At 38.8% G+C, this 144,179-nt stretch overlaps 1 long non-coding RNA gene across 1 annotated transcript; it reads left to right on the forward strand.

Moving 5' to 3' along the window:
• Positions 1 to 10,758: 10,758 nt before the first annotated feature.
• On the forward strand, positions 10,759 to 90,174 carry LOC148130489 (uncharacterized). Its single transcript, XR_015749823.1, has 2 exons — positions 10,759 to 11,202; positions 88,962 to 90,174. It is a non-coding gene; the product is annotated as an uncharacterized LOC148130489 (long non-coding RNA).
• The last annotated feature ends 54,005 nt before the right edge of the window (positions 90,175 to 144,179 follow it).

Raw genomic sequence — 144,179 nt, forward strand, 5'->3', positions numbered from 1 at the left:
TAGATTTTGCAGGGCCATTTCAAGGCCAGACATTTATGGTAATAGTAGATGCTTATTCAAATTGCGTAGAAATAATACTCATTTATGAAGGCTTTTTTCCACACATGGCCTACCAGGCGTCTTAGTTTCTAACAATGGGCTACAGTTTGCAGCAACTCAATTCAAGCTCTTCCTAGTGGGACAGAATCCGCCATGCTCTGGTCACACCATTTTATCCAGCCAGTAATGGTCAGGGGGAAAGAATGGTGCAATCGGAAAAAGAAGCACTATCACAAATGGGCTCAGGGGACTGGCAAATGTGAATTGACAAATTCCTACTAGTCCAGCATATAATCCCCTAGCACCACCACAAACCAAAGCCCATCTGAGCTATTAATGGGTCACTGGCTAAGAATGGAGAAACCGGCTACACCCTAACTACGCAGCAGAAGCACCCACTAATTTGACCAGCCAACTCTGGTCATTTAGTGTAGGGGACTTGGTGTATGCCCACAACTACACCGAGGGTGCTCTCTGGATCGGTGGTAATATAGAATAGAGGAGAGTCGATTGTGGAGAAGGCACATTGACTAACTCCAAGGCCGATTGGGAACTTTAGTCGACCGGCAACCAGAAATAACACAAACTAAAAATGCCCCTTTAGAAAATAACAAAAGTCCCTGGAGAACCATGAGTCCAGCGAAGAGCCATCAGAGCACTGGTTCCAAGCGAGTCAGCCATACCCAGTGCCGAGTTCCAGGCAGTTCTCAGGAGTGACAGCAGACCCGACTGACCAGGCCACCGCTGCTGCTCCAACTGAATTGCGCAGGTGGGAGTGAGCTCACCATTGCCCCACCTACCTGTGCGACTATGTCACCTAAGCCGCTTGCTGATTGGTCAGTGTCCTGTCTAGGTGGGGAGGAGTGTTGAATATCCAAATGAAGGAGTGAAGCCAAGGAACGAAGGAGAGAGATTGGCAGAGCCAAGAGGAGGAATTGAACAAGGCATCTTTTAGAATTGTTACCTAGCCACAAAATAACAAAGTCCACCCCCCTTGAATGCTACTGACCCTTATTTAGTTCTGTCCAGGTGGGAACCGTCATTCTGAGAAAAATTCATGTGCATAGGCTTTAGCAATAAATCTGTAAACCTTCACGTGTGGACCTGACATTTCCCTCCTCCTCTTTCCCTTCTTGCTTCCCTTCTGTTTCTCCCTCTCTCCCTTTCCTCTTCCCGCCTTGTTCTTTTCTTCTCTCCCTCCCTCCTCTTTCCTCCTTTCTGTTCCCAGCAAACAGGTAAGTAGCTGCTGCAGGGTCGGAGAGATAGTGGGGAAGTTCATGAGCAGCCAGCATGGCATAAGTACAGAGGAACTGGCAGGGAGTGTATGGGTGGGGGAAACTTATCCGAGAACCTTACAACCTTTCCTGCGAGGTTCCCAATTGATTTCCCCTTGCAAGCTTCCTACAAGCAAATACTTTCTAGCGGGGAGGTGGAAGGAACATCAGCAATTATATCAATTCCTTCTGGCTTCCCCATCAATTTGGGGGAAGCTGTCAGGGAGCATAAAAAATGAGGGTCACATGATTGCAGCTGGCCCCCACAGAGGCATTGAACAGCAGAAGCACAGCAGAGCAAAGCAGCAACAACTTGCCCAAATTTCATTCCACTGGGGGTTGTTGGTCCCGGTATTCTGTAAATTAGCCCACTGAGTTTCTTTACTTGAGTGGTCTCCAAATTTGAAAACTCGTCTGGCTGAGAAATTCCAGGAGTTGAAGTCCACAAGTTTTAAATTGGACAAGTTTGGAGAATTGAACTGCCATAGTTCAATAATTGTTGCCCCATACCTTCCAATTTCACCCAATTGAAGATTATAAACAATCAGATAGATAGTAAAATTTTACAAGCTGGTTTGTAAATAAACCACAATGTTTTAAAAATATATTGATCACTCCCACCAATTTAGAGGTCAACCAGCAGTTAATGCTGCTTTCAGAGGATAGATATTACTTTATTGGCGCTACTCTGCTGTTGTTTGGATTAACTGTATTGGAATTATCCTCCAAAACACTTCTTGGCTGAATCTGTTTCATATATAAATGATTAATAGTTTTAAATTTGATTTTGTTCTTAGGGTTTTTTAATGAATTTTTGAACTTTTCTTAAGAGGTTATTTTCAGTAATCTTATTTAGAACTTTGTAATGGTTAGCAAACTACATAAACTCTCTCTCTCTCTCTCTCTCTCTCTCTCTCTCTGTGTGTGTGTGTGTGTGTGTGTGTGTGTGTTTGTATTTAAACAAACAATGCTACTACATACTTGTGGCCAAACTTTTGCCAGATACTTCCATGAACAGCCACAGATTCAGTCTGGGTGGTATAAACAATAATAATGATTATTATTTTTTGTTGACTTGTTAGATAAACTAAGAGCGTTATTCTTATTTTGTGAGGTATGTGTCTGACGTTAAGCAAAAGTACATTGTAGCTGTTTAAAAATAGAGTGCAAAAACACTCATAATGACTATTAAATTTACCTATTACCTATTATTTACATCAGTGGTTCTCAATCTGTTGTCCTCAGACCCCTGGGGGACTGCAATGTTGTCACAGTGAGTCTGCGAAGGCTTGAAGAAATGTTGTGATTTAAATCTTGAATTAAGTTTAGGGGATCTGGGGCCATGGTCCGTGGCCACAAAAGCTATTTAAAGGGGGTCTGTGGTGAAGAAAAGGTTGATAACTGTTGATTTAAAGTATTAACCCAAACACTACCGCAAACAGACCCTGTGCATAATGTAGGGGTTTTCCTGGACTCACGACTCCTGTTCAAAGAGCAGATGGCGGTCGTGGCCCGGAGGGCCTTTGCGCAACTGCAGGTTGTGCACCAGTTACACCCTTTCCTGGATCAGCGGTCCCTACTCACAGTCACTCATGCCCTGGTCACTTCCCGTCTTGATTAGTGCAATGCGCTCTACATGGGGCTGCCCTTGAAGAGCATCTGGAAGCTCCAGTTGATGCAAAATGCAGCGGCCCACATGGTTTTATGCAGACCCCAGTGTTCACATGTATCACCTCTCTTGCAGGAGTTGCATTGGTTGCCAATTTGCTTCTGGGTGCAATTCAAGGTTTGTCACCTTTAAAGCCCTTCATGGCTTGGGTCCGGGTTATCTGAGGAAGCATCTCTTGCCAGTGACATCTACCCGACCCATTAGAGCGAGGAGGCAGTGAATGCTGTGGGTCCCACCCCTGAAGGAGATACACCTGGTGGGACCTAGAAGGGCCTTCTCTGGAATATCATTCCCCCAGAGATTGGAATGGCCCCCTCATTAATACTATTCTGAAAGGCACTGAAGACCTGGTTTTGCCAGCGGGCCTGGGGAACCCAGAGAGGGATGGAACCCCTCAAGTGGCTAGTGTGATCCGCTGGCATTGGGGTGGGGGGTGGGAGTTGGTTTTTGTTTTTGTTTTGTTTTTTTGTTTTGTTTTTTGTTTTCTCAAATGTTGTTCTATTGTACTTTACTAATTTATTTGATTCTTTTTGTTAGTTCTTATTGTTTTTATTTTTTGTTTTAAACATGATTTTACATTGTGTAAGCCGTCTCCAGTTGCCATGGGTGAATAGGCGGCAATATAAATCAAATAAATAAATAAAATTATCCTGCTTGCAGAATATCCACAGAGTGGCTGGCATATAATCTGTGACAATGGGATTACAATATATAAACCATGATATCAATGGAAAAACTAATGGTTAGAATAGAGGAGAGAGACAAAACAAAATTAGATACCAGTTGTTTAATCTCAATAATAATTCTTACATCATTACAAACTGGCAATATGTCTAACCAAAGATGTTTAGAATCATTCCGTTCTGCTCTGCACTGGTAAAATCATACCTGGAACATTGCATACGATTCTGAGCAATCCACTTCCAGAAGGATATTAGGAAGCTGCAACAAGTTCAGAGGAGGATGACAAGCACAATACACGGATTTGAGAACTTAAGCTATGAGGACAAGTGGAACAAACATGGAATATTCAGTCTGAAAGAAGATAAGGGGAGACATAGCATCAGTGTTCAAGTGCTTACAAAGGTGCCATACAGAATGGTCAGAAACAATTTTCCATTGCCACAAAAACTAGAATTAGAAATAAAGGATAGATTTTAATTTACTAGATTTCATTTCAGAAAAACTTCTTTTATTACATATAATATGCTAATAGGAAGGCCCCCTACTTTCTATCTTGTTGGATTAATAAAGAATGGTTAATTAGAATGGTGTCCTCTAAGTCTGTTGAGATATGCTTGCTAGAAATTGTGGAAGTCCAAAATTTAAAATAATGACTTTGAATAAATGTGTATCTGTGTAAAACTAACACAAAAAGTCATTATGCAGTGTATTTTAGAGACAAAACTCCCTTCCTGTAATCTCTTAATTCAGGTAGAGTTGGGGGGACTCGATGGAGCTGAGCATTTGCTGGCCAGATGCCCTTCCTGACGCCACATGTTATTGGTTTTTTTGATTTAACACTGCTAAGAATTCAGCATGCTTTAAGAAAATGATAGTACAATTTTTAATCTATTTTAAGAAGCTTTCCCTTTTACAAGAATAGTAATGTCAATTATTTAAAAGTGTTATGTGTTATGAGGTAAATAATAAAAAATAATCTTATTTTTTAAAGGGATACAGTGGCAAACAAATGTATAAAATAGTTGATTATAATTCAGTTTGCTTCTTATCTTAGGCTATCCTAAATGGGGTCATGTGTAATAAAGCTGGAATCCACTTTATTCTCTCAGGGCAACTTCTTACCCAGTGTACCTAGATAATTAAGAAAGATATTCTGCTTGTCTCCAGGAATATCAGAAATTCTGGAATTCTCCAGTGGATATTTTGGCAATGGATCTTTTCTAACACTCTTGGCATTTATTAACGTTTCTGAAAGAAGAAATGCTTTATGACACATGATAAGATCCTGAGATATACATGTAGAAAAACCACATTTTTAAAAAAAGATTGAAAATTGCAGTGAAAATATGAAACAAACTTAACAAATTAACAGAGTTGGAAGGGACCTTGTAGGTTATCTAATCCAACCCCCAGTCCAAGCAGGAGATCCTACACCATTTCTGACAGATGACAGTCCAGTCTCTTCTTGAAAGCTTCCAGTGATGAAGCTCCCACAACTTCTGAAGGCAAGCTGTTTCATTGATTAATTGCTCTCATTGTCAGAAAATTTCTCCTTATTTCCAGGTTGAATCTCTCCTTGTTCAGTTTCCATCCATTATCCCTTGTCTGGCCTTCAGGTGCTTTGGAAAATAGTTAACCCTAACCCCTCCTCTCTGTGGCAGCCCCTCAAATATTGGAACAGTGCTATCATGTCTCCCCTGGTCCTTCTCTTCACTAGACTAGACATGCCCAATTCCTGTAACCATTCTTCATGTATTTTAGCCTGCAGTCCCCTAATCATCCTGGTTGCTCTTCTCTGCATTTTTTTTTAGAGTCTCAACATCTTTTTATAGTGTGGTGACCAAAACTGGATGCAGTATTCTAGGTGTGGTCTTACTTTATAGAGTGGTTTTAGTACCTCACTTGATCTTGATTGTATCCCTCTGTTAATTCAATTTAGGATTGCATTGGCTTTTTGGCTGCTGCTCCACACTGTTGGATCATATTGGTTGTCCACTAAGACTTCAAGATCCTTCTCACAGTTACTGCTATTAAACCTGGTTTCACTCAGTCTATATGTGTACTTTTGGTTTTTCTTGCCTAAGTGTAAGTCTTTACTTTTATCTACATTGAATTTCATTTTGTTAGTTAGGGCCCCGTCTTCAAGTCTGTAAAGATGCATCTGGATTTTGAGCCTATCATCTCGGGTGTTGGCTAATCTTACCAGCTTAGTATCATCTGCAAATTTGGTAAATTCCCCTTCTATTCCCTCATCTAAATCGTTAATGAAGATATTGAAGAATACTGGGCCTAAGACGGAACCTTGTGGTACCCCACTGCTTACTTTCCTCCATGTAGACATACCCCCATTAAGGACTACTCATTGAATACAGTTTGTCAGTCAGTTACAAATCCATCTGATGGTGATGTTATCTATCCCACTTTTTTCTAGCTTACCAAGAAGTAGGTTGTGGTCTACTTTGTCGAATGCCTTGCTGAAGTCTAAGTATATTATGTGCACAGTATTTTGCTGGTCTACTAAGTTAGTCACTGTGTTGAAAAATGAAATAAGATTGGTTTGGCATGATCTGTTTTTAACAAACTCATGCTCACTTGAATATAATAGGTGAATTATGCAGATAAAAAGAATGCAAGCTTAGCTTCAACTTGTTTACACAAGCAGGAAGAGTAAAATTACATTATTTTTATTGCATTCCTTGGAATTTACACTGTATTATCAAAGTATATAAAAGATTTGAGCAACATGTAATTTATATATCTGAAATGTTAATTAAAATGTGCATGTTGGAAAAAAGTTCCAAGCTTTGGACGTAATAAGTCCAGATTTCACAATTTGGCAAGTTATTATATTGGCAACAAGTAGCTTGTACTCAAAGCCATCTTCAGGAGGGGGCAGAAGGTGACAAGTGATGCAATGTGTTTTGTGACATTCCTATGGAAACCTTGCCCCTTATCTATTTGTATGTGATGTCAGAACACAAGAACAAAAGGGTAGAGCTTGCATCATGATCTTGCAGTTAATCTGTGACAGTGAGGAACACGTCTTATTGCCATGATCATTTTGACATCATTGTTAGGAAACACTTACGGTTATATTACATTGAAGGGTGGGTTTTTATTTGCTGAAAATTTGGAAATAAAAATCTTATTTAAGAAAAGCTCTTTTCCTACATGAATAGCCAAATCTTGTGCAGTTATTTTTACAGAAAGTTGCACTGAGTTTACCTACAAATATATAATTGTAATATAATCTAAGCACATTTTCATATTTTTCATTCTTTATATTGTCAGTGGTTTTCCTAATTTTGAAAAGGTCAAAATGTTGGGCTAAGATTAGGGAGACGCTCAAACATTGATCTGTAAAGCTTATTGAATATAACTCTATCAGCCTTTCCAATGAATATACCTCAAAGGCTTGCAAAGGAAAATAAAGATAGGTGGGAAGCTTGTATGTTTTCTTGTTTTAAAGAAAAGTGGACTTTAAAAGTAATAAATGACTACATGTACTACTACTGAACTGATATAGTTTTAAAATTATTGGTTGATGACATTTAAGTGTCAGTTTTCAGTATGTCACTTCATCCTCTCAAAATATTAATGAACCTACCAAATTCCTAATCCTAATGCATGTTTATTTGAAAGAAAATCACAATTTAGAGGGAAATATTTGTAGCTCAAGGTTGAAATGAAGGGTTCCTTTCAGAGGGGTATTCAGCAGGTTCTGACCAGTTCTGGAGAACTGGTAGTGGAAATTTTGAGTAGTTCAGAGAACCAGCAAATACTCTGACTGGAGATTTTACAGTATCCTTCTTCTGCCATGCCCTCCAAGTCATGCCCACAGAACTGGTAGTAAAAAATTTTTTGAATCCCACCACTGGTTCCTTTGTGCTATCAGAGCTTAGTTGTTTTCTTACAGATATTTTATTACCCAAACTATGTAACACCATCAGTGTTAGGAGGGAATGGAGTTTGCTACCCTCTGATGATATTACCTAATTTGGATTATGAAAAGTCTGCAAGAAAATAACCAAGCTCAGCGAGCATCAAGGACTTCTCAAAGTCAGTTTGCTCATTTGTCCTTAGGTCTGAATGTGCATTCATGTGACATATTCATTATTTTATATAAATTGTTAGTGAAGGAGAAATCGGATGTGTCACAAGAATTTGGGCTTTTCCCTTTCATCTCTACTAATGAGAAAACAAGCAAACAAACTTGGAGTAATATGCATGCACATATATTCAATAACCTCTCCAGATTTTAATTTGAAATTGAGCATGATTCAGTAATATTTCATTGAACTCCCTTTTCTATCCCGGGGACCAAATTTTCATTCAAAATAACACACTGTTATGCAATAGACTTTCCATCTCCCAGTTTTAGAACTAATACTTTTGGTGCTTGTGGTTGTGACCCAGAATTTTCCAAAAGTAGTACTACATTCAGAAAGGCATAGCCCTCATTCAAATTTTAACACTTTTTCACATGTATGTAAAATGCATTAGTGTACATTTTACTTCACTCTACGTTAATTCTATCCCTGAAAAAAATCAACATTGAATTGTAATCATCATTTATTTTGTATCATTGGTTTAACAGCTGTGTTCCTTACATTTGTGGTTTGTTGAATCATGTTGAAGAAACTGATCTCTCTTATGGTAGAGATTATGTGGTCAAAGAGGTCAATTATTTACTCAATTATTTTAATGAATACCTTGCTCTAAAATCTAGTGAGGTTCATTGAACATCACAAAATGGGAATGGGATCGTTCCTTGTTTCTTTTTATGTTAACTATTTATCCTTTAAAATTGACATAAGAAGAATCCCTGGTGTGCTCATTGTCTGTAGATTTGGGTTTGTTTTTGTTTGTTGAATCTGCATTTAAAAATTTGCACTTAATATGTATTTAATTTCTTATGGTATATTCAGAAAACAGATAGAATTTTCATTTTTAACTGACTTCAGCACAAACAAATCCTATAATGTTTTGATTCTAGTTTTAGACAAAACAAAACTCAAAAGGATCCTGGAATAATATTAGAGCGGAGCTAGGGGAGGCTGGTGCATGTTGCCCGCTCTTCCCATTTGCTGAAAACTTGTAAATTCACTTTTATCTTCTTAGCACCCTCCCATGTCTCAGTACCTTTCCTCTGTTCAACCCTCCCCCCAAGTGACCTAGCCATTGATGTCCATTCACTCCAAGGAAATTCCTCAGCCTTGGCCTTTTGTTACACCTATCTCAGTCCATAGTTGGTTCAAAATAGCCATGTTCCATTTTGTGTACAGTTCTTTTTGTTCAGGTATTGGCTATCCCAAACTGATGGTTCTGTTCGTGGAATGGTTCATACAAACAGCATGTAGCATATCTCTATTCTTTATACACTTTTAAAAATATAGTGAAGATGGTATGCCAAGCATGAGTTGCTTTAAGATTGTACTTTTTAAACAAAAGCCTAATTCTTAGCATAAATTAATTCTTCAATTTCATATTTGTTCTTTTTCTGTGCAGAGAAATATGTTACAGTATCTGCATTTAAATAAGTTTAATTTCTTTATAAATCTACTATGTAAGACTTTTAAAAATTCACTTTAGAATACCAAATGCCTTCAACTATAGCATTTTGTTTGATTGGCTTGCATATAGAGTAATGTAGTATTGAACTGTACAATGTTATATTCTTGAAATCAGTGAAATAAAAAATAGTGGTTAATGGCATATTGCACTCTAGAATAAATTCCAGGACATGCCTCCCTGGCTTAATCTAGGATACTGTATTCCAGAGGTGGTATTCAGAAGGTTCTGACCACTTCTGGAGAACCGATGGTGGAAATTTTGACTAATTCAGAGAACCGGCAAATACCACCTCTGACTGGCCCCGCCCCCATCTATTCTCTGCCTCCTGAGTCCCAGCTGATCAGCTGGGTCTTCTTTTGTTGCCCTGCATAGGAGAATGGAGCTGGAAAGCAAGTTAGTGGGATAGGGAGGGAATGGGGATTTTGCAGTAACCTTCCCCTGACACGCTCACCAAACCATGCCCACAGAACTGGTAGTAAAATTTGAATCCCACCACTGCTGCATTCTTGTTTTGCCATTAAAAAAATTGTGAGATATCCAGAGTCTTCCCCCCCCCCCAATATAGTAGAAGCTCTGAGTCATACTTACAAGGGGATTCTTCTGTTGCATATTTGCTGTTCTTTAGGGGTGAAACAATTTGAGTCATCTGAATGGTTTGTTCTGGTATATGTTTTATGTCCATAAACTGAGATGGGTGGGCTTTAGCAACAGGAAGTCATAGAGTGAAAGCTTTTAAATAACAAATAATGCAACCAGATTATGCTGGTAATTATTACATAATGTATGCAAATTTTTAGGCTTCAAAACATAAATGTTATATATTGTAATTCTGGTCTTTGAAAAAGCATTGAATTTTATTTGCAATTGAGAATGGGGATGGGATAAAAATATTTTTAAAACACTATGTTAAACTTGCTGTATTGGGTTAATACATTATGAAGAAAAGTAGCATATAGATTAAATGAGTATGTGCTCCACAAATAACTAAGTATTTTACAAAAGCAGGGGGGAAATGTTTTATTTGATTCTGGATCCATATATGAGAGAATTGGCTAATTACCTTGATAAAAAGTAGTTTAATTTTCTTTTTCCTTGAGGCGTTTGTCTTTTAACTACTTTTTCTTACATGAATAAGAAATGTTGCCTAATTAAATACACAAAGATTGGGGAAAAATGGAATATCTTAAATAGGAATACATAGATTTATACAGTAAGATTTTAAGTGCTTCAGCTAATTTTTTCATATCCAAAATATAGTTCTGAATGTATCCAGAGCAAGTAGATTTCCTGCTTTAAAGCACTAGCAGAGAGACTGGGCGTTTTCGGTTTGTAATGCTGCTTCCCCCTCCCAATGAATGTCCTTTGTGTAACCCCAGCTAATTCAGAAATCTTTCTGTGTAGTGAGGACTGCCCTATCATGTGACAGACGCCACTAGTTGCAGCCAGTGATTGGCTAACTCTTACAGAGCTAATTGGTGGCTCTGTATAAGAACTCCCTGCCCTGAAGTTAGAACCTTTCCTCACACTGCTTAGTTATGTGTAGGTTAAAAAGCTGAAGCCAGCCACGATTGATTCAGCAGCATGTGATAAAGTTTTAACACTTGTGTGGGCTCGATTGAGCCAAGTGGTAGACAATAAAACCAGCTGCTGCCAATTTGGATTAATGAGTATCTCCTAGGAGTTGGTAACTGCCACTTTAAGACTGCTGCTTACTCCCTTTCTATTGACTGCAATTGAGAATCTTTGAGAGAACTTGACTGAGACAGTTTTCCTTTCTTGTTTTTAATCACAGGAATGAAGCATTGATGATATTTTATCAGCAATAGAAAATGTCTATAAGGGGAAACCTTACATTTCTATAAAAAGTGTTTTGTAAATTTGGCTTCTATAACTATGACAGTTAAGAACTGTTAATGGAAGCTGAAAAAAGCATCACCAGGAAGCATGGCTTACGGGGAATGGGTAAGTGTAATGCAATATTGGCTCTTGCTATACATCATCTCTTAATACAGAATGCATTAAAAATGTCCTGAATTTTAGATTTTCCACAGTGTGGATAATAATGTAATTAAAATCAAGTATACTAGTTCTTTTAATTTCCTGAACTTCTTTGGTTTAGAATAAATGAAATAGTTTGCTTTGAACTTTTTGGACAGATAGTTCAATTACTAAGAGGCATAAAAGTGTCAAACAGAGAATGTTTCAGGGCAATGTTTTAAGGGGAGGGCATGATTTTATTTTGCTTTCTCTGTTATAAATTTGTGAGTTTTTATTTTCATAGGTAAGAGATGTAGGAAGCATTTTTGTGTAGTGAAACTTTAAATCGTACTTTTGAAAAACAAGTATGGTTTTTAAATTGATCGTTTCCCTTTCTGCTAATACTACAGAGGTACATTGTTAGAAACTTAAATATTACTCTATAATTTTCTGAGAATTAAAGTTTTAAAAATGCTACTTTTCACTAACTCAGCTCCATAATAATTTTCAATTCAAAAATATTGGTAAAGTGTAATTTAGGAAAAGGTACATAATACCTATAGTAGCAAAGAAAATTTTTTGAGAAGTGTTCTGATTTTTGAATGAACCTTCTAAGAAACAAAGTTGTCACATCAAGAGAGAAAATGTTTTTTTGTTTTTTTTTGGTATTAGTCATGCTTCCTTCAATTTGCTCATTTACAGATTTTTCTTATAAGAATGGCTGTCTTGAAACAAATAGAGGAAACAATTAGTGGGCAGTCAATAAAATTAAATAGGAACATAATCGGGGAAAAATACAGTGAACTTCTGAATAGTGTGTCTTATTTTATTTCCATTTATTTTCATTCATTATTTTGTTTAAATAGATTTTTTTGATAGCAAGCTTGTCGCTTTTGTGCTGTTTGAAGCTTTTGTGGTGTTTGAAACACTGTAGAATAGGAAGTCAACTTTTATTCTGTAATTTCTCTAGCTAGGAGGTTTGTTTAAATCTACCATTCAGAATTGTTTTCTTGTACCTAAAAAATGTTAAAACAATTCTTTCAAAAAAAATACAGATATTATATAAAATCACACAGGAAGTTCTTAATGAGAAGAGCAATAAAAAAAGAATAGGCTTTCTGATAAGCATGCTTTTTAAACAACTCTGTTCCTTATTAAACTGGAAAGAATGTGAACTCTACTTTGGCAATAATTCTTGCTTTAGCTAAGGTGTGTCCAATGAACACCTGGGAACAAATACCTGTTGGATATAAGAAAATTTGGGAGGAGGTCTTACATTTCATTTGTCATAAAAGATAGGGGTTCTTATTTAAACAACCTTCAGTTTATGCCTTATACACTCTAAATTTTTAGAATGTAAAATTATATCTGGGTAATCTTGCGTGTGAAAAGGTGAAAAAAATAGTTGTTGCTTAGAAATATCCAACTATTTTTTGAAAAGCGAGGAATCTAAGATATCTAAAATAAGAATTAAACTAAAATATATTTGCTGTGCTTTTTAATGTTTACACTTGTACACTGAAATATCCCTCTGATGTCATGTTTTTATCTGACCATGCAAAACATTGAAAACATTATATATACTAATTTTACTTCATCAACCCCCTGTATTTGGGTACTTGGTAAGATCAGAAGGAAAAGGAGCTTTTGTTTTATAAGCATGTGGAGGTTTAGTTTTTGTTCTATGCTAATCATAAACTTTCCTGAGTGGTGACATGTTCATACAGCTATCTTGGCAACAGTAAGGAAGCTGTTTAGCCTGGCCTTCTTCCAGGATGTTTTCCAATGTTCCAATATTACAGCCCTGTTTTCCCTAGGAATTTCCCACCCAAGTACTAAGCAAGCCTGATACTGCTTAGCTTTCACCACCTAGACAAGATCAGGTGATGTCAAAGAATTGCTGGTATTGAAAAAAAAGTTAGAATATGTTTACTTGTCTTCAACATCTCAAGTCTATTTAAAATGTAGGTATTTATCTGTGGTAATAGAATATGAACTTTTTAAAGGTCTTCTCATAATTTGTTTTTTTTTTCTGAGCTAGTTCCCAGTCAAATTATCCATCAAATTAGAGAATATTTATACATTGGAGAAGATATAGTTTAAAGTACAGTAATTATGGAATCTCCTTAAAATATACCATCAGGTTTTTATTTCCATATAATGTACTTTAACATTTCACCTTTATATAGCTGTAGAACATATAACTAGGCATTTACAGATATAGCCAGTACTTGTTGGGAAGTGTCCTCAGAATGGTGACACAAAATCTGACCTAGCTTTTTCACACATTTGGTGATAGTTCATTTTATTTGCGCATCCTACTAGGACAGTCAGAACTCTCTAGTATGAATACTTACATTAAAGGTACTTAAACTTCTGTTGAAAATTTACAACTCCACAACTTTTTTGAGCTTAACACAAATAAGCTTGTGTGAATGTGCTTTTTAATTGCCATGACTACCTTCTTAAAGCAACTTAAGACATTCTTGAGTATATGTTTATGAAGATAACTATATACTGAGTTTTATTACCAAGAGTTGGGGAACAATATTTTAAAAATACAAGTACATTTTTAAAAATTATTTTACAAGAGATTCAAGTATAATTTCAGTTTTGAAATTATTTTGAACTACCTACTGACTAGAACCATTTTCTAACTTTATTTTTTAAGCATTACATATGAAGGACCTAAGAATCAGTTCTTTTTCAACAAAGTAAAGAGATAAGGACAATATTAAGGTCAGATGGAAACTTCAACTGATATTGGGAGGGACATTCTTATCAAAAAGTATGTTCTAGATACAGTGTTCAAGAATAAGTGACAAAACATCTTAAAAGGCTTCTAGAAACCTGCTTATTAGTGTTTTAATAAGCATGATGAAGATATTATGTTTTAATAATGGCTGTTGTCAACCTTTAAATTTCACTTGCTGTTCACTTGCTTCCTTATGCTTAACATGTTTTCTGTTCATAAATTTCAAATTGTTTTCCTAATCTAGAATAAGATTGTCCATGTTACCTAAACAGTGTTGTCTATATGTAGACTACATAAATTTATGATGAATCTACTACCTTTAATGGATTGAAAAAGAGTATGGCTTCAGTAATTGCACTGAAATTTAAAGGGACAAGGCCACAATAGCAGTTTCTGTCTTCAATTTAGAAGATAGTTTGGTGGAAAAAGAGGTTGTGATGCAAAGAATATGTGTTCCTTGATATTCTAGGCCTCCCTAGAGTTGAAATAGTGAATATATGTGGAAGAAGTGACAATGGTAAAATTCTACTTAGAATGAGAGGAAAACTGGTGTCTGTCATTTTCTGGACATGAAAATGGGAGCAGCTATCTGGGTTTTCTTTGGAAGTCAGGAACTTTAAGACCAATGATTTCGGTGGGATTAGGTGTTTCCAACTGTCCTTGAGTCTCAACTGATAAGTATCTTAAATATAGTCGGATCCTCACATTTGCAGCACAAGTTGAACATTATTGACCACTAGACAACATGTGACTCATTGGGTCATCATTTAAAAGATATTTCTTAACCTAAACACAGAAAGAGAATGACTACAAGTGTACAAAAAAGTAGGGTGAGCAGGAGAGAGGTTTTTCTGGGGATACGAAGGGGCATGATTTTGTCTGCTGCCTGCATCCCATGGATGGGCTTTTCTTATTTGCACAGATCAGTTTCTGGCATGGTCCTGGTCCATGGAAGGGAGATAATATATAACACTGTTCCTGGAATATACTTTATGTTCTAGCTTTTTCTTAATAACTCTTGCAGTATTATTAATCTTTGAAATGTCTTTTTATAACATAAAATATTGTCTATTTCTAATGTTGAGCACATAAAATATCTGTAACATAAATGCATGAAAATTATATCAATTAACAATCCTTGCTGACTACTTAGAAATAATTCCTGTTGAGTATAGTTGGCCATCTCCGAGAGGTAAAGAAATTAAAGGATTACATCCTTGGTTTTAATTTTAAAAGTGTGCCTTAATGAGCCCCACTGATAATAATTATTAGTAAGTTCTAAGTGCATATGTTTAGAATGGGGAAGTTAAAACAACTAATTTTTTTATGTAAGTAAAATGGATATCCAAACATATAATACACATTTTAAATATGGTTGTTGAAGGTACATTTTGTATTATGTCACAAAATGCTTTATGATAATTTTTTGTCATAAGCATATAAAATTTGCTAAATTTCAATTCCATAGGAATCATAGGTTTAGGGGGGTTGTAGGCGCAGTCCATAAATTAGCCCTTTTGAGGTACCTTTGTTGAAAAAGTTTTGCCTTATGATGCACCATTTTGCCCAATGAAACATTACAGATACAAGAGTTTTAATACTATGTAACATATTTTAGGTCATTTTAGTGAAAATATCCCAAAAGTAGTCCTGACATCAATTAATAGGCAGCTTAACTAATAGATTGCTTGCAAAACAATAATGAATTTTCAAGAAAATTATTGTAGCTGCTATGAACAATTGTAGATTCCTATACAAATTTACATTTTGATAAAACTAATGGAAAGGAGATGACAGTGAACGTTTGTCTGGGGAAGCTACAATGCTCTCAGATCTTCCTATTTTAGTCTCATATAAGTGAGGCAGTAAATATTCTGATCTTATATAAGGATCAATGAATTAATACCGAGTTAAAAATAGAGGGAGATTTCTTGTAAGTGCTACATCTCTCCAATTCTCTCAAATGTGCACTGTTCTAGAGGAACTGCACTTAAAAAAGCAGGTTTATAGGTTGAGAATATTTTTGTTTCATTATTGCTTCAATGATGATCCTGTCTGCATAAAATAGCATTTTCAACAGTTGCTCTTGCTGTGGTAACGTTTACTTTCTTCAGTCCACTATAAATAGGACAGTCTTTGTAAATGGTGAGGAAACTTCCCTTAATCCAAAGGAAGCTATGACTGTTAATCAAGACTAGCCAACATGATCATTTTATCCTAGTGTTTTGTCATCTGCACTGGCAGTTTGTTTATAGAGCCAATTGAAAGTTGTGGTTTTCATTGCTTGGTTCTATTCCAGGACATGCTATCTGAAAATATTTTAGTATACTAAACTATAACAGAAATATTTTGATCCCTTTGAGTATACATCCAACATTCTGTTTATTGTTTTAGTGTTTTTATAACATTGTACTACTTGCTACCTGGTTTATTGTGATATTACTTGCTCCATTTTTTATTGTTATAGCTGACTTTATATTGTTTTCAGTTACTAATATTTTCAAAATATATGATCCATATATAATACCAAAATCATCTTGCAAATCTTTATAATTTTCTGGATTTGTTTTAGATTTTTATTGAAATCAGAGTAGTTTTCTTTAATAGAAATGGCTAGTCTGTTGATGTGGGGGATTAGTGAGCTTTTATTGAATCTTTCAAAAATATTTTATAATTCTACTGTGATTTCTTAGATTCCCTTAAAAAAAATTGCTGCTTGGAATATATTTAGTTTAAGTCTCTAGAATGCTCCTGAGTAGATCTTGGTGTTGTCCTGCCCGGATATTAACTAGGTTCATCTTGCCTATATCAGTAGTCTATTGTTTGCTCCTGAATAGCTTATTGGGTTCTAACCACTATCCACAGAGAGCAAGGACTTTTTTTTTTATGTGTGCTTTCTTATTAGTCTTATTTGTATATATTTAATTACAATGATTCATTTTCAGTATAAAATGTATCCACAATCACTAAAATAACCATAAACTTATATATTGTCATATGCTTAATATAGGAATGGAGAGTAAGCAGTTTCACATACTACTTTATTATAACTATTATCCCATGTTACATACTGTATTTTGGACAGGTATTGCTAAAAGCCATTTTTCTTAAATTGAAATGTAAGTGGTACTGAAGTATATGTGCCAGTTTTAATATGTGGTTTTCCTACTTTTAAGCACTCACTATTCCTATCTTTGGCAAATTTTTATAAAGTGATTGCACATTTAAAATGAGTCAGTTCCTGTTCTTTTGGTTAAAGCTTTGTTGGGAGTTCTCAAAAACGATATTTCAGAATGTGGATGTGGTCAGCCTAGTCACTTTCAAAGCATCTTAAAGGAAACTAACATCAACTGTAGCACAGATATAGTCTAAAATTTATCCTAAGTCACAAGATACCCTGCAAATGTGTCTTAGGATTTTTGGATACATAATAAATTCTCTGTTCTAAATTGTATTAAATTTGATGATGCAAATAGTTTAAGAAATGCCATTGGCTCTAAACTAATGCAGTTCTTCTAATAGTTAAACAGTTTTGACTTGTTTGTGATTATGTGATTTGTATTCAAAGTCTGTGATTTGTATTCAAAGTAGTAAATTAAATTGAAACTATGAAAATTTAAAAAGCCATTTTAGTGATAACAGTTAACTGTATTTGTGTAATATATCTAATAATACCTTATGAAACAACAGTTCGTGGGAGGCAATATTTCTAATGATGCTTCTTTCTAGTTTGTATTTTTTTTATTTAATACAATTTATATTTTATTAAGATTATTAATATTAAGAAAATTATGTAGTGGGCATTATTTGACCCAGCTCCTGCCTATCTAACAGTTCAAAAGCATGCAAATGCAAGCAGATAAATAGGTACCACTTTGGTAGGAAGACAACAGCATTCTGTGTGCCATGTTGTATAGTCATGCTGGCCACATGACTGAGGGTGGCCATAGAAGAAGGAAGTGAACCAGGAAAGTACAGAGTCCCCCTCCATTCCCAACCCTCAAAGCCATATTTATCAAAATATAGTTCCCAGTTGTCCCTAGTTAATGAAGTCCATCTGAAAAGAAATTTATTTGCTCAAGGGGTGTAACTAAAGACATCCCTGGGGGCAGTAAAAAAAAAGTCAAGATAATGGCCATGACTGCACAGTTAAAGCCCCTCTTCTTTTTTTACATGCATATTTCAGTGACATTGATTTAAAAGTTTATAGTGAGTCAAAAATAAAATGCAGAGGATCCTGGATGTCATTAAATATAAATTTATTAAATAAAAACTTTCACTGAATTTTCATTACACTTTGTCTACTTTTACCCTTTGTCTACTTTAAACCACAGTGGTGATTGAGTAATGATGGTTCAAGTATTTATTGGAGTTGGAAATGTGACAGATGTCTCTTATGAGGACAGCAATTACAAGAGACACCAAGAACCTCTTTATAATATGGAAGCAGTGAAAGCAGCGGAGTCTCCATCTACTACCAGAGTTGTATCCACGCTATCCTACTGGGCTCACAGATACACCACCCCTATAGCCATTATTACTTTATTAGAAGTCTCCCTTGTGCTGAGGCATCCTGAGCAATGCAACCACATGCAGTGTCATTCATTCTCTCTCTCCCTCCTTCCCCCTCCCTCCTGCCCCCTTTTTTTCCTCCCCCCCCCTTTAGGACTTTATGGAGAGAAGCATAACTCCATGATTGAGTGGGACAGGTTGAGAGACATGTAATCTTCTGGCACATTGAAATGCTGTCATAGGCAGGATTGGAACCTGTTCTTATTGCCATAGACTCAGTTGCTCCTTTCTACAGCTTTAAAAGTAGGTTCTGTAATAGGATAACAAATTCATGTACCTTGATGCAGGCCTGGGAGTGCAGCCATACCTTAATGAGATGTTGAGCTATACTTTTCCTTCTAAAGCCATAGCAAATCTGAAATCTTGCTATTATACTATGAGAGCTTAAAAGAGGACCAGATAGTTGCTACTCTTTTACAGGCTATTGCACTCCATCTGCATGTGAACAAAGTATAGACAACAAAAATGTGCTGGATTCAATGTAGTTCATAACATTGAGATACAAGGATTTAACATTGGATTCCAAAACCGTAAATGTGGTACCCTTGTTTGATTTTAGAAATGGTTTTCATTGTACACAAATGGTTTTCAACAGTCTGAAATAATCCTCCTGGAAATAGATAGCAGATATCTATCTAGGTTCCACAAAAGAAGATACTCTTTTTTTGGCAGTGTGCCAGCATAAAAAACGAGAGGGGTAGTTCTGAAACTTTTAATTATGAAAGCAGTCACTTTTACTTTTGTGTTTTATTCTTCAGAGACAGATTGAAAGAAAAAGCTCGCTAAAATAAAAAGGTTGGTAAATCAAGAAGCCATCCATGTCTAGCCCATTGCCTATGGGCTACATGCATCCCTGAACAGCTAGTAATGCAGCACCATAAGATAATAAAAGTCTGTAATTTATATACATTAACTATATTCCAAATTTTATGTGTAGCCCAAGACAATTCCTCTTTACTCAATGCAGACCAGACAAGCCAAAATGTTGTATAGCATGGTCTAGGCAATGATTGACATATCTCTGGAACAATTCAATGTGGGGAATTCAAGCCAGGTTGGGATAACACAGTGTAAAAATAAATGTAAACCGAGCTTTGGTACCTGGGAAGGAATGAGTGGAATAATTTGGTCAGTGGTTCTAAATTTGGAGTGGCTGATAAGGAGATGCTATAGGGAAATTTTTCTTCAGCACCTTATTCTGAGTTGAGCCCTGAGGCACAATAGATATGCCTATTCTTTGTTAGAGTTTGCAGCAGAAATTCAAGTCCAGAAAACACACAGATGACTGACTCAGCAGGATTCATTAAACTTCTTTATAAACATCATAAATGACTAAAATTTACAATACCATTTGTAGATTCTTTCAACATAACATAAGCAAAAATGCAGCAGCAGCTCAGAGCAGATATCAGTTTCAGTTTCAATTCTCAGCAAAGCACCCAGACCCAAACCACACCCAGGCTCTCATTGGCTGGGCTGTTGCCATGCTTGTTCACTTGCTGACTTTGTTAACCATGTGTCTGCTGGTTAATGAATATACTCGTGACATACTTAGTATTTGACATTTTCTCCAAAGAAAATCCAAAAGCAGAACAATGTTTACAGGAGTCCCAAAACCCCAGGTCTGTGGCCTGCTACAGGGCTGTGGCCTGTTCGAAATTTATATTTTTATGAGTTTTCTTTTATATATATATATATATATATACATATATATATCTTTATATATATATATATATATATATATTCATATTCCTTAACTTTCAACCATTGTGCTTAGTGACCATTTGAAGTTACAACAGCACTGAAAAATAACTGTCTTGCTTAACAATGGGCATTTTAGGCTCAGTTGAGGTCATAAATTGAGGACTACCTATAGTAGATGCCCAGTAGCTTGAATATTCTGTGTTGTATATAGTTATATTAAATATATTAAATGCGAGTTAATATTAAAACATGTCAATAAAACAGTATTTGGTTGAATAATACAAAAGTAACAGTAGTAATAAGTAATGTGGCACTTAACTGACAGGAAAGGTATATCAGGTCACAGGAAAAGAACCTAAATACTTAAAATGCCAGGGGGAATTAAAAAATTGATCTGGCAGTGAAAAAGCCATAATACTGGAATTAGGCAAGTATTTTTGTGAAGAACATTCTTTATTTAGAATACCACTGCTGAAAAAAATACCTCATTTGGCAGAAGGACTTAAGATTATGACCTTACATCCAGAGAAGTAAAGAGAGAACAAGTTGCTCTTCACATAAGCTGGGAATATAAAGTGGGGCCTAAAACAACATGTTTATCTCAGCTGCTGTTTTATTTGCTAAGACTACACATCTCTCCAAGCCATGAGCAGATTGAGAGAGACACCTTTCCTTCGGGCTAAATAATGAATCTCCCAGGCACATATTATAAGAAATGAAACTCAAGGCAGGAACCAATGGTTCCCAGGCTAGGGAGAGCCATTGTGTCAACATAGATCAGGTTCCTTTCAGGTACAGCAAGAGAACTCTCAAATATCCTTTCACTTGAAAGTCAGGAGGAAAAGGCCTAGAATTTAAACCCTAGATCAGGGGTGGGCAAACTTTTTGGCTCGGGGGCCGCATTGACTTTTAAAATTTGACGGACGGGTCGGGTCAGCACAAGATACGATACATATAAAAAACTGCATTTGTTAACAGTTCCCCTTTTCAAAGCGAGGGAGGAAAGAGTTTTGTTTTTAAGTGGAAGAGACGCCTGCCGTACTCAGGGTAGGAAAAATAACTATTTTTTCTCCGAGACACCCTCCAAAACTCAAGTTTGGCGTCATAGTTAAATTTGCACAACATAGATAGATAGATAAAGTGGCCGCGGTTACATACGGACCAATCTTCGGCGGGCCGCATAAAAAGACCAACGGGCCGGATGTGGCCCACGGGCCGTAGTTTGCCCACCCCTGCCCTAGATCATTAACTTATATGTTGCAGTAAGCAGTTACTCTGTATGTAAAAGGCTTCATTTATGTCTTCAAAAAGAAATCAATCTAGCTGTCAGCCTTCTGACATGTAACGTTAGAGTCTTCTTAACAGATTAACAGAATTGGAAGGGACTTTGGAGGTCTTCTAGTCCAGCCCCTGTTCAAGCAGGAGATCCTATACCATTTCAGACAAATAGTTGTCCAATCTCTTTTTTAAAAACACTGATTGAGCACCCACAACTTTTGAAGGCAAACCATTCCACTGATTGATTGTTCTAATTACCAGGAAATTTCTCTTGATTTCTAGGTTGGCTCTCTCCTTAATTAGAATAGAATACTTTATTAGCCAAGTGTGATTGGACACACAAGGAATTTGTCTTGGTGTAAATACTCTCAGTAGACATAAAAGGTACATTCGTTAAGAATCAAGAATCATAATGTACAACACTTAATGATAGTCATAGGGTACAATCAACAATCAAATCATACTAGGAAACAATATAAGTTGTAAGGATACAAGCAACAAAGTTACAGTCCTACATCCATAAGTGGGAGGGGATGGGTGATAGTTTCTATCCATTGCTTCTTGTTCTGCCTTTAAATGCTTTAGAGAATAGGTTGAACCACCTTTTCAAAAATCTAAATAAAGGAGTCAACATCTGGAATGCCAATATTTTCTGCTGTGTCTGTCTGAAGATATCAAAACACCAGTAAAATAAGTGTCTAATAACCTGTTCTCCATATTGTAAAGATAATAAACAGCTTATTAAACTAATTATCAGAAGAAAAATAAATTAATTGGCAAGTTTACTTGGTCTTCCTGCAAGAAAATTTGTCTTGAAACTACGAATGCCTGTCTCTCTCTCTCCTCCCTTCATGCCTTTGTATTACTTATTTTCTGGAATGTCATTTCACATCAGTCCAGCACATATGTACAATTCAGAAAATCAGTTTCTGGAGGTCGTTAGCAGCATCAAGTTTCTGGGTGTGCAGCTAACGAGAAGGATAGCTTGATCGCTCAACAGTGAGACACTGGTGAAGCGTGCTCAGCAGCGCCTGCATTTTCTGCATCACATGAGAAAAGTTCATCTTTCCCTGGTCCTTACCACTTTCTATAGAGGGACAATCGAGAGCATCCTGTCATATTGCATGACTGTCTGGTTTGGAAGCATTACTGCTTCATACAGGAAGGTGGTGCAGAGAGTGGTGAGGATGGAGAAAAGATCTTTGGTAGTTCACTTCCTTCTATCCAGGACGTAGCACATAAAGCGATGCTTGAGCAGAGTCCGGAGGATTGCCTGGGACACTACACATTCTCTTCAGGACTTGTTTTCCATTTTACCTTCTGGGAGACTTCATGGTATCTGAAGCAGAATATCTAGATTAGGGGTATCAAACTCAATTTTATTGAGAGCCACATCAGGATTAGGTTTGACCTTGGAGGGCTGGTGGAGATATGGCCATGGTAGGCATGGCCATGGTGGGCTTGACACCGCACCTCGGCAGACATGGTTTTATAAATTTACAAAAATAGGCATATATTTCTGTGATTTTGTTTTTAATACTTATTTGATCTACTTGATTACCTTATGAGAGACCAGATCAAGAAACTGACTCCATAGGAAGACTAGAACTACAAAATTGTTGACATAGGCTACAGTAGCAGAATCCTGCAATCCTGAAAGCTGAAATATTTTACTTTGAAAACCTTCTGAGTCAAGAATGGCCTCCTCGAGCACTCTGGTGGCCCAGTTTTGGGCTGGGAATGCATCCTGGAACACTCTGGAGGCCCATTTTGGGCCTAGAAGGCCTCCCAGAGAACTCTGGAGAACAAAAGCGATTGCAGGGGTTGGGTGCATCCCGCCTGCACCCCATTTTTGCTAGCAGAGGCACTGCGGCCTGGTCCTTTGCTATTTCCAGATCAACCCTGCGGACCAGATCTAAGCACCCTTTGACACCCCTGATCTAGATCACAGTTTTGTTCCATATAGCAGGGGTCTCCAACCTTGGCAACTTTAAGCCTGGAGGACTTCAACTCCCAGAATTCCCCAGCCAGCAAAGCTGGCTGGGGAATTCTGGGAGTTGAAGTCCTCCAGGCTTAAAGTTGCCAAGGTTGGAGATCCCTGCCATATAGCATTGTGAACTTATGTTACCTCTTTCTGCTCTAACTGGGCAGTGATGTGTGTGTGTGCATGTGTGTATGTGTATGCATGCATGCATGCGCAGGTATATACGTATATAGCATGTGTATATGCGTGTTATGTATGTGATTGGGTAGATATACCCTTTCTCTTGAGAGCAGGCAATAGAATTTCATTTTTAATGTGGGCTGGTGTGCTCGCAGTAAAAAAAATGACAAAAGTTATCTTAGTTTCCAGGTGATGGTTCTCTTGCATAGCAGAATGGCTTTGCAACCTCTGTTTTTCTGTAAACAACTGTTGATTGCAGCTACAGTGACTGTGAAGAGAGAGAATTGCAAGCCTTTTCCCAGTGCCCACCATATAAATTGGGAATTAAAGTCCAATATATCCAGAGGCCATAGTTTGATAGGCTGCTTTATAGTTAGCTTCCAGATATTTTTGTTAATTAAAATGTACTCTTTTTTTTGCAGATAAATAAAACCAATAATTTTTTAGAGTAATACATATATAATTAGGAGTGAACATAATTATGAAAACATGTCTTGAGGAAAATACATTTTAAACATCTATATTTAATATGTTTAAAGGACATTGATGCAGATGAGGCTACCATATAATTATATAAAATTGCTGTACTTCCAGTACTCTTGTTCATTCCTCAGAGCACTGTCTAAACCACTGTCTCTCAACCTTAGCAACTTAGAGCCATGTGGACTACTCATGCTGGCTGAGAAATCTGGGAGTTTTAGTCCACACCATCTTCAAGTTGCCACTATTGGGAAACACTATAAGAAGTGCTACTGGTTAACATTATTTCTACCTTCCAAACTATGAGATTTCCCATAAATAAGGGAAAATATATGTGTCCCGGAATAATGTTGCAAGATCCAGTCTGGATCATCACCAGGACCAGATGATTTGTCTTTTGAGCTTTTTAACTTGTGCTGGAGCCCTTCCACAGGGAATTTGTCTCTAGCAGAAAATGTGAGATTTCTGAAATGAGAAATTTTAGTTTTGATTTTTAGAATGAGATTTCCAAATTTATCATACGCTCTTGAAAACATTATTTCTTCCACTTTTTTTCAGTTTATTTCTAATAGTATTCACTGGCAAATTCCATTGATAGTCCTCCTTAGATGCCCTTAACTTGGTCATCTGTTCAGCATGTCTTGGCATCTGTTGTTCTTCCTGAACTATTTTTCCCATATGCATGTGATGCAGACCTGATTTTACCTTTTTGTTTTTCCAAGTATTCCCATCTCCATGATTCCTTGCCTTGGATTCATTATGTTGGATAGTAATGATAGAGGGTCATAAATAAATTTATAATGGTTATTTAAAATGTATTACTTGCTTCCCTAAAACTTAAATAGTAGGAATTATACTACTATATACTGGGAGAAATATCAACAACCTCAGATATGCAGATGATACCACTCTAAATGGCAGAAAGTGAAGAGGAACTAAAGAGCCTCTTGATGCGGGTGAAGAAGGAAAATGTAAAAGTTGGCTTGAAACTCAACATTAAGAAAACTAAGATCATGGCATCCAGCCCTCTCAATTCCTGGCAAATAGATGGGGAAGAAATGGAGGTCGTGACAGATTTTATTTTCCTGGGCTCCAAGATCACTGCAGATGGGGACTGCAGCCAAGAAATTAAAAGACGCTTGCTCCTGGGAAGGAAAGTTATGGCAAATCTAGATAGCATACTAAAAAGCAGAGACATACTTTCTCATCTCCTTCATCTCCTTAGGGGTCATGGAATACATCTTTGGTTTGGGTAGGTTAGCTCTTGGCACAAATTCTATGGCACAGTCAGTGGGGCAATGGGGTAGCAACATGCTGTCTTTGTCCTCACTGAATACCTCTGGCAAGTCCCGATACTCCCTAGGGATTTGTGGGTCACCTGGGACCAGTTTCGATGCCATCATAGCACTTTCATTCCAGGCTTCATCGGACTGGGATTGGATAAGACCCCTCCCAATGGTTGTGGGTTGGGCCCCACCACTATCTTGAGCATGCGGTAACCACCCTGCCACGTGATAGACAGGGTCCACTTGTCCAACCATGCCAACTCCAGGATGACCAGTACTTTCACCTTTGATGCCATGGTGAAGCGGAGTCTCTCTCTGTGCCGACCTATCACCATCTTCACGGCTTCTGTGAGAAGTAATTAGTGACCCATTGACCTGTTAAAACTGTATGGGTTGGGTCATCTTCATTCGGATGCCCAGTTTTAGGACGGTGGCCAGACTGATCAGCGGGTACAACCCATGTCAATAATTGCTTCTACTTCCCCCTGGCCTTTGGCACTATGATCCATATTGGCACAGCAAAAGGGGGGAATGGGCTCACTCACCATCGGGTCATCTTCACTTCCATCATCACTGTCATGGGTCACTGGGGTTTTATCTTCCTCAGGAGGGGAGGAGGTAGGCACTTCTACAGCTTCCAGGGCAAATCCTCCCCTCTCTCATCTCTCAGGCAGGGTCTCCTTTCCCCTCATTGGACCACAAGTACCCGGTTCTGGTGTTGGGCCATTGGCAGTAAGCCCCAGCCACCTCATGACTCCCTCAGTTGGAGGGGAGGGGGATTCCTGTGATTCTTCAAGCTCATCTCTTGACTGTGGGTAGGATCCTCACAGTTCTGTCAGCTGTTCAGCTGACTGGCAAGGAATCCCCAGGGCTTCCCTGTTGGATATGGTGAAATACTTCTTCCCTGGTGGCTGCCTCTTAGGCAGGGGCCCTAGTTGCCTCCGTACTGAGCACATATGCACTGGAACAGTCCTCTTCTCCCTAGAACCCGACTCAACCAATGACTGGTTGCTGAGGGCTCCAGTAACTCCCTCAGGTCTAACCAGGACTCTGCGTTGCTTCAGAAGCTGGGCTTGGCTCCACGTTGGGGCAGTCAGCTGTTCTGTGGGAATGACTTCCAATTGGGCTAGAACTACCCTCATCATCAGGCACCATCCTTTCCTCCCCGGGCCTTGTCTTGGTCATCATCGGCTGCCCCGGATGTTGGTAATTGGCTCCAGGACCGCCCACCAGTTGGTTGGGTGCTTCTTATGGCTAATGGGGAATCCACCAATCTGCTTGGGGCCATGGGGGCGGGGCTCTGATCAGCTGCAAAGTGGCCGGCACCAGGTAAGGGTAAAATAGCTCTGGCAGCTGCAGCAAACAGGACGAGGATCCGGGGGCGTATCCCCAGCCAGCCCTTGGTCATAGCTCCCACCGATCTGTGCTAGTCCTGCTGACCAGGGTTGTTGATGGTCAGGAAAGCAGCTTCCTACCCCGTATTGTGTTGGGTTCGGCTGTGGGCTTTGGCTGTCATGCTCCATCCTGTTCAGGCAGTGCCTCATGTGGCCATCATGGACCGTGGGAAGGGCGGATTCAAGTAATCCAGAGCGCTTCTTCCCTTGCAGGTGGTGTCTCTCGGTTCCTCCTGCCATGACTCCAGCAAACTTCCAGCCAATTCCCAGGACGATTCAGCTGGCCAGCTACCTTCCTCATCCATTCGTTAATCTTCCCCAAGTCTTCCGTCCCACTGAGGTATCCAGGGAGCAGCCAGGGCTTAGAACCCTGGAATGTACCACCTATTGAAGCAATGGTTTTGGAGTACTGGCTTAGTATCAGGTTCCAAGTAACGTAGTCATCACAAAATGAACCCAGAGGCTTTTTAATTCCTCAAAGAACTATTTTATTCTAACTATACACCTTGGCACGATGTGGTGGAAGCCGTTTACTGAAGATTTCCAGGGCTTCCACGTCACTATAGTCAGAAGGTTCTCATTTTTCCAAAACATTAAGTCACATTGTCCAATCAGGATATAAAATAGTTTCCTGACAACTTTCTCTGGCTGAGCAGCCATTGGAATGCAGCTGACTCATCACTCAGCTATGTTGTTTTGGCTGGAGCTTCATCCACCTGAGTTCTCCCCACTCCATTTCACAAGTGTGTCAAACTGAATTCATACTATGCCACCACCAAACTAAACTCAGGCTTGACAATCATTTATTACAGTCTAGATTCAGCAATCTTAAATTTTGGGTGAGTGCAGAATAATAGAATTTCATAGTGAAACTCCTGAAAATTCAGATGAGTAATTTGTATTTCAGAATTGTTTAGGGTCCCAAGCATAATATTTTCCCTGAGGCACCTTTGCAGAAATACAGTAGCAGGAGGAACAATGACAAAGGTATGAGTAATTTGATGTATCTTTCATTCTTCTATAATAATACCCATAGCGGGTGTGTGCATCTTTTCACATGTTCAAACATCTCTTTAAAAATCTTTAGTAACAAATATAAGTTATACAAACTGTATCTCTTTTTCTGTCATGACAAGGCTGACATTTTTGTCAATTTGCTGTGAAGGTGAAGTGGATAAATATATGGTAAATATATGGTATAGTGGTAAAGGAAATATATGCAAGATTCTGCTGTAGGTATTCATAATGAAAGCATAGAAAACAATGTTTTGGGCTTTTATAGTAATTGTAGTTGGACTGGGGGTGGATGAAGTTTTAAACATTTAGAGCACACCAAATTGCCTATCATTTCCATAATCAGTGAACATAAATTTTTTTGTTTAAGTATGAAGGGTAAATAAGATAAATCAGAATATCTCTATGTTTTATTTCACCATAATATATTAGACAAACATTTTGAGTCCTTACACTTATCATTAAGGTAGGGGTGTCAAACTGAAGGACTGGAGACTGGATCTGGCCCATGGGGTGCTTAGATCTGGCCTGCAGGACTGCCCTGGAAACAACAAAGGACTGGCCTGCGGTGTCTCAGCCAGTAAAAACAGGCTCCTGGGCTCCATTTTTGGCTGTGACGGTCTCCTGCAATCCTCTGATGGTGAAGATGGAGTTCTCAAGGGCTGTAGGCAGCCCTCCCAAGCTCTGTTTTCACTGGCAGAGGGTTGGAAGAGGCCTTTGCGGGCAAAAATGGAGCTCAAGAACTTATTTTCGCTGGCAGAGCACTTGGGCCACTACAGGCTCCCCAACACGAGTGACGTCGAGCTGGCCATGCCCACCTTGGCCACGCCCACCCCAGCCCCCTGAAATTGAGTTTGACACCCCTGCATTAAGTCTATTGTGCCTTATTGTTCATAATATCTACTACTGTATAAAATATTAACTCAATATGCTATACTGTTTGGAATTCTTGTGAGTTTTAACAAGATGAAGAAAAACTTCTGACAACTTTGCATATGCCAGGAATAAGAAATCACATTGAGCTCCTCATAGAATTAATTCCTAAAAGTTTGCTGTTAATTCTTATGGAATTTGAAACATTTTTCCAAGCTTGCTTGTATTTATCTCTAACAAAACCTTTAGGGAACCTTCTATTGACAACCAAGAATAAAGGCTGCTATTTAATTATATTTATCAGCAATTAAAACTAGTTTCAGTCTGTCTTTATGGGCATGCCAGTGGTTTGCCTTTGGGAACTTGTTCTAGAGTATTGTGCCAGCCACCCACCTCTTCAGGCCTGCTCATACTAGTATTGTCTGGCACAATGATTAAAAATGCCTTGAACAGGAATTTCCCTGACCATTTTTTATTTCAAAGTTTAATTTATAGTGCAGTTCACTACTTAGTGTAAGTCAAGTGACTATCAGCTGTTATGTCTAAGCAGTCACAGGTTCTCAACTATTTAAAAGTTGGAATCATGACAAAATGATTATTGTAAGATACATCAATATTTGTATCCATAGCTCACTGAGTAGCAATTCTTGTTCTCAAGAATGTGCTTTAATTAGGCACCTGTGTTCCAACAGGTAGTTTTTTCTGTGATAACATTATGCAATGTTATAGTTGCATGTTGGAAAAGAAAAAATAGCATGTGTATCTTCTATGCATTCCTGCACCCATAATATTTTAGTCTGGATAATGTTGTGGGAAGCATTTTGGCACATTAATCTTTCTCCTGAATTCTTATCTATAATAGAATTAACTGTATCATAAAATTATTACTGAATGCTGAAATATAATGTCAATATTGAGGACCTGTATACTACACGAGTCAAAAAGAGGACTGTGAAAATATTTACAGACCCCTCACATCCCGGACATAAACTATTTCAACTCCTTCCCTCAAAATGACACTATAGAGCACTGCACACCAGAACAACTAGACACAAGAACAGTTTTTCCCCCGAAAGCCATCACTCTGCTAAACAAATAATTCCCTCAACACCGTTCAGCTATTTACAAAGTGTACACTACTATTACTGTTAATCTTCTCATCACTCCTTATCACCCATCCCCTCCCACTTGTGATTGTAGGACTGTAACTTTGTTGCTTGTATCCTTACGATTTATATTGACTGTTCCTAGTATGATTTGATTGTTGATTGTACCCTGTGACTATCATTAAGTGTTGTACGTTATGATTCTTGATTCTTAGTGAATGTACCTTTTCTTTATGTATACTGAGAGTATTTACACCAAGACAAATTCCTTGTGTATCCAATCACACTTGGCCAATAAAGAATTCTATTCTATTCTATACTATTCTATATTGGGGAGGAAAGAAAAGATCTCCTTCAATTTAAATGACCAGTTACATTTTCTGCTCAAGAGGTATGGTTTATATTTAATTATCTCTGCCTGTATTGTAAGGCTTTAGGTTTGATTTACAGAAAAGGAGCTTTGGTATGTAAAGAGCATGAACGTTACACCTCTTTAAAGCAGTGGCATATTTTTTAGAAATGACAGCTTTAAAAGGTCATGTTTTTGTGCTCTTGTATACTCAGATATGACTTTTTGGGAATTAGATCTGAAGTCTTGCATCATCCTAGTGGAATGCTTAGTTTTAAAATAATTATATAGACATATGGCTCTATATTTTTACATTGCTTCTTCAAGTAAGTAACCTTCCTGGAAATTTTTCTCCCTTTCCTGAATCTCTGCTACCCATCCCAAATTGAAGTTTAGTTGGAGAAGAAGAATGGGAAAGCATAAAGCAATATCCTATTATGAATGAAAAGGAAGCACAAGTCCCTTAAATTCTCACCAGCACCTTGTGAGTTGGAGTTGGAGTTACTATGGCCTGGCTTTTCTGTTCACACACACTGTGATCTTTCTAGTATTATCTTAGCCTCCGTCTTTCTTTCCTCCTCTGCCAGTTTTATTTACAGTATTTATTATACCATCTTCCATTATACAGTAATCAGGGAAAAAAAGTAATCTTCATACATATTTTGAATCTATGCAATTGTTAACAATAATTATGTTGAAAAACTAAGCGGTCTGAAAATCAGGTGTTGATTAATCCCTTTTCCAGGAAGGGAAAAATAGCATTGCTTATTTATTTTACATGCTTATGAACACATACAGTATATATATTTTAGTATTGTGCAAAATTAATACTTAGCCTTTACCGCCCCTCTCCCCCCCTCAAGGCTGAATTACTATAATGAAATTTGAATTTGAAGTTTAAGTTATTTTGAAGTTTAAAAGTTATTTTGTTGCAAGTTCCTCCTTGTTTCTAATTACTTACATCACATAAAGCTATATAGGAACTCAAATGGATGTAATGTCAGGCATTCTGTAGCAGCCAAGAAATTGCTACTAGTAGAAGGGACATTTCTTCCTCTGTTTTTTCTCCAATAACCGAGTCATAGACTTAATAGAAATATGTGTTTGTGCTGAAAGCCAATAACTATAATATAGTTCTGGAGCCTTAACAGATACCGTTAATGGAAGGAAAGTATCCTTTCAGATGATTATGTTTAATTCCTTAGTCTGTTGTAATGTATTCACAAAAATAATAGAGGCAGGAAATTGTGTGTGAATGTGTATCCAGTAGAGACATTTGAATTATTTCCATCAATCCCAGATTCTGAAAAAGAAGTGATGGATGCAACAGTTTTAAGTACTTTTGATAGATTGGCTTTAAAAGCATTAAATCTTACTCACCAAACCCTTGATTCAGGCTAAAACAGGCCTGAATATGTTGGAAAGTGACTCATAAGCCCTTGAGTCAGCTACTATGGTATTGTTGCACAATAATGATGTTGCATTTTCCTTAATTTTTATTTGACCTTACACTGAATGCACTTGATTTTTGCAGTTTATTTATTGTATCAGCCATCTCATTAATATAAAAAGAATATATGAAATATCCTAAATTAGGTTTTTCCAATCAGAAAGACTTCATTTGCCTTTTTGATTCTGAATTGTTTGTTCATTTTAATTCTTAGGGATGCAAACGGTGTTTGCTTATAACTGAGATATTGTTAACCTGATCTTAGGATTTCTATATCCTTTAATATCAAATCTCCAAAAAATTTGCCTTAAACTATACTAGTCTGGGGTTTAAATGCATTCATTGTGAATAAGTATTAACTGTATTTTAAAATAATACTCTTAACCAATTTACATTGAATATAAAATGTATTGTAAAAGTTGAATGCTAGATGCTAGGATGGCATCTAGAACAAATTAACACCCAAACATAAGTGTCTTTAAAAGCAATATTATTACATATTTGTTTACTGTATTTAAACTCGTGGTCAGGACAACATAAGTCAGAATCTTCATCAGATTTTATTCCAGCAACAGACCTATAGATTGGGCTAAGAGAAAGTATTCAATCTCATGTTTCTTAGTGAGAACCATTACTGAATCTCTTCTGTCTAAATCCAAAATCATAAGGAGATTTTATCACATTTTTCAAATAAAATATTTATTACCTATTTAAGTGTGTTAAATTGACCTATTACTAAACTAGCCCAAATCTATATACTACCAAAATTCTCCTGTCTTTTTGTACCCTCCAGGTTGCCGAAGTGGTGCATTATATTGGAACAATTTTTGATCAAGATACTTCAAATCTCCTAACATAAAGAATGTGTTAAAATCTGGGACCCAGTACTCCTGTGGAATTGAAAATTTTGCAATGTTCATACCAGTTTGATTTAGAAAGCTGTGACTGTTCAATACCCCCTCGATTGGTTGCCCTCTCCCCTCTTTGGAACAGCTTTATAGCTCCTGCTGCCTTAAGAAAGTTCAAAACATTCTCATATATCCATCTCATCCTGGCACCCTTTTTTTGAACTATTACCATCTGGCAGACGGTACAGAATAATAAAAACAAGGACAAATAGGCTGAAAAACAGCTTCTATCCCAGGGCAGTAGCTCTTTTGAATTCTGCTGTATAGTGCAGTGTTGGTGTGGTGTCGGGGGTTTCCGGTTCAATGTGTGAAGGGTGAAGGATGTGTGGTTGTGTTTATTTTCATGGTCATGGTCATGATGTGCACTGACCATGTTTGATTTCATTGTACGAGGTGCAATGACAATAAAGTAAACTAAACTAAAATCACTTGATCATGATTTCCAATGTTCTCTTCCAGCTTCCCACAAGCAAAGTCAATAAGGAAGTCAGTAAAAAATCAGAAATTGCTTCCACTCCTGGTATATTATACATTATTTAAGTATTTTTGAATCAAGGTACCTCTATTCCAGTAACTTAAAAATGTATAAAAAATCCAGGACACATTATTTCTATGAAATTGAAATTTCCAATATGCACAGACCAGATTTATTTTTAAATTTCTGGCTATTACAGCATCCCTGACATAAACATATAGCTGGAAAGAAGAGGAGACATCATGGTCAAGAGATGGCATCAAACTTTGGAAAGCAACAAAGAGAAGGGAAGGACAAGTATCTCTGATGGAAACATTTAGAGTTCATTCTGGTCACATCACACTGCACTACCTTTCTCTCAAGGGATGACCTAATCAACTAGACATAAGTTGTCTAAGTTGATTATAAATGCAAACTACTTATTTTTGCATCTTCAAAAAAAATCCTGTGGTAACCACATATTCCAGTAAATGTCATAAATGTCATAAAACATAAACATACTGCTAATTATTAACCAAAATTAATTCCTCATGGTTAGATCAGTATTTGCTAAGTTGCAGTGGTAACTTCCATATTTTCTGTGTGGCTGATTTTAAGGTACTTGCAAATGGATCTGGAGCTGGTGGAATTCCATAATTCAGTACAGAAGAAATATATTGGGGTAAGTGATGAACTGAATACCCAGCTATCCTAGGCTTAGTAGTCCACAGGTTGCCTGGGTTTACACAGGCATTGCAGGCAATGAAGCAAGTAGGCAGATATCTGGAGTGTCACTTACTGAAATCAATAAGTAAGCATGAACCAGTATTCAGCTTAGTGTATAATGCAGAAGCCATGCTGTTGCTGTAAAGCAGGGGTGTCAAACTCAAGGCCCACGGGGTGCTTAAATCTGGCCTGCAGGGCTGGCCTGGAAATATCAAAGGGCCAACCCACGGTGCTTCTGCCAGCCAAAATGGGTCAGGCAGGGGCCTCTGCACAGCCCATTTTTGGCCAACAGAGTGCTGCAGGAGCCATGGAGGCTGAAAACAAGGTGCATTTTGGCCGGCAGGGTGCTGCATGTTTAAAAGAAGAGAAAAATAGGCTTTTCTCTACTTATATCCTGTTGAAAATCACTTGATGGAGCTGTTCCAAATACTATAAACATTAATCTAATCCAATAAGATTGTGGAAGTTTTAAAACGTCTTTGGTAGTGACATTTAAACACCAATGAACATTTACAAATCAAATTGCTCATATCCCTATTGGGATAGGGGTTATCTTTTCTGACAGTTGAAGAGACAACATTCATTCTATGCCATTATGTTATCTTAGTACCGTGATGGCGAACCTATGGCACTCGTGCCAGAGGTGGCACACAAAGCCCCCTCAGTAGGCATGTGCACCGTCACCAGCTGATCTTCGTGGGTGCAGGAGTATCTGATAACAGCCCAAAAATCGGCCCCAAAACAGGCCGTTTTCAGGCCATTTTTGGGTCATTTTCAGGCTGTTTTTCGGGCCTCTTTCAGGCCAAAAATGGCCAGAAAACAGCCTGGAAATTGGCCCCAAAACTAGCCCCCCAAATGGCCAAAAAACAGGCATGTGTGCACCGGCCAGCTAGTCTTCAGTTTTCCGGTGCTCTGGCACATGCACTTACTGTAAGGCATCCAGAAAGTATCCATGATATCAATCACTCCGAGACGTTATCTCTCCGATTGATTTATTAGAAACAGATCTGGCATGTCAAAAGCAATTTCCCAAGTGAAAGTTTTTTCGCGTGTTACACAGAATCCACCTTCTCTCCTCCCACTTCTACACTTCATAAATCACGAGAACCAATTAACTGCAACTGGAAATTCTTAATACGACATACAGAATAACCTTGAACTTTTCAACTCCTCTAACTCCCTCAAAAAAATGTGGCAGCTGAATTTCAAAGCTGACAGGCGTCCCCCCTTGAAAACTCCTCCTCCTAAAAGGAAAGAAAAAAACGCATACAGGGGTTAATACATTGTCCTTAACCCCCTCCACCCCCATGAGGACCCTTCAGTTTATGGGGGAAATCCTCATGGAATTGGTTAACCAATTGATCAGCATGAACATCCCAACTCTTTACCCAACTAGCATCTGAGAGGGGGTATCCTTTCCATAAGACCAAATATTGCAATTGGCCATGGTGTAATCTAGAATCGAGAATTTTTTGAATCTCATAATGTGTTTCCCCATGTACCGTTAACGGTTTAGGGGGAGCATTTGGCAGTGGTCTTATCATCAATGTAGTAGCTGGTTTTAGTAAACTACAATGGAACACTGGATGAATTTTCCCCAATAGTCGAGGAAGACTTAATTGGACAGTGACCAGATCGATTATCTTTGAAATTGGGAATGGACCCAAGAATTTTGGACCCAGCTTCTTACTGGACAGTTTCAACCTAAGATACTTGGTCGACAAATATACTTTGTCCCCTACTTTAAAAGGCGGTTGAAGGGATCTATGTTTATCCACCTGTTTTTTATAAATTTTTGCAGCTTCGGTCAAAGCTTTTTTTGTATCTTCCCATCCTTTCTTTAATGAGTTCATCCATTCTGTTAGGGACATGGATGAGGGAGGTTGTCTCGGTAACTCTGGCATCAGGACAAAATCCATTCCAGTGTTGATTTGGAATGGAGTTAATCCCGTGCTGCTATGTACTGCATTATTGTAAGCAACCTCTGCAAAAGGTAATAACTCAGCCCAATTTTCTTGTTGATAATTTACCTAGCATCTCATGGTGTTAGCCCTCTCCGCTGCTCCGTTACAAGCAGGATGGAAAACTGAGGATAACCCTTGAGATGAACCAATGGATTTCAGAAATTCCCTCCAAAATTTTGCAGTAAATTGTATTCCTCTGTCTGATATTATTCCACGAGGTATTCCATGTAGTCTATAGATATGTTTCATGAACAGCTTTGCAAGTTTTTTTGCAGATGGAAGTCCTTTGCAGGCTATAAAATGGGCCCGTTTAGAGAATAAGTCAATTATAGTCCAAATGATCATATTCCCTTCACTCTTAGGTAATTCAACAATAAAGTCCATTGCAATCTCTTCCCAAGGTTGGGTTGGTTCAGCAACTTGTTGTAGGAGGCCAGGGTTTTTTTCCAGTTCTGTGTTTCATTGTGGCACAAATTGAGCAACTTTTTACATAGTCCTCGACATCAGGTTTCATTTTTGGCCACCAGAATTGTCTTCTCAGTAAATGTAGGGTTTTTAGGAATCCAAAGTGCCCCCCCAGCCAGGAGTCATGGCTACGCTTTAGTACCAGTAGTCTGAGGGTTGTGAGTACATAAAGCTTTGTCCCTTTCCAAGCTAGCCCATCATTCATTGTCAACTCAGTTTGATGGTCCAGGAACCAAGGGTCGGTCAAGAGGGCCATTTTCAATTCTGCAGTCAGCTTATCTTCCATGTGTTTGGGGTTGCAGTTGGCTTGGGCTCAAGTGGTCACTTGGCCTGCCGATTGAGCTTCTGAAATTAAGGCTTGTACTATTTCCTCTCGGCGGCTGTCAAACTGAGGTTTTCTGGACAGAGCATCCACCAGTACATTTTTCCCTCCGGGGATATATTTAATGTTAAAGTTGAATCGCTTGAAATATTGGGTCCAGTGGACTTGTTTGGGTGATAATCTCCTAGGGGTCTTTAGAGCTTCGAGGTTCTTATGATCAGTCCATACCTCAAAGGCCTCTGGCGCCCCTTCTAGAAAATGCCTCCAAGTCAACAAAGCCCATCGTACGGCGAATGCTTCTTTCTCCCAGACCGCCCACCTTCGCTCTGTGTCTGTCAGCTTTTTAGGCATCAAGGCATCAATCGGCCTTGAGAGTTCTTTTGCAGCAAAACAGCTGCCACCACTACATCACTTGCATACATTTGGACAATAAAAGGCTTGGTCGCGTCTGGGTGCTGGAGGATGGGCTCAGCTGTGAAAAGGTGCTTTAAGGCCTCGAAAGCTTTCTGACAGTCCATAGTCCAAGCCAGGGGTTGACTTGGCTTTGGTTTGGTGGGTGATGGGCCTGTTTTTAACAGCTCCGTCAACGGGAGGGCAACTTCAGCAAAGGATGGAATGAATTGTCTATAGAAGTTGGCAAACCCCAAGAAACTTTGAAGTTCTTTTCGGGTTCTGGGGGGTTGCCAGTCCAGCACTGCTTTCACCTTTCCGGGGTCCATTTCAATCCCCAGGTTGGATATTCGGTAGCCTAAGTAGTCCAACGACTCTTTGTGGAATTCTCATTTTGAGAGTTTCACATATAATTTGGCGGCTAGAAGTTTTTCTAGAACTTGTCGAACTAATTGAACATGTTCTACCATGGTTTCACTGAAGATAAGGATATCAGCCAGGTACACGAGGACCCCCCAGTAAAGCTGTGGGTGTAGCAGATCTGGCATGTCAAAAGCAATTTCCCATGTGAAAGTTTTTTCGTGCGTTACACAGAATCCACCTTCTCTCCTCCCACTTCTACACTTCATAAATCACGAAAACCAATTAACTGCAACTGGAAATTCTTAATACGATATACAGAATAACCTTGAACTTTTCAACTCCTCTAACTCTAAAAAAAATGTGTCAGCTGAATTTCAAAGCTGACAGGCGCCCCCCCTTGAAACATACACTGACATGCATGTACGTTCTGGTTTGAGTACTCTGCTGAAAAAGTTCGCCATCTGTGCCTTAGTATGTAGATAGGGTCTTTGGACAGGTTCATGCAGCAACTTGTATTTTAGTTCAAATTTCTCTTGAAATATATTGGCAAAGAAGTTTTATAGAGAGATGTGTTATCTTGTTGTCACCTCAATTGAATAGATGTGCCATCTCTTTTAAAGGCAGTACCTGATCTACCATTTGTTGTTGAGAAAGAGTGGTGCAACAACAACTCAAAGCACTCTTGGATATTGAAGACAAATCCCAAGCATGCCTCACTATGGTAGGAGTTTGAACCAGCTGATCCAGAGGAAGCAAGCAAGGGTCTTCATGACTGTGAGCTTTGTTCCTGTGTTCTGGACCCATTCTCTTCTAGTTTATTAAGGCCTCTCAGGAGATGGCATATGACTGCCATTTGAGCAAAAAGCTGTTTATTCCCTTGTCTCTTAGACAGTCTCTTCATGAACCAGTATCTTGATCTCCTCATGAGGAGCAATTGGCTGGAGCCCTTGTGGCAACCTCAAGTGTAGCCTTGTCCAGGAGAGAGAAATTGTCAAGAAGATGATCTTCATTCCACCATGATCATTGGCTCCACTTTTAGAGAAGCCATCTTCAGTTTTCCATTTCTCCCTGGTAGTCCAATTTTGTGGTTTTTAGTTTTGTGAGCCACCCAGTGGTGTGCTCTGGATTGTCATGTAAATCTAAAAGAATAAAATTAATTAATTAATTAAAGTTATGGAGCAACACCTCAAGCACTTTTGAATAACTGGATATAGGTAGTCCTTGATGTACAACCGGTCACTTAGCAACTATTCAAAGTTACTCCCAAAAAGTACTTACAGCCCAATTTCGAAGTTACAATAGGTGCACCCTCTTCACCACCACAGTCACATGATCACATTTTGAATCCCTGGCAGTCAGCTCATTTTTGGGACCATTTGCAGAGTGCCACAATCACGTGAGTGCAGTTTGTAAAGATTTTTGGTTGATTTTGTTCCTATTTGTGCTCCTTGATATCTCTGCAGCTGGTGTGATTTGTGGTATCTTTCTATACCTCACTTTTAGCCTATTGTAGTGTGCTTTCTATGGGGATGTCTTTGAAAGAGTCTTGGAAGATTGCAATGAAACCAGAACTCAGTTTCCAGATTTCTGTCATACATCTTCAAACTGAAGCTTGTAACACTTGTCTTGACTAAGTTGTACTAATCCAAATAGATTTTTGAGTTTAGGTGTTAATATATATCCTGGTTTGCTCCCCCTATTTATAGTAATGGCTGTTCTCATATATTGAATCTCTGGAGTTACAATCAGTAGCCAAAAATAAACCAACTGTGCCTTGGATGAACAGTGGCATCTACAAAGATTAATACTTTGAATCATTTTAATTTCTTTCATTATCTTAAATGTAGTTTAAAAATGTATTTGTTTGCTTTAATCTTTCACGTGATAGTCTTGTAATATTTAGTCTGCCATCTTTTTTGCTGTTGTCTTGTAAGTATATGGAGGTAGCCTATAAGTTATAAAACATACATTTTAATTTTCAAAGTTTCTTGCTATAAGACAGGGGTGTCAAACTCAAGGCCTGGGGGCTGGATGTGGCCTGCGGGGTGCTTAAGAAACAATAAAAACTGAGCTCAGGGGGGCCTCTGTCAGAGAAAACTGAGCTAAGGGGGGGCCCTGGCAGAGGGCTGAAGGAGGCCATCGTGGCCGATAATGGGGCTCAGAAGCTGCACGCGCCCCCTGAGCTCCGTTTTTGCTGGCAGAGGGATGTTTTCAGCCATTGCAGCTGAAAACTGAGCTCAGGAGCCCGTTTTCACCAGCAGAGCGCTCGTGTCACCATAGGCGTCCCCAACACGAGTGATGTCAAGCTGGCCAGGCCCACTCTGGACATGTCCCCCTGTCCCCTGCAGGTCAAACACAACCCTGAAGCAGCCCTCAATGAAATCAAGTTTGACAGCCCTGCTGTAAGATATAAGGAATTTATAGTCATGAAAAACTTTACATAAGTCAAAATAATTAAGTGTGATTTGACTCAATATGCAATTCTTCCCAGTTGGTTTATCCTTTAGTTCTAACAGATAACTTTCCTCACCAGAAATAATAGAACACAAACTGGGCTCTGTCTGCTATTCTTAATATCATTTGATTATGATCACGCTAAACAATTAATTATTCAGAGAATAAGGGAAGAATAAGGGAAGTGGCGTTCGAGATTGAAGTTAAGAGACTTCCCCCCAACACAATAGAATTTAAATAAATAGAGTACATGGGAACCAGCAACTTATTTGCTAAATCTACCTTTCCATAAGCTGAGAATCCCACTCTTTAAAGCTAGGTTTAACATTCTCTGCATTTCTTCAAGGCAAGTATAGTAAAATCCCTGTACCTGAGTGTATCTGCCCATGTGGTGAAGAGGAAGTTGGAACTATTTCACACACATTATTTATATTATAAAATTTATGGATAATTAGGTCAGTGTACACTGTGGTCCTAATAGATAAATCCTCTAGGACAGGGGTCTTCAACCTTTTGGACCTCAGGGACCACCAAATTAATAATTTTACATCCCGCGGACCACTAATATGAATCCAGTATGCTGCTTGCTGAAGCACCTGGACTCCCACTGACAGGATGGGATCTTTCTGGCACTTAGCTTGGCTGCCTGTTTCTGCAACCTTAAATACTCAAAGAGTCATTTGGACCCGTTTCCCACAGAAAACAAAACACCAGGATCTCTCATCTCTCTCCCTCCCTCCCTCTCTTTCTCTTTCTCCCTCTTTCTCTCTGTGTCTTGTCTCTCTCTTTCTCTTCTCCCCCTCTCTCTTTCTCCCTTTCTCTCTCTCTCTCTCCCCCCCCCATCCCTGGGTATGGGGGTGGAGAAAAAGGAACCTCTGAACTGGTGCTAGGTGGTGGGAATCTGATGTTCGGAGGCCGACGAGCCACGTGCTGAAAATCAGATGGCTGGCAGGGAGGTGAGGCAACAGGGGTGATACCGGTGGTGGATGGACTGATGGGCGCAGGGAGGGAGGCGCCAAGCCTCCTTCCTACTGGGCATGAGTGCTTTTGGCAAGGAGGAAGAGAAGCACGGTGGGAGGAGGCTTTGTGCCTGCCAGAGGGGCAGCAAGTGCTTTGCGGCTTCTATGGGGAGGAGTGAAGCCTCTCCCTTGCAACATCTTCACCTGAGGGCATCACTGGCAGCCGCTCAGCCTCCTCAATAGGAAGCAGGAGGCAACACCAGTTCAGAAGTTCCTTTTCCCCCATCCCCTCGCAGGCCAGGGAACACCCAGGAAGGGCTCCGATGCCACGATCTCCTGCACGCTACCCTCCCTTCCCGCACGCATCAGTCCATCCACCACTGGTATCACCCCTGTTGTAGACATGGGTATGCTGTGGACCACCAAAAATTTCTCATGGACCACCGCAACCTCTGCTCTAGGAGACCAGATGAATTTTACATGAATCTTCTTCAGGATTTAGAACAGTGGTTCCCAAACTTTTTCAGTCCACCGCCCCCTTGGTGCCACAAACTCATCCTCAATGCCCCCCACCCAGGGGTGGGATTCAAATTTCTGTGGGCATGGCCTAATTTGAGGGTGTGGCTTGCTGGTCAAATGACTGGGTGGGCGTGGTTTGCTGGTCACGTGACTGGTGGTGTGGCTTGCTGGTCACGTGACTGGGTGGGCGTGGTTTGGTGACTGGCAAATCAAATACAAGTGGTCCTCACTTAATGGCCGGTTGCTTAGCAAGTATTCTAATTTATGACTTGCCTCCCCAGAATTACTTGACCTGTTTTTGGAGTTTTGACAGACATGCACACACATATACACATACTCCCTTTCAACCCTGCTGGAGCTGGTCATTGGACTAGAATCAGCAAAGCATCTCTGATTAGATTCTAGTAGTGAATAAAATCTAATCAGAGATGTTTTGCTGATTCTTGTTGATTGGTTTTATTTGTATTTCTTTATTTTATGTTGCTGAATTGCATTGACATATGTATCCCTTCTTGTGTGCAACCCAGAAGCTTTTGTGATTCTTTGCAGCAAAAATTACCGACCTCTAGCTTTGCTCTACATTTCAAATGTGCCGGCACTGCTCCGTTCTAGGAGCGGGCCCCGCAGGTCCACCCCATTGAGCCCGCTGCATTGGAGGGACCTGCCCAAGCAAGTCCGAGCGGAGCGGTGCACCAAATCAATGGGGTGGGCCTGGGAGAGGGAAAGAGAGAGAGAGAAAAGAGAGAAGGAAGAAAAGAAAGAGAAAAGGGAAAGAAAGAAAAAGGAACAAAGAAAGGGGGTACGGAGGGATGGAGGGGGGATGGGGAGAGAGAGAGAGAGAGAGAGACCTGATGCATCAGATTGAAATGAGGCCTAGTTTAGAGGCCCTTTTCCACATCTTTGCCAGCATCTTTGCCAGCACATTGAAACATCTTTGGCTTCTATTAATTAAAGGTTTTGTGGACGAAACATGGCCAAGACTATCAGGAAGCTCTCACATTTTGTTGAGGCTTTAAACAGGATCCATTGGACCAGATCTCCACCCTAAAAAATTACTTTCCCCGATGTATTACAGTGCCAATTCTGAAGAAGGCAAAATCAAAATGTACTGGTAAATTACAAGGAGAACACACATGCACACGCTCCCTTCTAACCCTGCTGGAGCAGGTGATTGGACTAGAATAGATATCTCATTATCTTTCTCCTCCCTCTCTCCCTCCTTCTTTATTTCTTTTTCTTTCTGTCCCTTCCTTCCATCCCCCCTTTCTTTGTCCCTTTTTCTTTCTGTCCCTTTTTTTTCTCTTCTTCCTTCTCTCTTTCTCTCTCTCTCTCTTTCCTCTCTCTTTCCCTCTCTCAGGCTCACCCCATTGACTTCGTGCACCGCTCCGTTCGGACTTGCTTGGGCAAGTGCCTCCAGTGCAAGGGGCTCAATGGGGTGGAACACGGCAGCGGGAGGATTTTTGAAAAGGAAAGCAAAGCCACTCTGTCTTTGATCTCCTTTCCCAACGCTGCGTTTGGGTGGGATGTTTGAAAAGGCTTTGCTTTCCTATTCCCAACACTGCATTCAGGGCGCCGCCCCGCCTCCCCAAACACGGCGGCGGGATATTTGAAAAGGAGAGTAAAGCCACTTTGGCTTTGCTCTCCTTTCCCAATGCTGCATTCGGGGCAGAGCTCTTTGCACCAGAGCGTGCAAGTCAATGGGATGATCCTGCGGGGCCTTGCCTCGAACGCAGCAGCATTTTTCCTCACCCCTGAATTTTGCCCTGCTGCTCACCTCCAGCGCCCCCCTGCCGCCTCTTAGCGCCCCCCTGCTGCCCCCCTTGCCTCTCAGTGCCCTCCTAAGGCATCCCACCGCCCCCCAGGGGGCGGTACCACCCACTTTGGGAACCACTGATTTAGAACCATTCATTATGTGTACAAAAACTACATTTGCAATAAAAGATATAATTGGTTAAAAAAATAATTACAATTGGTTTAAATATTACTTTTGGTTTGATACATCTATTAATGTTTTATATTTATATCAGTGTGTATAACTATGTTTTTGTTATGCTGGTCATTGACCAAATAAATATTGATTGATTTGACTGATTCAAATTGCACTTTCAGAAATACACAAATAATTCTCAAAATATACACAGTATAACTGCTATCCTGTATGCTACTTAATTTTCAATTTCTGTTTCAAAAAAAAAATTTTGTGTGTGTAACTTAATCTGGATCACAAAGCATTGTTTTAAAAAATGACTCCAAAATAAGTAGTAGTAATGTATATAGCAATAATGCATTAATGTATATAGCAATAGCACTTATTTCACTCTCTTGCTTGAAAAATTTTCAATGTTTTTACTGAATACTGGGCTAATATAGATTAAATATTTCTTAGGGAAAGGCATAAAATTTGCATTTTGCATGTAAAGAATTAATAATTCATTACTTGCCAATATTGTTGAATACTAACAATTTGCATAATAATCTAATAGTATTTATTGCTACGTGATCTATGTGATAATTTTTGATTTAATGTATATAGCAATAGCACTTAGATTTATATACCACTTTACAGCCCTCTCGAAGTGGTTTACAAAGTCAGCATATTGCCCCCAGCAATCTGGGTCCTCATGAGCTGGTGAGACTCAAACTGCCAAACTTCTGGCAGCCAGCAGCCAACAGAAGTAGCCTTTAGTACTGCATTCTAACCACAGCACTACCATGGCTTCACAGTCACTTGATGGAAGCGGCATATACCGTATTTTTGGGAGTATAAGACACTCCGAAGTATAAGATTCACCTAGCTTTGCAAGGAGGCAAATTGCTGGGAGGCAGAGGCCAAAGGGTGGGGGCTAGCAGGTGGGCAGGGCTTCAGCAACATTCGCTGTATAAGATGCACAGATATTTCCATCCATTTTTGGAGGTGGAAAAAGTGCGTCTTATACTCCGAAAAATACAGTAATAAAATAATCATTAACTTCATTATGAGATATTCATGAATTGTTCAATTTAAAGACCCCAGACACCCACATGCAGAAATTAAATCAACCAGTTTATCATGATAACAAAGATAATACTGCTAAGCAATTGGTATTTGTCATGGTAACCCTTATGTATAAGGAAGTAGATAATGTTTAAAACTATCTGAATCTATCATAAAGAAAATAGTCTGGGTAATTATTCTTGTTCTGTTTCCACAGATTGCATTTGACACAATAACGGCACGTCCAAGAACCTCAGTTGCTCATCAGTCGCTCAGTAGTCAGTGTAGATTCTGTTTCTTCAGCAGTCAGCAGCTACATCTGGCTACTGGGTCTCTGAAGACATCTTGTAGCAGCTTGTCACTGTACTTCACTCCTGACTGTTGGACAACCTAAATTACTTTTTAAACAATCCCATATAAGATAAAATTATTTAATAATTATCCAAATTTATCTGCAAGTATTAAAAGTGATTCCAGTTATACACATGCACAGAGAGAGAGAGAGAGAAATACACACACTCACACTTCTGATTGAATTCAACAGAATTTTCTTTTAGTAATGCCCATTATAAAAACAGGTTGCAATAAACAATAAGCAGCATCTTTAAAAATACTTTCACCAATTACTGCAATCTTCCATCAACCATGTTTCATTGTCCTTTATAATAAAGATGAAATGTTTTATCCACAGGTACAATTTATTGAACACTATCTTTATTCCTTCAGGTCAGAAACAAAAAAAGATGTTGAACAAACACCATAATCCAAATTTTTGCACTTTAAAACTGGTTGATCATTGTAGTAGCATATATATACTTGTGTCTCTCTCACACACACACACCCTATGAAGAGCAGCTATGCACAGGGACATTAGAACATAGGAAGTGGGCATTGTTTCTATGGTGGATATAATTGATTCATCTATTTCAAATAGTAGTAGTTGAATGGACTCTGAAGATAATATTGGAGTGGCTTCATCCGTTCTAGTTTGCCTGTTTAAACAACATCCAGTATCATGATGAAGATGATCCAGCTTTGGGGCCTTCACCTGGCATACAATGTAGAATACTGTGTTTGTTAAGCAACAGCTACATTGTCTGCTGGGTTTCAGGCTGTCTGGAAGTACAAAAGGAAATTGCCATGACACTGTTTTATATTATGTTGCCTACTTATCAGCACAAACTGAACTTTATAAGAAAAATATGCTGGAATCTTTCTTAATATTAAATAATTTAAATACTTCCTTTATGAACTTTTATCATTTTTATTTCAAGTTGTTATGCATTCAAAAGGATACATTTTATATTAGCTATGTTGCATTTTATTGAAAAAAATAGAAGCATGCCAAATAATTCAAACATATTTGGTACAAGACCATCTAGATCAGGAGTGTCAAATTTGTAGCATCACGGCACATATTGGGACTTTTTTCCCTTTCGCTAAATGGGGCGTGGGCAGTGCGTGATGCATCAGCCTGTGGGCTGGGAGTTTGACAGCCCTGATCTAGATAATCTTGTGGCATATATGTATAGAGATTATATGGTAGAATTCCTTGGGAACTCTTGTCTTTTTAGAGTGCAGGGAAATAGACTATATTTTTAGATGCTTCAGACCAGAGACTGTCAAGCCTATAACAAGATTTCTTTCCTTGAAGAAGGCTGCTTTCAGTGCAGGGATGCTGTACCAGCACCACCATTTTGGTATAATCCCAGTGATTGAACCAGATTATCATATTTTGGAATATGAAATCAAATTTGTCTTTGGAATCCTATTCATCTATAATATTCCACTGTATTTTTAAAACCAACATAGTTTCTCTAAATTATCGCTCTATTTTCTGGCAACACTATAAGAACTATACAGTATTGAATTGGCCTTTAATGACAAGGCTATGCACTAACAGTTTGCAATTTAGATAATAGAATTTCATATTTTAGTACTTATTATTTAGACATTTTACTTTTTGCACATGTGAGGGAAAATACAGTATATTAGGTACAGTGATAGGAATGAACTATTATTAAAGACGTATGAGCCCCATTGCTTTGTAAAATTAATGTCCAAAAAAGTAGTCATTTTAATCTATGACATTTGTCTGTCTTTGTAAATGTGGGTTGTTGTGCAATGGCACCTGTGTATTAATGCTGCAGAATTGTTAATGAATCATTAGTAGATCAGTTGTGCAATAATATTGCACACCACTGTTGACTTAAGTAAATAAGAGTGCTGACATTTGGGAAATTTAGTTAAATTTTCTACATAGCATTTTGCCCACCATGGTGCCAGTTATGGCATGCCCTCTTATTTTCTAGAAATATAAACTTTAGCTGTGAATTATAATGAGCAAAGAAGCAAAAAGTAAGCAATTGATGTGCCAACATGTGTATTGTAAATCATATTTTGCCTTTCACACACTATCTCCTTGAAATAATACCTTCACTGTAACTTCAAGGCCCTTCCTCCCTCCCTTCCCTGAGTTAAAAACAGCTCATATCCCATGAGTTACATACGTGAAGCAAGGGGTTTTACTCCAATGAACCACACTAGCTTAAATAATATGAAGTTGAATTCGCCATTTGGACAACGATTATCCCCTTTTTCTTTTTTTAAAAAAAAAAAAATCCCCCCCAAAAACAAAAAAGAAAATTATACCCCCCCCACCCCCCCCAATAAAAAAAAAACTCAACCCAACAATTCTCTACCACAAAAAGTTTAAATATTGTATCCCCTTTCCTTGAATTTTAACATTTCAAATAACGATCGTTATTAAACACATATTAAAACTTCAACATTTCATCTCACTTTTTTACTAACCACATCTTTCAGCCCACTTCTGACCTTACCCATTCCCTTTTCTCTACCTCTCCACCAAGCTTGCCTCCCTTCTTTACCCTTTTCCTCCTGCTGGGTCCTTCTCTGTTGTGTTCCCTTTTCTCTTGTTTTTCTTTTTTTCACTTCTCTCAAGTTTTTAAATCAAGTCCTCATTCCTTGCCCTCCTTCCTTCAATCCTTAGTGGCAAATGGCGCTCGATTGTTATTATCCTGAATAATTAAGCGCATATTCTACAAAGCTTTCCATGACCATTTTCAGGCTGCTTTTGTTTGTATACATCCTAGTTAGGGCCAATATAAATAAACCTTTTCTTTATTCCCTTCTTCAAAACAAAAAAAATCTTTGAAGGATTCAATTTTTTCCCCACTGAGAAAATTTGTATCATGTTGGCCACCTTCTGGTAATTGTACCTAGTTTTAGGATCATCTTAAACATGCAAGCTGGGAAATTCTGGGAATTGAATCCATACTTCTTAAAGCTTCTGAGATTGAGAAGCACTTTCCTAGGATGTCAGTAGTTTCATAGTTGCATTCTTAAAAAAAAACTTTTGGGAGAGTGCCATTAGGGCACAGTAATTTCTTCTTATGTATTCTATTAAAATGTTCTCTGAAGTGTACAGTATGTCCATCCCTTTTCACTTCTTTATTATAGTCCAATTATTCCCCGGGTTGGTTTGTTGTTTCAGTTATTTATTTATTCAATTGTTATAACTGGCCATCTCAAGCAAGTGACAATGCAACACATTTAAAACACATTATGCCTTACAGTTCTAACTTTTTTCTTGTGTTAATTCATCATACATTTTATTTTTGTTACTTGACAGAAGCCTTGTTAATTTTTACAGCTTCCTGGATGCTTTTGGAGAGCTATGTTAGTCTCTTCCTTGAGTTTGCTGACCTTTTCATACATATGGAGGCATTCCAGATGAGCTTCAGTTAGCATCTTTTTATATAATAGCTAGGAAGCATGAATATATTTTACTTTCTTGATTTTTCATTTCAGGCTCTTTTATTATCCACTAATACTGAGAAGTTTTCCCTTGCACAGAAAAATGTAGAACTTTGGCTCCTTCTGGTGAATTCCCAGTTGCATGTGTACTAAATGTGATAGCATTACACTCACTGTTTTCTATCAGACCTACAACACATCTCTCACCAAACCATGATAATCACTTAGGATTAAATCAAGATCAATTCTTTTAGAGCACATGTTACCTGGAAATTGGATTTTTAAAAAATATGCCTCAGCATGAATGTAGCCACTTTGTAAGGGTCACTGAAGAATTATTGTTACAATTCCTTCTTCACATATGCCTCTGATTTTTTTCACCAGTAGCATTTTATTCAGGTTAGGAATAGCAGATACTTAAATCCAATTTGCATTTATAGCTACAGATAGATCTCAACTAATGTCCACAATTGGGACCAAAACTCCATTGGTAAGCAAGGTAGTAATTGAATTTTATGACTTTTTTTGCTGTAAAGTGAATCATCGTGGGTCATTAAATGAATCATGCAGTCATTAAGTAAATCAGCCTCCTATAGACTTTGCTTGTCAGAAGCCAGCTCAGAAGGTCACAAATCATGATCCCAGGACAATGCAACCATCATAAATACACGCTGGTTTGCCAAATGCTTGAATTTTGATATTGTGGGAATGCTGTGATGATTATGAGTGTGAGGGCTAGTTGTAAAAGACACTTTCTTCAGTGGTGGTGTAAGTTCACTAAATAAAATTCTAGTAAATCAAGGACTACCTATATTGTCATCCTTATTGATTCTGTGGACAAATTTCATCTTCCAATTTTAAAGCACCGTTTAACTATAAATTTTCCATTTCAATTGTGAACATAAATCAAAGAGTACTTGTAACTGAGTGCAAGCAATTATTACATGATCACTGGAATTTACCACCAGTAAATTAGGTAATATAATTAGGTAATTATAGTCACTATGTACGTACTTTATTTTTATAGATATTGTATGATGGCCTGCTCTATTGTGTGAATTGGGTTTTTCTCCCCTATCTTCAATTTAAACAAAATTTTTATACTTGGCTAGTTCTTTTTTTAAAAAGTAGAAAGTGAATGGACACAATAATGCATCCTAAAAATGAAAATGAGAAACACAAAACCAAATACAAAAAAAGGAAAAGACTCAGATGTGTAGGTTAAAGACTCAGATGTGTATTGCAACTGTTACATAAAACTTAGGTTAACTTCCACTCAAGAAGTACACTATGGGGGGAAAAATTCCAATCTCCTTCCAGATAGTTTCACTGGATTATTTCTGTCCCTAGTATTTTAAAAGAAAAAAATGCTTACTCTTTCCCATTCGTTTTCATACCATGTATGATTTTGTACAAAGTGATAATGTCTGCTCCCAGTTAGTTTGGGATTTCCAGTTAGAATCCCAAATATTTTAGCCTTTTCTTGCTAGTCTCTTCATATTTACAGCTGTTACCATAGATGTCCACAGGAAAACAGTAAGTGATGAAATTTCTGATTTAAGTTCTTCACTTTGTATCCTTATCTACAATGTCACAATGCATGTGTGAAAGAGCAGAGCCTTTTGTTCTTTTAGCTTAATTGTAGTTAGGAATCATACCAATATCTGCTACATCCTTTCTAAGTGCTACAGACTGGTACTGCACAATTTTTCCCTTGTTTCCATGACATTAACTTACTTTGTTCAGCTCCTTAGTAGAACAGCTTTAAGTTGTTAGCTATATCAATATTAAAATAGCATTCCCCACTTACTGTTAGAGCAACCAGGGGTTTCATCGGCCTCAAGATTCATTTTTATTTATTTCATAAATCTTATGATCTAGTCCCAGGATTTTGGGAAGTGTACATCATCAAACAAACCAAATCAACGAAATTGTAAACCCAAAGGACTGTTTAAAAAAGAAAAATCTAGAAAGACTGCAGCCTATTTGTTCGGGCCCAAAGCTGATTTCACTAAAACAGCTCTAACTTCTTTACACAATTACAGCAAAGTGGGGGCTGGACTGCTTCTGGGGAGAGCATTCCATAAGGTGGGGCTAACACAGAAGAAGTAAAATCTGTCACCCATCCCTTTGCAGGGCAGTCATGTAACTGGCAGTTGACCGAGTATATAAAGGCAGAAAACGGATCAGTAACAGGGTAACAAATTTTGTACCTAGGTTTTCTGCCATCTCAGGGATGGGTGGAAAATGTTTTTAGTCAGTAGTTCATTTAACTTTCTGGAGAAGTCTGTAATGCCAAGAAGGACAGAAGAAAAAAGGACAAACAGCAGCAAGGTGAATGGGCTGTTACAGATGAGTTATCAAATAATGGCACCCAGAAATTTACTATGGCTCAAAAGTGCATTTCTGTGCTGATGATTACATGCCTTCAAGTCATTGTCGACTCTTAGTGGCTATATAGATATTCCCTAACATGTTTCTTCTCTTCTGTGGTGCATTCATCACTACTATATATAACTCAGTCTGCCACCTTGCTGTTGTTTATCATCTTCTCTTTCCTTCCATCTTTCCCAGAATTGGAGAGAGCTAGGACTTTGCATAGTTTAGATTTGATTGTTTGTATCTTGAGTGAGAACTCTGGTTGATTCATTCAATGATATATCCGTCCAAGAAATGTGAGCTGTTCTCTAAAGTGTGCCTTCTGTATTACCTGACATTTTCTTTCAGCAGTCTATAACAAGATCCATAAAATGACCCTTTTCTAGTTTGGAGCACATACAAAGACCAGTCCATGTTATTTAAAAAATATATTTGCAGCTGATTTTTATCCAAGCACATTAACTGGTGGGTTTCAGCTTTTGCTGAGATTTTGCTAAGTCATTTTTAAGTTATGGCTTCTTTATATAAGATATAATGGCTCTACTTGGTATTCGTTGTTGTGGGAAGACACTGCTCATTCTCAATCTTCAGAAGGAGGCAATGGCAAACCATTTCTGAAAAACTTGCCAAGAAAACCACAGGGACTCCAGGCAATGTCTGAAAATTGGACATGCTTGAACGGGAAAAAAAAAAAAAAGAATTGACAAATAGATCCAATTGCAATGTGAAAGTTGTAGTCTGCAGTGAATGGTAACTTTCAAAACGATACATCGAGGTATCTTTGGGTACAGTGACTGCATTGTGTTGATTTTTATGTTACATTCCACATAATTGCATGTATTGATTTAAAATTATTATTTACCTCCATCCCCAATTTATGATGTTCCTTATTGATATCTTCGTGAAATCTCTCAGCACTAAACAAATTGTTCATAGATAGTAATGTGACATATAACTTTTCATCAAAATGTTACAAATAGCATACAATAAATACAAATTACATTAAATACCCTACCCTGAAATAATTTAAACAGTTCATGAGGTAAATGAAATAAATTAAAATTATTGCGTTTTGAACATATATAAACTTGGCAGTTAATTGTCCCCATGGGCTGTAGCAGAGTAACTTCTTGTTACTAGCAAATAGTTGTCCAATTTTTGCTTCAGCTGGAGAATCCATTACTCCAGGAGGTAGGTTGTTTCATTGATTATAAACTCTTACAGATAGAAAATTCTTCTTTGTTTTCAGTTTGAATCTTCTGCAAAGCTTCCATCCATCAGATCTTTTTTCTAGGCTAGGGCATGAAGAGGAATCTGTCTTTTCAGTAACAGGAACTCAGGTATTTGCAAACTCCTATTAAGTCTCTCCTTAGCTTTAGGCAAAACATACTCAGTTTCTTTAATCATTCTTAATAGGATTTAGATCTACTGTAAGCACTTCACTATCTTTGTTGCTCTTTTCTGCTTGTGGCCTTGATAGTGCAGCACAGAATAGAATTATCACTTCGCATGATCTCAGTACTATACCTTTCTTCATTGTATTGGCTTTTTTGGCAGTTGTAGCACAATGCTGGGCCATGTTGAACCTGTGATCTACCAGGATATTGAGATTCTTCTCATATTACTGTCAAGCCATGTGCCACCTATCTTGTACTTACAACTTTTTGTTTTTCTGGCTTAAATTACATGCCCCACCCAAAAAAAAAGTTACATTTATTACAGTTGAATTTTTAGATAGGATCCAATGTTCAAGTCTATCGAGCTTTTTGATTCTTCAGTTTGTTTTTGCTTGTTTGCAGCTTTCTGTCATCTGCAAATTTGTTGAGCATCCCATCATCTAAATTATTTATGAAAATTTTGCAGAGCACTAGGCCAAGGATAGAACTCTGAGGAACCTTACTATGTTTTTCCCTCCATGTAGGCACATACTCATTAAAGACCAGATGCTGGGTATGTTTCCTTAACCACCTGTGAGTCCCATCTGGTAGTGGCATCATTCATCCCACATTGTTTCATTTTACAAAGAAGGAAACTGGTGGATAGAGATACTATCAATCTCTTAATTTCTTAATATTTTTAATACAAATTCTCTTAATTGCCATATTATTACATGTTTTCAATTTTTTTATTCAGTGTTCTCATACATTGCTTTATATCAATCTCTATATTTTCAATATTTTTAATGTAAATTCTCTTAATAGTCATATTTGGAAAATTTAACAAATCATCATTTAACATTTCAAAAACAAGCATATCGATATCCATATTCATACTATTACTTTTCTTACTGAAATAAATATTTTAGCATGTTATCAATTTTTTTTCATTCAAAATTCTCATATATTGCTTTATATCAGTCTATTTATTCTCAATATTTTAATGTGTATTCTCTTAATAGTCATATTTGCAAGATTTGACAAATCATATCATTCAGATAATCATTCATAAATTATATTTTCCAGTATTTGTCCCCTTTTTAGTGTTAGTTATGCCACTATTATGTTTTTAATACAAAATCCCACTCTATCTCATTGCAATACACAACTCATAGTTTCCATCTTGAAATTAATTTAATGGATTATACATTCTAAAAATAGTACACTTATTTTTATCTGTTACCATTCATTATATGTATATATATCAGCCACTCTTTGGTCAGCCTTTCCGACAAAGTAATAACAATGATCAAGTCCATACAAGCTGGCAAGAGGTTTTTTATTCCTTCACAGATCGGGACAACAAGCAGTAATGAGATATCTGCTTAAAGTCAGCTCTGAGCATCTACCAACTCAGAATTCCATTTATCCATTGCAATAATTACCCCCATTCCAATATCTGGCCCCACCCCGGGAAGCTAACATCCAGTATCCCTCTGTATGACCATTATATTGAGCCCACCACTGCTCTAACACTACCATTTTCACAAATATCCTCCACCAATGACATCTCTCGATCCTCAAACAGTTCCATTTTCTTATTAGCAGCCAGGAGCCCCGGTATCTTCTCCGTCAGCTGGGCATCGCATCGTGGCTACCCAAGGTGTCATCCTGCCGATGTCATCCGTCCATGCCATCTCGTACAGTCTGAACATCCCCAAGTCAGCTGGTCCCTCCAGCTGGTGAACTATTTGGTACGTCGCAGAGGTGTCACGCCTGACTGAAGCTGGGCATGACATATATATTTCCCCCCTAAAATTTCACATGACATAAGGTCTTAATTTTATGTTTATTCCATTTAAAATAATTAAACCTTGTATTTATTCTATATCTTTAGTGATAAATAATTTCAAATTTATCAAAGTTAATCATTACACATTTTTAAATATTAATACACTTCCTCATGTGGAATCTCTATCCTTCCCCTCTTTAACCATCATCTCTTACTCTCCCTGCAGTGATAGTTATTTTCTTCTTATTTTCTATCATTTTTTGACCCTTTCTCTTGCTCATTCCTCTTTTTTCTATTATGCTCCACTATTTCTTTTCCCAGTTGTCTGATTTTGCCCTATTCCTTCCAGAAAACTTTCTTTAAATTTCCCTTCTCTGTTACTTAACTCTCAATATAGTTTATTACATCGATCATTAACATTTTATATTTTATTTCTTTTTTATCCTTTCACATTGTTTGTTGCTCCATCTGCTCTACTTTGTTGTTTTCTCATCTGTTCGGCTCCTCCTCCACCCGTGTGTCCCATCTTCCTTCTATAATTTGCATGGTCACCTCCAAATTTTCCATATTCTGTATTTTACTCAATAATTCCATAACGCTTCCATTCAACACTTATAGTTTGTAATTCTGACACTATTTCTCTACATATTCCACTCATTTTTATATTTTGTTTTATTTTTATGTCCAATTATCCAATTCTCCTATTGCCCCTACAGTCTTTGAACCAACGTCTTTCCCCCCCCCCACCCCTTTTTTTGATCTGTAAACCCAATATCCAACAGTCTTTATGTCCCAGAGTCCATCAATCTATTTCACTGATCCAAATCCAAGGGGGGGATCTTCATATATTCCTCCACCAGTTTGCATTCAATATTCCAGTTTTCTGGGGTCTTATAACAATATTGCTCCTTTTATTTTCCTTTAATTTCTGCTTTGAATAGTTCAAGCGTTTAGGGATCTACAGGATTTTTTCTTTTAATAACAGGTGGCACTCTTAAATCAGTTCCACTTTCCCCTTTTTTTTTTTACTATTTTTTAGCCTTTTATCAAATTTATCAATGTTTCCAAATATTAGTTATTATATTCTTTTTTCCAAAGTCAATTACAGCATTTATTTAATGCCTATCTGTCGCCAAATCCTGTACAATCACAAATTCCAATTTTATAGATTCTTTTTTGTAAAAAAAAAAATTCCTTTGAATTATTTCCCTTCCATTTGATTCTTTTTAAAAATTAAATTCTTCACCTTTTCCAAATTCTTCTCTCACTTTAAAGTCGCTGCCAATTCCAATCCCAAGGTTTGCTGGCTGAGGAATTCTGGGAGTTGAAGTCCACAAGTCTTAAAGTTGCCAAGTTTGAGGACCCCTGGCTTAATAGAAGATTTTAATGCAATTACAGGTGTAAAACTAGATTACAGAAGCAGTAAAATAAATAAAAAGCAAGGAAATTTTTTACCAAAAATTTCTTTAAACTGGTGAAGGATATGAACATCCAAGACGTATGGAGAGAAAGAAACCTGGAGAAAAGTCAATATACATACTACTCGAATAGTCACCAATCCTGGTCAAGGATAGACATGGCATGGATGACACCAGAATTAAGCACCAACATACAGGAAATAGAAATAGAACCAAATACATGAGCAGACCACAACTCAGTCAGGATTAAATGGAAAGGATACAAGAAAAAAGTGAGATGGATGTTCAACAATCCATATTAAAAGACAAGGAATTCATACAAACAATAGAAAAAGAAATGACATTCTTCTTCAAAGAAAATAAAAAGGAAGAGACCTCACTACAAAACTTATGGGAAACAGCGAAGGCATACCTCTGAGGGCTAGCTATTTCATACAGGAAGGAAAAATAAAGAAAATAAACAACAGCAAAAAAAACATTAGAAGGAGAATAGAACAGATTGGAAGTGGAATTACCGGAAAAACCACAAGAAAAGAAGCTCAAAAACCAAATGGAAATAATAAAACACAAACTGCCCCTACTTGAAAAAGAACTAGAATGTAAAATCAAGAATATAAAACGACTTTTTTGAAAATGCCAATAAACCAGGAAGATGGTTGTTATATAAATTAGAAAAAGAGGAAAAAACAGGTACAAAGCTTGATAGACAAGAAAGATGTACTACAGCACCAAAATGACAGCAAAAAATAATAATCCAGAACTACTATGAAAATCTATATGATCAAGATAAACTATCTGAGGACAAAATAAAACAATATTTAGAAGAGGCTGGGTTTCCACTACACTAAATGAAAGGATAACAATGTTTGAATTAACAGGGCAATCAAGAGACAGAAGAAGAATAAAACTCCAGGACCAGGTGGTTTACTGGCAGAAATCTATAAACAATTACTGGGACTGGTAGTACTGGAAGTTTACAATGAAGTCTTACTAAAATCTAAGATACCACAATCCTGGATGGAAGCAAATATCACCCTCATACCAAAAGAAGATGTAGACGTTTTGCAGATTAAAAACTATAGACCCATCTCACTCTTAAATGTGGATTATAAAATCTATACATCAATAATAGCTGAAAGACTGAAGAGATTTCTGAATGAATTTATACATCTAGACCAGAACGGCTTCCTGCCAAATAGATGAATCAAAAACAACATGAGAATAATTCTGAACACTGGAATATTATGAAGCACACCCAGAAAAACAAATGGCATTGATGTTTTTGGACACACAAAAAGCAATGAAAATTGGCGATTCATGATACTGCAGCTAAAATATATGGAATTTGGGGGGAAATTCATCAATATGATCAAGGCAACATATACAAAACAGACTGCAAAAGTATTTGTGAATGGGGACACAACAGAGAATATTAATATTAAAAGAGGCACAAATCAAGGATGCCCATTGTCCCCTTATTATTTATTTTAACTCTGGAAGTGCTAAATAGAAACATCCACCAAGACATAAATATAAAAGGCATGGAGATTAAAAAAAGAACAATACAAATTACAAGCTTTTGCAGACAATTTGGTGTTTATTATAGAAGAACTGCAAGAAACGGGACCCAAACTAATACAGAAAATAGAAGATTGGTGACATTGCAGGATTGAAAATAAAGACTTAATGGAAAAGATAGACATTCAAATAGTTAAAAAGGTAAAATACTTGGGAGTACATCTATCAGTGAGATGTGTAACCATAATAGAAGACAACTATTTAAAAGTAACATGGCAAATTAAATTGGATCTGGAAAAGTTGAGAAACATGCAGTTATCACTGTTAGGAAGAATAGCCACCATTAAAATGAATATCTTACTGAGACTGTTGCTCTTGTTCCAAACAATCCCAATAAAACTAGAAAGAAAATATTTTGAGGAATTAAATATAATGGTAACTAAATTTATATGGCAAGGCAGAAAGGAAAGACTCAGGTTGAAATTAATGCAAGACTCTATCCATAGAGGAGATTTGGGGTTGCCAAACTGGGAACTATATTATCAAGCAGCTGCCCTTACCTGGCTAAAAAAATGGATAACTCTGTGACATAGATGATTACTTGTACTGGAGGGACATGATTTACAACTGGTGTGGCATGCCTTTCTATGGTATGAGAAATATGAAGCACATAAATACTTCCAAGGACACAACATTAGGAATGTCCTACTCTCAATATGGGCAAAAATCAAGGAAAAACACTACCTGAAAATACCAGACTGGGTCTCCACAATGCAGGCACTAACACACCCAAATGTGATGGACACAGGAAAAATTATAAGATATAAATATATTCTAAATGAGAAGGGGGAATTGAAAAACAAACAGGAATTGAATAACCAAGGTTTAACATGGTGGCCCCATGCACAGATACAATCTAGATACCATAAAGATACCAAAATGTTTGTGTATTTATGTCTGTAGCAAAACTTGCATCAGCATATGAAGTTAAATTCAGTTCATCTTTAGGCTCCAAATACAATGCATAATGCATTGTTTGTTTCAGATATCTTAACACACGCTTAGCAGCTTGCCAGTGCTTTTCAGTTGGCTCAGCGTTAAATCTCGCTAATTGATTAACACTGTATGCAATATCTGGCCTTGACCAATTACTGAGATAAGATAACTACCAATCCAGGACTGATAAATGTTCTTATCAAAAATAGGACTTTGAACATCACTATGGCAAAACTCCTGGCTCATCAGTGTTTTAGCCGGTTTACAAAGTTCCATTTTAAAACTTTTTAGCAATTGGTTAATTTTATCTGCTTGTGAGATTTTGTATCCTCCCCTAGTTCTATCTATCTTTAAACCAAGATATTGTTTGATTTCTCCTGTTTTATCTTAAATTTCTTTTCTAACAGTGAGATTATTTTAGTAGCTTCTTGTTCAGTTTTGTTGATTAATGCTATGTCATCAGTAAATAATAGCAACAATGAAATTATACCATACTTTCTCTTTTAAACAAACATGGATCAGCCATGCCAGCTACAAAACCTATCTTAGTTAATTCTTTAACTATACATTGGTTCCACTCATATCCTGATTGCTTCAAACCATAAAGACTCTTTTTCAATCTCCAACAATCAGTTGTATTATCATTTTTATACCTTAAAGTTTCTTTAAATAAATAGTGTGTTGCAACAGTGCATGCAAACATGCTGTCTTTACATCCAAATGTTTTGTAATATATTTCTCCTTAGCTGCCCACACTAATGCTGCCCTTAATGTAGTAGCCTTCAGTCTAGGTGCAAACACCTCATCGTAGTCGTTTGCTGTCTGATTGAACCCTTGTGCTACTAACCTTTATGGGTAACAGTCCCATCTACACCTGTCTTCAGTTTATAAATCCATTTACATCCTATGGCATGTTTACCTGGCGGTAACTTAACATTTTCATATACCTCCAACTTTTTTAATGATTCCAGTTCCTTATCCATTGCTACCTGCCAAGCAGCCTGATCTTTAGCAGGATACAGTTTTAGTTCACTATAGTTACTTGGAACTGTATTCACTTGGCATACAACACTAGCCTGTGTGTTACTCGGGTTGAACGTCTTGGTAATACAGGGCTAACTGGTGGACTTTCCTGTGCCACCTGCTCCTGTTCTTCTACCTCTTCCTGTGCCTGTTCTACTACTTCCTCCTGTGCCTGTTCTTCCTCTTTAATGGCTATTCGTGGTTTACTTCTTCTATCAGTAGGGACTATTTGGGTGTCAATAATAATATCATTTCTGGATTCCTGTTCCAGTTTATCCCACCCAACGTGCTCAAGAAATTTTGCACTAGCACTACAATAAACATGAGCTGTGCCTGGATCCCAGAATCTAAACGATCTATGGTTGGCCTCGTAACCTACAAAAAATAATTTCTTAGCTCTATGTTGCCCTTTCAGTCTTGTGAGGGAATATGCACCCATGCTGGAGCTCCAAATGTGTGTAGATAACTTAAATTTGGCTTCCTGCCATGCCAACGAGTGAATGGCAATTCTCCAGTTGTTGTGTTAACTACATTGTTTAAAACATGGTTACTACACATTATGGCCTGACCCCACAGTGTTTCAGGCAAACCTGAATCAGATAACATAGTGCGAGCTATGGCTTGTAATGTTTGCCCTCTTTGTTCTACAAACGAGTTATGTTGTGGTCTGTAAGGTGCAGAACATTTATGCTCAACACCAGCCAATTTCAGCATTATTTGGAATCTTGTTAACAAACTCAGTCCCATTATCAGTAACTAAAGTAATTACCTTACTCCTCATTTTTCTCTCTGCAAACCTTAGCCAGTTAAAGAAATGTTGGAATGTTTCTGTTTTGTTTTTCATGAGATAGCAGAAAGTGTACCGTGAGTAATGGTCCATAATACTCAAAATATAGCAGGCACCTCCCAAACTAGGTTTCTTAGGACCAATTATGTCAGCAAAAACAACCACTAAAGGTTCTTTGGTCTTAAAACCATTAAGTCTGTTTGCAGGAGTAACTTTGCTCTTCTCTTGGCTACAGGCATTACAGTTTAAATACTTGCTACAGGGTTTCAATTTTACTCCCTCTGACAATTCAACAGTTTGAGCATTTTGAAATTAATGTGCCCTCGACATCTATGCAGTAAATGTATACATTCATTATGTGGCTTAACATTGTTATAAACTGAGTTAGCAATCTTCAACTGGTCATCATGTATCACAAATCATTCTCTAAAGTAGCAGTAACACTTTTACCCTCTTTCTCTATTATACAGTTATCTCCCCTAAAGGTTACTACATAACCAATATTAACTAAAGCCCTTACTGATAATAAATTAAATTTTTGTTTAGGTACATATAACATAGTTAAATGTTCATTTACACAAGAACAATAAGCAGTACCTTTACCGGAAGCTTTCATTTTCCATCCATTTGCCAATGATACATGTTGTTTACTCGTGGACATCTTTACAAACTTCTTTCTATCTTTAGTAATGCATTGCGGTGCTCCACTATCAACAACCCACAAATCATGGTTTACAGTTGAATTGCTAGACATAGCTAAACTAAGATTCTTTTTAGCCTTCTGGTGATTACCAGTATTCTGTTGTTTTCCCTTCTTACAAAATCTAGCTATATGTCCCCTAGCCCCACAAGAAAAACATAAAACGGCAACTCTCTCCAACAGAAAGGAACAGAAACTCACTGAGACTTAAACACACACTCGTAACAACCCAGGTTTCTGGCTCCATCTTATGACCGTTTGTGAAACCACACCCAATTACAGTTTTTGCATTTTCTTAAAGATACAGTATTAAAATGTCTATCCTGGTTTATATATTTCCAACCCAAATAGCTGTTAGGTGACTTAATTCCTAACAATATGGTTTTATAAAACGGAATCCCAACAGAATTGGATCAAATTCGTAACAGGACCAGAGGATAAACATTAAAAAATTCTATAACTACTTATTAACTATTAGAATGGAAGAGGAGCAAGTAAAAGAAACTATGATAGCATGGGCTAAAAATTTTGGGTATTCCATGGAATTGGACAAATGGCAAAAGCTGTGGGACAGAAACTATAAATTGACATTGTTTACTGCATAAAAAGAAAATTTATACAAAATGTTTTATAGATGATGGCATTTCCCACCAGCAAGATTAGCCAGAATGTTTAAAGATATATCTGCCAAGTACTGGAAGTGCAACCAAATTCCGGGCACATATTATCACATGTGGTAGACATGTTCAAAAGCAAAAAAAATACTGGACAAATATACATACCTGGCTAGAAAAAATGATAAGGGAACATATAGATTTAAAACCAGAAATATTCCTATTGGGCATCATACCGGATAAATATAGTAAGAGAAATGCATATTTAATAGTATATGTGTTAACAGTGACCAAAATCATGTCCACACAACATTGGAAGGGCAAGGAGATCCCCACAGAAGAAAAGATAATAACAATAAATTAGAATGTGCGGAAATGAACAACATTTGAAATTAAAGAAAAGGAAGACACTGAATATTTTGAGATATGAAATCTGTTCTATCATTGGTTAAATAAGATAAACAGAAATTCAGATTACAACAGAAAGATTAATCTCATGATCAGGGTTGTTTATTGTAACTTATTAATTGTGATTAATTTTGATTAGTTTTGCTTAGTATTATGTATCAATGTTATGAGGGAAAAGCACTGTTATCATGAAATTGTCATTAGCGAAGACTATTACTATGATTATGACAAATATTACTCCAAGAAATGTAACCAGGCAACACACTATGGATTTTGAACACGTTGCTCTTTCTTTTTATGTATATATGGATTTTGAACACGTTGCTCTTTCTTTTTATGTATATATTAATAAAAAAGTTATTTTGAAAAAAATCATTTTAATTCCATTCATCTATATATAACTATAATTCCTACATAAACTTCTAAAGAATTCTTTCTAGTATTTCCTTACTTTAGTTTCTTATCCTTACTTTTATTCTCATCTCATGCACTCTGCTGGAGGCCATTTGTTTAGCTGTTTTTAGCTGTTTTCCACACAATTTTTGCTTTTTTATTAAAATCACCCTGCATTTTCACTGCCTCTTTTAAACTGAATTGTTTTTTTCCCTATCTCTGGAACTATTACTATTAATCCTCCCATCCTTCCTTTCACACATCTCCTCCCACTTATGACTGTATGATTGTAACCTTGTTGCTTGTATCCTAACAATTTAAATTGACTGTTTCCTAGTATGATTTGATTGCTTATTGTATCCTATGACTTATTAAGTGATGTACCTTATGATTCTTGACTGTTGACAAATGTATCTTTTCTTTTATGTACACTGAGAGCATTTGCACCAAGACAAATTCCTTGTGTGTCCAATCACACTTGGCCAATAAAGAATTCTATTCTATATTTTAGATTCAAAGAGAAAAGTTGACGGAGTATGCAGAGGTGCACATATAGCCACTTGGTGGGCACATGTTAACCCAATTGTACCTTTTCCAAGATCACTCTGAAGTGGTGGAAGTCATCTGGGAGGACCCAATAAAAGATGCAGCTGATTTAAAGAGTTACTGGAAGTGATACTTGAGGATTTAATTTTGCTCTGAATTGTCTTATTTCTTCTAATCCAAAGTGTGTCATTATTTTAACAGCAAACTTTCTTTTAGTCATTTTGCCTTCATTCATATTTGATATCATTATCCAAACATTCTTTATGCTTTCTAGCATAACCCCATCCATCTCTGCATCATTTTGTACTGTAGTTATTTTGTCTCTGTTCCATGTAACTCCTACATTCCTCCTCATTATGTCTACTTTTCACTCATTCTGTTGGAAGAACAATTTACCTTCTAATATTTTTTAAATACAAGACTCATACTTTCTCTTCCTGCAGTCATTCTACCATGCATCCCTCCTCCAACAGAATATATATTTTAACACATATTATATTCATTCAGAATATTTATTTTTTTTCTCAACATTCATCTCTGGTTCTCTCGTATTCATTATTCACCGGAATATGACATGCAATTATCACCAACCTATGTTCCTTTCATATGAATCTCACAACTATTTTGATCATCCAATTCATACTTTCCAACATGTTAGCCTTTCATTCCTTATTAAATATCTTCACTCCCATGCACATTTTCATCAATTCTATTCATACGTTTAGACCACTGTCATGCTGTTCTGACAGATCCTTTTGGTTTTTCTTATTTGTACAATGTATCTATTTCTATTTCATTATAAACTTACTTATGGCACAATCCTATTAATATTTATCTCTGTTTCTCCTCATTGCTTATGTCACTGAAAACTTTTATATAACGCTTTTTATTAAGAAGAGTACTTTATGTTAGCAGTCCCCAATGTTTTGGGCATCAGGGACAGATTCAATGGAGAGAGATTTTTCTGCAGACCGGAGGTGGCGTGGTTTCGCCTGCTGCCTGCATCCTGCAGATGGGGTCTCACTTGTTTGCGCAGCCTGGTTTCTGGCATGTTGAGGACATGTGCCAGTCCATGGATCGGGGGTTGGGGACCTCTGCTCTAGATTACCAGATTTAGTCTTAGTAAATGGCATGCATGCAGCACTTTATAATAGTAAGTATAGTAGAAGAAATAATGCTAGTTAGTTTGGGTAAATAGTGGGCAACACTAGGTACATGCTGTCATTCCTTTGGTAGAGTTGGACTGAGGGAGAGGAGGAACAGCTGACAGGGAGTGGAAGTGTGGCTCCGGTGGTTGTGGAGGAGGTGGGAGAAGGGCAGAGGCTGGCTGGGCAGTCAGAGGAAGAACCAGGCCCATCCCCTCTGCATCCTAGGACATGCAGGGAGGAACGGAGAAGGCAACAACTTGGCTTACAAGAGAGGAAGTGGCCATGATCTTCCTCATTGGTTGCAGCTGGGGAGACTAGTATATAAGAGAGGCGATTACAACACAATGTTGCCAGAAGCAAAGCGTTTGTTATTTTGGGCTGAAGTTATCTTGGTTGGCGTCCTTCCAACAGACTGTGCCTTGTTATCTCCTTGAATTTGATAATTACGTCCATTGTGGAAATTTCGTCATTGTAGTTTACTTGGTTTTTTATTGCACCTCTATCTGCTCATTAAGATCGGATTGTATTGCTTTCTTTTGAAGACTATTTTTGAGTACGTTTTATCTCCAACTGAGAATTATTGAACAGTGAGGCCAAGTTGGAGCCATTAAAGGACATTTATTTACATTTTGGATTTTGTTATGTTTTTGTTACACTCCGGGTCATCACACATGCACAATCAAGCCAAGTCTTACTCCAAGTATATTTACCATATTCTGTGCCAGTCAAAATCTTTAATATCAAGAATATCAACTTGCAAACCCACATCTGGATACTTTTCATTCCACCAACTAAAAGGTATATGTCATGTACTGATACACTTAGGATTCAAGTATTAAGTAAAACTATAACTAAGAAAAGAACTAGGGGGAGAAATCAATGTGATTGAGGGAGCATACTAGTTGACAAATTGTAAAATGGGAAAGAAATTTTAATTATATTTCTAAATTTAAGAAATAAATTCCATGTTTTCTTTAAACCTATTTTTAATTACAATTTATATTAATGTCATTTTATTTGGTATAGTCATGTTATCCTTTGGCACAGTTTTGATACAATTTGTCAGAAGAATCCTTTCATATTAGAACATTTTCCTGAACATTTATTGTTTTTATATAACTTTATTGAGTTTTTTAAATGCAAAGTTAAAAAATAAACAATTTTAAAAAGCTCCAGAAAGAAAGAATGAAAGTTCTGTATGATTTAATAAGAATTCCTGTTGTCTTATTAATACATTTTTTTCATTTGAGAGCACAACAAACAGAAAATTTTCACTAGTTTCTGCAGTTCCATGAGAAACAAAATAGCGCGTATTGTGAGGCTAACTCCAGATTTACAAAGAAATGCTAGATTCAGAAAAGTATCCTGTAAGATTAAGGTCAATAATGAAAAATTATAGACAACTTCCTATAAATAGGAAGATATTTAGAGAGCAAGTTAAATGAAAAGAGCATTAAATGAATAATATTAGTAATAAGATTGCAGGGAAGATAAATCACTTCTGTCTTTCTGCTTTCATAGAAAACAAATAGATATTTTAAAGAAGGTTATTGGAACAAAATAGTGGTGGTCACTTTACCGACCAAGTGAAAGCAAATAAATTACCAGATCGAGATGGTATCCAATAGTTCAGGGGTCGCCAACCTTTTGGACCTCAGGGACCACCAAACTCATAATTTTAGATCCCAGGGACCACTAACTGGTTATGTGAGCGTGACCTAATTTGTGGGTGTGGCTTGGTCATGTGACTGGCTGGGCATGGCTTGTATGTAAATATTATAAATATTTATATAAATATTGAATTTTTTATTTTAAAAAAGAGCAACTTTTACCCAAAATCAGGCAAAGCAAGCAGGAAGATTGAGTTGCTCACAGAATCACAGATTCATTCAGAAATCAATCTATCTGCCAATGGCTAGCTCAGTCTGTCACATAAAATTTGCTTGCAAGCAAACTCACAAAATTAACTCACAACACACCATGCATGTAAATATTGAATTTTTTATTTTAAAAAGCAACTTTTACCCAAAATCAGGCAAAGCAGGCAGGCAGATTGAGTTGCTCACAGAATCACAGATTCATTCAGGAATCTATCTGCCATTGGCTAGCTCAGTCTGTCACATAAAATTTGCTTGCAAGCAAACACAAAATTAACTCACAACACACCATGTATGTAAATATTGAATTTATTATAAAAAAGCAACTTTTATCCAAAATCAGGCAAAGCAGGCAGATTGAGTTGCTCACAGAATCATTCAGTGATCATTCATTGGCTAGTTCAGTCTCTCAAATTTGCTTGCCGTGAGTCTGCACTGAATTTGCTTGCAAGCAAACCTTCTGTCCTCAGGGAGGTTTGGCTGTGCTTAGCTAGAAAGCAAGAAATCCAACCATTTCCTGCTTCCTAGCTAATCTAAATTTCCTGGCACAGCAGAACAGATGATGGTCGGAAAAAGGAAAAATAGCAACTTAGCAGACAAGTTTGCCGGGTAAGGAGTAAGTAGACAGGGAAGGTTCCCGCGGGCCATGTGGGCTGAGCAGCCTGGGAGTGCGGCCCACCAAAATTTTCTCATGGCCCACCAGTGGGCTACAGCCTACCAGTTGGTGACCGCTGCAATAGTTCATAAATAATGTAAATGTGAGATTGGTGATCATTGGACCCAAAACATCACATTTCTTTAAAATTGCCTTCCTATTAGAAGATCAATAAAAATAGCCAATATAATTTTTTTTAAAAAGGATCCAATATATACTTAGATTTTCTGAAGAATAATCTGGTTCTGGAATATTTGTTCTTTGTATCGCAAAGTGTGTAACACTCTTGCTATGGAGATCTGTGATTTTCCAGTCGCTACTGAGATACTGGAATACAACACTCCTTAAATATAGTATTTTTGTGCTAAAGATGCTGAAAGGTATAGCCCTGCAATATCTGAGGTCTTACAAATACTCCCTGATTCAGTTTCAAACATTTTTTACAAATTCTGTCACAAACTTGTCAGTTATGAGAGGAAAGGTCCTACTGTGGCTAGGTAGCTAATTAGAAAGAAATTATGGACACAATGTGGATTAGGATTGTGAACATTCCACAGATAATTCAATATTAGAATGAGACTGTAAAAAGAATATGCTGCAGCTCTAAAGCATCCACTCACAGGCAGAGTCCAAAGTACATTGTCTGAATCATCTGAGTTTGCACAGGCCTAATATGGATATTTCTTACAATAGAGGATTTAACAACACAGCATTCCATTGGGATTTTAAGATGATGACACCACTTCTATTAACTGAAAATAACGAATGCTTAGAAGAGTATCTTAAGAAAGTAAAATGTGAAAGCAAAACCCAAGGTACTGTTAAATATTAAGCCTTTGGTAATACCAAAAATGCATTACCAAATGCAAACATAGTTGGACATCAAAATAGAAAAAGATTAACAAAATGCTGGAAAAATAAATCTCAGGGGGAAAAGTCAATAACGATCAAGAAAGATAAGGACATATGAATGAGTACAAATATTGGAATTGTTAAAACAATAGCATATCTCAGTGAAGAAAAGAAGATACGTTTAAATCAGGGCTTTGCATAATATACCAATGGATTGCAAAAATTAGTTACTTGCTCCTAAACTAGATTAAAGGTTTAAAGTAAGCAAAGTTTTCTATAATTTAGGCATATATTAACAGCTGATAATTGGCTAGAAAAATATTAATACAATAGTATGATTGAGTGAAATAAAAGGGAGAGACACTAGGTAATAGATGCATACAATTAATGAGATTACTGAAATGTCTTTGGAAAGAATTTAAACTCACAAATGGTAGGTTAAGAAGATGAACATTTGTCCATTTGATCAATAGGAGTTGAACAAATTTCACTTGCAACTAATTATTGCTTTTTAAATAGTTGATAAAAATACAAGTGGCAATATCTGGCTGGCTTTGTTTGGGTTCAAAAGCTAAATAGGCTGAAGTCCAATGTGTACATGGATGAGAAACTTCTAGACTGGGTATTGGCAACCCATGGCTCCAGAGCCGCATGTGGCTCTTTCACCCCTCTGCTGCGGCTCTCTGTCGGGTGATCCTACCTGTTGTGGCCCGCTGACAAAGCTGGCAGCAGAGTCGGACAATAGTGAGGTTGGGGAGGAACCTGGGCCATGAGGAAGATCTGGAGGTGGGCGCTGCATCAGAGGCAGAGATGGGGCCAGGGCAGGCTGGCAGTCAGCAGCTGCCTTTGGGTTCAGACAGCAGTGATGCGGGGGAGCTTTTGGAACTGGTTCCCAGCCTGCACATGTGTAGAGCTAGCAGAAGACAAAAACTATTGAGAAAGCAGGGTTGACGCAGGAATAAGACCACACCTCTGAGATGATTGGCCCCTCCCATAGGATATAAAAGAGGAGCGAACAGGACATGAGCTTTTGCAGGAAGCAATTAGTTCATTTGGTCGGTTCAAGCTTTGAAAAGTTCTGTTTGACTCTGTGTCAAGTTTGGCCTTGCCCTGTGTCTGGCAATTAGTTCTCTGGCTGCATTCCCAGTGTGATAGGGTGGTGTTTATAAACATTCCCCTGACAGACTTTGTGAAGCCTGGCCAGCTGTGAATGAACGTAATTCACAGCTGTGGAAATAAAAGCAGTTTTGTCAGGATTAGATTGGGTTTTATGCTTTCTAAGGAAGCCTAGGTCAGAACACCACCACTGGCTGGCCCTACCCCTCACCCTCCCCTCCCAGTCAGTCCTTGCCTGGCCTGAGAAGGTAAGGGCGATGGTGGGGGATGGACACTCACTCCATATTCCAGAGCAGGAGCAAAGCACCCTTGTATTTGCTGGGTCTTGCAGGCAAGGCACTTCTTCCAGTGGCTCACTCTCGCCTTCTGGATATCAGTTGCTGAGATGCCCCACCTCCCAGCTGATTATCGCCACACCACTAGTCTGCCATCCTAGGTAGGCTCTGAACCAGCAGCAGCAGTGGCTGAGTGACAGGCTTGCACAGATTCAAGATGTGCATGTTTCTCCCGTCCTCCTCCTGCGGCAGGGGTCGCACCTTGGATGGAAGGGAGAGACTCCGCAGTTGCCAGTATGCTCCTTGTTTGCCCTGCACCTGATCTGCTTCGGAGTTGCTGCAGCTCCTGTCACTCCATTCACACATTGGTTCATCCCAGAGACTGGGTACTGGATGAGTGTAACGATCTGTCTCTATCTGTGCCTGGCCCACCAGACCTTGTCAGGCACACAAGAATTGTTCGTGTATCTGATTTGTCCCAAATAAGTGGCTTTGCACCTGCACGGGCAAGTTATATTATTCTGTCTGTTCTTGTGCAAACACACACACACACACACACACACACACAGAGAGAGAGATACAGAGATACAATGGTGAAGAGCTGTCTTTTATACCCAAACACAGATTCTTGCAGCAACTTGCTCTTGCACATGGATGCAGAATGGCTGGGAAGAGGGCTGCTTTACAAACATGCACTCACTCGTTGGAGTTTTTTTTAGGGTTCTTAGAGCAGGTCTTTCACATCTGTTCTCTCTCTCTCTCCAGATGTCAGATTCCCACCACCCTTCCCCGGGGGGGAGTGTTTGTGAGAGGGAGGGAAGGAGGGAGGAGACACACAGAGAGAGGAAGGAGGGAGAGAGAGAAGACAGAAAGAGAAGAGATACACAGAGAGAGAGACAGGAGACAGAGAGAGAAAGAGAAAGAGAGAGACAGAGGAGACAGAGAGAGAGAGAAGAAACAGAGAAGAGAGAGAGACCCGTTTCCCACAGAAAAGAAAACACCAGGAGCCACAAAACCTGGGTAGGCATGGCTGGGGGTGTGTCATGTGACTGGGTGGGAGTGATGTTGAATTGGCCACGCCCACCCAGGTTTTCTGGCTCCCGGTATTTTTGTGGGAAACAAGTCCAAATGGCCTTTTGAGTGTTTAAGATTTCAAGCCCCTGTTCTAAGACAGTACTAGAGTGTATGCTAGTCCTAATTGTTGCTAGGGGTCTTAAAGTTTGAATGTTGGGGGGGGAAAATCCTTGAAAGGAAATGGCAAACAGCTTATTTATTACTGTGAGAACTGTTTTGTTGCAGACATTTCACTAGCAAACTAAGTAACATCAGCAGTGCTAGTAGAAAGTTAGGGTCTGTTCTCATTGTGATCACTAATTTGGTCATGAAACCTCTGCAAGAAAATAACCAAGCTCAAAGAGCGCCCAAGGCCCTGAGGTTCAATCTGAGTTACAAATATTCTTTTCTATTGGTTATTTATTACTGCCAAGAAAATGACATATACACATAACATGAAGTCATTGGAAATCCAAATTGATGTCAGATCCCTAGCAACAATTGGAAGTGGAGGACAGCAGAAAAAAATTCTTTCCTATCTGGTTTAAGATTGACTAAGAATAACATTGTAGTGATGTACAATAATTTTAGCAAAGTAGCTTTGCTTTAAAATGTGAAACTGTTTATTGGCAGTTTGAGATTCTGTTTATTGCCATTAAGATTCTGTTTTTCTTCCACAGTACTTTTGGTCTAACAGCAAGGATGCCAGTCTTCTATGAATCTGTTCTTGTTCTCTATTGACATAACAGCCACTAGCTTCACTTTCTGTGAAAGATAATCCCCTTTTCTCTATTTGAAGAAAGCTGTACCTTTAAATACAGTTAGAAGTCAGCTCTGAGGCTTGAGCTTTGCTGATTATCTCCAAATTTTATAGGATAGTTTTAAAATGGGGTGTTGAAGCATTCAAGAAATAACCTTTCTGAATTGGCAGAAAGGCATAGAAATGGAAATTTGATCAACATCTGTTGATGAAGCACCCTAATTCAAGACTACTATAAAAGTAATGTGGGACAAAGGGGTATTTCATATCCATTCAAAAGATAATTTAATATATGAAATTATCTATAGCTAAATGGTTTTTTTTATTTTAAGTTGGCATAACTATTAAGCTAAAAAGCAGTGCCAAGTTTATTTTAGGTTTCCTCATATAGCCCCAATTAATGAGTTATGAGAATTAAGACAAAAATGAGTGAAATATTACTAGGATACAGTAAGAAAAATATGTGTGCATACAGTCAAGTGAATATTTGTTCTGCTTGGCCCTCAAAATCTTTAAAAGGCCCTATTCTTAAACACACATATGGTTAAGGCTGATGGGGCCTAAATTTGCATGAAGAATCTTAGGATTATGGCAATTTAGTGACAGCAGTTTAGTATACAATGGTTGTGACAAGCCAAATCTTATGTTAGAGAATAAAAGTAGTGATTTTAATGAGTTTATTCAAATTGTAATGATATTTATACAAATTTAGTGCATTACCAAACTTGAAATAACATATAATTTTTTATTGCTTCATATAAAAGCTACCGTAGCACTGAAGAAAATACAAAGATCAGCCCAACTGATCAGGCAACTCTGCTGGACCAGCTCACTTTTGAGGAATGATTATATCAGTTGATGTTTTTCAGCTTGTAAATGAAGGGGGGAGACGCCGTATGTAAAATTACACACTATGTTAAAAGTGGATGCTTACCTTTTTTCTTCTTTACATTCTCATAACAAAAGGACATGGGGTTCATTTGCTGTTGAACCATAAAGACATTTCATAGATAAAATAGTATATTTCTTCTCATTAAATTATAGATTTTTATACTTATATATTATAATACTTTAAATGTAGTGATGGCTACCATGGTTTTAGAAGTGGGCTAGGAGAATTAATAAGGGAAAGTAGCAGTTAATTATGATGGCAATATGCATTAGTAGCAGCTGTGGAGGAAAGGAATAGAAGAGTGCTAGTGCACTATTCCACAGGGATAGTGATATAAAAAAGGTTGGTAAAACGAGGACCCAGATTGTTGGGTGCAACATGCTAACTCTGTAAACCACTTAGAGAGGGCTGTAAAACATTGTGAAGTGGTATATAAGTCTAAGTGCTATTGCTTTTATGGTATATAAACAACTATTACTTTAAGCTGTCAGCTGTGCCTTCATTCAAAATCCAAGAAAGAAATCCTTAGACTCCATTAAAATAGACAAAAGTACTTTTCTTGGATTAGAAATGATAGCAACAAAAGGAAAGCAAGATCTGAGGCAAATAGTCTGTATATGTGTTTGATAAACATATCTGATAGTTTCCAAGTTGATGGTAGCCCCTTACACAGAATGAAGTGTGCCTGTTTTGAAAATAAGTCTATCACTGTCCAAATGACAGTATACCCATGGCTAGAAGGTAAGTCTACTATGAAGTCCATGGCAATATCCTGCTATGGTTGACTGATCAGCAACAGATTGTAGTAACCCTAGCGGTTTTCCGGGACATATTTTGGTAACAGCACAGACTCGACATTGTTTTACATGGGTTTCTAGATCATGTCTCATAGTATTACAAATAGCCACCCAAGGTCTGGATGTTTCAATATAGGTTCCTTAGCGAACAACTGTTTTAACCTATCGAACGCTTTCTGACACAATACTGTCCACTCCAGTTTTTGGTTCAGTTTTGGTTTTGTTTACCAAGATGTTTAGTCCTTAACAAATTGGTTAAAGGTAAGGCAATGGAAGCAAAGGACGGAATGAACTGCCGATAAAAATTGGAAAATCCTCAAAGAACTCTGCAATTGTTTTCATGTGTAGCAACTGCCAGTCCAATATAGTTTGCACCTTATGTGGGTCCATCTCAACACCATCACCTGAAATTTTATAACCCGAATAATCCAGTCTTGTATGATGAAATTCACACTTCGACAATTTGACGTATAATTTAGCATCTAGCAATTTTTACAGTACAGTTCTTACTAATTCGACGTGTTCCTTCATGTTATTAGAATATATTAAAATATCATCCTGATAGACAAGGACACCTTGATACAAATGCTCATGCAACACGTTATTAATCAGCTGCATGAAGACCGCTGGAGCCCCTTGTAGACTGAAAGGCATGACCTTAAATTAGTAACTACCAAGTGGGCAATTTAAGGTTGTCTTCCATTCATCTCCCGACTTGATGCGTACCCGATTATATGCCTCGCTTAGATCTAACTTTGTAAAGACTCGCCCTTTAGCCAATGTGGACAGGAGATCCTTCATAAGTGGAGGGTACAAGGATTCTAAGCAGACAGCATTCAGTCCTCAGAAATCAACACACAGTCTCAAAGCCCCCATCTTTCTTCTCCCGAAACAACACAGGAGCCACTATGTGGGAATGGCCTGGTTGAATAAATCCTCGAGATAAGTTCTTGTCAATGTATTTGCGCATCTCCTCTAATTCTTTCTGAGTCATTGAATACATACTAGGATTAGGTAACCTCACTACTGGAAGCAGTTCAATGGCACAGTCTAATGACCTATGTGGTGGTAAAATGTCGCTGCCCTTTTCATTAAACACTTCAGCTAAGTCCTTATATTCCACTGGATATGTGTCTTTATTAGTTAGTTCTTCTATTGATTTCTCCAACCCGGTTTTAACATCATTTGTTTCTATGGGATGAGGTCCCACTGCAAATCGTAGCTTCCTGGACCCTCCTTCCCACCAGATTGTAGGTTTCCATTCATCTAACCAGGCTAGACCGAGCCTTGGTCATATATTGAACCACTACAAATGAAAGCCACTCCCAGTGTTCTCCCATCACCATTTCACAGGTTCAGTTCTATGTGTTGCTGGACTACTACCTAATATGGACCCATCCACTTGTTCAAATCTGATGGGAGTGTTCAGTGGTATAACCCACAACCCTAACGTATTCACCACCACCTGTGTCACCAAACACCTCATACATCCCGAATCAATCAATGCCCCCAAATCCGCCACCTGATTGGTTTGCCTATTGTGAAGTACGACTGGTATGATGAATGGGCAGATGGGCAACCTTACCATTGGATCATCCTCTGACCCTTCTTCCCGAATGTCACCCTCAGGTAGAACAGAACACCTGGGTAAGATTGGCTCATTGTCTGTTGATCTGCCTATATTGGCGGTAGTGTGTATCTGGCTTGCACCACTTGATCTTTCTGCTGCCTGCCAGGCACCACTTCCTCAACCATGAGGAGATCCTCCTTGGGTAGGTCTTGGGGTGGTGGTTTCTGCTATACATGGTCCCTGTCCCAACGGTGGTATAGGAGACTCTGCTGCCCTGTGTCCCTGTCTATTGCATCGAAAGTACCTAAATGAACTGCGAACTTGTGGACCCCTAGATGGAGTGCTACTCAGGGATTGCATGGCTAATAGGTCCTGGCCTAATCCCAGACCCACCATCTCCTTGGGCTCGTAACTACCTCAGAACGGAATCCAACTCAATAGTCGTTTGGTACCAGTCTTGCAGCCATTGTGGTAGGCCCCTGTACAAACAGGCCTGGTTCAATTCACGATCCAGGCCGCCTTTAAACAAATGGATCAACAGTTTTTCTGGCCAGGCATGAAACCAACCAGCCACCCAACAAAATTTGTTAGCATAGTCCCTTGATGGCCATCCCCGTTGCCTTAAAGCTAACAAATCCTCTTCAGCCTGTTGTCCCTTGGAGTTGTCTTCAAACCAGGATCATAAGGCTGACAAGAAAAGACCAATGTCCACCAATTCAGGGGACAGTTCCCAGTGTAAATCTGCAGCCCACTCTCTGGCCACTCCATCTAACACCCTGTAACAGCTACCACCACAGCCCATTGGAAGAGGTAATACTGTCCATACAGGTCTATATGATTGATGATCTGAGCTAAGAATACTGCTACCCTGTTGGGGTCACCATCAAATGCATGCAAGGGGGGAGGTCCCCATTTCCCTGGTTGAGGTCCCACAAGACCCTGTTCCAAAGCCTATCTGTCAGAGTCTCGCCTAGCAGGTTCCCCCTCAGACCTAAATGGTGGGGTCATTGTATCATGAGCATGTCTAGACTGCAAATCATATCAGTGCAACCCTCTACTGACTTCCACATTCGGGTTGGACCTGGTCAAGGGACCTCTGGTTATGACTGAGGGTGCTACACTTTGTCTATGTTCAGTCCCCTTTGTTGAAGATGGTGGGGGTTCCTGTACCGTCACCTCCCCAAATTGCAGTCGCAGCATATCAAGAGTTTTACTAACAGGCACCGCCCAGCCATTTTCCTCCCATTCAGGCTACCTGCGCACCCGCCAATCCTTTAACTGTGCACCCCTTTAACTGGGTGCATTCCCCAGTCTGACCTGCTGGGGTGAGCCTGGTTAAAGTAAGGCGTACTTCTAAGACATACTTCTTTACGAGCACTGGAAACCTTTGGTCTGACCACCCTCTGCATTTCATCTGGGGTGGGTTTTCCTTTTTCCACCTCCAATCACTCGAATCCATCTTCCAACACTTCCACAGCTTTGTCTGCCTCAACCTCTCCTTCTAAACAGCTTGGATTCATTCCTTCTGCCATCCTTCACCACCTCCCACAATGCATACAAATATAAAGAAGTGCTGGCTTTCTCTCAGCTGCCTCTGAACTCCTGAGCAGTTACTCACAAAGCAGACAGTACTCATTCTTTGATGCAATCACATTTCAGCTTTAATTTAAGCAGTCAGGATTAACAGCAGCAAAAATGGGAAACCCATGAAAAGCCAGCGCTGAGAGCTATCGCCTCTCAGTGCTTTAAATACTTCCTTTGCAAATAATCCCGGGTTAACCAACATCTGCTCCCTCCTAATACTGCACCCCCCTAATATCTGCCTGCCATCCTGCATCTCCTATCCTACCCCTTAATCATCCACCACTGTGCTTCTATGCTATCCAACCCCCCTATCCTATTCCACAGTCTATCCCAACCCTGTGCTTCCCGCACCATTCCCAAATGTTGCAACAGCCACAGTCACACAAATGCAGCCCCATACAGTACAGGTTTCACAGCCTCCCAGCCACTACACAGCAGCTCTGTCACAGTGAAGTGTCAGGATCGTCGGGACCACCAGGTCTTCCCTCTTTCTGAGCTTCTGGGCAGCCATATCTTGCTTATGGCTCTGGAACAAAATGGAAGGCATCCGGAGCTTCTGGATGGCCGTAACATGCTGTGGCTGCTGATGTCACCCCCTTGCATGCCCTGCCGATGTGTCAGGTTCCCGAGCAGGTCGGAAAACATCTGGAGCCCAACACATCTAACTGGCAAAATGCTATGGGTGTTTTCAATGTTTTGAGTCTCAACACAAGTTTGTCCATGACCTCTGGGCTAATTACATATGTGATACACCCAGAGTCCAACAGGGCAAACATCTTTCCCTAGGCGCCAGACAAGGCACCCTTAATTCCACTGAGATGGTCATGGGGACCACTTGTTGATGTACCAGGGGGTTGTCATTGGAATCGGACACAGGCTCACACAAACTGGTCGGAGTTCCCAGCTCCACTTTTCCTGGAGAAGCTAACTCAATGACTTCCATGGCCTTCAGAGCTGTTTCATGCTGCTTGGCAGGAGGTTTTTTGACTTTCTTTCCTCCAGCCGACGTTCCTTTGACATCCAGTTTAGTGCAACAATCAGCAGCTTGATGACCCTCCTTCCCACATCAGAAGCACACTGTGGATTTGGGTTTCACTGCTGACCCACTCTTTTGAGCTTTAGGAGCCTCTCTCAGAGCGGTAGGTGGAGGCTTACTCCAGTTGTGGCCACCCCTGCATCTGTTTCTGGCCAGATCAATTTCTACATCAGGTGCCAACACATAAAAATGCTGAATATCTCTAGGATCCCTTCTGGAGATACAGCTTTGATAGACATCCTCATTCAGCCCATCTTTGTAAGCTTTCATCAGGGCCTCCTGGGACCATCCTCGCATGTAGCACACCCACTCTTGGAATTCCTGGGTGTATTCAGCAACCGACCTTCTCCCCTGACTTATGGTTTTCATCCTCACTCTTGCCTCACTTTCAGCAAGGGGATCTTCAAACCGAGTGCATAGGGCTGCCATAAACATGTCATAATCCCTCAGCTGAGGTGCATCATCATTATTTATATTTATCCATTGGGCTGCAGTCCCTTCTAGGGCTGTGGTGACACAGTCAGCTGATGCTCCATTCAAAATCCAAGAAAGAAACACTTAGACTCCATTAATTAGAGAAAAGATATATTTTACTGGAAATCAAGTGGTACCATCAAAGGAATTCTGAATCTGAGGAATTGAGCGTGAAAATCACATATACAAAGTGATGGCAACGTTCCCACCCACAATAGTTCAAACTATCCATCCAATTGTAATGTCATGTGGGGCATCTTCAGGTGGTGAAGAGGCATCTGTCCGTTGACCTTGGCCTATTTTGATAAAGAAGTGCGCTTACACATAGCATAGGAAAGAAGCATAAACAAGAAACTCCCCCCCCCCCCCGCAACTTATACAGTGTATTTTCTCAAAACCTCCAGCTCACTTCCCATAACTATTTCACCCCTCTTCCCCCCATTACTTGTGACAGCCGAAAGATACAAAGGAAAGGAAAGAAATCTTGAAGGCTGACATTCGGCCCTCCTGCATAAGAGGCGTTAGCCCTATCAAAGAAAGAGAATACAAGATAAAAGAATAATATACATGTTACACATCCTACAATATTGTAAGGTTTGTCAGGATATTTAGCACTAAATGTCTGTATGAGCCTAGTGGCTTAAACATCCCTCTCATTCACCCATTCTGACTGGAAAAGAGGAAAGTGTTTCCAGATGACTAAATACTGGAGTTGACCTCTTTGTCTCCTAGAATCCAAAATTCCTTTAATTTCAAAATGTTGTTCACCCTCAATCAGAAGAGGAACAGAGGGATCGACCTGAGCCAGTCTCAGGTCAGAGGTATGTTCAGGTTTCAACAAACTAACATGAAAGACAGGATGAATCCTTCTAAGGGTTTTAGGTAATTGCAGTTGGACTGCCACGGGATTCACAATCCGTTCAACCAGAAAAGGTCCAACATATTTAGGCCCCAACATTTTAGACTTTTGTGTGGTTTGCAAATATCTAGTGGACAAGAAAACCTTGTCCCTTCCTTGATAATGTTTTTGTGGAGCTCTCTATCTACAAATTACTTATGAGCTTGATGAGCATCATCCAATGCTTTACGGATAACCGGCCAGGTAAGCTGGAGTTGAGTTATCCATTCACTCAATGACTGAACATTAGGTTTCTCCTGTGGAAGCTCGGGTATGGGTACAAAGTCTTGTCCCGAAGCAACTTTAAATGGGGTAAAATCAGTGCTACTATGAACCGAATTGTTATATGCCACCTCAGCAAATGGCAATAAGTCCAACCAATCATCTTGTTGAATTAATATAGCATCTAAGATATTGTTCCAATACCTAGTTAGTTCTCTCACAAGCCCCATTGGTTTGTGGGTGGTGGGTGGAACTTAAGCCCTGGGTGGAGCCTAACAACTTCAGGAACTCCTTCCAAAAGCTTGAGGTGGACACCCTTATCCTAAATTATCCATTCAGGAACACCATGCAACCTATAGACATGTAAAATAAACAGTTTAGCTAAAGTTTTCGCAGATGGGATTTTTGCACAAGGTATGAAATATACCTGTTTGGAAAACAAATCCATTACCACCCAAATAACTGTATTTCCCCCGCTTTCAGGTAATTCCATTATAAAATCCATAGAAATTTCTTTCTATGGAGCAGTCGGTCTGGTTACATTTTGTAGTAGGTAAGCTGGCTTACCAGGTGGCCATTTGGCCATATAAGTTTCAATGTCCTTTTTTCAAATAGTCCACCAAAATTGCCTTTTAACCAAGTGTAGGGTTTTTATGAACCCAAAATGTCCAGCAGCTTTGGAATTGAGAGCTTGTTGTTACTAGGTTTCTCAACTTTGCTGGCACGTATAATTTAGCCCCCACCCATGCCAATCCATCTCTAACTGTACAGTTATTTGAGTGAGCCAGGAACCAATCATCAAGTTTCAGAGCTTCTTTTAGCTGTGCAGATAAATCATTTGATAAATCAACTTCCCCTTTTTTCTGGGCTCTAATAGCCATTGGAGCCACCAACTGTTTAGTTGGGACAATAGGGTGGATCATTTCTGGATGGGCACTATTATATTGAGACAGCCTAGACAGTGCATCAGCCATGAAGTTCTCCCCGGAATGTACTTCAATGAAAAATTAAACTGTTTGAAGTATTGCGCCCAGCAAACTTGCTTAGGCAACAGTTTTCAAGGCATTTTTAGAGCCTCTAAATTCTTATGATCCGTTCACACCTCAAAGGGGTGTTTTGCCCCCTCTAGAAAATGCCTCCAGGTTAATAGAGCCCAACGAACTGCAAAAGCTTCTTTTTCCCAAATGGCCCATCTTCTTTCTGTCTCAGTTAGTTTACGGGAGGTGTATGCATACGGTTGCAGAATCCCCATCTCGTTTGCTTGTAGTAGCACCGCCCCTACCGCTACATCACTTGCATTGGCTTGGATTATAAAAGGGGCATCCATGTCTGGGTGCTTTTGCACCGGCTCAGCTGCAAAAAGTCATTTCAGTTTCTCAAAAGTGGCTTGACACTCCATGGACCACTCTAGCAGTCGACCGGACTTCGGTTTCACCTCCCCTTGGTTTTTAGGAGATTTTTAATAGGCAGTGCAATCTTCACAAAAGCCAGAATAAACTGACAGTAAAAATTAGCAAATCCCAGGAAACTTTGCAATTGCTTCCTGGTGCAGGGAGGGGTCCATTCCAAGATGGTGCGAACTTTCCCCTGATCCATTTCTATGCCATCATGTGATATGCGATAGCCCAAATAGTCAATTTTCTCTTGGTTGAACTCACACTTGGATAACTTCACGTACAGTTCAGCAGCTCAAAGTTTTTTCAAAACTGATCAAATTTCACAAGTTCATCGAGAATCTTGGTGTAGATAAGAGTATCATCAAGATAAACCAGTACCCTTTTGTATAAATGTTCATGCAAAACCTCATTTATCATTTACATGAATACAGCAGGGCCCCCTATGGATCAAATGGGAGAGCGTTGAATTGGAAACATCCCATTGGGCAATTAAAAGCAGTTTTCCATTCATCTCCCTCCTTGATTTGAACTCGGTAGTAAGCTTCTCTCAAATCGAGTTTCCTAAAAATTTTCCCTTTGGCTAGATGGGCCAACATGTCCTTCATCAAGGGAAGGGGGGTACACATTCTCCACCGAAATAGCATTTAAATTTCTATAGTCAACACACAAATGAAGTGAGCCATCTTTCTTCTCGTGGAACAATACTGGGGCCACTACCCGAGGCCTAGAAGGTTGGATGAAACCTTGTTCAAGATTTTTATTGATAAATGGCCACAGCTCTTCTAGCTCCCGCGGTATCATCGGGTACAATTTAGGTTTTGGGAGTTTCACTCCTGGTAAAATTTCAATACTGCAATCTGTTGGCGATGGGGGAGGAGCTCGTCCGATGCCTTTTCACTGAACACCTCCTTTAGATCCCAATATTCTTCAGGAATTTTCTCCTCCCCCACTCAGGTTCTCACTGCCCATGGATGCCAACTCTGTGGAATTCTGGGAGTTTGGCTGAGATTGCCCCTTCCCTTCTGGGGGTTGGTCAGGGTTGTGTAATGATCCCCTCCTCCAATCTACTTGGGGGTTCCACTTCTGGAGCCAGGGCAAGCCTAATAGTAGGGGGCACTCCATCCCAGGGGTGACAATAAAACACAAAGTCTTTCTATGCCTCCCCATCGTCATTTCCACTGGTTCCGTTATGAAATGTGCAGGGCTGCCCCCAGCTACTGATCCATCCAGTTGGCAAAATGCTATGGGAGTTTTTAAAGTTCTTAGCCTTAAACCCAATTTCTCCACGACTTCTGAGATGATTATGCACTGTGTGCACCCAGAGTCTAACAAGGCCAACATTTCCCCTTGGGGTCCTTGGGGTCCTTAATCTCAATGGGATGGTCATTGGGCCCTTGTTTGGACTTACCAGAGGGTCATCTTCAGATTCGGATTCACTCTCACCAGAAGAGGTCAGAATTCCCAGCTCCTCTCCTTTCGGAGGGGCGATCTCTACAACCTCCTCTGCTTTAAGAGCCATTTCACGTGGCTTGACTGGAGTTTTTCAGGTTTTCTTCCTCCCCCTGGCACCCCCTTTGGCTCCAGCTTGGCGCAGCAGTCTGCAGCCCGGTGACCCTCCTTCCCACATCGGAAGCATGCAGTGTTTGCTGCCGATCTTCCCTTTTGGAATTTTGGGGCTTCTGAAGGGCTGGTGGGGGATGATTTGCTCAAACCAAAGCCACCCCTGCATCTCTTTCGGGTCAGATCAATCTCCACTTCTGCTTCCAACACGTACCAGAGCTGCAGATCACTGGGGTCTTTCTGGCAATGCAGCTTTGATAAACATCTTTGTTCAACCCATCTTTAAAAGCATCTATCAGGGCCCCCTGGGACCAGCCTCGAATATGGCATGCCAGCTCTCTAAATTCCTGGGTGTATTCAGCCACTGATTTATGGTTTTCATCCTAATCCTAGCCTTACGTTCGGCTAGTGGGTCTTCAAATCTGGCATGCAACGCTGCCATGAACAGGTCATAATTCATCAACTGGAGGGCATTATCATTATGCAAACTCACCATCCATTTTGCAGCCATCCCCTCCAAAGCCCTGGTAACACATCTGACTTTAGCTGCCTCTGAGGAAAAGTCCTTGCCATACTCTTCCATGTGATTCCACATTTGAGCCAGAAAAAAACCCTAACTCCTTGGGATCCCTTCCATATTTTACTTCCAATGGAGACACCTTTGGAGCTCCAATTCTGGCAATTGCTTCCCCCGCCGGGGGACCCTGGGCTGCTGCTGCCTGTTGCACTGGCCCAAGTTGATTTATGGGGATGGCTGCCTGGGCTCTCATAGCTGGGGCTGCCTCCCCCTTTTCCCTTTCATACCTTTGATCAGGTTGGGTTCCTCTGACAGCTTCATTCAGAAGTTTTATGGCTTGAGCTAATAAAAGATTATTTCTTTGTTCCTCTTGCCATGCTTCTCCTCGATGCCGTCAAGTAGTGATCACCCCTGGAGGGGGTTCTTCCTCCAGTTCCTTCCAGCTGACCTCCAGGGACCATTTAGGTTTTACAGCTGGCTTCTCATTGAGATGTAGCCCGGCTAGCAGCTCGGCCTCCCCTGAAGCATCTAGAACTGGCTGGATTGGACATTGTTTTCAGACCCCCTCAGAAGAAAAAGTATCAATTCTCCGGGTGGGCTGGTAAACTGAGATTAAGAATAATGTCAGCTGACGCTCCATTCAAAATCCAAGAAAGAAACACTTAGACTCCATTAATTAGAGAAAAGATATCTTTTACTGAAAATCAAGTGGTAGCATCAAAGGAATTCTTAATCTGAGGAATTGAGCGCAAAAATCACATATACAAAGTTGTTATGTCTCACCTATATTCACAGTTGAGAATACAAAGTTTCCAGAGTTCAAAATATTCAAACAAGAACAAAACCAGACTCAAAAGGGTTAACAGTACTGTTTTCCAGTCCTTGGCAGACTTCCCGGAATCTGTCTGGCAATTCAGAATTGTCCATAAATCACAAAGGCCGCTCAAAACGTATCCTTTCGACTCATCAAACACTTTGCTTCCAAGCAAAGATTGAGAGTCAGCACGCCTCCTTAAATCACCTGGATGGGCGTGTCAATCTCTCTAATCAATGTCTGGCTTGAGACCTCCCTTCAGATTGACGTTTCAATCTTCTCCTAGTTCTAGCGTCAAGCCAAGATCTGTCAGTTTCCTCACTAGAAGCCTTTGGCTCATTTTGTGGATCATTTGCTGGCATGAGCGAAGTCGAAGGTTCTGGGGAGGATTGTCTCTCCGACAATCTCTCATCATCCTGGCTCACATCTGTGTCCTCTGATAATTCAGACTCCACATTCACAGCAGGCTCCAACCTTTCATCTTCAGAGTCATCAGAGTCAAAACTCCCAGCAGGATCGATCCTTCCAGTCACAACACAAAGTGATGGCAACGTTCCCACCTACAATAGTTCAAATTGTCCATCCAATTACAAGTTGTATGTAATGTCATGTGGGGCATCTTCAGGTGGTGATGAGGCATCTATCCGTTGACCTTGGCCTATTTTGATAAAGAGGTGCGCTTGCGCATAGTATAGGAAAGAAGCATAAACAAGAAACTTCCCCCCCTCAACTTATACAGTTTATTCTCTCAAAACCTCCAGCTCACTTCCCATAACTATTTCACCCCTCCTCCCCCTTGTTACTTATGACAACTGAAAGATGCAAAGCTAAGGTAAGAAATCTTGAAGGCTGACACCTCATTTTGGCTGCTTCTGAGGCAAAATCTTCCCTATATTCCTCCATATGATTCCAAATTTGGGCTAACCCCCAAAACTTTAGCCTTAGACTGTCTACTATTGACCTCACCCCTTTCCTAAGAGGTCTGTAGGGGGCGTGCATAAGCGCACCAACGTGCCTACCGTCCCTGTCCTATTGTTTATTTTATTTTTCTTATATGTACCCATTTCATGTATTCATAACTATGTATATACTTATACCTATTATCTTGTACACGACTGACAAATCAAAATAAATAAAATTAAATAAATAAAGAACTCCTTGGAATCCCCTCTGTATTTTACTTCCAACACAGGAACTTTTGGAATTCGGTACCTCCATGGGGCTGCCCCCACACGGGGGGGGGAGGTTGAGCTACAGCAGCCGCTGGCATTCCTGCAGCCAGTACTGGACCTGGCTGGGCTATGGAAAACACTTCTGGGACTACAGAGGCTTCTGCCCCCACCCCCAATTGCTTACCAGCCTCTTCACACACAGGCAATACATACCTTTGTCTAGCTCTCTGATTCTCCAGAGCTTCATGCAATAAATGCAAAGCTTGGGTCAGCAGGAAGTCTTCTTTGTCTTCCTCCCTCCAGGCAGCTTCTCCCCACTGGCATCTGGCAGCTGTCACTCCAGGGGGGAGCTCCTCCAGTATTTCCATCCATCCTACACCCAAAGACCATTTGGGATGAATCACTAGCTTCTCCTTGATCTGCAATGCATACAGCAGCTTGGCTTCCCCTTGACTGAAAAGGAGCTGTGAATGGCATGACAGCTCTGACAGCTCCCAAATCTTCTTGATCACTGCCTTGGTTAGACATTATTTCTTCAACCCCCATGGCAGAGGTTAATCTCCAGGTGGGCTGGTAAAGAGAGATCTTGCTTTATGTCAGCTGTGCTTCCATTCACAATCCAGGAAATAAATCCTTAGACTCCATTAAAATAGAGAAAGGTACTTTTACTGGATTAGAAGTGATAGTAACAAAAGGAAAGCCAAGATCACTTCCGGTTTGAAGGGCTTCGGCGACAGACAGAAATCCGCGATCATGCGCGGTTTCTGTCTGGGCTCGCCACTGGAGCGCCTCGAGCCGGCTGGTTTCGGGGCTAAGCCACCCCGTAGAGGTGGTGAAGAGGGGGGAGACCACCAGCAGGGTCGAGGAGAGCCTCATCTCTCCTCCTCAGCTGGCCATTACTCCCTTTCCCGAAGGCGGTAGCAACGGTGATCAGAAATGGCCACCACAAAGAAGAACTCAACTGGAAAAGAATGTGCAGGAGGAAGATAAGAAGTGAAAGTTTTGGCTGACCGGGTTAAATTGTAAAAGCAACAACCAAGGTACCCTGGAATTTAAACTTACAAAAAATAACATTGTTCCCAAAGAAGAGTAGGAAGCAGCGAAGGAAAGTGGAAAGGGAAAGGTTTGCCTTTTTTTTTTCTTCTCTCTCCTTCCCTATACTGACAACTAAGAGACTTAAATAAGAAATTGGAAAAATCCACTTTGACATCAATAGGCAATTAAGCTGAAAATAAAACAAAATGCCAAAGGGATAATAAAAATTTCTGGACATTAAAAACTTTCTTTTTCATAAGTAGGAAGGGAGAGAAAAAGAATAAGGGCAGGATCTGGAAGAGGGAGGAGACTGCCTGGAATTAAAAAGAATCTAAAGTAAAACTTCAACAAGACTTCTAAAAGATACATTTGAACTGAAACTTTGCAACTAAATAGTAACCCCAGGAAGAGAAAGTGAAAAAAAAAAAAGCAAAAAAGAAACAGCTTGCATGTATTTGGGTTATTTGGTGATTTTTGGATTTTTGGTTATTATATTTGAATGACTAAAATTGGGTGGTTGTTTAAAAATTTATATAATGGCATCACTTCTGGATGAATTGAAAATGGAACTTAAAAAGTACAAAGAAGATGCACAAGAAGGGAAGGGTTCTTTTGGCTTCGTTTTTCAATTCTTAGAAATGGAGATTTGGAACTATGAGAAACAACAAGAAAAGACTGCAAAACAAGAAGACTGGGACAAAGAAGAAGCCATCTTTAATGAACAAGTATTTCTATGTGGGGAAGAAAAAGGAAAAGGGGGAAAGAGAACGGAGAATTTAAGACTTAAAAAAACAACCAAAGAAAAGAAAAATAATTCAAAAAATAAGTATAATACTGGAAAGCAACAGAAAAGGGGAATACAGAAGAGAGAAATAGAGGTAGAGAGACAAGGGGGTAAAAAGGGGAGAGAGAAGAAGAGAGAGAAGAAGGAAAGGAAAAGAAGCTACAAAGGACCGGAGCAAGATATAGAGAAACAGGACCTATTTAGAGATAATGGGTGAAAATCTAACTGAAAAAGGGATTCTGTAAAGGGACATAAGATTGTATTGTTATATTAGTAATAGAAATAACTTTAGAAAATTGGAAACAACGTATGATTAAAATGAGGGATAAAATAGTTAGTGTAATTTAGTGAAATGTTTGCGAATAAAATAAGTGAAATAAAATAAATGAGAAAATTGAATTAGGAAGGAACATTTTAATTAGTCAATGTTTTATAAAATATAAGTGAATTAACTATGGAAAGTTTATAATTGTTCCCATAGAAATATGATATTTAATTGAAAAGTAATGTTAAAGATGTTAAGACTTTAATGAATATTAATATTAATGATAGAATTGAATTGGAATGGAATGTTGTTTTAATTATATACATTTATAATTTTTTTCTTTTTTTAAGAATACAGTGTGTATTTTAAGAATGTACCAAGCAGAATCCGAATGGAAGTTATGTATTATATTGAATGTTACAACTTTAGGGAAAAGATATAAAGGCGTCATACTCCAATCAGTAACTACAGGATAAATTTTGTTTAGTGAGAAAAGATAATAGATAATTGAAACAGGACAGACAAAAAATATAAATACAATGATTTGAATTGAGATGAGATAATTAAAATAAAATTGAGAAAATTAAAAGAGGGGAGAAGCTATGCAGAAAATGTAAAATAGTAATAAGATATGGAATAGAATATAAAAATGAGCATGAACCTAAATTTGTGTCTGTACAAAGAAATGTAACCCGGGATTATGCTGCTTTCAAAAAAGATGTTTTATTTGTATTTTTTTTCTCTTTGTGAAAACTCAAATAAAATTTGCAAAAAAAAAAAAAAAAAGGAAAGCCAAGATCTGAGGCAAATAGGTGCGGAAATTACATATTGAAAATTATCCCAAGTTCCCTCCCCCAGGAGTCCAGACTAGTCATCCAATCTGAGGTGTGTATAATGTCATGTGAGGTACATCTTCAGGTGGTTTCTCACTCATTTGGTATGCCAAGACAGTGGACCTTGGCCTAGTAGAGATAAGTCTATGCAGTTGCGCAGCAAGCAGGAAAGCATCCCCTCCTTTTTAGTTCACACAGAAACGTCTTCGCACTTCAGAAAACTCCCCCCAATACCAAATTACCCCTCCCCCCATTTCTATGGCAGCCAACAAGAATCACGCAGAAAAAAATGTCAAGAAAACTTCTTGGTGGCTGACATAAGCTCTTTATTATATTATCTTTGGGATGTTGCTGTTGACAGGATTCTCCACTAAAATTTGATCCAATCTGACTCCTGTTGTTTAAAAAAGTTAATGTATTTCTGTTACCATCTTTTCATGGAGTTACTTCTGCCCAGAGGTGGGCTGCTGTGGGTTCGCAGGGTTTCCAGAGAGCCCCTAGCTAAGATTCTGTGCAGTTCGGAGAACCCCCAAATCCCACTCCTGGCTGGCCCTGCCCATTCTGCCCCCCCTCACAGGAGTCCCCACATGACCTGTATTGGATGCAGTAAGTGCAGGGCGTGCATGAAGGCTTGGGGAGGGTGAAAAATGGGCCTCCCAGAAGTTTGGGAAGGCCAGAAATGGGCCCATTTCCAGCTTCCAGAGAGCCTCCAGAGCCCGGGGAGGCCGTTTTCGCCCTCCTGGAGGCTCAAGGAAAGCCTCTGGAGCCTGGGGAGGGCAAAAATGCTCCCCATCATGGTGCAGGAGACCGACTAAGCCACGCCCACCATGACCATGCCCACTGAGCAGCCGGCCAGTGAACCCTTTACTAAAATTTTTGAAGCCCACCCCTGCTTCTGCCCAGAATTTATATATACATAATATTTCAAGGGTAACGAGTGTATATTTTATTTTATTCATGCAACAAATAGTATTATGCTCCCAGAATTCTTTACAACATGAACTAAAACATGGCACAAAAAGAAAAGGCGATGAAGAAGAGACATGCATTTTTGTACCTTTCCAGCAAATTTCTATGTGTTCATCTTTTAACAAGCCAAGAATATCAAGATCTAAATCTCAAAAGGATAAATAAGTGCAAATACTAAGTATGTTTAATTTTATATTTGGAATATTACTAAGAGAGGAAGATAAAACTATAAGCAACTATTTTAATATATGACTAATTCTAATTAGATAAGATGATCTGGCAACTTCATAGAGCAGCTTTTTGCTAAAGTTCTGGCACTGTTTGATTTACTGTCTGTTTCATTCTGCCTATTTGTTCTCTTCCATCTGTTGATGTTCTGTGGCTTGTTCCTTATGATAAATTCTTGCTCAGTAACTCTCTTTCTAGCTTCTTCGTTTTCAGCTCATCCTTTATTCTGCCTGAAATATTTTCTCTTTTGCTGTCCAAGCTGCTTTTCTGGGTAAAACTATCTACACTGGAGAGAAAGCCATAGGAATGACCAAACCACCTTATTTGCAAATAAGTACAGGCAGCCAAAATCAAACTGTTTTATTAACTAGGCCATATACATGGCAGTTACATCCCTAACACCAATTGCATTCATTTGAGGATATTCCCATTTTTCTATCTTTTTTTCTATGTTTATGTTCTTTAATTCTAATAGAATTAAATGAAAAGAGATTGATTTGCTAAAGCACTGGTCTAATTTTTGCTAAATCTACTAGAATCTACATTTTCAAGGACATTGCTATTTCAAAATCAATTATTTAATAAATAAGGAGTTATTTGCTCTTAAATATCAGCTGTGTTTTCAGTATGCAAAGTTTTGTAAAAAAGGTTGAGTCACATTATCTCTCCACCTTGTTATGACATGTCATATACTGTATTTATACAAATAATTTCAGGGACTATAAGACTATAATATTTTAGGCCCAGCAATTCAAGACTTGATTTTCATATGTGAGATTTGGTTTAATCACACTGCCTAATCTAAAATACATTTTCATATTCTATCCTTTGAAATTTGTTGAAATTATAATAACAGTAAGAAGATAATATAATCCTCTTTGAAATCTGAGAATAAAATGAGAAGGAAATTGGCAGCATCCTTATTCTACTCAATAAGTGCTCAAAAGTATCTCCACTAGATTCCATGGCATTTATTCCCGGTATCTGTAGAATTTCAGACTAAAATTTCAGTAGCATTTATGTACTGAGCATTCAACTCAGACAGAGAGGAGTCATTCATAGAAATCAATTGTACTGGCCTTTCTGATGTCTGAATATCCAATGAATGTCAGGAAATGTGCTAATATGGAACAAGACTGAAGCTATATGTTTAATATATGCTCACATAGTATGTTGAAGATTGCAAATAAACTAATGTATTGCTCTTTTTCTTTTATTTTAAACATTAAAATAAAACAACACTGGTTTCTCCAGATTTTTATTCCTGTTGTGCTGTTGCTGAACCTGAAGGAAATTAGCTCAGCAATTATTCAGAATCATGGATCGACAGAGGCCTGAAGCAGGTCCTGAGCTGCTGCAGAATCCTTGTGTAGAAGTGCTTTCTCCAGCAATTAAAGAGTTGCAGTCTTGCACAGAAACATGGTTGTTCACTTTAGCTGTCCCTTAACTAACACAGGAAATGTTGTCCCCCCAGACACTGACTCTCATTCAGATATTGCTTTTCAAGTCTTCCGCTCATAGTCAAATATACCTGAATTAATTTAGATCACTGGCGTGCTCTGAGAAATTAGTGTATCTTAGACTTCATCTTTATAGTCCATATTTGAATTGGTTAATAAGTCCTTTTACAACTTTATAGACTATATCAAGAGTTAACAGCTGAAACTCGGCAGCATGCTCATACATTGTATGCTTCCTCTGTCTGGGGCAATGAATTTCCTGGTTGAAAGTTACCAGTTTGATCAGCTCCTCAAAATTATTTACACATTGCAAAATTAGTTTGGTTGTTCAAGTGTGTTCGGGGTCAGGAGGGTTGCCCATTTTTCAGCATATTTAATCATTAAGAAAATTATAAATACTATTTGAGTTTGGTTGGTGAGAAAGATGTCAGCAAAATGTTTCATATATTATGCATTTATTTTTATTTATGTATATAATGTAGAGAACTGCTTGGCTCAAATGATCGGACAAATCTTTAAAAGCAGTAATTAAGAGTAATGCAATAACCAAGAGATACAATACAGTTTTCCAGAAGAGGAAAAAAACAACAAAAGAATGAACTAACAACAATATAACAAAGTTATGTTAAGAAAGCCAAAAAATGTGCTTGAATTCCCACATATACAAAAAGTTAGGTATTTTATGCTGGAGAATTGCAGCTACTGCAGCAACTTCATTGATAATGCTAGTCTGTCTAGCTCGTATCTGTCTGGGATGCCATTTCATGCTGATACTAAAGCACCGTATTACAAAGTATGATTAGCGGGTTAGTAAGACTATGTAACCATATATTTTCCTTCATCTCTAGATAAAGGATCTTCTCTTATGGCGATGAGAAAGAATGTGTCTGTCAGACACCCCTTGAGCATGGCAAAAATCGTGGCTCTCCAGAGGCTGACCCCTAATTCAGGAACCTACTTATTCAGCAGAAGATTCACAGATATAGCTTTGCTGGATCACTTTTTTATTGGAGTCCAGAAAAAAAAAAGTCATATACATGCAGAAATTAAGGATGCTTAAAATTGTACACTGGAACATATTTGTCTGTCTGTCTGTCTGCCTTTCTCTCCCTTCCTGAGACAAGCGGTATTTGGTTATATTTTTGATGGCCTTGAGTGGTGTCTGAACTATATTGACACAATGGATTTTCCTAAGCAGGGATCAAGCAATCCAACCTGCTTCACCAATTTTATATTTCTAAGTACAGTGAGTGATCAGGATAATTTCTGTGTTAAAATTAAGGGGGGGAAAGTGTTAAACAGTACAGTCAAAGGCAGCCTGACTAGGCACCGTGTATTCTAGAATTGAACTGTAACAATTCAGTTTTGAAGATAGCTTTAAGAAGCAGCCATGAATTATTTTCTATCAAGGAAACTTGAAATTGCCTTCCTATTCTTACAGACCCTCTCCTTTATACCGAACAGTCCAGTGGTGGGATTCAAATTTTTTTACTACAGGTTCTGTGGGCATGGCTTGGTGGGCATGGCAGGGGAAGGATACTGTAAAATCTCCATTCCCACCCCACTCCAGGGGAAGGATACTGTAAAATTCCCATTCTCTCCCCAACCCACTAACCTGCTTTCCAGCTCCATTCTCCTCTGCAGGGCAACAAAAGAAGACCAACCCGATCAGCTGGGACTCAGGAGGCAGAGAATAGATGGGGGCGGGGCCAGTCAGAGGTGGTATTCTGAACTACCAACTATGGTCAATGGCTTTTGACAAAATAGGCTATTTTGGTTTATTAAAATCTGAAAGTATATGGAAGAAAGTAGTGCTTTTGAGGAATCATCTGTACTATCATTGTAAGATCAGTCTAGAATATTTCTCAAGACTCTGTGGTAGATCTCCAGATACTTATTGTTGTTAAGCGTTCTCTAAATATAGTCTATTCTCTGCAAATATAGTCATGAGAAGAATGTTGATCAATTTTAAGCATGGGACTTGATTTAATACCAGAACATAAGATGTCTCACATGATATACTGCTTATAAATCACTATAAATAAAGCTGTTCCATTTGTGCATGGAATTCACTATTTTGCAAACTGCACAACTGAAATGTATTTTCCATGAAGCTAATCTCACAAATTATGCCATGGCTTTGTTCAAGCATAACAAAAGTATGAAGGAGTAGAAGGAAATTCATTGGTTTATCCATATCTCCTAAAAATATGTGCTTGAAACCTTTTTTGACAATATGGATTGATTCAAACTGAAGGGAGACATTCTAATATCAGCAGAGTTGGCTTAATGTTAATGGAAAACTTGGCTAATCAGAATTTCCATCCCTCTGAGGAATTTTATGCATATGGAGCAATACCTCAAGCAGATACATCATATCAGCTCAGGTAATTGATAACACTGTATGCATGTCATCCTCCAAGTAGAATTAGCCATGCATATTCTCATTGGCCACATTACTTTTCAGTATAAACTAAAAGCTCATTGTGTTCAGAAGATCCATGTCAGGAAAGTAATTTCCTGATTTAAGATAAACATACAGTATGGCATACATAAAAACAGTTTTCCTTATATTATACCATAATATAAGGGAAGCAAAGAAACCCAATCTTTCATCTGAGAATGTTATATAGCCGTGATGGTGAACCTATGGCACGCATGCCACAGATCGCACATGGAGCCATTTGTGTGGGTGTGTGAGCCCCAGCCAAACTTACCTGCACTGCCCATGCGCACGCCTTCCAGCCAGGGGTGGGATACAACAGGGTTAACTACTGGTTCAGTGATTTATGAGGTTCGGTGATTTATGATGTGCTTTCCTGCATGCTGCACTGTGTGCGTGCCTGTAAATCATCATTCACTATCAGCAGAAAAAAAATACCAAAAAACGAACTCATGTTTCTAAGTGCTAATCTTTATGCAGCCAAAAGGCACCATTCATACATAAAAGAACTAGGCAGTTTTCTGGAAGGCTGCAGAAATGCAGACATATTTTAGGGGGTAAAAACAAACAATTGGTGATCTCCGTTTTGCACCATTGTGCATTGGTATAACTCAGGCAGCTAACGTAATGCCACTGATACATGTTTTGCCACTTGGAGGAGGCATCAACAAATGCAGACTAAATGATTAGATCTATTTGTGATTTCAGTAGATCTTTCTCTTCTTCTCCCATATATTTCCAAGAAGGCTGATTAAACAAAAGTTTAGAGTAGATAAGGGCAACTGACTGGGGTTTAATCAAGATAAGATGAAATACCATGAGTTGAAAAACATGTCAGTCTAGATGGAATTATTACATGGGGTTATAGTCTCCTGAAGGATAAAGTGCATCATCTGAGGTTTTCCTTGATTTGTGGCTATCATGACAAATGCACTGTTGTCTTATCAAGACACTCTTTGGAGAACTGTGGCTAATCTATCAGCTACATCCCTTTAAAGAGAAACATCCCTTGTTCATTTAATAAGATTTCAAAGTTACAACAGCCTCAGAAAAAGTGACTTATGATTTATACTTGCACTTAAGACCATCATTCCATCCCCTGTTGTCATGTGATTGCAATTCCTGTAGTTGGCAACTAGTTTGCATTTACAAACAATTGCAGCATCCTGAGGTCACATGATTGCAATTTGCAACCTTTTTTTCCCAGTTTCCAGCAAAAAAAACACCCATTGGTTAAGCTAGATTGCTTAACCACAATGTGATTAACCTGATAACTGCATAATTCACTTAAGAACAGCATGATTCACTTAACTGCCATAAAAATTGTCATACAATTGGGTCCAACTTGACTTACAACTTCAGTGATTTATAATGGAAACTCCAGTCCCAATTATGATCATATACTGAGGACTATCTGTAATCATATGATTGGTCTAACTTAGTGGTTCCCAAAGTGAGTGGTACCGCCCCCTGGGGGGCAGTGGGATGCCTTGGGGGGGCACTAAGAGGGAAGGGGCTGGCAGGGGGTGCTAAGAGGCGGCAGGGGGGCATTCGAGGCACCGGCCTTGCAGGTTCACCCATTGACTAGCACCACTCCAGAGCCGGCGCCTCCAATGCGGAAGCGGTGACACACTATGTGCCACCATGGCCGCATTAGACGTGCCGCCCCCTGCCGCCTCTTAGCACCCCTCTGCTGGCCCCCTTGGGGATGCTAAGAGGTGGCAGGGGGTGTTCGAGGCGCCGGCCCTGCAGTTTCACCCACTGACTGTAGTAATGCTCCGGAGCCGGTGCCTCCAATGTGGAAGCGGTGGCACGTTATGTGCCGCTACAGCCGCGTTCAACGCACCGCTCCCCTGCCACCTCTTAGCGTCCCCAAGGAGGCTGGCAGAGGGGTGCTAAGAGGTGGCAGGGGAGCATTCGAGGCACTGGCTGGCCCTGTAGGTTCACCCATTGAGGTGCCGGCTCAGGAGTCGATGTTTCCCGACGTGCCTGCGGGGGCGGCCCCTCGAATGCAGCGGCAGTGGCACGGCTTTGCTCTACTTTTCCAACACTGCACTGCTGCCTGCCCTGGGCTTCCTCAACCCTACCCTGTACTGGCTCCAGGAAGCAGGGAACAGCACCGCCCTCTATGATGTGAGTGCCCCGGGGGGGGCGCTTGGGAGGCTGATCCCTGGTGGGAGGGGCAGCCTGTGAACTTGATGTTAGGCACGGTGTTAAGCCTGGATTCCCCAACGGGTGTTAAGGAAAACAAACTAAACAGAACGTGCAGCGAAGTCAGATAGGAAGACAGGTAAATGTGTGAGATAAGTTTTCTAGTTAACACGCAGTAAAAATACAGATACGCTTGTGCTATCAAAAATATAGTTTATTCCATTTAAGAATTATAGCATAGTCAAATATAACGGTCCATTAGTCATATATCAATTTCAGTCAAGTCTTGTCGGGGATACTCTATTTTCAAAGTCCGTGTTGAATAGCCAATGTCAGTTCACTTACAATAAATCAGTCCAATCTTTATCTTCTCTCCGTTGAGAAAAATCAACACTCCTTTTTCTCTCCCCGTTCCAGCAAGAACGCAGTCATCAATCCATCCAGTAATTAGGGATCAGTAAGCCAGAGAGAGAGAGCTGCAATTGCCTCGCTTCTTATATAGTGCTTTTACAACCACACCCTTAATTACATTCTTGCAGTTAAAGTTACACACACTTTAACCAACAAACCATGATACCATATTTATTATTTTTACCCAAACCAGTTAGGGTAAACAATGTTATCCCTAACACACGGCAACTACAAAGAGGGGCGGGCTTGGTTGAGCAGGATCCTGGATATTGGGCATGTGGTCAAAGCCTTCCTACCTATCTACCAATCTATCCATCCATCCATCCATCCATCCATCCATCCATCCATCCATCCATCCATCCAAAAGGTCTGTCTATCTGTCTGTCTTCCTGTCTGTCTACCTACCTACCTACCTATCCATCCATCCATCCATCCATTAATCCATCTATCAATCTACCTACCTACCTACCTACCAATCTATCTATCCATACATACATGCATACATACATCTTCCTACCTACCTACCAATATATCTATCTATCTATCTATCTATCTATCTATCTATCTATCTATCTATCTATCTATCTATCTATCTATCTATCTATCTATCTATCTATCTATCTATCCATACATCCATCCATCCAAAAGTTCTGCCTGCCTGCCTACATACCTATCAATATACCTACCTACCTAATATATCTACCTACCTACCTATCTGTCTCTCTGTCTCTGTCTCTATCTATCCATTCATCCATCCATGTTTGAAGTGCCAGCTCCACAAGCACATCAGGAAAGTAGAGCAAAGCCAGTCTGGGAGGGAGGGAGGGAGGGAGAGAGAGAGAGAGAGAGCTGATGCATCAGATTGAAATGAAGCCTAGTTTAGACTGAGGCCCTTTTCCACATTGAAACATCTTTGCCAGCACATTGAAACATCTTTGGCTTCTATTAAAGGTTTTGTGGACAAAACATGGTCAAGACTATCAGGAAGCTCTCACATTTTGTTGAGGCTTTAAACAGGATCCATTGGACCAGACCTCCACCCTAAAAAATTACTTTTCCCCAATGAATTATAGTGCCAATTCTGAAAAAGGCAAAACCAAAATGTATTGGTAAATTACAAGAACACACACACACACTCCCTTCTAACCCTGCTGGAGCAGGTGATTGGACTAGAATAGATATCTCATTATCTTTCTCCTCCCTCCCTCCCTCCTTCTTTATTTCTTTTTCTTTCTGTCCCTTCCTTCCAACCCCCCTCTTTCTTTGTCCCTTTTTCTTTCCCTTTTCTCTTTTCTTCCTTCTCTCTTTCCCTCTCTCAGGCTCACCCCATTGACTTGGTGCACTGCTCCACTCGGACTTGCTTGGGCAGGTCCCTCCAGTGCAGCGGGCTCAATGGGGTGGATCTGCGGGGCCAGCACTGAGAACGCGGCAGTGCCGGCATGTTTGAAAAGTAGAGCAAAGCCAGAGGTCGGTAATTTTTGCTGCAAAGAATCACAAAAGCTTCTGGGTTGCGCACAAGAAGGGACACACATGTCAATGCAATTCAGCAACAGAAAAGAAAGAAATACAAATAAAACAAATCAACAAGAATCAGCAAAGCATCTCTGATTAGATTCTATTCACTACTAGAATCTAATCAAAGATGCTTTGCCGATTCTAGTCCAATGACCTGCTTCAGCAGAGTTGGAAGGGAGTGTGTGTTTATGTGTGTGCATGGCTGTCAAAACTCCAAAAACAGGTCAAGTAGCTCTGGGGAGGCCAGTCATAAATTAGAACACTTGCTAAACAACCGGCCATTAAGTGAGGACCACTTGTATTCGGTTTGCCAGTCACCAAACTACACCCACATGCCCACCAAACCACACCTACCCGGTCATGTGACTACCCAAGCCATGCCCAGCCAGTCATGTGACCAGCAAGACACGCCCACCCAGTCATGTGACCAGCAAGCCACACCCTCAAATTAGGCCATGCCCACAGAAATTTGAATCCTACCCCTGGGTGGGGGGGGCACCGAGGATGAGTTTGTAGCACCAAGGGAGGGGTGGACTGAAAAAGTTTCAGAACCACTGATCTAACCCAAACATATAGTCTATGGATTTGTATTTAATCTTTGTTACATTTGTGGGGTTCTAGGCAAATGGAACAAATTTCTGCACTAGTTGTACTACATTCAAGATTTATAGGAACTACACCCACAAAATTCAGCTACTAAGATCAACTGTAGAATTCCTTTTCATGTGCCTGTTAGTTTGATCTATTAGGGATGGCCAAATGGTACTACAATCTTTTCTTCCTCTTATTTTTAAATTATCTTTCAAATCTTGTGTATATCTGTTTTCTTTTGTTACTATTTTAAATCAGGTACAACTCCAGGTGATTCTGGATTGCAATCTATGCCATAGATAATTGGGGTGGGTGGGTGAAAGAGAGAATGTAAAGTAGGCTACCTTGAATTCCTGGAGGATAGGCAGGAAAGAAATCTAACAATAAAACAAATAAACCAATATTGTACTTTTAAAAACTAACAAAGTGGTGCCTTGAGACTTTGCCTTCAAAATAAGCATAATTTTATGCTTCTTTAAAGGCAAAACCTAAATGCATCATTTTGCTGAGTTTTTTAAGTACAATTTTGATTTATTTTTTATTGTTAGATTTATATATTTATATTTATACCACCTCTCTGGCAATATAAAATTTTAATATGCAAATATACTTGGAAATACATGAATGGGACTTTAAAAAATCCGTTTCAAATAATCGTAAAGGTTTCCTACTGGTGTTTATTCATCTATATAATAAAATATTGAATATTGTCAGGATGTCAAAAAGCAGATTATAGGACTAATTATATGAGGACTGAATGATTACCAGTAAATAACACTTAAGAAAAAATAACTTATTGATCATATATTTAAAAATTCTGTATCAGATACAAGTGCTTTCATGATTCAAATGTATTTGTTGCTGTTGGGGTAGTATGCTACTTTGGAATGAACTGGCAAAGCTATGTGATTAGTTTTAATCATAAATGTGATTTTTATCCTAATTGTCAGGCTTGCTTCCATTCAAAATGCAAGAAAGAAAACCCCTGACTCCATTGAAGTTGAGAAGATGTACTTTTACTGAGTTTGAAATGAGAGTGGCGAAAGCAAGTTTCAAAATCTGATTAAAAATGCACGAAAGTTACAGTTTGAAAATTTCCGCAAATCCCTCCCCCCAGGGACCCCGGCTGAATGTCCAATCCACGTTCCGCATCCTCAGGTATTTTTGTCATCCTCAGGTATTTTTGTCCATCTGGAGTTCTAGGACAGTTGGCCTTCACTGAGTGTAAACAATTGCATTCAGCAGCGCAACAATTCTTGAGAACAAATCTCCCTTTTAGTTCACATGGGCCTTCATCACACCAGCTCACTTCCCAAACCCCAATGCAATTGCCCTCCCTCCCCATTACTATGACAGCTGATAGCAAGCATGCATCAAAGGGAAAGCCCATGCTGGAGATCCGGCTGACATTCAGCCCTCCTGCAGTAAAGGCATTAGCCCTAAGGGGGAAAAAAAAGACAAGATAGACAGGATAGAAGCAATCTACAATACAGGAGTAAAATAACATTAAGGCTTGTCAGGGTATTTAGTGTGAAACAGTTGAAGGAGTTTGGGGGCCTGGATGTTCCGATGTTCACCCATTCAGACTATGAGGGAGGGAAATGTTTCCAGGGCACCAAATACTGTACTTTTCCCTTATGTTTCCTGGAATCCAGGATTTCTTTGACTTCAAAGTGTTATTCACCTTCGATGAGGAGGGGAATTGGAGGGGCAGGTAGGGCTGGTCAAAGAGGAGATACATGCTCAGGCTTTAAAAAGCTAACACAAAACACAGGGTGGATCCACCTAAGGTTTTTGGGTAGCTCTAACTGTACTGTGACCGAATTGACAATTCTAGCAAGGGGGAAAGAGCCTACATACTTGGGCTCCAGTTTCTTTGATTTTGGGGTGGTCTGTAAGTACTTTGTAGATAGGAAGACCCTGTCCCTTACTTGGAATTCTGTCAGTTTAGCTCTTTTCTTGTCAGCCTGCCTTTTATGGGCTTGATGTGCCTCGTCTAGTGCCTTATGGGTGACAGGCCAAATACATTGAAGCTGTTCAATCCATTCCACTACAGAAGGGATTTGGGGCTTTCCCTGGGGCAGTTCTGGTATGGGTATGAAATCCTGACCAGAAGCAACTTTAAACGGGATGAAGCCAGTGCTACTATGGATTGAGTAATTGTAAGCGACCTTTGCAAAGGGCAGCAAGTCACACCAATTGTCCTGCTAGTAGTTTACATAGCACCTAAGGTACTGTTTCAGAATGGAGTTCACAGGCCCCATTAGTTTGAGGATGGTGGGTGGAGCTTAGACCCTGGGATGAGCCTAACAACTTCAGGAACTCTCTCCAGAATTGTACCTTCCTATCTGAAATGATGCAGTCAGGAACCCTGTGTAAACTATACATATGTTGGATAAATAGTTTGGCAAGTGTTTTTGCAAAGGGAATCTTGGAGCAGGGTACAAAGTGCACTTGCTTGGAAAATAAGTCTGTGATCACCCAAATAACTGTGTCCCCCCACTCTTGGGTAGTTCAACAATGAAGTCCATAGATATTTCCTTCCATGGGGTGCTGGGACTGGCAACATTCTGGAGGAGTCCAGAAGGCTTCCCTGGAGATCTCTTAGCAGAAGCACACACAGGACAGCTGACCACGTAGGTCTCTATGACCTTTTTCAACAAGGGCCACCAAAACTGCCATTTGACTAGGTGCAAAGTTTTCATGAAGCCAAAATGCCCAGCAGCTTTCGAATCATGGGCCCATTGCAGCAGTCCTTCTAAGACTGATGGGAATATATAGTTTAGCACCAATCCAAGCCAGGCTACCTCTCATGGTGCACTTGTTTGAGTGGGACAGGAACCAGTCATCACTTTTCAGTGCTTCTTTCAACTCCTTGCTTAAGTCACTGGGAAGATTGAGGTCTGCTTTTCCCTGGGCTCTGGTGATCACCAAGGCTGCCAGTTGCTTGGAAGGGATAACTGGGCAGATTACTTCTGGCCGAGCACTATTGTACTGGGGCAATCTAGACAACGCATTTGCCATAAAGTTCTTCCTGCCAGGAAGGTAGCACAAGGAAACATTAAAATGGTTAAAGTAAATCAGAGGGAAATGAGTGAGATTTCAAGAGAAATGACGTTGATGTTTCAAAGCATTAGGGGTACTATGACAAAGAATCACAGAGAGATAAAGAACCTATAGAAAATATGCTTCAACTGACAATGAATGAAGATCAAAGAGTCCAGGAAAGAGAGGAGATAGCAGAAAGAATGGAAGAAAAGATAGAACGGACAAACCAACAAACTAAGCAAGAGGATGAGAAGGAGAAGACAATAAAGACAATAATGATTGGTGTAATAAACCAAGGGAAAATTACATTAAGAGATTTAAAAATGGAATCAGATAACCTGGAAGATATTTTTGAAATGGAGATAGGGGTTTGAGTGGATACTCTGGAGACCTAGCAGCTTAGCAGGATAGAGATGGGAGAAATATTCGATCTGAATGGTGAAGACACAGGGATTGATAGAGACAAAGATCCAAGAGAGGAGTATGGGAGGCAAGCCAAAAACAAATAAGAATTGAAGTATTAAAATGAACAAGAGATGATGGATAGAAAGGAATTATATTTTTGTTCTTTTTTTCTAATATAATGATGGCCTGATTAGAAATTAGAGTACAGGTAGAAATAAGCATACACACCTTTATAATGAAGCAATTGTTAGATGGAAAGATTGGAGATTGAAAGATGGCATTAGGTATGTTTAAATAATCGGATGACTGGTACTTGAATGGTGTATTGTGACTTCGAACAACCAAATAATGAAGGACTATGTCTTAATATAAACATGTGTATTAATACTAGGATTAGCAATGGTGACCTGACTAGAATGACCTGACTAGAAACTAGAATAGAGATAGAAATAAGAAATAGGGGGAATATTAGCAGATATAATTTTTATGTAACAGAATATAAGTAATAATTAGATGGAAAAGGTCAGAGGTTGAAAGATGCTATTACCATGTATGTTTATAATATGATTGGCATTAAGATGGAACATTGAAATATTGAATAACTACTCTAAATAAACCATGTATGTTAATACTAGGATTATATAAGTTTGATTAATATAACAACTATTATAATTATCATTATTGCTGTTTGTATCAAAATGAATTATACCAGAGGCCACACTGTTCATGTATTGATATTGATGTATACTTAAAAATCCAAAAAATCCAACAAAACTTGGGAGGGAAATGGTTAAAGTATTCTGCCCAATGAATGGGTGACAGTTTTGGGGGCATTTTTAGTGCTTCCAGGCTTTTCCGGTCAGTCCACACCTCAAAAGAGTGTTCTGCCCCTTTGAGGAAATGTCTCCAAGTTAATAGGGCCCATCGGACAGCAAATGCTTCCTTCTTCCATATTGCCCATCTCCTTTCGGTTTCCATTAATTTCCTGGAGGTGTAAGCGCAGGGTTGTAAGGCTCCAGCAGCATTTCCCTGCAACAGCATGACCCCCACAATCACATCACTGACATCATCCTGGACTACAAAGGGGATATCTTTGTCAGCATGTTTAAGGATGGGTTCGGCTGCAAATAGCCACTTAAGTTTCTCAAAGGCTGCTTGATATTCCACTGTCCATTTGAGGGGATGGCTAGGTTTTGGTTTGGCCTCTCCCTTTGTCTTCAGGAGGTTGGTAATGGGTAATGCAATTTTAGTAAAGGAGGGGATGAATTGTCTATAAAAGTTTGCAAAACCCAGGAAGCTTTGCAACTGCTTTCTGGTGCAGGGGGGGGGGGGCACTCCATGTCTGCCCACACTTTCTCAGGGTCCATTTTATGCCCTCATGTGATATGAGGTAACTCAAATAGTCAATTTTATCCTGGTGAAATTTGCACTTTGACAATTTGGCATACATTCAGCAGCCCTGAGTTTTTTCAAGACTGAGTGCACTAACTTCACATGTTCCTCCATAGTTTCAGTGTAGATAAGAATGTCACCTAGGTAAACCAGGACCCCCTTGTACTTCACATGCAGCACCTCATTGATCAATTGTGTGAACACAGCAGGTGCCCCTTGTAATCCAAATGGGAGCACCCTGAACTGGAAGCAACCCAAAGGGCAATTGTGGTTTTTCACTTGTCTCCCTCCTTAATTCAGACTCTGTAATAAGCTTCTGTCAAGTCCAGCTTAGTAAAGATTTCCCCTCCCTCATTAGGGGCAGCAGGTAAATATTCCCCACACACACTGCATTAAGCCCTTTGTAGTCAATGCAAAGATAAAGAGACTCATCCTTTTTTTATGGAACAACACAGGGGCTAGCTGGTTGGATGATGCCCCGCTTTAGAAGTTTGTCAATAAAAGCTTGCAGCTCCTCCAGCTCTCATGGGGCCATCGAGTAGATCTTTGGCTTGGGGAGTTTCACCCCTGGGAGGATTTTTATGCTGCAATCTGTGTGGCAATGGGGTGGGAGAACATCTGAGCCCCTCTTGCTGAATGCCTCCCAGAGGTCCCAGTATTCGTTTGGGATTTTCTCCTCTCTGTCTAGGTGCTCACTCACCCATAGCTCCTAGCTTCCTTGCAACCTTGGCTCTGGGTGGGGTTTTGCCTCACCCTCTTCCCAGATGTGTGGAACAATTACATTTTTAAAAGCCCCTTCCTCCAATTCACATGAGGATTCCATTTTCAGAGCCAGGGTAATCCAAGCAAGAGGGGTTGCTCCATTCCTGGGGCTACAATGAAACTCACTGTCTCTTGGTGATTCCCTATCCACATCTTCACTGGTTCAGTCACAAAGTGAGATGGGCCTCCCCCAGCTACTGCCCCATCCAGCTGGCAAAATGTTCAGTGTTCTCAGTCTCAATGTTCTCAGATCCTCAGTGTTCTCAGACCCTCAGTCCCAGTTTCTCTACCACCTTGGGGTTAATCATGCATCATGTGCACCCTGAGTCCAAAAGGGCTAGCATCTTCCCCTGGTGCCAGATGAAGGTATCTGCAGCTCCACTGGGATGGTCATGGGGGCCACATGTTGACTTACCAGGGGGTCGGAGACCGTCTTGCTCTCCTCCAGGATGGTCAGAGTTCCCAGTTCCTCCTAGCCAAGGTTAGGGTTAGGGTGGACCTTGGTTTGGCTGCTGGCCCACCTTTGGCAGCTCTTAGGGCCTCTTTAGGGGCAGAGGAGGAAGGCTTGCTCCAGCTGTGGCTTCCACAGTGCCAATCTCTAGCCAGAATGATTTCCACTTTGGCTGCCAACACGTACCAGTGCTGAAGGTTTCGAGAGGCTCCCCGGGAGATGCAGCTCTGATAGACATCTTCGTTAAGCCCATATTTGTAGCACTCCATCAGGACCTCTGGGTGTATTCTGCTCCTGACCTCTGCCCCTGGTTTATGGTCTTCATCCTGGTCCTAGCCTTGTGTTGGGCTAGGGGGTCCTTGAACTGCATGTGGAGCACCATCATAAACTGGTTGTAATCCCTCAGCTGAGGGGTATTATGTTGTGAAGAGTGACCATCCAATCTGCTGCAGTCCCTTCCAGGGCCATGGTGATACATGTCACTTTGGCTACCTCTGAAGCAAAGTCATCCCCATATTCCTGCATGTGATTCCAGTCTTGAGCTAGGAAGAATCCCAGGGCTTTGGGGTCCCCTACACATTTTACTCCCAATGGAGGAACCTTTGGAATTTGGTGCTTCTGGGATATGCCCCCTCACTTGGTGGGCCTGGGCTGCAGCAGCGGCTGCTGCCAGGGCAGCTACTGCCAGAGGTGGTCCCTGCTGAGCTACAGGAATCACAGCTGGGGTTGCAGAGATGCCAGCTCCCCCTGCTGCCTCTCCAGCTTTTTTGCGTGCTGGCAGGGCATGCTTCTGTTTGAGGGGCCCCCGAGCTCTCCGGTTCTCGAGAGCTTCATGCAGAAGTTGCAGGGCATGGGTCAGCAGGAGGTCCTCTTTGTCGGCTTCCTGCAAGGCATCATCCCACTGCTGGCATCTGGTGACAGTCACCCCCAGTGTGTGCTCCTCCGGGTCTTCCATGCATCCTATGCCCAGTGACCATCTGGCTCAGACTGGTTTCTCCTTGAGCTGCAGCTCCTCCAGCCACTCCTCATGGCAGTGGCATGGCTGGTGGGGAGGTCGACCCCAGGGCTCCTCAGTCTTCCTAGTCACTCCCATGGGTTGACATTGTGTGCTCAGCCCCCTCAGTAGACTAGGTCTCTGGGTTGGCCGATAAAACAGATCTTGCTTAATGTCAGGCCTGCCTCCATTCAAAACCCAAGAAAGAAAACCAAGTTGAGAAGAGGTACTTTTATGGATTTTGAAATGAGAGTGGCGAAAGCAAAGCAAGATCTTATTCAAAAGGCACAAAAGATATATGTTGAAAGTTTCCCCAAATCCCTCCCCCCAGGGACCCAGGATGAATGTCCATAGTGTCATGTGAAGCACAACCTCAGGTATTTTCGTCCATCTGGAATTCTTGGATGGTTGGCCTTGACCGGATGTAAACAACTCCACTCAGCAGCGCAATAATTCTTTTTTTAAGACAACAAACTTTATTAATTATACAACCAAAATGTCAAACAAACACACACACAACACACAGAAAAAAAAAGAAAAAGGAAAAAAAAGATTTAAAAAACCCTAGCAATTCTATTATCGACAGTTTATGGTTCCTTGTTTGTTATCAATATTGGTGATATATTTACAAATACATCTTATTGCGAATATATAATTACTACCTCTTTTACATTTTATTCTAATATATTTTCTATTTTTGTTCTATCCATTCATACCAGCATTCCCAGCTTCTATAGTATTCTGATGTTTCTTTTTCCTTAAGTGCTAAGGTTAACTTATCCATCTCTGCACAGGCTGTTATTTTCTGAATGACCATTTCCTCTGTTGGAATATCTGCTTGTTTCCAACACTGTGCAAAGGTTATTCTGGCTGCAGTAAGAATGTGCAGGATTATATACTTGACTTTTTTAGAAATTTGGTCTATTAAGTATCTCCAATAAGAAGAATTCTGGTTTTAATTCAATTTGCTCCACCGTTATTTCTTCTAACCATTTTTTTTATTCTATGCCAGTATCTTTGGGCTTCAGGACCACCACATGTGAAAGAATGTTCTGTGTTTCTTTTTACATTTCCAGCAATTCGGATTCATGTTAGGAGACATTTTCGCTATTCTCAAGGGCGAGAGATGCCATCTATAAAACATTTTATAAGCATTTTCTTTATATGTTGCTGATTTTGTAATTTATTATTCCTTGTCCAGACCTTTTCCCATTCTAATAATGTAATGCTACGTCCTATGTTTCTACTCCAAGCTATCATGTTGCCTTTGACTACTTCCTCTTCTAATTCTATCTCTAATAAATAATTATAAAATTTTGTTATATTTTTTTATCTGGGCCTAATAGGATTTTATCTAATTGTTGTAGCTTAGCATAAATTCCAAAAATTTTCTTGTCCTGGCTATATTTATTTTGAATTTGCAGGTAAGTCCACTAGTCTACTTGTAGCCCTTGTTCTTGGAGATCTTGCCATGATTTTAAAGTTCCTTGTGCATCAAGAAGGTCTTTGTATTTTATCATTTTATTAAGATCTAGATTATTTGGATGTATCATTGCCCCCATCATTGAGATCCAGATTGGGATTTTTAGATAATGTTTTATTTTATTTTATTCCAATTAGCCAATAAAGAATCTCTAATTATATGTCTGTGGAAATACTTCTGCTTAATTTTTCCAGTGTCCCATAAAAATGTGTGCCATCCCCTCTGTAAGTCATCTAGAAATAAGATTCTTTTATTCGACAAATTTACCCACTCTTTCAACCAAAGTAAGGAGGCTGCACTATAGTATATTTCCCAATTTGGGAGTGCCATACCTCCCCTGCTCTTCATATCTTGCATTGCCTTTAGGTTTATCCTCGGTCTTTTCCCTTGCCAAATAAATTTGGTGATTATCTTGTTAAGTTCCACAAAGTAATTTTTGTGTATTTTAATTGGTATTGTTTGGAATAAGTAAATAAATTTGGGCAAAATATTCATTTTTATAGTGGCAATCCTCCCTAATAAGGAGATTTGCAATTTAACCCATATCTCTAAATCTTTTTTAACTTGCTGTAATAATTTATTATAATTATTTTCCATTAGTGTTTTGCATTGAGCCGTCAACCAAATTCCTAAATATTTAACTTTTTTCACTATTTGTAATCCCATTATCCTTTCCAATTTTAGTTTTTGTTTTTCTGTTAAATTTTTAGTTATTTATTTCATTTTTTCCCTATTAATTTTAAGTCCTGCAACTTTCCCAAATTGATCTAACTCTTTCAATAGTTCTTGACCTGTTTCAATTGGTTCCTCTATGAAAAATACCATATCATCCGCAAATGACTGAAGTTTATATTCTTCTTTCTTAATTTGTAGCCCTTTTATTCCTGGATTCTGTCAAATTTGTGTAAGCAATGTTTTCAAAGATAATGTGAAGAGCAGGGGAGATAGTGGACATCCCTGCCTAACTCTTTTCTCTATTTTTATTGAGCACATGTACTCTCCATTAATTATAATATTTGCCTTTTGTGAATCATAAATTGTAGTCACAATGTTTTCAAATTTAGTGAGCAGCGCAATAATTCTTGAGAGCAAACCTCCCTTTCAGTTCACATGGGCCTTCATCACACCAGCTCACTTCCCAAACCCCAAAGCCATACCGCTCTCTCCCCGTTACTATGGCAGCTGATAACAATCATGCATCAAATGGAAAACCCATGCTGGAATGACACTGATGTATCCATTTACTTTAAAAAGAAAACAAAAGCAAAAAGGCTATTGCGTTCAATACTTTGACAAAAGCCAAATTCTTTGTTTCAAGACACTTAGCTGTACATGTCATTAATAATCAATGGGTCCTATAACTTCAAAAAAGTTTTGAAAAAGAAAACAGAAACATTGAATGTTTATATTTAACAACTTACTTATTACCACAAAACCCCAAAATGCTTTTATTTATTTTTAAAAGAGCTAGAATATGTATGAGCCTTTATGACTAAGGGATTTTTCCTCAAATGTAATTAAGATTTCCTTGGTCATTTGTAGCCATAACCACAAAGTTAAACTATCCCTTCTGTTCTTGAGAATTTCATGTTTGAAAAATGCACTGAACTTCAGTTCCTGCCAAACACAGAGATGTTCAGTTCAGTTCGAAGCCACAGCCCAGGTACGTGACTAAGTGCTTAGTCATATAAACAGTAAGTACTCATGCTGTATTACTAATTGTTATCTTTCGGGCCAGCATGAGGTTGCTTCCTTTTAAGACCAGACTCCAGAACATTTCAGCACTGTTATACAAAGTGAAGTCTATTCATTTTATGAATTCAGAAATAAAAGCACAGAAATTCTGACTACAAAAGCATGCTTTGCTGAAACAATGTTTTTAGAGAGTTAGAATAAAGACTTGAAGAAAAGCAGTTTTTTATTTACTGTAAAATTTTATAAAACGCTGAGACACCCGAGAGTAACATATTCTCAATTTGTATGAAATAATGAGACAAAATTGCAATAAAAGTAATTATGTAGTGAAATGTGGAGCTCTATAAAGTGGAAATATTAATGTTTGGTATCTACTTTATTAGTCAAGTACAGTTTGGTTCTCCTTTTCCAGGTCTAATTGCCAAATAAGGAAAAATAATATATCAGAAAAGGAGAAATTATAATGCCTGCTGAACATTTTTAATCTAAAAATAAAGAAGAAAGCTACCTTTCCATCACTTAGATTTCCAGGGCTGGATCATAAGTTTAAATTTAGTAATAGCTTATATGTAAGAGGAAAGAGAAACACAGTCAAACAAGTGTCATTCTTAAAAGAAGATAGATAGATTTCAGTCCCACCATGAGTTGAGCTAGTTACTAAATCACAAGCATCACAAAGAAAGAAATGAAAATAAGAAATTACAATCATATTTTCATTTTAAATAAAATATATATTACTTTGGTAATAATAAAGAAATAATAAGAAAGTACATTATTTTCATTTTAAGTAAAATAACTTAATTAGTATAATTTTGGGTGTCTGAGTGTGTGTGTGTGTGTTCATTCATTCTTTTCTTTTGTAGTATATACCAAGTAGACTGTGTAAATAGATGAAGAGGTGTTATTTTCATTGCAGTGAGTAAATTCTTTTAAGAACCTCAAAGGGAAAAAACCAAGTAAGTTGTGTGTTTTGATCTCATGAGCTGAACTCATCACCCCAAAATACTCTCCTTCTACCCCACGATGGAGCAGAAAAAAAAACATGTCTAGACATGAAGCCTATGTGATATCTGATCCAACTGGTATCTTTGCCAAGCTTAACCAAAGTGCTAAAGCAGGGGTCTCCAACCTTGGCCTCTTTAAGACTTGTGGACTTCAACTCCCAGAATTCCCAGAATTCTGGCTGAGGAATTCTGGGAGTTGAAGTCCACAAGTCTTAAAGAGGCCAAGGTTGGAGACCCCTGTGCTAAAGTAACATAGCCAAGAAGCAGGAAAGGAAAGTTCTGGATTCCTTGACACTACTAAATCAAAACTAAATATTTTGAGGAGGAAATAGACTGCTTTTGGCATAGGCACACATAAAAAGCCCTCTCAGCAGTCAGAACCAAAATGCTGCAGACTGCTCTGTTACCTTTGTAAGATTTATCAGGTTGAATTGTTCTTTCCTTCTATCCGGCTCCCCATCCTAACCATTATTAGAAATGTTAAGCCAAGAAAAGTAAAACATAAAACTCACATAACAATTTTGATTCTTGGCTTCAGTTAAATTTTAAAATGAAAAATTACAAGTTTTGGCAAGGCAAATAAATGCCTAGGTCGTGGCTACTAAATACTGAAGTCAGATGATGAAGACCAATATATTTAAAGATTAAATTAGAGCCCTTAATAAATGAGAAGAAACTGAAGGAAAATCAGCTGATTGAGAACATTTGAATCTTTTCATTTCTTATTGCCTTTTTTCTATGTACATGTATTATACAGCATATTTAGGCAACAGACATAAAATGCAATAGGAATGAATCCTAATAATCCTACAGCAGTGCGTGGAATTGATCAATCTACATCTTGTCTTTTCATTACCATGAAAATTTAATTTGAGTGTGTGGCTTGGTGGTCATGTGACTGGCTGGGCGTGGCTTGCTGACTGGCATGGCTAGGTGGTCATGTGATGGGGTGGGCGTGGCCAGGTGGTCATATGACAGGGGTGGGCGTAGCTAGGTGGCCATGTGACTGGCAAGCCAAATATAAGTGGCCTCACTTAACGGCCAATTGCTTAGCAAGTGTTCTAATTTATGACTGACCTCCCCAGAGCTACTTGACCTGTTTTTGGTGTTTTGACAGCCTTACATACACACATACACACACACTTATGACCAGTTACAACATCCCACAGTCTTGTGACTGAGGTTTTCTGTTTTTTGCCAGTTTCCAACAATTCCTTCTGGTTTCTGGTTAAAAATGCCCATTGGGGAAAATTGACTTGTTTAACAACCAGTGTTTGCTTAATGACCACAAGGTTCACTTAACGATCATGGTGTTTGCCTAACCCAGGAGATCTGCAACCTTAAACACTCAGAGCCATTTTTCTATTTTTTTTAAAAAAGGTATCTCTGTCTCTGTCTTTCTTTCTTTCTCCCTCTCTCTTTCTCATCTTTCTCTCTCTCTATCTCTTTCTCCCTCTCTGTTTTTCATTTCTTTTTCTCTCTCTCATCTATAACTGCTAAGATTGGAAGCTGTATTTTTATAATCCTATTTCTTTGCAGTTTTTTTCACACACATTTGTGTATATGTATCCAATACTTTCTGCTATGTATTCAAAATGGGCAATGATTTGTGTGTGTGTGTGTGTGTGTATGTGTGTGTAGCATGTGTATATGTGTGTTATGTATGTGTATGGATATGTATATATATTTCACTTTTAATGTGTGCCAGTGTATTTACAGTAAAAAAATGACAATAAAAGTTATCTTATCCTATCTTCCTTCTTTCCTTCTCAACCCCATTCCTCCCCACACCCCATTTTGTGTTGGCTTCCCAGCCAAGTACTTACCAGGTCTGATCCTGTTTAGCTTTCTAAAATCAGCCAACTGAAATAAATACATAACTAAGCTGCCCAATAATTTACCTACCATCACTATCTTGCACCTGATTTCAATGTAAACAGCCAATCTGTAGTATTACTAAATTTTGCTAGGCATCTGCTGCATGTTATTCTCTCTTCCTTGATAATCTAATCGAGGGGTCCCCAAACTCGGCAACTTTAAGACTTGTGGACTTCAACTCCCAGAATTCTATAGCCAGCTATGTCCACAAGTCTTAAAGTTGTCAAGTTTGGAGACCCCTGACATAGATCAACCACATGTACATGAAGTACATACAAAGCACTTCCACACCATGCAAATGGGTTACAAAGACAAAATGATGAAAAATGGTAGACACTGATTACAGCATAGACAAAAAAAAATCATATGTACCGTATTTGCCGGGCGTATAAGACGACTGGGCGTATAAGACGAGCCCCCAACATTTCCACTCAAAATATAGTTTTTGTTATATACTCGCAGTATAAGACGACCCCCCACTTGAGGCATGCTTTTCAAGGCAAAAAGTCGCCTCATACGCCGGCAAATACGGTAAGTTGTAACACTTGGGGTATTCTGGATATAATTCTTGATTGACACCCCCAACCCCTTTCCCCCAAACTTACAAAGCCACCAAAATGCTTTAGAGAGGCAGCTTCGCCTTTCTCAGGCTGGCACTCAATTCCTCTCCCTTTCTTTGTGACAGCCCCGCATGCGTGCCATCGGGACTCCAAGGGTGGGGGATGGACAGCTGCCAACTCTCTCTCTCTTGTGTGTGTGTGTGTGTGTGTGTGTGTGTGTGGTGTGGAGGGTAATTCCCTGCTATCTCTGGCCTCCGCTCGGTTTTAAAGTCGCTTGGCCGGTTCCTGTCGCAGCGCGCGCTGGCCGGGAGACGCGGCGCCGGGTGGAAGCTCGTGCAGGGAGGCAGATCTTTCTCTCTAAGCAGGGAGGGAGGAGGGGACAAGAGGAGGGACGGGACGGGACAGGGGCGGAGGAGGCGCGCCTTCTTCCACCGCCCACGGACCCTTTTCTTCCAAGGGACCCTGGAAAGCAGCTCGGGAGCCGGGTGGCCCTGCCCAGCGGGGTCCCATCAGGAACTTCCTGAGGACACCCCGCCCAAGCACAGCCCTCCCGGTCTTTCAAAGAGGGAGGGAGAAGCGGGAGGAGCAATGCCGCCCGCCCGCTGCCCAGAAGGAGGGGCGCCACAGTCCACCCCCACCACCTTCTCCCCCCACTCCCCGGCCATTACGCTCGGGCTGGCTGGGCGGCGGCCCGCCAGAGACCCCCGCCCACCCCACCCCACCTCCAGATTGGCCTCCAGCGCCCGAGCCGGGCGGAGGGTGGGTGGGTGGGTGGGAGGAGGAGGAAGAGAGACTTCGGCTGGGCTTGAAGGGGCTTCGCAGTGCGGAGCTCCGCCCGTCACTCTTGCACCGAGTGACAATTAACGGGCATAGACGACCCCCACTTGGAGGCATGTTTTTAGGGCAAAAAGTCGCCTTATACGCGGCAATACGGTAATTATTGGGTAGGGGATGATAGCAAAAAAGTAACATAAACCACTCATGGTTAGAACCAGCACTTTAGGATTGTGCAGTCCATTGGCAGCCGTGCAAAGCCATCCAGTCCCTGAGAATTATCCATTCACTCTAGACACACACACACATGCCCCTTATCCTTGCACGAAGGCATCGAGCTCCAAGGGAAGTTCACCTGTTTGCGCCCCAGGTAAACTGAAAGCCCTGCAGGGGGTGGGGGATGCAGCAGTAGTGAGGCGGCTATGGTGATTCCGGTGGTGTAGGGGCTTCCGGGATCGTTTTCCCCCCCTGCCATCCATGCGGCTGCACACGTGGTACATCAGGGCTTCCAGGCTCTGCTCCCCGCAGCTGCTGTCAGCTGTCCTGGAGTTGATTAAGGGACGCCTTGCTGACATGAGCCTCTGGCTGGGGAGAGGAGAGAATGTTCTCTTCTCTCCTGTCGCTGGCAAGCATGGCCCCAGCCCTGCAGCGGCTTTTCCGTGGCCAGCGGGGGCAAGAGAACACTCTCTCCTCTTCCTGGCAAGCATGGCCCCAGCCCAGGCAAGCCCGGGGATGGGGCAGGGTGTTGGGAGACAGCGCAGCAGCCTAGGGTGGCCCGGGTCAGGTGTCGACTTGACCAGGGCTTGCTTGTAGGCTCACTCACCCAGGGTGATCAGGGCCGTGGTGGAAAGCAGGCAGCAATGGTAGGCAAAGGCAGGTTAGCAATGGCGGGCGAGATAAGGAATAATTGGGCGGGGCGGGGAGTGGGCGGGCAGGAAGGGGTGGGGCCAACCAGGGGCACGATTTACCGGTTCTCTGAAATGCTCAGACTCATAACATCTGGTTCTATAGAACCGGTCCGAACCGGTAGAAACGCACCCCTGGTTACGGGCAGAGCTACCTCAGATTTCAAATGCAGAATTTTCCCTGATCATGCTGCTCATCTGTCTTGTTGCTAGGCTGCACAGGTTGCTGGATCGAAAAAGACCCACTTGTAGACTTCTCTCATGTGGCCCAGCAAGAGAGGCCTGATCTCCTTCCCTTCCCCCTCCTGAGCTCTTCAGATCTTTAAAAGGTAAGGAAGCAATTGTGATAGGTGGAGGAGGCTCCAGTGGCTGTGGGGACCCCAAGGAGTGGAAAACATATGGTATATTTCAGGGGGTGGGGGAAGGCCTTGGGAGGCCTAAGGCAGGTGGGCTTGTGCCTACACTAGGTGCTCCAGGTCATCCATTAGGTATCCTCTGTGCACTTAATAACCGGTGCATTCATTTAAAAGCAGTAAAAACAGGGATGAGAGAGTTGTTAATGATTTTCATTTAATATTTATCCCAACTTTCTACAGTAATAGGCAGGCTGCATTACTATCATACTCTACTGCCTGTAGAGATAAAACTTTTCCTTGGTCTATATTCATAAGCAGACTCAGGTTGGTCACATAAGGAGATACAATTGCATACAATTAAAAAGGATGCATACAAGAAGTTCTCCATCTAACATATAAACCAATCTTGTTATTTATATAGGTTACTCCCAAGATTCAAATCCTGCATTTCTTCATCCTGTTGTTTTTTATGGCCTTGAAGTTTTCTGCCATTCATCTCTTCTTTATAAAATAATTTTCTCTGGATTGAGAATGAGATTCCATCTCACCAGCTTCAGCCTTTGCTCATTGTATATTGCTTGGTGCAGCTTCTTAAACACAAAAATAGTTTGAAAAGCCATAGAAAAAAGGAAGTTGGAGATCACTTCAGCAACCACCTCTGCTACAATTTCCATAATTGCAGCAGTACTGGAATCATAAAATTCACAACAGAATCTTATAAAGCTGTCTTTATATGACATGACAGCAATGTAGCAATGTGACAATTCTTTATTTCTCTTGAGTTGCCATTAATCAGACTAAATATCCCATATATGGTTTATTGTAGATCTATTTAGGATGTTGTATTAATAAAGACCATATCTCAATCAGTAGGTTCATCTATATTGTTAAGCCATAATTTGATAAACTGGTTTGTTGAATAAGTTATAGTTGGCTATGGAATGCCGTTTGAAAAATGTTGTTGAAGAACAATATCTGAATCTAGCAACGTTTAATGCTAGAGAACTGAGATAATGATAATGATAATGCTCATGCTAGAGAACTGAGATCCTAGATTTGGTTTGAAGTTTTCCACGAGTTATTCTAGCTTTTGATGATTCTATCAGTCAAAGTAAATAGTTGTTTATAAGGAAAATATAGGAAATATTGTGTAATATTTGACAGAAAAGAATGCTGAGGACCATCTCATCTCATTCATCATCATTTATTTATTACTTTCTGCCTTATTTTTACTGATTTTGTCAATAGCAGTATTCCCAATTTGATTCCAAATATCATCTGACAGTACTCTTGGGGACCATTTTCAAGTTATAAAAGAACACATTGGTGATTAAAATGAATTACATCTGACAAGAGCTAAATAAGTGAGCAAGTAAGTGAGACAGGAGCTTTGTTTTAGAAGAATATAATTCCCTAAAGTAATACTGATTATTATCATTGTTATGAATTATGGGCAATCTGTTTGGACTTCTATATAGCATTGAAAATAAAATATTCTTCATTTATAGCATGCTGTCATGAGGGTCAAACAGTGGTTGAATTTAAATTAACATTTGGTAACTGTTGTCATAGCACAGTAACTGCATGAGAAACTCATAATCTGAAACAGCATAATGGATAAGAAAATGATATTTTAATCACTCTTTAGTTTTATATTAACTAAGATATCAACATATCTTTATGTTTACATATTATTATATCTATCATAAGTATTTCCAGTTAGGAAATCATTAGCTTTTCTTTCAACAATTATGGGTTTTCTATATTGCTGTTCCCTTTGTTTTAACTTAAACAGAGTATCTAAATCAATGTGAATGCCATTTTGTAGGCAAATGTTTTCTCACTATTTTCTACATTTTCAGTTAGAATGGATTCAGCTGATGGCAGCAATTAAGCATATAATTTTTGTAAATAGTAATTTTCTATCTGTCCAGATTGTCTCCTGTCCAGAAAGTAGCAGGGTTGGCCTTTAATAGACACCTAATGAACAGAAAGCAACAATGAAGCTTATGTTACTATACAGGCAGTCCTTAACTTATGACCATAACTCAGCCCAAAATTTCCATTGTTAAGCAAGACAGTTGTTAAGTAAATTTTGCCCCATTTTACAAGCTTTTGTGCCACAGTTGTTAAGTGAATCACTACAGTTCATAAGTTAGTAAAGCGGTTGTTAAGTGACTTCCCCATTGACTTTGCTTGTCAGAGGGTCCCAAAAGGTGATCACATGACTCCAGGGGACTGCAACCATCATAAATGCATGCCAGTTGCCAAGTCTCTGAATTTTGATTACTTGACTACAGGGATGTGGCAACAGTCTTAAATATTAAAAATGGTCATGTCACTTTTTTCAATGCCATTGTAATTTTGAATGGTCACTAAATGAATGGGTTGTAAGTTGAGGACTACCTATATAGATAATTGCTGAAGGGCTAACAGCTATGAAAAAGCACAGAGTTCAGAAACCGTCAATATTATTTTCTAAGTAAATTCACTTTGGATTTCAAGTCTGATCAAAATCAATTAATCACTCTCTCTTTTCAACCTAATAAATTAAAAAAGAATCTAGTCCAGTAATTGTTGGCAGCAGAAGACATCAAAGTTCAGGTTATATCTAGATGCTCTTTAATTACTATTATTGATATTATTTATGAATAAGAGAGCTAACTTGACCTGAAGATTATTTTCATGGCAAGTTGTTCTACTTTAGACCTAAGTAAAACTAAGGAAGCAAGTAGTGTATTATAGTGATGAAAGTGCTAAACCAGATATAGGGAAGTTGGAAGACACCCATAAACTAGGCAATGGTTAAAAGCTTCTGCAATGTTGCCAAGGAAATTGCATAAATTGTCCATATAGTCACCAGGAGTTAGGACTGATTTGAAGGCAAAGAAGAAGATGCTGGACATTGTTCAAAATCTGGATTAAAAATTCAGATGTCCTGTGAATTAAGAAATGTTTTTAAAAATCTACTTTCTAAAAGGAAGAAGAAATTAAAGAAGGAATATTTATGTTGGTAAATCTAATTTCCACAACAACTGTAATGATTTTCAAATTGTATAAAGGTTTGAGGAAATGTGCAAAAATTTGCACCTTGTCCTTTAAAGATTTGAATCTGAATTTGGTTCCATGAATCTTATATTTAAGTTATACTTAATACTTCTAAATTCTGGAGTCCTTCATTAGTTCATAATTGTTCTGAAGAAAGCAATACTTAAAGATTAATGCTGATGAAAAATATACTTTAGTCTAAACCTGTGGAATAGCTTACAGAAATATTATATCATCTCCCCTAAAATTAAAATTGCTTTGGCCATATTTAGCTTCCCAGTAGAGAGAATATAATTTGGCAGTGAACAAGAGTGCATTTGTTTCATAAGAAAACACTAATTGCTACAGAGGATGGAGAACAAACACCTACATGTGTTCTTGGTAAATATGCATCACCTAGATCTAATCTATTGTCTAGATGGGAGTTTTATTGCTTTGTTTTAGAGACATACTGCTTACAAAAATATTAGAATCTTAATTAACTCACATTAATACAGTGATTAAAAGGTGGTTAGTATTGCCACGTATTTTAATCCTGAAAGATTCTCTGTTGAACAGTTTGGTCTCCAGAACTGAGGTTCAAATGTGGCTTTCCTCCAACATACACTTTTCCTCCTCCTTAAGTTGGCTTCGAGCAATAGCTGTATTTGTCATTTAGTTCCATGCCTAATACTCACTTTCAATTTGTCATCTTTGACTCACAGAAGCTCTTTACTCCAGGAAAAGGATGCAATTCCTAGCTGACCATGGAAAAAAATTTAACAGGCAATTCATTTCTTTCCTAATAGCACCAAAGATGAGAAGCGGGCGAGTTGGAACAACTTGCTGCGGAAGTCCTGTCATTTCCAAAAGGAAATGTGATTCACTGTGTAGGGCATTTTTGGGAGCTTGAATCAGAGATGTCGAGGAAGTGAATTCTTAGACAGCTTAGCCTGAAAAAGATCACATGGCTTGTGGGTTAACAGTGACTTTCCCAACAGACATGTGTGACTTTCTCTGGTACACAAAGGAAGCAGCAAAAACTCAGATTGGGGTTGGGAGTTGGAGATGGAGACTCATTTTGAAACATGAAAAGCCATTTCATATTTCTTTTTTTATGAAAACCAGAGAATATAAAAAGCTAAACTTCACATTGCAAAACTACAGAAATAGTTTATGTAAACTGCTATATTACAGCTCCATGCACAAATAGAAAACTAGGTAATCAAATACGTAATGTAATATTTATGCATAACACAACCTTTCACTGTGCTTTTATTTTTATTCTAGTTTGAAAATATTTTTAAGTAGCTGAACCACTGTAATAAAATTATGACTTGATTATGACTAACCTATGAGAAAGATACATTGTTTCAATGCCAGAATCCATTGCTAGTGTTTAGAAGTTCCAGAGTCAATCTTTGACATATCTGAATTAGATTACTATTGTAATGTTAAACAGAAAGGAAGGATAATGTATTTGTTTGTAGCTGCTTTAAAGAAGGTCTGAAGTTGCTTCAGTTATCCCCCCCCCTTTCTTTAACTATTGTTATCTGCACTTTTTTTCTTTTCTTTATATATTTCTGCATTTGTCTTTTATTCATATAAAAAGTCCCAATAAAATTATATTTAAAAAGAGACATATCTAAATTAAAGTAGACTTCTATCTAAAATTGGAGAGCAGCTGCTAACTTTTAGATAATGATAAACTACATAGACCAATGGTTAGTTACAATATCAGCTGTAAATGTATGCAATCAATTGATTGTTTCAAATATTTTTTTTTAAGTCCCCCACATCTTATGTACAAAACTTTCATCTGAAGTTTTTTTTTTTTTACAAAATGTCATTTTAAGGGTTAGAATTCCTTTACTTTCAGAAGCTCATATTTCTCACTCATTTGTAACTATAAGTATGTATGGCACATGTGTCCTATACATGAGTTAAATATCTTGCTCCTTTATTAACATATGAAAGAAAAATTGGAAAATAAGAGCTCAGGAACTGCTGAACTGCAGTTAAGCTTGGAAAAAAGCTTCTAGATACACTAGGTAGTTTGTTACCTGCATAGAATGCAGAGAGGAGAAGTAAGTAGTATGGATCCCTGCCCTGATTTATGAAATCCAGATCTTAAACCTGCATAGCTTGCTATCTGTACTATCTCTGACTGAAAGCTAAGGATGGCCGGTTTTGCTGTTTTCGTTTTTGAGGATTTATCAAGTTCTTCTGACTCTGTCTCGGTTGGTCCATTTTCTCTTCAAACCAAAAATGTTCATGCATATCTCAATATATGTTGTAGCAATAGGCTGAGCTCAAAAAATAAAAGATGGTCCTTCAGAGTTGGCATACACTTTCTAGCCTTGGTGGAGTTGTTTCACTGCTGGTGTCACCTATCTTCCAGAAAGATGCCAGGTGGGGCACTATATGTGTGTGTTACTTGACAAGTATAAAAGAAAAAAAGATGAGCAAAATGAAATTCCATAGTGTAACCTCCTAAGCCTGAAGCCTGAGATACGAGGCAATAGGGAAATCAGCCCTCCTTCTCTGGAGATAGGTTTATCTCACAGGTGATAAATAAAATTGCAATACATTCAGTGGCATCTATGGGACATATATTTATTTATTTTATTTATTTATTTATTTGATTTGCCAATTGTTTACAAGATAATAAGTATAAGAGTATACATAGTTGTGAATACATGAAATGGGTACATATATGAAAAATAAAAGAATAAGAGAAACAATAGGACAGGGACGGTAGGCACGTTGGTGCGCTTTATGCACGCCCCTACAGACCTCTTAGGAAAGGGGTGAGGTCAATAGTAGACAGTCTAAGGTTAAAGTTTTTGGGGTTTGGGGAAGAAACTACAGAGTCAGGTAGAGTATTCTAGACATTGACCACTCTATTGCTGAAGTCGTATTTCCTGCAATCAAGTTTGGTGCGGTTTACTTTGAGTTTGTATCTATTGTGTGCTCTTGTGTTGTTATGGTTGAAGCTGAAGTATTCACTGACAGGTAGGACATTGCAATGTATGATTTTATATACCATGCTTAAGTCAGACCGAAGACGGCGTAATTCAAGGTTTTCTAGTTCTAGAATTTCAAGTCTGGTGGCATAAGGTATTCTACAATGAGTAGAGGAGTGGAGAACTCTTCTTGTGAAATATTTCTGGACTTTCTCAATTGTGCTAATATCAGATACGTAATGTGGATTCCAGACTGATGAACTGTATTCGAGTATTGGTCTAGCAAATGTTTTGTATGCTCTGGTTAGTAGTGTGATATTACCAGAGAAAAAGCTACGTAGGATTAGGTTAACAACTCTTAATGCCTTTTTGGCTATGTAGTTGCAGTGGGCTCTAGCACTTAGATCATTAGAGGTGAGTATTCCAAGGTCCTTTACAGAGCTTGGGTCATCAACAAGTTCTTGATTATTCAGCTTGTATTTTATTTTCTGATTTTTTTGCCAATATGTAAGACAGAGCATTTATTTGTTGAGATTTGAAGTTGCCATTTGTTTGACCATTCTGATACATAGTCAAGATCTTTTTGTAGGGTAGCAATATTGTCTGTGGTATTGAACAGCTTTACGTCATCAGTGAAGAGAACGCAATTGCTCTTAATATGATCACAGAGGCCGTTTATGTAGAGTATGAAGAGAGTTGGTCCTAGAACACTGCCTTGGGGGACACCACTATTGACAGGTACTGGATTTGATAGGACGCTCCCGATTTTGACCATTTGTTGTCTGTTTGACAGGAATGCTTCTATCCAGTTATTCAGTTGTCCAGAGATACCATAGGATTTTATTTTTAGGAGTAGTTTATCGTGTACCACTGAATCAAAGGCTTTACAGAAGTCTATGTAGATTGCATCTATTGCTTTGCCCTGGTCGAGTTGGGTTGTCCATATGTTTTTGCAGTGTAAGAGTTGTAGATTACAGGATAGTTTTTTTCTGAAACCAAATTGTTTATTGGAGAGTAGGTTATTGGTCTCTAAGTGGAGGATGATGGATTGGTTAATAATTGATTCCATGACTTTACAGGTGACGCAGCATAAGGAGATTGGCCTGTAATTTTCAACTAGGCTTGGGTCTCCCTTTTTGAAGATGGGGATGACTGTGGCTTGTGACCATAGGTTAGGCAAGGAGCTGGTCCTGAAAGATTTTTCAAAGATTATGCTTAGAGGTTTGGCTATTGCAGTGGATAGCTTTCTTAAGAAGTAGGCACATATTCCATCTGGTCCAATAGATAGAGATGGTTTTAGATTGCGTAGTGATTTTTCAACATTGTCTTCTGAGAAATCGATATGTATTAGATCATTATTGTTATCTGTGGTACGGCTAGGAAATACTGGGCATGATCCATTGCTGTTTACAAATACTGAGCCGAAGAATGTGTTAAAGATGTTGGCTTTAATGGTCTCGTCGTTGCAGTCTTTACCATCAGGTCCTAACAAGGGAGGGATGGACCTTGAGTCTTTTAGTTTGTTGTTTACAAAATTGTAAAAAGCACGGGTGGAATTGGTGCTTAGAAGGTTTTCCTCTTGTTTAATGTGATAATTGATGCATTCGGTCTTTATCTGGTGGCATAAATTTTTGTATCGGTTTTTGAAATTGGCAACGTGACCAGTTTTGTTTTTCCTCCAGAGTGATCTCTTTTTGGATTGAAGTTTCCTTATTGATATGGGTAATCTGCTTTTTGTTTTGTTTTGGGAGTTGTTGTTGGTACATATAGTTTGATGACTCTTTTGACTTCAAGTAAAAATATGTTGTAATGGTCTTCAACAGTATTGCATCCAGTGAATAGAGATTGCCAATCCAGGGATGAGAGATCGTTGACTATAAGATCATAGTTGCCTTTTTTGAAGTTACAATTGGGGATTACATCATTGTGGTGATTTTTGTGTGGACGTATGTTGAGACAAAAGTCAATCATATTGTGGTCACTACTGGAAAAGGGTTCTTTAGTTTGTATTCCGTAAATTAAATTCAAACTATTGCAGAAGATGAGATCGAGGCAGTTGTTTAGTCTAGTGTTGTTGGTTACTAGTTGTTCCAGTCCCAGGTTTGTAATAGCATTGTAGAAGGTTGTGTGTATGATTTCAGTTGTACAATCATTTAGGGTCCAATCAATATGAGGTAGATTGAAATCACCAAGAAAGATAAAAGGGTATGGGCAGGATGCAGCCCATGTTAGTAATGTATTTAGCTTGTTTACATGTTCGATGTCATAATCAGGTGCTCTGTAACATAGTAAGAATCGAATTGTGATATTTAAGGATAGTTCACAGATGATGGTCTCAGGAAGAGCAAGCTCCTGGGTAACTTGGATATTTTTTAGTTGTAAGGATTTTTTATAGAATATAGCAACACCACCTCCTCGACGATTTTCACGATCTGATTGGTAAACATGATAGTCTCTTACTATGGTAATGGAGTCGGGGAGAGATGCATTGAGCCATGTTTCACAGACAAATATAATGTTGAAGTTAGCCATATTTAGGAGGATGAGAAATTCAGGTATTTTATTCACGAGGCTTCTTGCATTGAGTAGTTTGCATTTAAGGCCGGCAGTAGTTGGAATTGAGGTAGTTGGGGGCGTGCGTGCCTAGTCTTGGGTGATGGTGGATCGGTTGAGGTAGGGTTGTGGTTGAGGGTAGAAGCTGAGTATTGGGTTGCGTGGCTTACTTTTGATACAGTCAGCATGGTAGTCAATGTACAGGTCCTTCTCTCCATTGTCTAGATGGTTTTTGAGTTCAATGCAGAGTGCACGGGAGCGGGCACGTTGCTGTATGGTTAGGTCAGGGCGGCAACGAAGGTTCTTATGGTTGGTGTTGGTTTTGGCGAGTGAGTTTATGGTATAAATGAATTTACGTTTGCTTGATTCATTTTTGCAAATGACCCTGCACAAGCGTGGGACCACAGAGCCGTCTCTATTTTTGAGCTCTCGGTCGATGCGGGAAATGTCAAGTATTTCATCAGCGGAGATGGTTGATGCTTGATAATATAGGGCATCTATTTACCTGAAAGATGTGAATTCAAACCTAGATGAGTGAATGTGAATTCAAAATGTTTACTTTTGACTTGACATATGCCTGACATTCTGGCATGCTGTGAAGGCAAGTGGGATTCACAATATACATTGTCATGCCCTCATCACCAAATGCATCCATTTTAATGCATGCTTTCCCTCACACATACACTTTTAAACCAATTTTCCTCAACAAAATTAAGCTTTATGGTGAATATTTTTAAAAATATTTGATATCTCAATTCAAAATAATCCTCCAGATATCTTACAAAATTTAGCATAAAAACTAAAATATGAATCAGCAATAAAACAAATCAAAAGAACAGCTGAGGTATATCCTCTTTCAGGTTAAGCCTATTAAGCCTATTCTTAGTCTAGGAAGTAACTGTAAACAATTAACAGTATTTTTCAGCATAAACTGTCATGCCTCCATTCAATCTTGCTTTCCAGATTAAATATATTACCTTTCTTCCATTTTTCATGAAAGAATATTCCATTCAGCTGACAATCTTTGCTCCTCACTCCCATTTTTCCAAATCATATTCTTTCCTTCTTTCCTTCCTTCCTAAAAAAAGTAAGAACAGTCTAGAAATAACTGTAGTTTGCCTGTTCAAATCTGAAGAAGAAAAGTGAAAAGTGAAAAATCACTTTTCTGGTGACTTGGAAGCAATGATTTTACTAATACAACCTAAAATCACATAAACAATTTCTGTAGTCTTATCATATTGTGAATATGTTTGTGATTGCCTGCTGATTAGTAACACTTTTCATCTTTATTGTTGCCAATCCAAATATCCTAGTCTAAAGCTCACTTATTTATTTCTTTGTCTGAATTTTGCATTTGTCTGTTTTGAATTTCATTTTGCTGTTTGCATTCCAGTTTCCTTTCTATTAATATCACTGGTAATGCTATCCTGTCATGAAATTGATTAGTTTTGTGAGTTGCCAGTTTTGTGTCATCAGCAATTTCTTTCCATCTCTCCATCTAAAACTGGGGAGTAAAAATGATAACCAGAGTTTTTAGATTCCTTATGGGTGACAGTACTGACAGCCCCCTGCCTAATGAAATAAAGTAAATTTAGCGGAGGAATATTTGTGTGTGTGAAATGGCTAAGTGCTAAGGTTGTATATGAAAGCAAATTTTTGATCTGAGCTTATATTTTACCCTTTTCTATTCTTTAATTTGAGTATATGTCTACCCATGAAAACATCTTGTTCCAGTTGGTAAATCTTTTGAATCTAGTACAAACAGTGCATATTTCACAAGTTTGAAGTCAATCTATTCTTTAAGCCATTAATAAAACTGTTGAAGTGTACCAACACGGGAGAATGCTATAACAGAGGCTACATTCTACTTTGAAATAGATCCCTTGATAAGTCAATAATAAGTACAGTTTAGCAACTGTATTTTGATTTAGTTTTTCTTCATGACCTTTATCCATTTAACACATGGGAGAGGAATCTCCACAGACCTCCACATCAAAATGTTCTACAATTGACCAATCTCTTGTTAGTAAATTTAACTTCTATTGCACATGTAACTGAGGATGCTCAAAAATGAGTCCTTTCAGTTAGTTTTTTAGTTTTCATATTGGTTTTAGTATTTAGACAATGGATTTAATTAACCTAACATGAAAAACCACGTGATATTTTGCTCAAATCAAAATAAATGATCTTCACAGAATTCCAACAATGCAGTAAGGTGGTGAATCATTTTTTTAAATGAGAGATGTAATTTCAGCAGAGTTTAATTTCAGCAAATCCATTCTGGCTCCTTTTAATCACTGCATTGTTACCAAGATTTTTTTGCAAGCTGACACCATTAAAGAATTTGTAATGACTTCCCTAACAAAGCTAATCAGTTTGAGGTTTCCTGGATTCCCCCTCCCATTTGAAGGCTTGAAACATGCGCTTCATCCATTGTCTGTCAAAACTGTGCTGAAATACCAGGCAAATCTGAGAAACTCCATGTAGGAGCAATATTCTTAGTGTAAAAAGTGCTTTTCGGCTTGAAAAAAAATGTTGATTGTATTTAAGCACAGAGCAACAAATCTGGCATTTGATGAGTACGAGTTTTCATGTTATAATGATACTGACATTCAGTAGTAAATCTCTCAAAATATTAATATCCAGAAACCAGAAGTCAGATATCAACAAAAATAAATGCTGCATATAAGTCACTTTGCAGAAAAGAACTAACCTGGTCCTCATATACTTTGTAGTCAAATGGGATATGGAAAAACTGTTGGACTCAAAAGGATTTTGGTTCTTTCAACTCAATGGGGTCTGGAGCAGGTGACAATGCCTAATCATCTTTGGCTGATTGAACCTGGAAAGCTAAGCAAGATCAAACTGGTTATACATGAATAAAACATTTCATGCTTGTCATTTAATGTCTGGAGTTTTGGTTGATCAACCTGGAAGAGCAAGTTGATAATCATACTTGAAACTTAATTATAAAGTACTCAAAAAGCTGGACTTTATAACTCTTTAGTTATAAAGTTCAGCTCTGATGAACATTTAAAAAAAACTGGTTTTGACTATGAAAGATTAATCACAGGAATTTTTTAAAAGAAAAGGATCATAAATGGCATAGGAATCAATGCAGAATTCTTCCTAATCCCTTTATGAGAAGTATAGATGCAAATGTGAGCAAAACTACTTATTTAAAAAGTTGTCCTACTTTTTGAAAGGTAATGAGATTATATTTGCTCTTAAATTCTAAACGCTGATAGATTTTTGCAATAAAGCAGCTTCCATAAAACTTAATGGGAAAAGGATGACAAGCTTGGGATTTTATTTATTAAGGAAAGTGTATATAACCAGTTACTCACAGCAACTCTAAATAGCTTGCAGGAGATAAAAATCACAATGTAAAAGAAATATAAAAATAATAAAACATAACAAAATTATAATAAAATAATAACCCCTCATCACCCCCCCTTGGCAACAACAAACATTCATATCAGCCATTTAATGGGCCCCATCCCAGTCTTGGTTTCCCGGGCCTGCTGACAAAATCACATCTTCAGGGCCTTCTGAAAGAGTGTTAGAGGGGGAACCAATCTAATTTTTGGGGAAATGATATTCCAGAGGGAAGGAGCCACCACAGAGAAGGACTTTCTTCTGGATCCTACTAGATGTACTGCCTTAGGGGACGGGATCTGCAACATTCCTGGCCTCTCCGTTCTAGTGGATCAGGTAGATGTGACTGGCAAGATATGGTTCCCTCATATAACTTGGTCCCAAGCCATTACAGGTGACAATCAGTACCTTGAATTGCACTTGCAGGAGTGGTATTCTACCGGTTCGGGCTGGTTCTATAGAACCGGTTGTTACGATTCTGCACACTTCGGAGAACTGGCAAATCATGCCCTAGCTGGCCCTACCCCTCTCCACCCCTCCCTCCCCTCCCCTCCCAGTCAGTCCTTATCATGCATGCCAGACATCGCACGCATGCCTGACATCACTGCATTCTCCCCTGCCCTGTGCTCCATTTTTTGCCTTTCTGGGCCTCAGGGAAGCTTCCTGGGAGCAAAAACACCCCCCAGGAGGCTTCCCTGAGGCCCAAGAGACCCAAAAATGGAGAGGGGGGTGCTGCAAAAAAAGAAGAAGAAGCCACGCCCACCCAGTCACATGGCTACACCCACCTAGCCACGCCGACCTAGCCATGCCCAAAGAACTGGTTGTTAAAAAATTTGAATCCCACCCCTGTGCACCTGGCAATCAATGCAGCTCCCACAGGAGAGGTGACACATGTGCACACCACAGGCTTCATAAATCTATTCATGTACTAATGTCACTGTGCAAGAGAAAAATCAAATAAGAATGCATTCAGTGGTCTTAATAAAGACATTTCATCTAGGGCTGCCAACATTTTTTATTAAATTTGTTACAATTTTCAGGTTAATTAATAGTTGAATAAACAGGGCAATTTTGATAATAGGGCATTTTAATTAGTGTAACAAAAATGAAGACTAATTGGTTTATTTTCTGTGATTATTTGGATTATGTTGAATTGTTCTATGTGAGAATGATCTTTTCCTTCTAATGATATGTTTTGATATTACAAATTTAGAATGACTCCTTCAATATCTGAGAGATACCCATATTCTGCTGGAATATGAAATGATAATTCAAATTAATTGACTGATAAATGCGTGATTAATCAAACAATATCCTAAAGCATTGTAGGCAGGTAGGCAAACTTTGAAACTTGAAACTTTTACTATGCAGAATTTTTTGCATGTGTTGCCAGATACAATTAATCCATACTTAACTGCGCATTAACCTATCTGCTACATCCCTGTTCTGACAGTCTGGCCATGGTAAAAGACTGGGGGTGAGTTGCATTCTGTGAAGATGTCATATTCAAAGCCACCACTGAATTCCTCTGTGATCTCATTAGATTGTTACACCCTATCATGTGACCTACTATGCCCATGTTATATACAGCAGGGATCCCCAACCTTTTCGACGCCGCGGCCCGGTTCCGGCGTCAGCTGGGCGCCGCGGCCCAGTTCCGGCGTCAGCTGGGCGCCGCCATCTTTTTGACGAAAATCACTTCCGGTGACGTCACGAAGTGATTTTTCGCCAAATAATGCGGCGCTAGCCTCCGTGAGCTTTTTCGGTAGAAATGGCTTTCTACCCGAAAAGCTCACCGGAAGCGCTGGCGCCGCCATCTTTTTTGACGAAAAATTGCTTTTTTTTACCAAAAAGATGGCGGCGCCAGCAACCAGCGGCCCGGTAAGGCTTGTTCCGCTGACCCGGTACTGGTCCGCGGACCAGCGGTTGGGGACCCCTGATATACAGGACAGAGCAGCGATATAATAGGTTTTGCTTAAAGAAAAAGCACAATACTTTTATAACTACTTTCTCAACTTCATGCAGCCATACTTTCAAAACCCTAGCTTGAGCTTATAAAGCTGTTTACAGATAAATCTTATTACAGGTAATAGCTATACCACCACACTGGGCATTTTGAACACAGAGCTAAATGTTATCTTCATTAATCCCCAAAGGTTTTTATGTCAATGTATAATGGAAGAACCTTCTGTTAAAAAGCAAAGGGCAGCAAGTCAAAAGAGCATACTTGCATCTTCTGTTTTCGGTTTCTAAAGCGACCTTGTGTAACCTTCCAAATATGTTGAGACTTCCTTTCACAGCAAGTGCAGGATTGTGAATTATTTAGTCAAAATTATTCCCCATCCTTCCTTCAGGAGCTCAACACTCTAGGTACAGCATTTCTTCCTCCATTTCAGCAACACTGGGACGTGGGTTGAGCTGAGAGAGAATAACCAGCTCAAAATCACCCCAGGGATGTTCAATAGCTGAGGGTACACTTGAACCTGGATCTGCCTGTCCTGGTACAATCATTTAACTGTAACCCTGAGATCTTACTTTAGCTCCAGAAAAAATGTTTTTCATAATTTCTGTTGATTGGATCTAAAATAACTATCTATTCTAACCACATGAACTCTGAATTCTGAGCACTCTTTTTTGTTTGTACTATGATAATCATAAGAATATGTTTGCCTATGATATGGCAACAAAAGGATGTTGTTTTCTGCTGGCAGGTTTTTTTTTTAAACTCCCCACTCTGGCAATAGTGCTGCAATTTCCCATCTCAGTGTTAAGCAAGCAAATCCTGCTTATTCTCTAAGGCCAGGGGAGATTGGCCAGGACAAAGAACCATACCGAATTGTTACTGCTGTGATCCCATATTGACAACGATTAGCTCCTTCTTATCATTGAGCGTGTAAAGTGACCAAGGCAAAATCAAAAGGGTGGGAAGATATTTCATGCTGTGTAGCAATTCTCCACAAGGCAACAAATTTGTGCAACAAATTTTGATCTCAGATTAGCTCCTGTAGAGGTGAAATTAATAAGAATCAGGTCTTTATGTAGGAAGGAATTGAAAGTAATTTAGTAAGTAATGAATTATTTACTAAATAATAGAAAAATTCTGGGGATTTGTTTGCAAGATATTATGAACCAACTTCTGTAAAACGAGCAAGGAGAGCATCTTCCATACAACTGGATGTCTTAGAATATTGCTTGGGTGGGACTCTGCCTGCAGAACTTAATAATTTTAGAGTGCCTGAATTGAGTCTTTCTTTCTTTCTTTCTTTCTTTCTTTCTTTCTTTCTTTCTTTCTTTCTTTTTTTCTTTCTTTCTTTCTCTTCTCTCTCTCTCTCTCTCTCTCTCTCTCCCTCCCTCCCTCCCTCCCTCCCTCCCTCCTTCCCTCCCTTTTTCCCATTCCCTGCTTAGTTACCACTTCCCCTTGCAGAGATATGTCAAAGTCAAGGTGGTGGCTGGAACTAAGCTCCGCTGCATGTTACATGCAGAAAGAATAGCACTTTAATCATGTAGTCATAACTGTCATCTTGACATTTTTGCTTCCTCTGTAGTTGCCCCTGTTGTTTTACCTTATCTACACACAGTTTTGTTTTGTCCCTTTTCTTTATTTCTCTTCCAGTCCATCTCTATCCTATCATTTCCCCTTTTTCATCTAAAAGAGAAACATGTATCTCAGGGGCTGCCACAAAGAACAGGGAGTCAAGCTATTCTCCAAAGCATCTGAGGGCAGGACAAGAAGCAATGGGTGGAAACTAATCAAGGAGAGAAGCTGAGAAAAGATTATCAGTTTGTGACAAAGCATCTGATTAAAATGAGAGTGAACTTTAGATGGCTGATACCAGAGGGATTTTGGTGACATGGCAGGTGCAAAGACACAAGCTAGATTCAATAGAGAAGGCAGAACAATTTTATGATCAGTACTTGGGACCATAAGAAGCAGAGAGAATGACAGAGGAAAAGGAGCACAGACATAGGGTTGCATTAGCTTTTTTGGCTGCTGCTGCACACTGCTGGCTCATATTTAGCTGGTTGTCCACTAAGACTCCAAGATCCCTCTCACAGTTACTGCTGTTAAGCCTGGTTCCACCCAGTCTTTTGGTTTTTCTTGCCTAAGTGTAGGGCTTTACTTTACTCTACATTGAATTTCATTTTGTTAAATATGGCCCAGTGTTCAAGTCTGTCAAGATCCATCTGGATCTTGAGCCTATCATCTTGGGTGTTAGCTATTCCTGCCAGCTTAGTATCGTCTGCAAATTTGGTAAGTTCTCCTTCTATTGCCTCATCTATGTCGTTAATGAAGATATTGAAGAATACTGGGCCTAAGACGGAACCTTCTGGCATCCCACTGCTTACTTCCCTCCATGTAGAATTAGACCCATTAAGGACTACTCATTGAGTACAATTTGTCAGCCAGTTGAGAATCCATCTGGTGGTGGTGCTATCTATCCCACTTTTTTCTAGCTTACCAAGAAGTAGATTGTGGTGTACTTTGTCGAATGCCTTGCTGAAATCTAAGCATATTATGTCCACAGTATTTCACTGGTCTACTAATTTAATCACTATGTTGAAGAATGAAATAAGATTGGTTTGTCATGATCTGTTTTTAACAAATCCGTGCTGACTGCTAAGTTATTACTTTACTTGTTTCTAGATGTTGGCAGATCTGTTTTTTTATTATCTTTTCCAGTATCTTCCCAGGTATTGATATTAGGCTGATTGGTCTGTAGTTTCCTGGGTCTGTTTTCCCCCCGCTTTTTTTTTAAAGATGGGAACCACATCAGCTCTTTTCCAGTCCTCTGGTAGTTCCCCGGTGCTCCAGGATTTTTGAAAGATGTGGTGCAGTGGTTCTGAGATGACTTCTGCCAGCTCCTTTAAAACTCTGGGTTGTAATCCATCAGGTCCTGGTGATTTGTGTTCATCAAGATCAGACAGGTGTTCTCTTACGATTTTTTTTTTTTTTGCTTATTTTAACTTTTATTTCTTGTCTGTCTATTACAGTTATGTTTTTGATAGGTAGAGCTATAGTTTGTTTTTGCATGAAGATGGATGCAAAGAATGAGTTAAGCAGCTCTGCTTTCTCTCCGTTGCCTGTTAATAGATAAAAGGTATGGAAATAAAACTGGAAGAATACAAGCATTTGCAGATGATTTAGTTTTTAATTTTAGAAGAACCACAAGAGATAGGACCTAAATTAATAAATAAATAGAGAAAAAACAAAGATTTTAGTGAAAAACATTACAGAAAAGCAGAAAAAAGTAATGGAAAGATTACATATTCAGATTATCAAGAAAGTAAAATATTTAGGGATTCAATTAACAGCAAGATGCATAACAATCAAGGAAGATAATTATTATAAAGTGATGCAACAAATTAAGCAGGATTTGGAAAAATGGAAAAAATTGCAATTATCGTTATTAAGAAGAATAGCTACAATTAAGATGAACATTTTCCAAGATTTGTATTTGTTCCAAACAAATAGGAAACTTCAATCCAAAAAGAGATCACTATGGCGGAAAAACAAATCTGGTCACGTTGCTAATTTCAAAAACCGATACAAAAATTTATGCCACCAGATAAAGACCGAATGCACCAATTATCACATTAAACAAGAGGAAAACCTTCTAAGCACCAATTCCACCCGTGCTTTTTACAATTTTGTAAACAACAAACTAAAAGACTCAAGGTCCATCCCTCCCTTGATAGGACCCGATGGTAAAGACTGCAGCGACGACACCATTAAAGCCAACATCTTTAACACATTCTTGGCTCAGTGTTTGTAAACAGTAATGGATCATGCCCAATGTTTCCTAGCCGTACCACAGATAACAACAATGATCTAATACATATCGATTTTACAGTAGACAACGTCGAAAAAGCACTACGCAACCTAAAACCATCTCTATCTATTGGACCGGATAGAATATGTGCCTACTTCTTAAGAAAGCTATCCACTGCCATAGCCAAACCTCTAAGCATAATCTTTGAAAAATCTTTCAGGACCAGCTCCTTGCCTAACCTATGGTTACAAGCCACAGTCATCCCTATCTTCAAAAAGGGAGACCCAAGCCTAGTTGAAAATTACAGACCAATCTCCTTATGCTGCGTCACCTGTAAAGTCATGGAATCAATTATTAACCAATCCATCATCCTCCATTTAGAGACAAACAACCTACTCTCCAATAAACAATTTGGTTTCAGAAAAAAACTATCCTGTAATCTGCAACTCTTACACTGCAAAAACATATGGACTACACAACTCGACCAGGGCAAAGCAATAGACGCAAATCTACATAGACTTCTGTAAAGCCTTTGATTCAGTGGTACACGACAAACTACTCCTAAAAATAAAATCTTATGGTATCTCTGGACAACTAAATAACTGGATAGAAGCATTCCTGTCAAACAGACAACAAATGGTCAAAATCGGGAACGCCCTATCAAATCCAGTACCTGTCAATAGTGGTGTTCCCAAGGCAGTGTTCTAGGACCAACTCTCTTCATAATCTACATAAACGACCTTTGTGATCATATCAAGAGCAATTGCGTTCTCTTCGCTGATGATGTAAAGCTGTTCAATACCACAGACAATACTACTACCCTTCAAAAGACCTAGACTATGTATCTGAATGGTCCAACATATGGCAACTTCAAATCTCAACAAATAAATGCTCTGTCTTACATATTGGTAAAAAAATCAGAAAATAAAATACAAACTGAATAGTCAAGATCTTGTTGACGACCCAAGCTCTGTAAAGGACCTGGGAATACTCACCTCTAATGATCTAAGTGCTAGAGCCCACTGCAACTACATAGCCAAAAAGGCATTAAGAGTTGTTAACCTAATCCTACGTTGCTTTTTCTCTGGTAATATCTCACTACTAACCAGAGCATACAAAACATTTGCTAGACCAATACTCGAATACAGTTCATCAGTCTGGAATCCTTATTACGTATGTGATATTAGCACAATTGAGAAAGTCCAGAAGTATTTCACAAGAAGAGTTCTCCACTCTTCTACTCGTTGTAGAATACCTTATGCCACCAGACTCAAAATTCTAAAACTAGAAAACCTTGAATTACGCCATCTTCGGTCCAACTTAAGCATGGTATATAAAATCATACATTGCAATGTCCTACCTGTCAATGAAACATTCAGCTTTAACCATAACAACACAAGAGCACACAACAGATACAAACTCAAAGTAAACCGCACCAAACTTGATTGCAGGAAATACGACTTCAGCAATAGAGTGGTCAATGTCTGGAATACTCTACCCGACTCTGTAGTCTCTTCCCCAAACCCCAAAAACTTTAACCTTAGACTGTCTACTATTGACCTCACCCCTTTCCTAAGAGGTCTGTAGGGGGCGTGCATAAGCGCACCATTGTGCCTACCGTCCCTGTCCTATTGTTTCTCTTATTCTTTTATTTTTCTTATATGTACCCATTTCATATATTAACAACTATGTATACACTTGTACTTATTATCTTGTAAACAATTGACAAATCAAATAAATAAATAAATAAAATAAATAAATAAAATAAAAATAAAATAAATTCCGATAAAATTGGAAAAAAATATTTTGAGGATCTGAATAAAATAATAGTGTAATTTATTTGGCAAGGGAAAAAAGCAAGAATTAACATAAAAATGCTACAGGGCACAAGAACTAGAGGAGGTTTTGGATTACCAAATTGGGAATTATATTACCAGGCTACGGTGCTAACATGGATGGAAGAATGGACTGAACTGAGAAATATAAGATTATTGACCTTGGAGGGACATGATTTGCAATTGGGTTGGCATGATTCTTATGGTATGGGAAAAGTAAGATACATGGTTAATTTCAAAGACATTACATAAGAAATGCTCTATCGTTAGTATGGAAGAAAATTAGAGAGCAGCACTACCTGAAGGTACCAGTTTGGCTTTCAACAATAGAAGTACTTATTCATCCAAATATTATTAATATGGGAAATATTGTGAGATATAAAGATATTTTGAATGAAAAGGGTAAGCTCAAAACCAAACAAGAATTGAATGAGCAAGGGATTGATATAGCTTAGTATTCACAACTGCAAATGCAATCTAGATATGAAAAAGATGTAAAATTGTATGGTTTTTACAAAGAATTGACAGAACTGGATAAATATTAATAGGAACAGATGAAAGATTGATTTAAAAACTCTATAGCTACTTTTTGGGAATTAAACTGGAAGAACAAGTGAAGGAGACAATGATAGTATGGGCAAAGAATTTTGGTTATACAATAGAACTAGATAAATGGCAGAAATTGTGGGATAGAAATTATAAATTAATTGTCAACTGCATATAAAGAAAATTTGTATAAGACATTTTACAGATGGCATTTTGCGCCAGCAAGGGTGTTTAAAGATAAATCCACTAAATTTTGGAAATGCCACCAAACACCTGTATCATATTACCAGATGTGGTGGACATGTCTAGAAGCCAAAAATATTGAACAAAATACATACATGGTTGGAAAAGATGACATAACAGCACATTGACTTTAAACCTGAAATATTTTACTGAGGATTGTACCTAAAACTTATAGCAAAGAGAATGTATATTTGATTATTAATGTATTAACTGCAGCTAGAAGTGTATTTGCACAAAATTGGAAAAGTAAAGAGATTCCTACTGAGGAGAGCATGATTAGGAAAATATTAGAATGTGCGGAAATGAATAGATTAACACTTGCAATTAAAGAGAAGGAACAAACTGAATATTATATGATATGGAAATCCTTTTATTGATGATTAGAGAAGAAATATGAAAGTAAGAAACAAAAGAAGACTAGTGAAATAAGATAATATACTAATAGAAGTCAATAAATCAAAATGAGGATTGTTATAACAATTAGATATATTATGTATATCAGTAATAAGCTAAGAGTAGAAAATTAATACTAATGTAAATGACTATGGTATGGTTAGAAACTTTGATTATTTGTACCCAGACGACACACTGTTTATATGAAAGATGGATTGTTTGTTTTGTTTGTTTTAAATAAAAAAAATTAAAAAGGAGAGAAGCAACTTAGAACTAAGGAGAAATTTCCTGACATTTAGAACAATTAATCAGTGGAACAACTTGCCTCCAGAAGTTGTGAATGCTCCAACACTGGAAGGTTTTTAAAAGATGTTGGATAACCATTTGTCTGAAGTGGTGTAGGGTTTCCTGCCTAAGCAGGGGGTTGGGCTAGAAGACCTTCAAGGTACCTTCCAACTCTGTTATTCTATTCTATTCTATTCTATTCTATTCTATTCTATTCTATTCTATTCTATTCTATTCTATTCTATTCTATTCTATTCTATTCTAAATGTGTACATATGTGTGGGTAGCATATTTAAATACAGGTATAATTGATTTATGTATGTGAGAGAGAATGTTTTGAATGTATAGATGGGAGCAATTAATTGTGTAATCATGATACTTTGTTTTACAGGCAAACCTTTTAAACTATTTGTTATTAATTTATTAATATACTTCTATTACAGTCATTATTTGATTAACAAAGTAGGGAAGGTGAGCATTGTATTTTTTGCAGTTTTCATTTTTTAAAATATCTAGTTTTCCTTTCAGATAAAGTCTGTACTTCTAATATTATCATGATTTCCACTCTTTAATACAGCCAAAATATATCTTTATAAAGATTTATCTTTTCAGAAAAAGTGAGAGAACACTATAATTGTTTTATTATAACTTTATCAGAACAAGATTTTATCATTTTCTGTATTAAATTAAACGGAAATTTCTTTGAAATTGATTGTTTTTAAAGCAACTCTTTCAACACTGCTGATTATACTATATTCATTAGGCTTCCAAAGAGGTTATCTAGAAATCTTTTTGAAAATGTAGAAATATATTTCCATGATCTCTGATGCAGAGAATTAAGTTTTACTTTGTTTCTGTTATGAGACACTCACTGTAATAAGACAAATGTTTCTTTCTCAATCTTTCTGGGAAGTTCCTAGAAATCTGAATGTGCAAGTGCAATTAAAGAACTTGTGACTTTTTGTATAGGAAGTCTTTCTTGGTTTCTGTCTAACAGTGCCTGCCTAACAGGATATTTAAGATTCAGATTGCATTACAGCAGAGGTGGTATTCAGCAGGTTCTGACTGTTCTGACCAAGGCTTCCTGAGACCATAATTAAGCCCACGATTAGTCCAAAACTCTTGTTTTATTTCAACACTGGGAATTAATTTCATTCCCAGCCCATAATGAGTCCCAAACAGTCCCTCGAGATAAGCACCCACCTTTATCTCCTTTGAATTGCTGCCAACAACTAAAATGCCAAATTAACAGTGAAAAACAACAACTCAAGTACAAAGTCCACACAGAGCTTCAAGGTTAATCCAAACAGAGTGAACAACTTTGCTTCCTGCAAAGGTTTCTCTACCTTTGCACCTCCTTTATACCTTAGGGGAGGGGCAATCACCTCCAATCCTTACTCCAGAGTTGCCCCTTTTTTCTGAGCTGCTCTTGCCTTCTAGCAGCTCTGCACACACGGGCACTGGGAACAGGCTCCCCTTGTTCCTCTGCCTCGCTGCTGCCAGACTCTGGAGGCTCCAGCTTCAGCACACAACTCCCAGATGGTCCTGGCTCCATCTCCAGGGGTGGGATTCTACTAGTTTGCACCTATTCGGTAGAACTGGTTGTTAACATTCTAAGCAGTTTGGAGAACTGGTTGTTAGAAGAAATTACTGAGCTAATCCTGTAAGGAAGGCAGGAAGGAAACATTCTGGTGTTGCTTACAGAAACTGCCTCTCCGTTAACCCTTATTACATTCTTGGCAGGACTAGACTTCCTGTCTCAGGAACTTCTCTGGAGTCCCCCCCCCCCATTTGCTGGTACTTTGCTTCTGTGGAATGACCATTCAAAGTTACAATGGCACTGAAAAAAGTGACTTATGACCATTTTCACACTTACAACTGTTGCAACATCCCCACAGTCATTAGAGGCCAGGCGAGGAGATGGTGCCTCTATGTGAGTGATATGGAGTTGGCCATGGCCAGCCAATAACATGACCACCAAGCCACGTTCACCCAGTCACATAACCACCAAGCTACGCCCACAAAACCAGTTGTTAAAAAATTTGAATCCCACCCCTGCCCATCTCTGCATTGGATGCAGGACCCTTGTCCAAGTCCTCCCCAGACTGGTCCCGTTCTTCCCCACTGTCTGATTCTGCTGCTGTCTGTACAGGCTGCCAGTGAACCACAACACTGACCAGTTCTAAAGAACCAGTAGCGGAAATTTTGAGTAGTTCGGGGAACTGGCAAATACCACGTCTGACTGGAGATTTTACAGTATCCTTCCCCTGCCACGCCCACCAAGCCACACCCACAGAACTGGTAGTAAAAAAAAATTGAATCCCATCACTGCATTACTGATATTAAGTAGAAAGCATATTATATAACTGATTCTTAAAGCTGCTTATGTATCATGTGGAGGGAAAAACTGCTCAGAAAAGGTGGAAAATAAAATAAAATATGGAAAATAAAATAAAAATAGAACTTGAAAATGGCAGTTCCCAAGTGTTGGAAATACCAAATTATTTGCAGTTTACTTGGAAAAGGAAGAAATCTCAGCCAGTAACCTAATACAGGATACAGTATAGTCATTGAATATGAAACTTCAGTTGCTTCTCTCAAGGCTATGTTAGCACTTAAGTGGTGTTGCTGAGTTACATGATGCTGCTGGAGGAATCTTTCTACTACATTTTACTGCTTACTGATAGCCAGTAAAAAAGTTGGGAAAGATGAGGAACCTTCAGTTTAAATTATTTTTCACTTTCTGTAGTATATACAATGGTACAGTGTCTACAGAACAACGCAGCTGTGAACATTGTTAAAACCAGAGATATGTGGAACAAGGATGAACATCAGGCTCCTGATGTATTTGCTCTGGAAATTCTGCCTTGATTAAATGGCTCCATGCTTTTTTTTTTTAATGGTCTTTTTATTTTACTTTTGCAGCCAATGCAAACACCTATGGGAGCAAATGATGATCTTTGATTCCGAACAGAAAGTTGAATTTGTGCATGAAAAAGGCTAGTTCAATTACCTTCATCCCTAGTAAAACCTAATTTCTGATCTGATCTGAAATCTGGAGCTGGTAGTCTACAATTCAGTCGATAAATAACTTCCTTTCTGTACAACAACTCTTCTTGACATTGCTCATCTAAGGGGATATATTTTATCCTATTATTTTCTTTTCCACAACATCCACATGGCAAAATAAATATATAAATAAATATATGAGGAGGGAATGGCAAAGAAGAACTATTTCCACCTATGAATCTGTGAAAGATAAGGTGGACCTGAAAACACAAATCATTTGGAGAGAGGATTCAGAGCAAGATACCCTGAGATCTGTCCATGGTCCTGCAAGGTTTTTGTCTGATCTCTTCAACCCTGGTTTCCTGTTTCTGGGCTATCCTGTTCACTGATTAAAGTTGTTGCTATCAAGCTGATTAGTATCTTTTTGCCTCGTGGGCAACTGTGGAGATTTCCTTCTTAGGGAAGGACCTCAGGGTAGGACATTTCTGGATATTCTGAGGTGGCCTTTCAGTTTCTATTATGGTTGTAATGTAGATTTGTCTTCTACTGCATATTACTCAGTGCTGAATATCATGCCATTGACTGTGCATCTTAATGACTTTCTTCTCAAATATATTTACATATCTATGTATAGATCTGATTAAAATTGATATATGCTTAAGAATTGGAAAACTCATTGTGGCATTACCTATTTTTCCCTATATCAAAGGGATCCAAACCAGTCCATAATATCTATCAACAGGTATTTTTCCATATCTCAGTTTGAGAGGGTATGTTGAGATAATTTTAAGACAGTGAATTATATGTCTGAACTATTTTTGCATGTTTGACTGTGTGGTTCTTAAAATAGCTACGAGATTACATTATTTCTATATACCATAGAACTGTATCTTTTGTAATATTTAGAAGAAATCCAGCTTACCTATAGTCAAGAACTGTATTGAAGTTAGGAAACAAAGGGATTGCCTGCCTTGATTTGTGTTTCCTTGATAGAAAAAAAAGTAATAACCCAGATAATGATTCAAGAAACAGAGTAATGCTCACAGACAAATAAAATTAATTCCATGATTGCCTAGGTCCTAGGAGGTATTAAATCATGAAAGAATGGACAAAAATGCATAGTGGGTTGTAAAACTGCAGTGCCCTAGATCAGGAGTCCCCAACCCCTGGGCTTGGGCCAGTATTGGGCCACAGACCATTCAGGATCAGGTCGCACCAGCAGCAGGTGAGTATGTGCGCAAATGTGCAGCTCCATTTGTGTGAGCGACAGGCACTTGCACTCATGCATGAAATTTGATATGTGTGAATGGCAGGCATTCATGCTCGCAGCTCCATTTGTGCAAGCAACAAATGTGTGCACCCTCCACTTTTGCAAGTGGAGCTGTGCAAGCACACACATCTGCCCTTCACACAGAATCATCCCTTCTCCCCCCTCCCCCACTGGTCGACCAAGCTGGAAATGTTGGGGACCACTGCCCTAGACCTATGCTATGTTGGCTAAGATTCTGTCCAGTAAGTTTGGAGAAGTGCAGCTTGGGAAAGGTTTTATTAAAGAACATTTAAAGGTTCAATGTGAAGGAATATAACTTTGGTGAAGCAATTCAGGGACATGGAATTCACTGAAATTAATAGACCATTGGATTCCCCCAAAAGCTATGTGATCATCCCAATATACCAGAAGGCTTCTCTCAGTCTTCTTCCCCAGTGCTAGTTAAAATACTTTCAGGTTGGGTGGCTTCACAATTGTGTGCAGCCTTATTCTCAACCTTCTTATTGTGAGCTCCTTGAGAAAAAAACGAGAGGAACTACAGAGCACATCAAAGCAAGAAACAAGGTTGCTCCTCTTCATCATAACCCAGAACAGCTTTAAGAGAGTGTTTTCTTCAAAATTTCATCGGAGTAGATCATCCTTTCAAAACTTTGCACCATTCTAATTTTATAACCTTATGAAGACAACGTTCTCAAAACTGCCTCTATTTTTTTAATCCAAATGACTAGTTCCTAAATTTTTAGCTTCAAAATAATGATTAATAGTAAAATATTATTTTACTATAATGTCTGAACTTGCCAGTCCCTGTTTTCTAACACCTTTTCCCAGTACATTATTGAATAAATATAAACACTAAAATATATTGTTGGAAGAAATATCCTTCTGGGTTCAGTTCCAAGTGGGGAAAAAGACACTGGAAATATGGAGGCTCTTTGGAAAGATGGTTTAATGGTGGACAGGACCACATGGATTGGAGCTCCAAAGTGAAAAGGCTCCAAAGTGAAAAAGACAATCACATGCTTCAAGATGGAAGTGAAGGAAAAGAAGGGAAAAAGGGCAAGATGCTGAGAATGCAATTGTTTTATACCCTCTGTTGGGCCCCACCTTAGCATTTCCTGTTCCTGTGTAAGAAATGTACCCCATTGGCTGCCAGACTCCCAGGACTGGGGGTCTTAGCTGGACCACATGGCTTCATTTGAGTGCTGTCTGATGCAATCTTCCCAGGCCAGGTGGAGAGATGGGTAGAGGCCTTTGTTATGTAGAATATTCTGGCCCAGGTCTTAATGGCCCACCCATTGACAAAGGTGGGGGGGGGTGAACTTCAGCTTCTGAGGTGAGTTTCTGCTTTTGAGTTTCTACTTCTCTTTATAGGGGAAATATTCTGCCTTTTTAATATTTCCTAGGATATTGCATTTTTTTCTAGGAGAGGAGTGGGTGCTAACTTCCTACAATATGAAAAGATACAAAAATATATTTACAATTGTATTTGCACAATCTCTAGGCTTTAACTGAGTTTGGCAATTTATTGTAGCATGTGGTCTTAAAGTATCTGCCTTCTGGAAACCAGACTTCACAATTATCTAGATCAGTCTGAGTAGAACATGGAAGTACATATATACATGTGCTTATTACTTTAGATGGATATAATCAAACTCATGGTTGATCTTCAGAATCTAGATGGATCAGAAATATGCTTCTGATGAAAAAGCAAGTTATTTTTAAACAATATGCAAGTTATTTTTAAACAACATGTAAACACAAAATGCAAACATGAATATAAATGCTACTTATAATGAAAGTAGTTTCCCATTGATACCAAATCTTGCTAATGGTTGGGCAGATGGATATTAGCCCATTTATAACTTTCCAAAAATAACATTTTTGCCATTTATCCTTTAAAATTGCTAAGTCCTTAACTTTGCACTTACATTTTAATTTGTTAAGGATTGAAACAAATTCTCCCAGTGAATGCTAACAACCTTGCTGTTCTGAGGATTTTTAATATTTAAAAAGCAGAAAAAAGTACTACAAAAAAGTACTACAAAAAGTGATTAAGAAATGAATCTTGGCCGAGGTTTATGTCCACATAGGCTACATTATAATTGTGGGTTAGATTGAATCCTTTGATTTCTAGCCATATTACTCACCAGTTGATTGCAAAAAAAATATTTCTTGCAGCCTGTTTACAAAGAACAGGTATCCTGTGTAACATGTAGCTATTCCTAATATATCTCCTTTCTCCAGAAAGATTTTGCTTGCCAGGGTGTGTCCTCTGATCAGCAATCTCAGCCATAATGCCATCCCCACTCATTCAGGGATGTCTATTTTTCCATGTCTTGACCAGAAGTCCCATTGCCACTGAAATGTGCTAGTTTCTGAAATAAGAAATACACAGGAATAGATTACTGGTTTATCATCCACTTCACCACATTTTAGCTGCAAAAGTGTCAATAACCAATGAATGGTAGCAAATAATTAAGATCTTCCATCTGGATGTCACCAATATCTTTGCAGTTCAGATTTGGTTGCCCTAATTATGATGCCTGCTTGCTTTAAAAGAATCACACATGTTACCAATCATTTTTCAAAATATGATTGCAGCATAAATTACAATTTAAATTGCTTTGCTTTTACAAACTATAAAAATACATTTTAGCTGTGCTTTTTCAGACTATTAATAGAACGTCATCAAATGTTCCAACTCACACCTATGCCAACGTTTTTCTCACAGGAACACATGTTGCAACCTATGGACTAGTTAAACCTGTATGCTTTTGCATATGAATTCTTTTGAAGACAGTTCTGCGCAGGTTGTTTCTTTTGTTTATGTAAGAACCATACATGATGAAAGATTTCCCTCATTAATGAACATAATTCTAATGCTCAGAAGGGCTATTTAGGATGATCTGACAATTGTCCTTAATTCTAACAGCAAGTTTGGGCATTGTTTCCAAACAAAACCTGATCTTGGTGAGAAACAAAGACAATGAAAAAGTGATATAATTGAAATTGAGAATTATTCTCCTTTGTATACTTCTGTTGTCAAATGGCAATAGTAGCAAATATAAAGGTAGTGTAAGTTTATTTCTGACAAATTAAATTAATATGAAGCTGGTTTACACCAAGTCATATTATTAATTCATTATTTTAGTATTGTTTATTCACTGTAAATCAAGGGTTTTTCTTCAGGTTTCACAACAGAAGATCAATTTCTTTCAGGAAATGTGAATTTTCTCTGTTCAAAACAATTACATCCTACAAAGCTACCAACTCTCATTTAATTTAAAAATATGAAACAAGGGCTGCTTAAAACTGTGCGTGCATATTTCAGAGTAATTTTTTTCAACTAGAACTAGATCTATATAGATAGATGCATGTTATCATTTCATCCATTAAAGATAAAGATGGAAAAATTCCAAGGCAATAGAAAGTTTGTTCATCTGGGAACCAGCATTAACTTTTCAGCCATATGGAAATAGTGACACAAGTATATTAACATTTACTAAATAAAAATTTTAACCTTTTAATCATATATATTTCTCAAGTTTTTTGAATCTATCTATTTAGTAGGATACATTGACACCTTTCAAAACACAGCTTTTGAGCAAATGTTTCATGACTGTATCAATGTAGAGCATAAATGCCCCAAATCAATTAACAATCTACATAATTTGGGCCAATGCAATTATAACCACCACTACAACTGTATGAGTTTTGTCCGGCCTTGTTCTGATGGATCAATCAATCAATTTCATCCAAATTCTTAGTAAGGTCTATTATCTCATGCTCTGAAAGTAAATGTGCCTACTACTCCTTACAATCTGTTCTAAACTAATATATCACAACTCCCCTCTCAAAATGGAAACTGCGAAAGTGATTTCATTTGAATGTCTTCTCCACATTTTAGCAAGCTATTTTAAAAAGTAACATAATTTAAATGTGAGAAGAGTTCTCTTCTCTCTGAACAAATCTTCAGTTTATTTCAAGTTGTTAATGCAGCTATTTCACAAGCCAATTTTCAAAGTTTTCTATATCTTTTGTTATTATCTTCTCAGATAAATTAAGGAAGAAATTTACATATTTTGCTGCTATTTTAATAGGCTTATAAAAAAGTAAAATACAACCTCTTTTGGATCAAAGTATAATAATGATAATAATAATCCAGTTACAAAAAAGAACTGGAGAAAATCGCAAAATGTAAAATCCTACAAACAGAAGTAGAGCAACTGTAGCAAAAGAAAGCAAAGTTAGTACCAATAATAATAGGCACATTGAGTGCAGTCCCAAAACATCTGGTATATAACTTGAATATCATTGGCATTGACAAAAATCACCCTAAAGCAAAAGGTAGCTTTACTTGGAATCGCTTCCATCCTTTGACAAGATCTTTAACAGCATCAAACAACAATTGCATATCCCAGATCTATGGGAAGGCCTCATTAGGTGGATAAAAATGCCGGGTCCAGTCTAAACATCTGGCTGACTTTGTGACCAACCATAATCTAGCATAATCTAGTTTCCCAGTCATGGGTGTCTCTCATTGATCTTCCTAGACTTGCTGTTCTGAAACATTCTGGAGTTCATTTTCTATATTATGTCTAAATCTATTCATTTTGATGTTTCTTCTTATGTTTGTTTTTTCCTCTATGCTTAATTGCTCCTTTCTATAAAAAGAAGGTTGTTCCATTCATACACAGTTATCTTTTTTTTTTTGCACCTTTAATGTCATTATACTGTGTGCTTTTAGAAGTGTAACAGTTAGTGCTATAGATGTTACTCTAACACTGATTTTATCATAGCATCGCATAAATGCAAATGCTGAAAATTCCACTTTTAATACCTTTTTCAATAGTTCCTAACATAAAATCTGCAATTGTCACAGCATCACAATGATTTTTAGTGAACTATCTACTGTGACTAAGAGTTCTTTTTTGAACAATGTAAACTAGCTTAAGCCAATTCCCCTCAGCTCATTTTCATGACAGACCATTATGCTGCCTTTACCTAATATTTCAGACCCAGGTTTTCAAGATGAACATGTTTGTAGGAATTGCAGAAAGAATTCCTTTCATAGTAGGGGGAGTGGAAAAGAAAGTGATAGAGAAAGCTTATGATCCTTTCCACCTTCTTTGCAAATGTTCCCTCCCAAGATTGCTTTGCAAGTGAGCAACAGTAATTAGGCTAAAGTTATACATTGTTCCCCGTATTAATGTTTAATCCCACTTCTGTTGTATTTAAATTAGTGAGAGTAATACATGTTAGAATGGATATGGGTGTACTTCTAAAATCAATTCAGAGTTCACCAAGATTTAATTTCTTCAAACAGGCTGTTGGTGAAATAAGATAAAGCATATCTTAGTCCTTTGCATCTATGGGTGCATTTAATTCAAGATTCCCCTACTCCCTATTAACTTAATTAAAATGAAAATCTAAAGGAAGCAGGGGGGCTGAAAACCTGAGGAACACTATTATTTATCATATTTAGAAACTGCCCACTCCCTCATGTGGGGTGCAGTGGCTCAGCGATTAAAACATGGCTTGTTGACTGGAAAGCTGGCAGCCCAACTTCAAGACCCAAGCTCTAGCAATAGGGTGAGCTCCTGCCAACCTAGCAATTCGAAAGCGTGCAAATATAAGTAGATAAATAAGTACCACTTTGGTGGGAAGGTAACATCTCTGTGACCAAATGCTGGCCACATGACCATGAAAATGCCTTTGGACAGCGCTGTCTGAATAGCCCTTGAAACGGAGATGAGCACTGCCCCCTAAAGTTGGCCACAATGAGCAGAGTAAACTCTACAGGGACCTTTACCATCTCCCTCACAGAGCAACTCTGGGCAGTGTACAAACACTCATAAAAACTATATATAAATATTATAATAAAAACAGTTAAAAACAAGAATTATTTAAAAAATCCGAATTAAAAAGGTGCTAACCATGGCTATCAATATTAATAGTGTATGTCAGGGGTCTTCAAACTGGACAGCTTTAAGACTTGTGGACTTCAACTCCCAGAATTCCTCCTCCAGTCATGTTAACACAGGAATTCTAGAAGTTGAAGTCCACAAATCTTAAACTTGCCAAGTTTGAAGATCCTTGGTGTATGTTAAAAATCTTCTCCAGAGGGCAAAAATCAATAATAAAGGGCAAACATTTTACCGCAAACAGGACCTTAGCCATGGGGGACAGTATGTGATTGTATCTTCTAACTCACTCCTACAAATAAATGCGTAGCTGCTCCTTTCTGTGGCTCATTCTCTTCTCCATATCTATCTCTCCAGGAAAATTGAGCTAATGGCATTTTTGAAATATAGTCAATCTGACTATAGCCAGAAGAATGTATTAGGTTAAATTAAAATCAGTTTTCCTCCATATAAGTACCTGCACCCAGCTGTGTTGAGTTATTGAAGAATGCTCCTCCCTCAATGACTCAAGCTTACAGCATTCAGGGGATTCACCCAATTTTCTTCCAGATCTGCTAGAGGCAAAGAGCTAATGCTCCATCACAAACTGAAATAATAACACTGGGCCCTTTGCTAGGATGGGCCAGCATCATAAATGAATAAACAATGGGCAGTGTAAGTTCCTGAGTGAGTCATGTACATGACTGAAATAGCATTAGGGGAATTGAGAACTGAGGTGCAATGAATATACACAATTGTTATTGTATTCTTTAAAAATTAAAGAGCTATGGCTGTATTTTATTATACCAGAATGTTCAGGAGATACAAGTATGAACAGAGACTACGTTACATTATGGCAAAGTGCCAAATTGGCAGGATCCAGTGGCTCTCTAATCAAAGTGAATCAAAATCTGGATCTACTCTGAAGTTTCATGCGAGATCCACTTCTTTGTAGCAGATGAAGAAAGATGTCAAATTGAACTGTATTGGCAAATCAGGGTATGAACTGCATCTTGGGACTGGTGGGTACCATTTTGTTGTATGACTATGTTGTGGTCCTATAGTTCTGGTATCATGTTCTGCTATAGTTGTTCAAGAGATTTTATCAAACATCAGGGAGACAAATACCTGCTAAGCTGTAGAAATTCATAAGATCCATACAGAAATTAATTTTTATCAAAGAAATTGCATTGACTGATGTAGTTTTTCTTATGTAAGGTGTTATTGTGTTCAGGCAACGACATTGCAGTTTTCCTTGCCAATCTAAATGTGTTTTTATTAATCAGTTGGGTAAAATATTGGAATAAGTTGTCAAAATAACATTTTATATCATTTTGTACATAGTTACTAATCTGTTAGGTTACATTTTGTAGATGCATTTTTCCCACAGGGGAAAAAACAGCCATACAATTACTGTGGATTTAATATGTTGTAATTTTAAGACAACTTGATGTTCACCACACAGTTGAAATTTCAGCTTCTGGTGTCGTAGCCTTCTCTAGTGAAGTTGGAAGGGCAGACAAAGAGGGCAGAGAAAAGGGTATGAAGAAGAAATGAAGAAAGGGATCTTCAAGGGAAGGAGCTGTTGACATGTACTTTGGAGCAGAACAGCCAGAGTGATTGTCCTCAATAGATTGTCTTCAATAGAGGACAATCACTCTGGCTATTCTGCTCCATGTCAACAGCCACCGTATTTTGTCAAACAAAACAAAATATTTTCTTCTTCAAATCCTTTTCTTTGCCCTCTCTATCTGCCCTTCCAACAGAACATCTACTATAGTGACAGAAAAAAGTAAAAAAAAAATCCAAAAACCAAATAGCAGAATTTTAATATGCATAGAGGAAAAACTTTCCTATTATAAATAATATTTATTATTTTTGAAAAGTGGCTACAAAGAAACTTTAAATGTTCTGATCTCATCTGAATTTTCTGGTATAAGCTTATAGGTTATTTGGTTTAATATTGCTCTCTTGAGGTTCTGATATTTGTATGAAAAGAGAACGAGAGAAAATATTCATGGTGATTAAATCTGCACTTTTAAAAGCTTTCAATTAATTGTGATTCCATC

The sequence above is a fragment of the Notechis scutatus genome, chromosome 5, assembly GCF_049901735.1.
Source record: "Notechis scutatus isolate UNSWTSFEM ecotype Mainland chromosome 5, rNotScu1.2, whole genome shotgun sequence".
In the NCBI taxonomy this organism is placed as follows: domain Eukaryota; kingdom Metazoa; phylum Chordata; class Lepidosauria; order Squamata; family Elapidae; genus Notechis; species Notechis scutatus.